The sequence below is a fragment of the Biomphalaria glabrata genome, chromosome 1 (genome assembly GCF_947242115.1).
Source record: "Biomphalaria glabrata chromosome 1, xgBioGlab47.1, whole genome shotgun sequence".
Classification (NCBI taxonomy): Eukaryota; Metazoa; Mollusca; class Gastropoda; family Planorbidae; genus Biomphalaria; species Biomphalaria glabrata.
The window spans coordinates 49,338,787-49,452,801 of record NC_074711.1 but is presented as its reverse complement, the minus strand read 5'-3'; the positions used below and the strand labels follow the sequence as shown (position 1 = coordinate 49,452,801).

Sequence of the window (114,015 nt, the reverse complement as noted above, 5' to 3'; positions counted from 1 at the left end):
TTTTCACAGTTAAATGCCCCTCTTCTATAAAACAAAAAAAAATGCAAACGACAATCCCCAAATTCCAAGAGCCCATTTAATGAAGATTTTGATTTTAAAAACCCCTCCAAAATTTACGATTAACCCCCTCTTCAATATAAAAAAAGCAAGTACACACAACATTCTATGAGCGTAGCCAAAGAGGTTTTGAGTTTAACCCCCCCCCCCCGCCAGCAGGGTTTGACGCTAAAAAAAAAAATACATCTTTAATGTAACAAAAAAGCAAAATACGTACTCAAAATGCTATATGAGCGTTGCCAAAAGATGTTTTGAGTTTAAGCCCCCCTTCAGAGGGGTTTGATGCTAAAAAATACCTCTTCAATATAAAAAAAGCAAATTACACACTAAAATTATTTGAGCGTAGCCAAGCAAATTGGGGGTTTTGAGTTTAAACCTCTCTCCTACAGATGGCTTTTTTTTAAAGTTTAAAACCACTCCAGGTGGTTTTGAGTTTAAAATCCCCCTACAGCTTAGAGTGCTTTGAGGTGTAAAACCGCTATCTTCAATATTATTCTAAAGCAAACTACAGTTACCAAATTCTATGACCATAGCTTATTGGGGTTTTGAATTTTAAAAAAACTCGAGAGATTGTTTAGTTTAAAACCCCCAACCAGGGGCGGACTAGGTGTCAAAATCGGCCCGGGCATTTCTATAAAATTCGGCCCACAAATTCTCAATCATGTGATGAGCATCCATGTCTAGGTGTATCGGTCCTTAAAAATCATTGTAAAGTTTAATAATGTATCGATATGCATGCATACACTGAACTCTATATCTTAACAAGCAATATAGCGTCTTTTTAAATCAGCAGTTATGTAGGCCCTAAAAAGATGAAGCCTACTAGTAGCACTGTCTACATTCTACATTTTATTTTCGGAAAATGTGTTTGATTAAAAGAGTATTACACTGTAATGTCCGTGAAAGACTTTTTGTTTAAACACGGCACTCAGAGGGCCTTTTAAAAAAAAAACAATAATAATAACATAATAAGGATATTATAAAACCTTTAACAAATTGATATGTGCCATAGTGACTTCGATCAGGCATTTCGGTGGCCCTAAAGGCCCATTTGGGTACCGGCCCACCGGGCATTTGGATTTGCCCGAATGCCCATATAGCCAGTCCGCCCCTGCCCCCAACATATGATTTTAACGATAAAACTTCCCTTTTTGATATAAAATCTAAAACAAACTACTGTCACCTAATTCCAAGAGTGTATTCAAGAGAGGTTACACATTTCTACCAGTGGTGGGGCTCCATTAATAAAGTGCAGTGAATAGTCATCTGCCGAAATTGAAATAGACTAATTGTGGCTCAACAAAGATGGCTAAGACAGATTTTAGGAGTCAGTTATAGAGATCGGGTCTACTTTGACATATGAAAATACAAAAGAAGATCCATTGATTTCATTATATCATAAAATTAACCTTCAATTTTGTGTTTCAAAAGCATTTTTTACATAAATTAGTTCCTGATATCTGTTACAAGTGACATTAACACATCTCTCTACTGAGTCTATTCCTAGGTCTAGGAGTCTAGGTCTAAAACTCTTATACTTATTGAACTCTAAGATGATAAAACTTCTTTTCGCAAAGATAGTTTTGTGCTTTAACGCATAAACATACTGATTATTGTCCATTCATTTGATATTTTAATCAATTTAACATTGAAATTTGTTTTTCTAAAGCATTTTTTAATACATTCGTTCGCTGTTCGCTAAAGTTGCGAAAAGAAGTTTTATCATCTTAGAGTTCAATAAGAGTTTTAGACCTAGGCCTAGGAATAGACTCAGTAGATGTGTTAATGTGTAACCATTTGGTAATGTCTAATGAAAGAATGTTCGCCAGGAAATCTGTAGTCACAGATATCAGGAACTAATTTATGTAAAAAATGCTTTTGAATAATCTAGTGGATTGGATTTAGATGTATGTTAAACGTAGCTAATGATCCTTTCACTTTATTTCTCTTTCGCTATGAAAATAAAATTAGTTTTGGGTTTACCCGAAGTCGATACATTCTTATCTATTAAAAACGAAAAGAACGATAGCTTTGTTAAATGAATGGGATTATAAAGTGAACAATTAAACGAAATAATTTTTAGTACGCGATTCATGAATGAATATAGATCTAGGCTTATCTCAACTCGGCTTCGCAGCTTTCGTAAACGAATATAGCTTTAGAAAACCAAATTTGAATGTTTATTTGATCAAAATATGAAATTAATGGACTTTAATTAATATGTTTATGTGTTAAAGTATAAAACTATCAGTGCGAAGAGAAGTTTTATCATCTTAGAGTTGAATTAGAGTTTTAGATCTAGGGATGGGATTATAAAGTAAACAATTAAACGAATTAATATTTAGTACGCGATTCATTACGGTATTGTCTAATGAAAGAATGTTCGTCAGGAAATCTGTAGTCACAGATATAAGGAACTAATTTATGTAAAAAATGCTTTAGAAACACACAATTGAAAGTTTATTTTATTATATAATAAATCAATGGATCTTCTTTGTATTTTCATGTGTCAAAGTAAAAAACTATCTGCGCAAAGTGTATTTCTTAAAATTAGATCTAGGTCTAAATCCTTTCTATCTTTTCTCACGTCAACATTGTAGACATGGCCTAGATCCATAAAATACAATAGCTGTAATAGAGTCGGACAACTTTATTTTTTTTTTAGGGTCTTAAGTTTGTTTTAGGGCTACAATACATACACTACGGTCTAAGTTAGTACCCAAGGAACATACCTGCCTAGTTTTATCAAGATTGGTCAAGCGGTTTTGATGTCTATAAGTAACATACATACATACATAAATACATACATACATACATACACCTCACATTCTACTTTATAATATAGATAACTAGCCTGACATTAACCGCGGCCTGCGGGTCTAAGTTTGTGTTTACTAATTTAGTGGATTGGATTTAGATGTATGTTAAAGTTTTTTCCCATTAGCTACGAAAATAAAATTAGCTTTGCGAAAATGGGTTTACCCGAAGCCGATACATTCTTATCTATTAAAAACGAAAAGAGCGATAGATTTGTTAAATGAATGGGATTATAAAGTGAACAATAAAACGAAATAATTTTTAGTACGCGATTCATGAATGAATAAAGATCTAGGCTTATCTCAACTCGGCTTCGCAGCTTTCGTAACCGAATGTTGTCTCTTAAAAATGCTTTAAAAAACAAATGTAAATGTTTATTTGATCAAAATATGAAATGAATGGACTATAATTAGTATGTTAATGTGTTAAAGTATAAAACTATCTGTGCGAAGAGAAGTTTTATCTTCTTAGAGTTGAATTAGAGTTTTAGATCTAGGGATGGGATACATACATACATACATACATACACCTCACATTCTACTTTATAATATAGATAGTTAAAGACTAAAGATGTTTTTTTCTGGTCAACTAGCTGCTAAAATTAAAAGAAAACATTTCTGTTTGTTTATAAAGGCTAATAATGCATTTTGTATGTAAATATCACACACATTTTTTTTTAATGGACTTTTTATGCAGCGATTTACGTGCAGTAGCGTAACGTCGCTACATGATCAGGTACTAAACCAATTCCTTAAACTTTTTAAAAAAATCAGATTTTATTTATTTTTTGTTTAGTGCCCCCTTCCGAATAATAGAAGATTATTTTTGTGCGTTTTGTCTGTTGGTCGGTCTGTCCGTCACGATTAGATTAAAAAAAACTAGAACTCTAAAAGCTATTGAAAATCTGATTAACATCTCAATAGTTTTAAGTATCTAAAAATTGATTGTTCCGGATTTTTTTGTGCAAAACTAATCAACCCCAACAAATGTTTGTTTGCTCTTCTAATTTATATTACATTCAATTTCCATGCTTAAACGTTGCAAAAACACATTATCAATAATATGTTGTTCCGTTTTTTATGTAAATAGCATATTAATGCTAAATCAAAATCTCTATACTGACTTATATTTCATTAAGTGTAAAAATGTTCCGGATATTGTTTTATAGAACATGAATTATGCCTAATGATTGTTTGAAATCGCATAATTTAGTAATATTACACTTATATTATTTGACAATGCGTCACTATAATTTGGTTATCAATATCAAATTATTCCGTATTTTCATCTTTAAACAAATTTTAAAAATATCGACAATAGGTTGTTCGGAGCTTTAAAAAAAAGTAATTTACTAGAATGGATTACTGAAAATTACTTTTTAGACATTTAATTTTCTTGCTAAAACATAACATAGAAGTTTTGTAATCGATAAAGAAAGTTCCGGATTTTGTTTCTTACAAATCGTCGCCAGAAATTTCCGAATTTATTTAAAAATCTACTAACGCCAAATAATTGTTTGAACTCCCTCTTCTAATTAATAAACAAATAATCTTCTCATTTACGAAATAATGTTTTTACGGATTTTTATGAAAAATATTTTAACTCACTACTCTCTTATAGTACATTTAACTTTCTACCTAAAACATGTAAAAATCTAATTATCGTTAATATTATGTTCCGATTTTTAAGGAAAACAGAATCCAAACTCCAAAGTAAGGTATGAAAATCTCTCCACATGGCTGTAGTACATCTAATTTTTATAAGAGACCATCCAAAAAAATTAATTAACGGTATTACATTTATCTGAAATTCTCTTTTTCTTTTACTATTTATACAAACATCCGGAACAATCTATTATATACACTTTTCAATTGTGTTCATACCTAAAAATTATTGCGATGTTTCGAAACGTAAAATAAAGGTTAATCAATTTTTAATAACTTTTAGTGGTTCTTTTTTTTATATCAAGATGACGGACAGACCGACTGACAGAAAAAATGCAAAAACAATGCGGCTTTGATCCTTTTTAAATAAATTCTATTAGAACTCAGTGCACCAATGTCTATGAACCCTTGTTAAATATCTCGTGTAAATAAAGACATTTTTTTTTATGGTACCGGTACTATAGCCTATTGTGAGGTAATGGAATTTTTTTTCTTTGACGTCATATGAATGGACTCTTTAAATGTAATGTTAAAAGAACGCACTCGGTGCACCAATGTCTATTAACACTCGAAAAAGTGCTCGTATTAATGAAAATATATTTTAGTCTAACTAAGCCGTGTGACGTAGTGTGTTTTTTTCCTTTGACGTCATATGGAATGAATTCTTTAAATGTAATGCTAAAAGAACGCACTCGGTGCACCATTGTCTATGAACACTCGATAAATGGCTCGTAATGATGAAGGCGATTTTTAGTCTAGCTAGGCCGTGTGACGTAGTGTTTTTTTTCCTCTGACGTTATATGGAATGAATTCTTTAAATGAAATGCTTAAAGAACGCACTCGGTGCACCAAATAAGTCTATGAGCACTCGATAAATGGCTCGTAATGATGAAGGCGATTTTTAGTCTAGCTAGGCCGTGTGACGTAGTGTTTTTTTTTCCCTCTGACGTTATATGGAATTAATTCTTCAAATGAAATGAAAAAGAGCTCGGTATAGTAATGTTTATTAAGCCTCGTTATGTGACTCGCGTTTAAAAAAGGAATGATATCTTGATTTAGATCTAATCTAGATTTTTTAAAACTAGATCTAGATTTTTATTACAGTATATCTAGATCTGGATTTATATTCTAATTAAAATTATTTTAGAGTTTATCTAGTTTAGACTAAAATAGACTAGATTAAGATGTAGAATTTCAATTTCTAAACTTAAAGTGTAAAAAAAAAAGTGTAGATTTTCATTTCCAAACGTTTTGATCAATATTGTAATGTTTTAATATACTAAAACTAATCTACTATTTTTTATTTAATTTAAATTTACGGCAAATGAATCTTTGAAACATTATTACTTTTGACCATCAAAATTAAATCACCTCTTGAATATTATTTGCGAATATGCAGATCCGACAGGGATCCGACTTCGACGGGGGCCGCCTCTGAGTTTGTGTAACACAAACTCTCTTTGTAATCTTGTTTATTTTGAAGAGATATTTTTTAGCATCAAACCTTTCTGAAAGGGGATTTAAACTCAAAACCCCTTTTGGCATCGCTCATAGCATTTTGAGTGCGTAATTTGCTTTTTTTTCTACATTGAAGATGTATTTTTTAACTTCAAATCCCGCTGGCGGAGGGGGGGGGGGGTAAACTAAAAACCCATTTGGCTACACTCATAGATTTTAGAGGAATTTGCTTTTTTTTTTTAATTGAAGAATGTAATTTTAGCTTCAAACTCCACCGGAGGGGAGTTTAAACTTAAAACTGAGTCAAAACCCATTTAGCTACGCTCATAACATTTTGAGTGCATAATTTGCTTTTTTTTTTCATATTGAAGAGGAGGTTTATCGTTAATTTCGGAGGGGGTTTTAAAATCAAAATCTTCATTAACTTTGGAATTTAAGGTATGTCGTTTGCATTTTTTTTTATAGGAGAAGGGGATTTAACTTCAAAAACCCCTGGTAGGGGTTTTAAACTCAAAACCCCCTGGTAGGGGTTTTAAATTCAAAACACCCTGGTAGGGGTTTAAAACTCAAAACCCCATTGGCTGCGCTGGGGCAAGTGATGGTTTAGTATTAAAATCTCACCTAAAATAAACAAAATCAAAGCAAAAATCAGTCACTAAAGTTTTCTCCCCCAACCCCCCCCCCCCTGGCTACGCCCATGATATATATATATATATATATATATAGATAGATAGATAGATAGATAGATAGATAGATAGATAGATAGATAGATAGATAGATAGATAGATAGATAATTATATATATATATGCTGTTTGCACATTTATGCATAGGGTTAGGGTTTACTGGGCGTTAAGGTTAGGGTTTGGAAAAAAATCGCCCCTCCACTCCAAAGCTCTGGATCCGCTAGTGTCCACACGACGGTGTTAAATTGTCAGTTACTTTGAGAATGTAGAATCTTCTGGGGAGTCGGGTCGCTGTTCAGCCTCCTTGTAAACACTTTATTTCTCACAGCAGATATAGAGAATGAAAAAAATACAAAACAAAATTATTTAAACATTGATATAATACTAATAGTACTAATAATGTGTACATAACAAATTGATTATCTAGTGAGGTTGTACGATAATAATCCAAAAAGATACCAGATCCAATAGGTTAGATACAGTGATACAGGTACTTGCTATTTCCTCGGCGTACAACGATGCGCACAAGTCCAGTATAATCCAAATTATATAATAGAGCTCATTAAACATGTATATATACAGATCTCTAGGCGTTGTCTACGTTGACGTAAACGATACGGTTCTGGAGCACAAAACTTCATTCAGATTCTATCTTGAGTTTACTATCAAAACAAACTAGTGATTAGTTCAATGACATTTCGTAGAGTTCTTGTAGACTGCATGGTTTTACTTCAACATAACGTGTTGACTGACTGGTTACAATTTAAAATAGTTGATGTAGAATAAATCAGGCTTAAATTAGACTTCGTGTAGTCAGCTTTAATAACTTGCACTTGAAGAAAAGAAAAAACTTGATATACTTCACGCCCACGCTCTTACTGGCGAAAAAAATAGTTCTTCTGTGTTCTCGTATGCTCCAAAATATAAATAATGTCAAGTTCCTCCTTGTTCTCCAAAATATAAATAATGTCAAGTTCCTCCGTGTTCTCCAAAATATAAATAATGTCAAGTTCCTCCTTGTTCTCCAAAATATAAATAATTTCAAGTTCCTCCGTGTTCTCCAAAATATAAATAATGTCAAGTTCCTCCGTGTTCTCCAAAATATAAATAATGTCAAGTTCCTCCGTGTTCTCCAAAATATAAATAATGTCAAGTTCCTCCGTGTTCTCCAAAATATAAATAATGTCAAGTTCCTCCTTGTTCTCCAAAATATAAATAATGTCAAGTTCCTCCGTGTTCTCCAAAATATAAATAATGTCAAGTTCCTCCGTGTTCTCCAAAATATAAATAATGTCAAGTTCCTCCGTGTTCTCCAAAATATAAATAATGTCAAGTTCCTCCGTGTTCTCGTGTGCTCCAAAATATAAATAATGTCAAGTTCCTCTGTGTTCTCGTGTGCTCCAAAATATAAATAATGTCAAGTTCCTCTGTGTTCTCGTGTGCTCCAAAATATAAATAATGTCAAGTTCCTCTGTGTTCTCGTGTGTTCCAAAATATAAATAATGTCAAGTTCCTCCGTGTTCTCGTGTGTTCCAAAATATAAATAATGTCAAGTTCCTCCGTGTTATCGTGTGTTCCAAAATATAAATAATGTCAAGTTCCTCCGTGTTCTCCAAAATATAAATAATGTCAAGTTCCTCCTTGTTCTCGTGTGCTCCAAAATATAAATAATGTCAAGTTCCTGTGTTCTCGTGTGTTCCAAAATATAAATAATGTCAAGTTCCTCTGTGTTCTCGTGTGTTCCAAAATATAAATAATGTCAAGTTCATCCTTGTTCTCGTGTGTTCCAAAATATAAATAATGTCAAGTTCCTCTGTGTTCTCGTGTGTTCCAAAATATAAATAATGTCAAGTTCCTCTGTGTTCTCGTGTGTTCCAAAATGTAAACGATTATTAGGTTACAAACAAATAATACAAATTGCCTTGAATCCAACTTTAGTAGACAAATGACAGGTACAATAGTTACTGTCCCTGACCGGACGAAGCCCCCAAATGTCGGGGTTCTATTCTTGCTTTGCTTGATCTTTGCTTTGGTTGGGAAAACTCAAATGAACTTTTATATGCAAGTTTCGTATCGTCACAGTGTCCACTATCTACACGGATTTGTCTGTGCAGACGCTCGAGGGTACTGTGAGAGCTGAGTATGGGGCGGTGGTTTGACTCTCTGGCAACCCCGAAAGTGTGGAGCTGAGTGGACCCTGCCATGGGAAAAGTAGCCTTGAGGCTGAGCTGGAGGCAATGCTCGTAGCATTGGAGTGGGTAGCGGAAAGAGTCGGAAATGGATCCACGGACCCAGCAAGGACCTACTCATTTTCACCGATTTAATTTCTGCCCTCGATGCCATTGAAGGGCAGCATGCAGATGTCGGGAAGGTGGAAGCGTTCCTCGCGTTGGTGGAGCGCCTTGTGCAGCTCAATGTAAATAGTTTTATTCATTGGGTTCCAGCCCATTTTGGTCTGGTCAGTCAGGCTGCCTTTTTAGCGAAGTCCGCGACAGAAACGAGCACCATATATTATGAACCGTGCACTCTCGCGAGTGTACGATCCCTAGCCGACACCCGTTTGTTGGCACATTGGTTCGACATTTGGGACGCTTCCGGTAAGGGCCGAGAGCTTCATAAGCAGTTGAGTAGACCAGACCGAAAGGACGCATGATGGGAGCTCTGCCGTGCGGAACAGGCCGTCCTAGCCCAGTTCCTAGTCTGACACTGTCCAATAGGCGCGTACTTTGGACGGTGGAAAGAGAACTACGACACACGGTGCCGCCATTGCGTCGAGGACGATGAAACAGTAAACCACATTCTTTATAAGTGTCACGATTCACATGAGGGACGATCGGAACAAGGAAATGAGAGAGAGATAACTGGTCCATGTGCGGCATTAGGGCTGTCCTTGTACGGGGACAAGGCGATCTTAAAAGTCACTGCCTCAGCATGGTTCGTTACTAATGGGGTTTCTGATTCGGTATATCGTAGAAAGAGCGCGTGTCTCCAGCATCAGCGTAACCCTGCATGTTAACGAATTGTTCAAGCCACCAATTACTTTTTAGTTCCCGGACCTTTGTCTACAGATTGTGACAGGGAACTTACTGCAGTGTTATTAGAATAGGAAAGAAAAGAGAAATGCTTTTTGTTTAAAAACTTTTGGATTTACGCATTGTTCTCATCCAACAGTTCATGATTGGGAACTTTGTATTTAATGCAATATCCCGAGACTTTGGCTTTTTTTGTGTCGTTTTTAGCTGGTTCCAGTTAGGCTACTTACTGCCCTTGGTCTTTCTGAATTGAATTGGTTATGTACATCAGCCAGTCTATCAACGTTTACCTTCTTTTCCTTCAAAAACAATCCTGGCGGCGATTTGCAGCTTAGCCCGAACAAGACGGTGATGTAACAGTCAACACTGAGGATGACTCTGGTGTGCAATACATCTTTAGCATTGCACTATCTCACTAGAATGTAATCCAGCAGGTGCTGATGTTTTGAACGTGAATGCTTACGGGTGGTTTTAAAACTGTAGACCTATAAGTAATTATCACTACACAAATTAATGTGTTACAAAAATAACAATTATAGAGTCGATATCTTATTTGTTTTTTAGTTAATTTTTTAAAATGGGGTTCCTGCTTTCCATATCTTCAAGATCCAATTGCTCATGTCAATGATAGTAAACTGTTTATAGAAAAATTTTAAAAGCCTTATAGTTTTATGCCAACATCGTCGGAAAAGTTTTTACATAGAAAGATTGCAAATGATTTATTGCATCATCATAGATATAGCCTAAATATATTTATATGTTTATTCCCACCATTTAAAGAGTTATTTCCCCTACATTAGTATTGACCTTGACTGTACACTTCCTATGTGAAACTTGTGTTTTCTTCCGGTAACTGAAGGCCACCTTATAAAGGTAGCTAACCTTACAGACTTTGTAAACTTTCCCCCTTTTAAAGAAAAAAAAAAAAAGGTTTATGAACTAAACATAACACAAACAAAACATTTAGATCTATATATGAACTTATAGATCTAGATTTAACTATGTCTATTAACTTAGTGTTTGATAAACCATGTGCCCGCAAGACAAAGCCTGTTTTTATGGAACCAGTAGACAAATCTATGGTAAGACTAGTCTAAGACTCTTATTAAATACTACTTATTGTAACTTATAGTAAATTAAGACTTTAAGTAAAAAAAATTGTAAAAATGAGAAGTAGATCTAGAATCTATCAGCTATCTAGATTAATGATTAATCTATATATACTAGATCTAGAGAAATATGGATCTAGTGACTAGTATCATGATTTATCATCTAGACAAATCTAGTCTAGTAAAAAAGTAAGAGTAAGTTCAGTAAGACTAAGACAAAGTTTAAAAATTTTAGTCTAGAATTCTAGATCTAGAATTTTAGATGATCATGATGATGATCTGTCTCAGTGTCTGCTGAGTGGGCTGAGTCTGTCATGATTAACAATAACATGAATTGAATGACATGATTGACATTCAAATTGGTGATAATAATAATATAAATATAAATTAGAATTTAGAGAGTCTAGAAGATACTCTATCCTATGATACTAGATTCGACTAGATCTAGATCTATCATCTAGATTCTAGTAACTAGTATAACTATAAATTATAATAATAGATCTATATGTGATTATCATTTTATAATATATAGTTGCTGAATACAGTGTATAGTCTATAGTAGGGGTGGGCAAATTACGGACCGCTGGCCACATGCGGCCCGCCGGAGTGTTTTATGCAGCCCGTCGACACCTACAGAAATCAGGTGTGCCCACAGTATATACATACAAAAATGCAAATATATTAAAAATAATATCTATATAAATTATTGGAACTGTCTCGTTTTAAAAAGTTTCAAGCAAACGAATATTATGCTTATTAACTATACATCAATGTACTCAATTCAAAACACAATCTCAGGCCAGTATTTATTCAATGCTTTGATGAACTGTGTTGGGTAGGGTTGGAACAAGATGGCAAGTGTAACAAATGATGGAGCTCGACCTTTGACTGAGAAAAAAAGCTGTTTTTAATTAATTTTTTTATTTTAAATATCCCAACCATAAACTCTAAACATGAAAGTTTCCATGGGACTCCGGTGGAAGTACTGACTGGAACTTCTCAAGTCTTGGAGTTATGTCCTCTGGAGCTGAATTAGCTTCTATGCTTAATAGTGAGCTGATGGTAATGAAATATGGCTCCTGACGTCTTAAAATTTTCTTTGATAGATTGCACAATTAAGGAAACTAAATAAGTGTTGTACTTTTAATAATTTCACTAGAAATAGTTTCACCTTTCATCAAAGGAAAATGACAAAATCTGTTTTCGTTTGCTTGTTTGTAGAAATTGGAAAGCTTTGTTTGAAAAGATTTAACATATGTATTTACATTTCATATGCAAACAGCCCATTGCAATAGCAATCATGAAAAATATGAATAGTCAATGTCCTTCAAGTAAGATAACAATTTCTTCCATGAGATTTTATATTCTTCTCATTTGCCCTGCCCATGCTGAGCTAGCTGATATATAATTTATTAATATTTTATTCTTAAATCAAAACTACCCATGGTTATCACACTTCGTTCTAATTAGATTGATAATATTATATGTTCTCAATACCATTAGCTCACTCTTTAGTACATTAGGTACAACTGTATAATTGTGGAGATATTGTGGTATTAAAAGATAACAGCAATTATAAAAAAAATCGTAAAATTGCTTCAAAAATTGCTAACACTTGTAATTCCTTTACGTGGAGTGTGGTAAAAAACAAAAACAAGAAACTCGAATATAATACAGTGTATATATGAATTAAAAGACACTCTACACAGTTAGCTAGAGTGTCTTTGTAAGGTGTGTATATATATATATATGCGGCCCGCAATTTCCCAATTTTTTTGTAATGCGGCCCTCGATACTAAAAGGTTGCCCACCCCTGGTCTATAGTATAAACTAGTATAAAGTCTAGATTCTATATATATAATATATAGTAGACAATAAAGATCTGATCTAGATCTAGTTAATTTAGATTTAATTAGATCTAGACCTAGTCACTACTACACTGACTCTGTCACTAGTGTAGCAGATCTTTTAAATAGTAAACTTTTTAAAATAGATCTAAATCTAGATGTAAGTCTAGATTACTCTACTAGACTCTCTAGATTTAGAATTTTATATATTTAACTTTATCACATAAAATAACGCTAAAGAATAAATAACATATAATATATATATATATATATATATATATATATATATATATATATATATATATAATATTACATAAATTACAATCATTAATTATGATTAATCTTCATCTTGTATTCTATCATCTGTATGCCAGAGGTTCTCAAACTTTTCAGTCCCTTTCCTTTATTAGCGGACTCTTGACACAGCCAAATCGCATATTTCTAAAGCCACTGGCATAATTAAACTCTCTGCAACCATGTGTGCTATGTATGTATGAAGCCTTTTTAAGAGCTGTTATATTCACTGTTTTTGCATTGCCAATAATTTTCTGCTGATTTGCATACATTATGATTTAACGTTTGAAGAAATCAATGGTTTATCTTTTAGTTCATTATGATTTGTTACAAGGTGGCGCTTAGGTTTAGTAGGTTTAAAACTTCCGTAAAAATAGAAAAAATAAAGGGAGGAAGTCCATGGAAAAATAAACAATATATAGCCTGGGACCAAACCAATGGGTGTAGCCTGTGGGTAATGTTAGTATTTAATAATATATAATATAATATTCTAAACTTGTACAAAATTTACAATGCAAGTGCAGCCTTAATTAAATTGAATTTAATGCTTACAAATTTTTCAACTATTTAATATTATTAAAATCAATGACATAATAATTGAATTTTGTCTACTCTGTACATACATTACATTCTACCCTCTGTGCATTATCAAAAATATGATACCACATTCACTGTAAAGCAGAGTTTCTCAAATTGACTGGAGTGAAGGCTTTTTTTTTCAAGATACAAATAAATCATTGTGCTTGCTTTGTAGTTCAATCTAAATAGAGCAAAAATGACATTATCAAAAATTAAAGCAATTAAAAATTAATAAATAAAGACATTCCCAACACAATTTTATCTTTGAAGTGATCTTACAATGATAATAAATGCAATAAATATACCTCTATTGTTGCTTGCATTTCTGTATCACTATTTACATATATTGATTTCTACATATCTGCAGCACTTGGAAAGCTTTCAGCACTCATTCGCCCAGACTCCCTAGGGTCTGAAATTTGATTTTTTTTTGTCCAGAGGGAAAAAAGTTTCATGGGTCTGATGTGCCTAATATATATATATATATATATATATATATATATATATATATATATATATATATATATATATATATATATATATATATATATATATACCTTTTTCAAAATGAAGTGGTTCGCTTTCCAGTCTAACAGATCAATTTCTGTGCTCTGTTTTTTCTTTACTGTTTTTTTCCCTAACTTTCTTGAATGCATTTATCCAAGTTTACGCAATCAATAATTTTTGGATTTACTGGAATGCTTTCTTCATTGGCAAATTCATCACTGCAGAGTTTGTAGTGCTTTTGTAGTTTGGATTTTGACCTTTTCACTTATTGTTCTCTGAACAAGTGCGCTGGTTATGACAGAGCTGTGCACATAGTGAGTGTCTTAAAGACAATGAACTGTTGGGTCATTACAAGGACTTGCTCTAGCTCAGGTGGGGATGTCATGATGAGAGGCAGTATATGCAATAGGCATGGTGTCATGGCAGACATAATATGTGGTGCCTGTTGCTGCCTTCTTGCATGCTAGGTGAGTTACGGTTTAAGAAATTTTGATAAGGAGTGCCTTATCTTTTTACAAAGCTTATATTAACTCACTCTGTCTGGTAAAAAATGTGTACACATTATTTCTCCCACACCCATTCTCGGATCAAGCTGAAACTTTGCACAATTATTCATTGACATAGGCAAGACATGAATCTGAAAAAAAAAAAAAGTAACCAATTAGACAATTAATTACATTTAATTCATTATTTTGTTTATTAGCAACAAAAGGAAACTAATACTTCTGTATTATTAGATATGGCTAAATTTGTTGGGTTTAATCCCCTGAGATAATTGTTAAAGATTTTTCTACCTCACACATTCTCCGATCAAGGTGATACTTTAAACAATTATGAATTGTACCTTAAAAAACATAAATCAATAAACAAAAATACTCAATTAGGCAATTAATTATTGGTAATTAGTTATTACTTTGTTTGATATTGAATAAGGGAAATAACTTGTTCATTATTGGTAGATATAGTTTTCAGGACGGAGTTCTTCCCCTTTAGATATTTTTTTTTACGCTAAAGTCTAATTTTTATCACTATGCTTATGCTTAAATTTGGATCAGGCCCGATCTCTAGCAATCAAATATGTTTTGGAAATGATAGCAACAAAAGTTACAATATATCAATCCTCTGTATGTACTTTGAATGTAAACAAATTAAACACAATATAATACTAACAATATGTGAACGATTTGTCTGTGAGCCAGTTGTCGGTGAAGAAGTTGTCGGCGATATGTCGTGTGAACGAATTGTCTTGTCCCCATCTGTAGGGGGCCAAGTTTGCTACCCGTTATTTCCCCATCTATTTCTACTAAATTGAGATTGGGAACAGAACTGGAAGGACTAGTCCTCCCGTAGTGCTCTGGCAAAAAACTGGGCCATATGGCCTCATAGCCCTCCATACAAGTGGAGTAACTGTCCAGACACGCCCCCCCCCCTTTTAACTACCGGAGCTGGGGACACTGGTACAAGATATGCAACATTGTTTCGACGCTCTCTCCACAGTGACGGCATCGGGAATAATAGTTCGGACGGAACCTGTTAAAGTATGCCGAACAGGACAGTGTTCCGTCCTACACTGACCTCCTCAACCGCCACCATGGATCGTCGCGATCTGGGTGATGCATACGCTGCCAGGCACTTCGGGCTCTGTTGGATTCCTTCCAGGACCACTTTTCATAAATGAGTGCTCAGATTTCTGCCGTAGCCTGTAGAAACGTGCTTTGTGCTTCGAGTTGAGTAGCTGTCATCGCCCCGTCTCTTGCGAGGACGTCTGTCGCCTCATTGCCCAGGGTTCGTACGCGGTCTGGAAAGTCTGGAATTTCCAAATTCAGATTTCAGACTTGAAAAAGTCTGGAAAATTGCTACTTTTCGAGGCAATTTTGATAAATGTCTGGAGAAAGTCTGGAATTTGAAAAATAAAAATTTTTAATCCGATGTCATTCAGGCGCCGTAACCGGTAAAACGCTAGGCAGCTAAATCTAGTTGGGCATAGAGGCTTCCATTAGGCCTACTAGATCTATTGTTTTAGGGGAAAGCACGCGCAATCCACGGCTTGTCGAGGAAATGAAAACCAATTTCTAGACGGTGTACTGTAGACTTAAATCAAATTTAGTAATAGATTTGGGCCTAGACTGCCCTAGACTAGTTTATTATGACTGATGTTAGTCTATATTATCTAAATGGTCGATCAAATTTCAGTTCTCTACGAAAGTCAAAGGTCGGGAAGTTAGTTTTTGGCCTAGATTTATTTATGCATGCGCAAAACTCACCCCCCCCCCCCGCCCTCTTAAATAAAGAAAACAAATATATCAATGACGTCAACATAGAATATAGATCTTGAGTCTAAACTAAAAGACTAGGCCTCTAGAATGACTTACATTACTAGATCTAGAACTAGATTTAGTCTTAATCTATTCGCGACTTAGATTACTAGATTTAACTAGATCTAGGTCTACTACTACTACCCCCCCCCCCCCTCCCCCCAAAAAAGGTCCTCTTCGCACCTGACTCCTCGTTAAGAAAGTGAGAGGATTGTAAGTCAGGTCTGACCGAAGCGGTAATATGACACCACACACAGGGCTGTAGTTACAGTGTAGTGTCACAATGGGATAGGAGCAGAGGCATTGTGGGCTTGGTGTCATAACAAGCTGATATCCAAAATCAAAGGAATAAGAATATATATTCCCCCCCCCCCCCCAAAAAAAAAATGTTTGTGTACAAACACACATTCCAAACTTAGATATGTTTCATTCTTTTGAAAGTTCAATCTAAAATGAACATGCATGTTTCTAACACAATTAGCAAACCAAAACGACGTCGCGTGGACCGACCATGTTGAGAACGACTGGGGCTGTCGGTTACCTGACACCAAAGGAGGACTGAATCGAGAAAGTAAAAAAAAAAAAGCTAGGACTAAAATGTAATGGATGAACTATGCTCTACACCAATGGCTGCCATGTTGTCCCCTTGTTCCCATGAACATAAACTACGTCTGTGTGTGATCCACATCTCCAGCTAAAAGATCTTTGGGGGTCTGCTGGGGTCAGGGTTTTAACCAAGGTGCCAAGCATTATCCTTCATTCTAGCGACAGAAATATTTTCTTCTGGCTTCTGATTAGTCGGTTAAATAACAAAAAAAATCATAGTTAATCTTTAAAGCGAAACACTATGGTATTTTATTTATTTTTATTTCTTTGTAGTTAGTAATCATTCTCGATTTGAATGATATCTAATGACACTAGTGTGTTGGCCTCCTTCAGTCGCAGAGCGGTCATGTGTAGAGCACTTTGTCAGGTTGCTCTAGGTTTGGAGAGACGTTGTTGTTCCATGCTGATTGGGTTGTAGAGGACGTCCAACTTGTAGAACGTTGAATACAACTGGACTTTTCTGGCGGACAGTTTTGTTGCTACTTTTTGTCTTAGGGGATGAGTTAAAAAGTCTAATCCAACATCCAACAATCTGAAGACTTTCAGGAAATGAAAGGAATGCAATTTCTTTCGTTTACTATCATATGGAATGAGCCGCTCAGAACCAAGTTGGGTGTAGGGGTGTTGTTGCGGCCCTATGGAGTGCACAGGATTAAGTGAAGTTACTATCATATGGAATGAGCCGCTCAGAACCAAGTTGGGTGTAGGGGTGTTGTTGCGGCCCTATGGAGTGCACAGGATTAAGTGAAGTTACTATCATATGGAATGAGCCGCTCAGAACCAAGTTCGGTGTAGGGGTGTTGTTGCGGCCCTATGGAGTGCACAGGATTAAGTGAAATTACTATCATAGTAGCCCAGAGATATCAACTACGTTTCAAGTCTCAGTTTCGTTTCGTTTCATGTTTTTGTATTTGTATGAATGTTTCTTGACGTAGGACATCTAAAAGTCGGGAAAAGTGTAAGAAATGAGCTAAATACTATATCACAAAGATCACCTTTAGATCAGTGCTAAAACAAAAATTCAATATCAATTACTTTATATATATATATATATATATGTTGGAGGTATTTGGGCAACTGGTGAATGAAAGTCATTGTGAAGCCAGTAATTAAGACAACCAGTGGCGTCAATATTGTCTCTGTCACCTATGTTCCAATAAACACTATTTGTTAGGTTTTTTTTTTTTTGTTGAACCAATACAGTGAGCTGATTACCCATTTTTATTGATTGCTACTCAAATGTAAAATGAGCGCCAATTCTATTATAAAATCACACTTCTTATGACATTTATTCAAATGTTATTGCAAATTTTACAATGAAATTTAATTAAAATTAGAAACAGACTTAACATCACCTGAACAGGTTTCTTTTGTTATACTTTAAGACAGAAATGGTAGATGTTGTGCTGTGTCATTTAAACTATAACTACCATCTAGATGTCTTTTTGTATTAGTTTATTACTTTCCGATGTGTCTGCAAACTATCATCTAGATGTCTTTTTGTATTAGTTTATTACTTTCCGATGTGTCTGCAAACTACCATCTAGATGTGTCTTTTTGTATTAGTTTATTACTTTCCGATGTGTCTGCAAACTACCATCTAGATGTGTCTTTTTGTATTAGTTTATTACTTTCCGATGTGTCTGCAAACTACCATCTAGATGTGTCTTTTTGTATTAGTTTATTACTTTCCGATGTGTCTGCAAACTACCATCTAGATGTGTCTTTTTGTATTAGTTTATTATTTTCCGATGTGTCTGCAAACTATCATCTAGATGTGTCTTTTTGTATTAGTTTATTATTTTCCGATGTGTGTAAACTACCATCTAGATGTCTTTTTGTATTAGTTTATTATTTTCCGATGTGTCTGTAAAATACCATCTAGATGTGTCTTTTTGTATTAGTTTATTATTTTCCGATGTGTCTGCTTTTGCCAAGATATAATTTTTCCAGCTTGGGTGTCACCCCCAAAATGGTGTCACCCGGTGCGGACCTCACCCTTCGTACCCCCTAGTGACGCCACCGAAGACAACGTCAATGAACAAACCCTATACAAAATTTTCTTTATAACTGATTAATATACTTACAGTTTTTTATACAATCTTTACATCAATACACAGTTTTATCTATAATCTTTACATAAACATTTTATTGTTTTATTTGACTCTTGCAATTCCTAATGCTCTACATAAGGCGTATCTCCTTTCAGCTTACCCCATTTAGTTTCTATATATATATATTCTTTATAAACAAAAAATGAATACATTAGAACTAATTGATCCAATAATTGTGTTCGGAACAATGAATGGTTAAGTTTCAAATTCTACAATGGGAGAACTACAAACTTTGTAGCAGAGTGAGTTGATGGAAACATTGGAAACAACAAATTTACAGCAACAAGGCCTCAACATTCAAGTTGATATTGGGGGGGGGGGGGGGATTTAACTGTGTAGTAGAGAGCTTTGGCCTAAAGAAATGAAAAGGTAGGGGGGTAGAAGCTATTATTAGCCACCGGAACGTCCCGAATTCCGTTGAAAATGACCTAATTTCGCAGATGCCGGTTCCTATTTGTGTTCTCGAACTCTGTCTATCAGCCAACTCAATGAGCCCCTCCTACTTTAGCAATTGACGTCACCATTGTCTGACCTTTTCCCCTTACATCAGCATCTCCTCAAGGTTTGGCTACATTATTGATTGATCTAGACGGCGTTCACATTGGAGAAACCTTGATGTGTTCTGATGAACGCAGAGCACGTAACTAGATCTACGTCTTGTGTGGATTTCTAATCAAGCTTAGCATTTCGTTTCGTCAATATTGACATCGTTGTGAAGATTGCGTCATCCTATGTCTATCAGCTTGGTCATAACAGTGATAACTTAATCCAAAGTGCCGGTAAATCTAGACAACTCTATAATATATGCTTAAGCAAAGTCCACCAAAAATGGCACCTACCACTAAAGCTAGCGTTTGTGTCACACAAACTAGAAAGACACCAAAGAAACGATTACAAAGCGAAGACAAAACAGTAAGTAAAGTTACATAGGAGTTCAGATTATTATTCATTGTTGAATATTAACTACACACAAACACATCTCTTAGAAGATTCAGAATAGAATCATACTAACTAGATCTACACATGCATATTGCAACTACACATTTTCTATACCCAGGTTATGTAAGTAGATGATTATTGGGGGGGGGGGGATGGTAGAAAGATCGATTGATAATTGTCTTCTACTTTAAATTGTTAGATCTAGATCTAGTAATTCAACAAAACAGAAATAGTTGTTTATAAATAGGTCATGGCGTTTCAACTTTATAGATCAGTCTGTGTTGTGTGCAAATGAGGTCATTGCGTTTAAAAATACAAGAACACACTACTTTAGCTGTACACTCGAGTAGCACATCCCAAACTATCCAACTAGAGTAGATGTGAACAAGTCCACTGTTAAGTGTCAGGGAGTGTCGTCTATTACTGCACTCTACATATCAACAACACAATGGCCAATATGACCAGGATATTTGACTGTCAGTATTAGAGTCTAGATCCTTATTGGTTAGAACGTTGTTTTACCAGCAGACTTGAACATTGAAAACCGTGCCTGAAATAATCCCATGGTAAACTACTTGTCCTTGGTGAACTCACGCAGTGTTGTCATTGGTTACAGAAACCTGCATTGAACACTTCCAATTAACCAACACTATTGTAGTTCTCCAAATTAAAAGTAAACACAAACTTTTGTTTTCAATGGAAACTATTTATCTTATGCTAAAACTGTTCTCCACTCCTCTCAGTGAGACTTGACACTTGGGGCTCTTTCTGATTGTTGATCATGTACTGCCTACTGCTTCTCAATAACAGAGGTTTATAGTCTCCCCCTGGAAGGCCGACATCTGTCATTTTATTGAATCTTCTTGAATGATGGTGCAAACACGTACACAGGCAGATGTTCTAGGTGACATAGAACTGAACAAACTCAGAAACTGTTTATTATATCATTTCAAGTTTTAGGCAGAGATAACACCTTTAACAAGGTTTCATAATAACTTGTATTGATTTTGTTTAAGCACAAAATATCTAGATTTACACCTCACCTTTACAATAAACACTTCACTTCTGTCTCAAAATGCACACATTACTCTTAATGCTCACAATTATCTTCTTTCTCACTGTTCAAAATTTACAGTTCACACTTCACGTTTCTTTCACAGTTTACACTTCACGTTTCTCTCAAAGTTCACACTTCACTTCGCTCACAGTTCACACTTCGTGTTTCTCTCACAGTTCACACTTCACATTTCTCTCAAAGTTCACACTTCACTTTTCTCTCACAGTTCACAATTCGTGTTTCTCTCACAGTTCACACTTCGTGTTTCTCTCACAGTTCACACTTCACTTTTCTCTCACAGTTCACACTTCACTTTTCTCTCACAGTTCACACTTCACTCTTCTCTCACAGTTCACACTTCACTTTTCTCTCACAGTTCACTCTTCACTTTTCTCTTACAGTTCACATTTCACTTTTCTTTCAAAGTTCACATTTCACTTTTCTCTCACATTTCACACTTCACTTTTCTCTCACACTTCACTTTTCTCTCACAGTTCACACTTCGTGTTTCTCTCACAGTTCACACTTCACTTTTCTCTCACAGTTCACACTTCACTTTTCTCTCACAGTTCACACTTCACTTTTCTCTCACAGTTCACACTTCACTTTTCTCTCACAGTTCACTCTTAATTTTTCACACACAGTTCACACTTCGTGTTTCTCTCACAGTTTACACTTCACTTTTCTCTCAAAGTTCACACTTCACTTTTCTCTCAAAGTTCACACTTCACTTCTCTCTCACTGTTCACTCTTCATTTTTCTCTCACAGTTCAAAGTTCACTCAAAGTTCACATTTCACTTTTCTCTCAACATTCACACTTCACTTCTGTCTCACAATTCACACTTCACTTTTCTCTCACACTTCATATTTCTCTCACACTTCACATTTCACTTTTCTCTCACACTTCACTTTCCTCTCACACTTCATATTTCTCTCAAAGTTCACACTTCAATTTTTTTTCTCATTTCACACTTCACTTTTCTCTCACAGTTCACACTTCACTTTTCTCTCACAGTTCACACTTTACTTGTATTTCACACAGGCTACATTTCACTTCTCTCTCACAGGCCATACTTCACTTCTCTCTCACTGTTCACACTTCACATTTCTCTCAAAGTTCACACTTCACGTTTCTCTCAAAGTTCACACTTCACGTCTCTCTCAAAGTTCACACTTCACTTTTCTCTCACTCTTCACACTTCACTTTTCTCTCAAAGTTAACACTTCACTTTTCTCTCACTGTTCACACTTCACTTTTCTCTCACAGTTCACACTTCATGTTTCTCTCACAGTTCACACTTCATGTTTCTCTCACAGTTCACACTTTGCTTTTCTCTCAACATTCACACTTCACTTCTGTCTCACAGTTCACACTTCACTTTTCTCAAAATTTACTCTGTACTTTTCTCAAAGTTCACAGTTCACTTTTCTCTCACTGTTCACACTTCACTTTTCTCTCACAGTTCACACTTCATGTTTCTCTCACAGTTCACACTTCATGTTTCTCTCACAGTTCACACTTTGCTTTTCTCTCAACATTCACACTTCACTTCTGTCTCACAGTTCACACTTCACTTTTCTCAAAATTTACTCTGTACTTTTCTCAAAGTTCACAGTTCACTTTTCTCTCACAGTTCACAGTTCACTTTTCTCTCACTGTTCATACTTCATGTTTCTCTCACAGTTCACACTTCATGTTTCTCTCACAGTTCACACTTTGCTTTTCTCTCAACATTCACACTTCACTTCTGTCTCACAGTTCACACTTCACTTTTCTCAAAATTTACTCTGTACTTTTCTCAAAGTTCACAGTTCACTTTTCTCTCACAGTTCACAGTTCACTTTTCTCTCACTGTTCATACTTCATGTTTCTCTCACAGTTCACACTTCATGTTTTTCTCACAGTTCACACATCATGTTTCTCTCAAAGTTCACACTTAACATTTCTCTCAAAATTCACATTTCACTTTTCTCTCACTGTTCACTCTTCATTTTTCTCTCAAAGTTCACACTTTACTTTTCTCTCACTGTTCACACTTTGCTTTTCTCTCAACATTCACACTTCACTTCTCTCTCACAGTTTACACTTCACTTCTCTCTCACTGTTCACACTTCACTTGTCTCTCACAGTTCACACTTCACTTGTCTCTCACAGTTCACACTTCACTCACAGTTCACTTTTCAGTTTGCTCACTGTTCACTTCTTCATCTCAGTTGTTACTTCTTTTTTATCACACACAGTGCACATTTCACTTCTTCATCACAGTGATGTTTCTGCATGGGCTGTTCATGCCTGTTGAGGTTACTTTAATATCATTCGGACTAAGACTGCTTTATTGAGCCTTATTGAAAATATATTATGGTTACATGGACTCTGTTTAATTAATAACAACAATTCCACAAAGTAGAACAGTCACAAGACACAGAGAAGTTCATTGAGTGACCATACACAGATGTCTTGATTTTATACAATCTCACAGATTACGGAACAAACAAGTTTTTGTATCTTTCGGTTCTTGCCTAAAGGATCACTTACTTGATGTAAGGCAGTAAGGGTCATCTGTTTATGTGGCCTATGGTTAATGAGGGCATCATGTTGTCAGCACAAAGACCAACCACCTTTACTTTTCTTTGACTAATGTCAGGTAAATAGAGTGGGTGGACTCACAAATGCCCTAAAGATCCTGAAATTAAAGCTCCCAGTCTTCACCAGGATTCAAACCTTGTACCCTCCGGTTTGGAAGCCAGGTGCTTTAACACTCAGCCATGACACCTCCTTTAGGACACCTTAAGGTAGTTAAGATGGACCTGGTGATGGTTGTCTTTTAAATTTTTACACTTTTTGCTTAGACATCTTTGTTAAACAGTTCAATCAAATATGCTAGAGTTATGCTTTTAATTTTTGTTGTTGTTGTAAGACTGTCTAAGGACAAGGAGATAAATAAGTATGATAAAAGGACTTTCAAACAGTAGGCTGGATCCAGTTTTGGATATATCTATTTCATAATGATATAGAGAGGGGAGATTGCAGATTATGGCACTGTGAACACCAATCTGAATATCTGTACTGATAACATTGTGTTGGATCACCAAGTGAAAGACATGCATAGTACTTTACATAGACTATATGATAAAGGAAAGTTCTTTACAAAGATACTACTTTACATGAATCAAGAGGAAAGGAAAAATTGTTGATGTATGCTATTTGCTTTCAAGGCATCATGTGTACATAATAATCGGAATTAGGAATGCTGTGATTGAATAAAGTATAAAATTACTATAATTGTTTAGAGAATCATGTTAAATGACACATTTAGAATATTTTTTGAATGAATACACACAATGTAGAATGCAAAGTAATTTTAACACATATTGAATATAATATGAATATGCATACATGTACATATATGGATGACCTGCCCATCGCAGCTGGGACTGCATCAGGATTGTGTGGATGCTCCGATGGGCAGGTCACGTCTACAGAATGGAAGACCACTGCATCCCTAAATGACTCTTGTATGGCCAACTAAGCGAAGGAAAGCGCTCGCAAGGTGGGCAAAGAAAGCGCTTCAGGGACACCCTCAAAGCTTCTCTGAAGGCGTTCAGCATAGACCCAGGCACCCGGGAGACAGAGGCACATGACAGAGCATCATGGCATCGCGCTGTGAAAACTGGCGCACAGGTTGCTGAGGAAAAAAGAACAACGCTGGCAGAAGAAAAATGCCAGAAAAGAAAAGCAAGACAAACGACACTAGCTCCAGCTGGAATAACCTGCCCAGTGTGCGGCCGAACATTCCGGGCTCACATAGGTCTCACCAGCCACATGAGGAGGCATAAAACCCCAGTGCAAAGCCCTCAGCCCCCTGGATGACAAAGTGGTCATCATCGAACCACGATGGACGAACTATATGATATATATGAATATATATGGATAATACAAATGCGAACAAAGGTATATAATAATAACCAAAATACATATATAAATGTATAAAAATATACACAGAAGAAAATTATATACATAAAAATATAGCCGTGTAAAGTGCTCACAGTCCCTCAAGTTCAGCTATTCTATAGGCTTGCCTATTCATAGAAGTAATGTATAGCGAAAAGGCTTGGGAAGGTTGTTCTAGCATTAAGAATGAATCACTCCGAATAGGTGGGAAAGAGATTATGTATAAAGATGGTGGAGACAGTGATAATGTAGTTTGTTTTGTTCACTTGAAATAAAAAGAGTGTGCATAGCATATGACCAGCTGGACAGTCAAGGGGGCATGTATCTTTGATTCTGCAGTAATATGCTTCATTTAATAATTTAGTTTATTAAGTTTAAGTAATTTAGTTAATGCAATTAAGTTAATCTTCGCCAGTTTTGTATTGAAAGAAGAGGTGACTTATTAGGTAAAGAGAGAGAACCAGTTAGAGAAGGGGGGCTTAGTGGCTGAATAGGGAAGTAGTATAATTATTTTAGATGCTTGTATATCTCAGATGGAATTTCATATGCAATGTGTGACACCCTATCTCTTTACTGTTTATTGTCTGTAACAATGTTGTTTTTTTCTATGATTCCTTATTAGTTTTAAGCAGTTGTCTGTTAAGATTAAAGCTCTGGTTGAAGTCTAAACCAAAAGGTGCCTGGATATTGTTAAGAATAGATCACATTCTCAAGTATTAGCCCAGTTACCATCTTATCATCAACTAAAATAACTATTATTATATAAAAACTGGTTGAAATTTGTCTTTTTCTGTAGTGCATAAAATAGCTAATCCTTACAATCCCATTGCTATTTTATTTGTAGATTTCATAACAATAATTCTGACCATAACAGATATGATAAGAATTTTGAATGTATACAAATGTATTTTATTTTCTTATCAACAGGTAGAAAATATATTAAAACCATTAGACCTAACAGATGAACATTATAAAAAAGTCATGCAATTAATGCACAATGATATTGTAAAGGGTTTAACACCAGAAACTCATGCTAAAGCTAACATCAAATGTTTTCCTACTTATGTACGGACAGTTCCAGATGGGACAGGTAAATAGGCTTACCATTATCATTTTTATTCTAACAGTTTCACATGTACACAGAGTTAATTGCATTTTTGTATGTGAACTTTTTATGAGACTATGTAAAGAATTGCTTTAATGATAATTGTAAGATTTTTTAATACTTGTATATTTCTGTTCAGTTTTAAATAAATCCTTTACTCTTTACAGAGAAATTCTTGTATTATATATATAGGTGTGTGTGTGAATTTTATTTAAAAAAATAGGCTCTAACAATTTTCTTTAAAACTTCAAGGTATGTTTATATAAATGAGAAAAAAATTCCTATATGAAATAAATTTTGGCTAAAAACCTTTATGAATGGAAATTTTCCAAATGACATCAAAGGGAAAAAGATACTTGACACAGCTCTTATGTAACTTGGTTTTCAGCACTACACTAAAATATTTCTTTCCAAGCATGAACACGTTTAAATGAATCTGTTGGCCTAACTAAACATTTGAACATTGTTAAAGTAAAAATTAAAAAAAACAACAAATATTTATTAATTGCTCTTTAATACTTACATCGTGAAAACCTTTATTATGGCTCATCTTTTATGCTTAAAGCATGCTCAGAGCGTTATGGTCCAATCTCCAATGAAGGCCATTGGAGAGAAGGGGTATCTCGCAGCAGTTTTCTGTGTTGCCATTATAGGCTCAGCAAACACTATTCTGATTGAGTGGTGATTGGAACTCGACTCTGGTCACTCAGCCACACATCCCACACATTATAGCAAGCAGGAGTCATACAATTTTACTTTTTTTTCAAGCTGCTTAATTTTGAAAACATTGGAATTAAAAAACTATAGGTTTAGAGACAGAAGATGGAATATTCTTATGTTTGATTGAATGTGCTAATTGGTGACTTCCTTCACCTTTAGGTACAAATTTCCCAATGCAGTCGATAAATGTGTCAATTGAGTTTGACCTCTTAACAGAATTTAATGTGATCACGCATACATATTGGGGTCAATTATAAATGTAATATGTCAAGTATTCTTTTCTCAGTGAATATTTAGATAGCGTTGTATAATTAACATAGTCCTATTTTGCAGCTTAATATTTTATTTTGCAGCTTAATATTTTCAATATTAATTCAAACTTTAAGATAAATTATATTTAAACTTTTCTGCTCTGACTTTTATGTCAGAAAATGGATTTGATAAAACCTTCTTTCAAGTCAATTAAATTAGGGAAAAAGTGTGGGATTTAACTTTGTTACTAAGTCCATGCTTTCCTTAAAGTTTTGCATCTCTTTTTTGGCACTAAAACCATAATAAATACGAAGTATAACAAAAGTTCTGATTAAATATTCCAAGATTACATGCACTAGCTGCAATATTATATGTCTGAACGTATCCATTTGAGAACTTACACTGCATAGGCTTTCTGCAAAGTCAATAATAGTCCAATTTTTTAATGAAAAGCTGCCATGTAAAACAACTGAACATGAGCAATGTTTTTTCTAAACTGTTTAATGCTGAAACAAATGGTGAATAAACAGGACATGTAACACATAATAGCAGCACTATTGGTTATTGAGAGAAGGTGAAGGAAATATGGTAGAAAAAAGATAAGCTCAGAGGAGAACTTGACTCCAAACCACATCTGCTTTGGTGCTCCAGTTCCCCAAGAAAATCAGTAATGTTATCTGAACCCACATCTCTACAGAGTCACATGATTATGCTCCTCTCTTAGAGTCTGTCCACTGTCCTTCTACAAAGTTGGTATTTCCCTTTCAGTAATTAGGTGTTGTTTTTTTCTGGACTTTTGGGAAAATTTGATGGTGATGTGAAATAATCTTGATTGTTGACTATTTGCAGAATCTGGAGATTTTCTAGCTCTTGATCTGGGTGGAACAAATTTTAGAGTTCTTCTCATCAATTTAAATGGTCAAGAGGTTACAATGGAAAGTAAAATTTTTCTTATTCCACATCACATTATGGTTGGCTCAGGAGCTCAAGTAAGTATTTTATGCAGATAAAAAAATGTACTCAATTTTATTCCTGGATTTACCTAGAAATGATAAAAACTAAACCAAGGCTAGTTCACAAGTGTTACTAGGAAGAGGCTGGTGCAGAACTAAAATGTTTGCCATTCCTGCAAAGAGGGAAATGCTCTTTTAAAAAATCTTATATGTTTAAGAAATATTTTTTAAATTCTAAAACTAAATGTTAATAAAACCACAGACTTTGCTGTCGGAGCAATGTCAACTATCTTTATTCTAGTCATAAGATATTAAAAGGCTTAGATATTCTCAACATAAATTATTTATTGAAATTATGATAGCCCTAAAAAAAATATCTTAAATAGAAAAATATGTTATTTTCTTTTGTCAACCATTCAACATCATTACTTGCATTTATGTAGTTAAAGAGTTTTAAAACAGGAGAAATTATTTTGTGTGATATAATTTTGAATATGCATTCTTATTTCCTTTGGGGGGGGGGGGGGGGGGCTGGGAGGGGGTGTAAAGAAAATCATGCTTTACTAAGTTTGTGTGTAATAAGCCATTAACATAATGTTTATTTTTTTATTTTTTTTTCAGCTGTTTGACCACATTGCTGATTGCATTTTCAAATTTATGACTGACCATAAGCTTCAGGATCGCCATCTACCATTAGGCTTTACTTTTTCCTTTCCATGTCGACAAGAAGGATTGGACAAAGCTATCTTAACAACATGGACGAAAGGGTTTAAGTGTGAAGGGGTCGAAGGACATGATATTGTACAATTATTACATGAGGCCATTGAGCGTAGAGGGGTAATTAAAAAAAAAAAATTAGTAAAATAGATGTCATCATTACTTAGTATATATGACAATTATTATATGATTATTATTATTAATTAGTATAGCTTATAATTTAGTTGATGCCACCCTTACTTATTGCAATTCTATTACATCCATGTTTGAGATCTGCAATTATAGAAGTGCAGTTATAGTACATCCATGGTTGAGAATTTTTGATGGTAGTTTCTTCTTGTTTCGAGTTTAAATCTTTCAAGAAATTTACCATTTATAAACTTTTTTGCTTGAAATAAAGTTGGTCTTTAACTTACTTTAGATGAAGTAGATTTTTGTTTTTGCTTTGATGGACATGATTTGTTCTTGCATTGTCAACAAAAAAGAATCTTAGTTATTCATTTAATATCTCTGTGATAGGAAGTTTCTTAACTATTGAATTATTTTCTATATTATGATAGATTCGTTTATGAAATAGTTTTACACCACACTACTATTTAGTAAAATGATACATCTGTACAGTTGAGACATTCCCTTAAGTTTTTGATATAATGGCATGTTTTCTATGAATAGTTTGTGACCTAAAACAAGTCAGATTTAAAAGTTTGTTTCAATCAATTCCTCTTTCATGAAGCTGATTGTGGTCTATAATGTATGGATTTCTTCACATCACAAGAATTCTGTCCACTGAGCTTGCACAATCCAATTCTTCTAGTACAATCCAACACAACACAAAACCTTCTTGTACTCTAGTTATTGAAACTCCTTACAAAGAAACATTTGAGTCTAGTGCGGGAATAACCGCTGAAAGCATGTTCAAAATAGCCAAATTTAATTTTAATATGATTATATTTTAAAAAAATTATAATGGTCAAACCAGAGTTTTCACTGTGTGGCTAGCTAGTAATTGTTTTCTCAAAGATATACATAAACTGTCAAAATTTCGAGGAAAATCATTTCAGCCATTTTGGAAATCTCTGTCCATCTAGCCATGAAGAGTTTGCATGAGAGGAATTATAAAAAAGAAAATCCATTATTTTAAATAACTGGAAACATTGACCATATTTTATTTGTGTGATTTATTTTTCCCTTTCATTTTGTGTGGTCTTTAATGAAAATCTTTATCTTTATTACAGGATATGCAAAATGTGAAATGCTTGGCAGTTATTAATGATACTGTTGGTGCCCTCATGTCTTGTGCTCATAGTGATCGACAGTGTGCTGTTGGACTTATTTTAGGTAGTACTAGTTCAAGCCAATGCAATGATAATGATAATCCAATCGCCCACCCAGTTGAGTTCTTCCCCCCTACTGCTGTCATGCAACTTTGACTGATTTAAAAACTTCTCTCTTTTGTTTAGTTTTCAATTGCATCATTATTATATTTTTTCTACATTTAATGGGTATCACAGAAGCTCATAATTAGTTTTGCACACATGAAAATGTAAATTTCTCAATTTGATTGGTAATATATGTCCTCAGTTTTTTTTTTTCAATGTTTTTTTCATTAATTTCTGTTTTTAAACTTATAACAAAAAAGTTACAAAGTATTTGCTCATTTTTTATTAGAGACCAACACACAAAGTCTTAAATTAGTCTGAAGCCCTGGTTTAATTTATAATCATAAAAACAGTTTTTCAGAATTAGTTATTTATTCATTTAAACAGGAATTCATATTAACTTCATGAAAATACTTAAACACGGGAGGAGCTAAGTCTAAGTAAGTCTTCCAATTAGATCGAGGGATGTAAACCTTCCTAATTAATTGATTTTATCAATATCACTATCAATATTTTCTGAACTGTTCAATTTCCCCCAGGCACAGGAACTAATGCTTGCTACATTGAAAGTTTGAGTGAAGTGAAGACTTGGGATGGAGATTTCAATGAACCAAAACAGGTTTGTTTAAAAATCAAATTCTTTTTTTTTAATGTTAATGCATTAAAGATCTTTTCAGTTAACAGTATACAGGAGCATATTCCATAATTCTGCCTTTGTTGGCTTGCTTACATGTTGTAATCTTATAAATAAAGTCCATGAGGAAGATTGGGCTGCTTTGAATATAGAAAATTATTAAGATGACTTAATAATAATAACAGAAATTTAGACAAACTTTTATGTGGCTTTTATATGACATATTTATATAGGACACGTCTCTGTGGACTGGCTCGTTTCTTCTCTCTTGGCAAGTTTTAGTAAGTTTTAATGAAGGTCATGTATATTTCCATGATCACTTCTTGGCTGTTTCTGGTACTGTCTTAGTGAGCCCTAATTATTTTGTTATATGGTGATGTTCAGAAAGTCGTCATGGGGCCCATTACCATTTTGATCCTCATAATAACCTGGCAAAAACAGAACCTAAATTTACCCTTGGCAGACAATGTCTTTGTCTGCAGCAGTATGGACAAAATATGTAGATAATAACTGGATCTTAATGGTCAGGTATAATGCTATACTATCTCTCAATTTGTACATTTGGTAACAGTAGCTTATTATAGATTAAGGATGAGTGCACTATCCATTTGTGACCTACATATTTTTCCTCACCTGTTGTAGAACAAGCCTTTGTTTGCCATGGGTCTGTTTAAGTTTTATTTATGTTTTCTGCGCCTGTCTTCTATAAGGGCTTTTCTTCTGGCTTCTAATGTGTGTCCTGCGGCCTTTGTGAGAGCTCTCCAACTGTCTCTTTCAGTGAACTGAAGTATGGGCAAAATGGTAATTGAGGTGATCTTTATAACGAGGGGGCCTCTCTGTTACTCTGTCCACCTTTAAGCTCGCCAGAAAAGATTGCATTGGCATGTGGTTGTCCCCCATGCAGGATGTCTGACCCAGCAATGCTTTTGAATGGTAAGTAGTACTTCTATATCAACACCAACCTCCAGCAGAACAAGGTAGTCCTGCTAGCGTATGCCCATTATGGAGCCAAATCAACTTTGATGAAAGCTCTCAAGGAGTCTAAAAGATCTAAGAGCTATATAAAAGTGTGGTGAGCACCACTGCTTTATAAACATTGATTTTTGTGGTTATTGTTAAGTGAAGAGACCTATTCAGCCATACTTTTATTCGGAGGCAACCAAAAGCACTGTGTGCCTTTGTGAGACAGTTGTCTATTTCTCTAGTAGGGCAGCACTTTATCCAACATTGCCGAATAACATTGTATCGTATCAGTATGTTTAGTACTGACATTTACCCTGTTTTAGTTTTGAAATTGACCTATGACTAGAAGATTTCTCTTCAACTAGGAAAGATATAATCTCAGGAGGGATGCTCAGTGTTAGAGAAACAAATTGAGTTCTTTGATAGTATTTTATCTTCTATTGTATAAATGTTTCAACTGCTGTTTATGTTTGATGACTCGTGTTAGCGTTTGACTTTGAAATACTTGTTCAAAAAAATTATTTTGGCTTTTATTTTCTTTCTTGTTGAACATTAAAGTTACATGTGCAAATCAAAGATTGAGTACAAATATCAAGATTTGATTCAATTTTGTTGATATCATATGAAATGAAGACTTTTTTGTTTTTTGTCTAGGTTCTAATCAATACAGAATGGGGTGCATTTGGTAATGATGGCTGCTTAGACTTTATTCTGACTGACTTTGATAAATCAATTGATAAGCATTCCATTAATCCTGGAAAACAAATGTTAGTATTTTGTTTTTCATTCAATATAATTATCAAATCCTACTAAAAACATTACAATCATGTTTTTTTTTTTAAAATTTAAATTGGAATCTAAACATCTGATCAGAACCAATAAAAACAGTAAGTGTAAAATTTTATTCAAAAGTCCTATTTGTGGAGCTCTCTTATAGTGAAGTATAACTAGGAACTTGCTTATCTTGATTTTTTATTAGCACTGTTGTCTTTTGATCAAATCATTTGACTGACCTTTTTTTCCCTTGTTAAAAAATTACCTAGAAGAACATTTTTATTTAAATTTATTTTGTATTAAAAATATATCAACAATAAAGTTATGGGGAAAAAAAAGTTATAAAATAAAATACATGTGCTATACAACTGGCAACAGCATTTAATCATTAGTATATAATATCCCAAACAGTTTAAAAAGGTGAATACTTAGTGATGGTGTAAGTTCATAGAACATTTGTAAACTAGTTATTTAGGATCTTATAAGTGAAGTTTTGAAAAATACATTATGGATGAAGGATCTAGATCAGGCATGTCAAACACAGTGTAGCGACCACTTTGCATGTGGCCCGCTTGGCCACCTCAAGAATTATCAAAATAATGTTAAATTATTAAGCGTTTAACAGTCAGCACCAATTTTCAGGTAAAATAAACAACTAAAAAGTAACAATCAAATTCGTTGAACTTATTGAATATTCTTTAATGATCAGATTTTTGGAAACAAATAATTTTTCGAAAATGTATTTTAAATTGAATTAGTTGTGGTATTTCATGTTTTAAAAAATTATCTTCGAATTATAGTTCAAGTTATCTTTTAAGTTAAGTGCTGTTTTTTTAACTTTTTAATTTTTATTAATTGTTAAAAACACATCTTAAAATTATCAGTGGTTAAAAGTGTCATTCTTGTTTATGTCAGTAACTACTAGGCCCCCTTTATATTCAGTTTATTCAGTACTTTCTGCGGTCGCAAGACAATGTACACTAGTTTACAGACAATATATAATTTTCCAGAATAATTTCCCAGAATAATGGATTTTATACTGATGAAGAATCAGTAACTACAGCAGCAACTGCTACTAAAAGAAAAATTAAGGATGAAAAAAGATCATTTCAAGAAAGATGGGAGTTAAATTATTTATGCACATTGGTATCAAATAATATTCACTGCTTAATATGCAATTCCTGCATTAGTGTGCCCAAAGAGTACAATGTCAAACAACATTATGCTAATCACAAATATGCATATTATGCTTACACTGGAGAAATGAGAGATGACAAGCTACTTGAATTGAAAAATAGTTTTAAAAGGCAACATATAGTATTTGTTAAACTGAAAAACGAGAGTGAGTCTGTAGCGAAAGCCAGCTACATTTTGTCAAACTTAATTGAAATCTATAGCAAATAATTTAGTGAAGGTGATTTTATTAAGGAGTGTTTTGTTAAAGCTGCGGAAGTAATTTGCCCAGAAAAGGTGAAAGCATTCAAAGAAATAACGTTAACTAGGAACACTGTGGCAGATAGAATAAATGGTATGTCAGTCAGCTTGCCTGAACAATTAAATAACAAAATAGCTGATTTTGAATTCTTTTCATTGGCTCTCGATAAGTCAATTGATGTAATGGGTGTAGCACAGTTGACTATATTCATAAGGACCTTTGACAGGAATTTTGAGATACATGAGGAACTACTTGAGCTCTGTTCTATACATAACACCACAACAAGCGAGGATGTTTTTGAGAAATTACAGGAGGTGATATTGCAGTAAAATTTACCTTTGCTAAAAATAGCTAGTCTAGCAACAGATAGCGCAAGGTGCGCACAAACCATGATTGGAGTTAAAAATGTTGTTGGTGCAAAGCTGCTTGCAAAAATAAGTGAGGCTTACGCTAATTTTAAATTTGATCATTTTCAGTGCATCTTTCACCTAGAAACATTATGCGCAAAGTAATTACAGTTCCAACATGTACTAAGACCAGTTCCAGTCACTATCAATTTTATTCCTGACCGTGACTTTAATTATCGCCAATTTTCAATGTTTCTGGATGACATTGGATACAAATTTGATTGTTTTTCCACTATGAAAGCTACAAAACACCTCACCTTTCAAGATTATCTGATTGAAATTTGTTATCAGTAATTAAAGTGTCAGTGACAAACAAACTTCAACCCGACATTAATAAACTTGTATCCCAGAAAAGATGTCAAGCATCAGGACAATGAAAATATAGTGTTTTTTTTTATTAATACAGAAGCACTTCAAATTTAGTTAACTAAAGGACAGATATTCCACTAATTCTTGCGTATTCTATTGTATTGTTTCTAATTTACACAAAACTAGTAGGCTTTGTTTTAAAACAAAATTCCTACTGATTTTTGGCTGTGGCCCTCAGGTCATGGTAAGTTTTTATGCGGCCCATACACCTTAATGAGTTTGACATGCCTGGTCTAGATCCTTTTTTTTTTACTCTATACCTCTATTTTTGTGCATATATACTTATAAGTAAGAAATGGATTGAATGATTGTTTATATAATTTCATTTTGCAGCTATGAAAAAATGATCTCTGGCATGTACATGGGAGAGATAGCTCGACTTGCTATTGAACGATTGAGAAAACACAATCTTTTATTTGATGGAGAAGGGTCCTACCACTTAGCTACCCGTGGAAGGTTTTATACAAAATATGTTTCTGAAATAGAAGGGTAAGTTTAATCTCAAAAGCTAATATTTAATTTTCTATAACAATTTATCTGTTAATCTTAGATGGTATTAGTATGTAATAACATTTTCATCATATAAAAATTTTGTTTTTAATTCTTTGAAAAAGAACCCATGATATGTTAACAACAAATTTCAGTTTTATGGCAAGAGGGTTTTATCTCACATTGTAGTATATGAATATCTTTTTAAAATATGGGTGCTTGTGTAGACAAACAGATGTAGTAACTGATCTAAATTTTTCTAGATATGTATTGTTGTAATTTTATTATGGTAAATACTGTACAAAGAAATGTAGCATTCAAATTGTTTTCATTGTGACTTTGTGCCAGACAATGTCTACACTGATTGTGATAATTGCATCATTTCAGAGATAATGTTGATGGTTTTAAAGTTACTAAACAAATCTTCGACGAACTTGATCTAACATCACATACCGAACAGGACTGTAGATTAGTCAGACATGTATGTAGTCTGGTCTCAAAAAGAGCTGCTTACCTGGCTTCTGCTGGTAAGTTAATGTTTTAAATTCTTTGTGTAAAAACTTTTGAACTTTTTTAGCTTGCTTTTCCTCACTGTTACTTGCTCATTAAGTCAAACTTTAAAGACAGTTTGTGCATTGAGAAGAAACCATATTCTTTACTTTAAGTAGCATCTTGTGGATGTACTTACATTAAATCTAGTTCAATCAAATCCAAAGTTCTTTTATCTATATAGAATTCCTTTTAACTGGAACTTATGGTGATATAATCATAAAATTATATTCGATGTAGTGATATTAGACTGAAATAAATTTATCTTTTTTTTCAAATTACTGATTTCTTTTATTTCTTAAAAATCTTTTTTTTTTGGCTCATCTAAAATGGTACTGGATCTGTAAGACTCTTTTTATTATCCTCCCATTAAAACATTTTCACAGTGTCAGTTTTATTCTAAGGGTGGTAATTGATGAGAAAATACAAACTATCAAATTTATTAGAACATAACTAATAAAAACAAAGTTTCAATTACCTTATTTAAATGTTAAGTTTAAGATTTAAAATGGTGACATGGCACTTGTACAGTTCAAGCCTCTGTATTATTTCTGCTATTGTATAGAATGTGTATATCTACTGGTATTATTTATATTACTTCTAGTCTTTTTTGTATTTTAGGTATTGCTTGCCTTCTCAATAAAATGAATAGAAAAGAGGTAACTGTTGGTGTGGATGGATCATTATATCGTTTCCATCCTTTTTTTCATGATTTAATGATGGAAAAAACCAGAGCATTAGTTCGGCCTGACATTTCCGTAAGTTATTGCTTGATATGTAATTATTTTACTTTTTTCTTTTGCTTTAAGCTTGGCTGTCCTTACTTTGTTATACATGGTGGATTAAATACAAGCTTTTGGTGGATCTGGCTATTTACTTCTTTTTTTTTTTTTTTGTTCATAAATGTTTTTATTGACAGTTCCAGTATGATTTTTTTTTAAATGTGGACATGGTATTGCAAGATAAGCATTATTTCTGTTTCCATGTACAGTTCAAACTGATGTTGTCACATGATGGCAGTGGGAAAGGAGCTGCACTTGTTGCTGCTGTAGCCAACAGACTCTTAGAAGAAAGTCACAAAGAAGAAGATGAACTGAAAACTGTCAAGTCAGTTAATTCCAAAACGAATTGATTCTAATGTCTGTATGATAAAATTGAGTTGTCTGTGGTATCTCTAGTTAGTCTATTCAAGTGTACATTACATTGTATTGAATTCATAAGCTCCATTGTAAGTGTTCATTCATCCAACTATTTATTTCATATTAATGCTGTCATCTATTGACATTTAAACTATGTATATTGGGATTATACAATATTTTTTTTAAATCAACGCTTGAAAAAAATTTGAATGTCAAAATTTACAAATAATATTTTATTATGTTACATGCCACAATTCATAGTCACAAAAAAAATCTTACGTTAGAAAAGTATTTTAAATACTGTCAAACCTCAGTTTAGAAATGACTGTAAAGTTTGAAAATGACTGAGAAAAGTATTTTAAATCCCATCAAATGACAGAGTTAGCAAGATGAGCAACAATGAGCAAATCATACTAGCAGGGTCCTGACATACAAGTAGTTGTAGCATTGATCAGTAGTGCATTACTGACTTGCTATTTCTCACTGCTTTGAGTTAGTTGCATAAGAGAGGAGGTGCTCTCATGGAATGTCAGCATTGACATTTTTTTTTTTCATTTTTTATGCAAGATGAAAATGTTGAGCCCCCATGTCTTTTTCCTAGTAATCTTAATAAGTCAAGAAAACCAACATTTCAAAGTTGTGCTGTTTGTAAGAACAGGAGGAATGCTGTCTGATAGTCCATTGGAAATGAATGGTGAAGTTCCAAATTTCTTCAGTAATTACTATAGATAATTAATAAAAACTAAGTCTACAATGTTTGAAGATATTTTAACTAGTACATTTGTTTTATTATATTATATAGGATTATTTTATTTGACCTTTGCCAAATTTTGTGTAGACTTTAAAAGAGTAACTTCAGCTTGACTGTAAAATTACAAATGTTTACAAATGCTAAATGTTCAGTGCTCAGGATTTGTTGAGCAAATGCTTTGCTGGGTAAACAAAAGAACAAACAAATGAGTTCAGTAGTTAGGCAGGAACTGTCAAGTTACTTTAGCTGAAATGAATTGAACACACTGAAATTATTTGGCCAAGTAGAATGTAACATAAAGGAAGAGTTCAGAAAAGGTTACTAGGAGTCAAATTGCTTAAACATGATAAAACAGATTAAAAAAAGAAAGCGAAATGAAAATATACATGAGTCTTGATACAATAATGTAGACAAAGATTCCAGTGAAATTGTGTAAGGATATTTTGTGTGAAACATTCTTTTCAACTCTTATTATGGAGAACTATAAACTCAAGAAATACACTTGTAGTGCAAACTATAATTATAGTTCATGCTGACACTGTGAGGTTTGACTGTGTTTCATATTTAAAATTCATTTTTTTTTAAAGAAATTATAAAATAATTAAGGCATGATAGATCATAATTGTCTACATTTTGAATTTGACAAAGTTTTTTGAATACTAAAATTATTAATGAGCTTGTACAGAAAAAAAAATCATCACTTTAAAGATTTGGCCAGAGATGAAATAATGGACAAAATGTATTTTGAACCTGTTCCAGATGCTCTATTACATTGATAATTAGGACCTTTCAATTATACCATATTGTATCAACTCATGGAAAAGACAATTTAAATATTTTTTTTACTCCACACAACTGTTACTTCAGGGAAAAATCTTCAAAGTAGTAACAAAACAAAATTGGAAAGGGAAATGAAAATGTCTGAGTGGCCAAAAGTTGATCCATGTTTTTATAAATGAAATAAAGAGATACCAGAATTAGAATGTTCTTGGGTGTCAATAAAGGGTTTCAATTTTTTTTTTTTTTAATTAAAATTGTCAGAGGGAAAAATGTTTTTGTACAATTTGTTTCCTTATAGTGGCTCTGTATCAATCTGCCTCTCTCAAAGATATTTAGTTCCTCTGTATCAATCTGCCTCTCTCAAAGATATTTAGTTCCTCTGTATCAATCTGCCTTTCTCAAAGATTTTTAGTTCCTCTGTATCAATCTGCCTTTCTCAAAGATTTTTAGTTCCTCTGTATCAATCTGCCTTTCTCAAAGATTTTTAGTTCCTGTGTATCAATCTGCCGCTCTCAAAGATTTTTAGTTCCTCTGTATCAATCTGCCTTTCTCAAAGATTTTTAGTTCCTCTGTATCAATCTGCCTTTCTAAAAGATTTTTAGTTCCTCTGTATCAATCTGCCTCTCTCAATGATCTTTAATTCCTCTATCAATCTGCCTCTCTCACAGATCTTTAGTTCCTGTGTATCAATCTGCCTCTCTCACAGATCTTTAGTTCCTGTGTATCAATCTGCCTCTCTCAAAGATCTTTAGTCATTCTTTTAAGTTCTTATTACTTTCCTGCATCTTTCAGTCCAGTGTTATTTGGGCATTTATCAGTGGCTTTTTGATTCAACTTAAAGGCAAACAAGCATTCTATAAATTTTTTTGGGGGTCATATTTTGTTTCATTAATTCTGCCATCCCTTTCTTATGTTTGAAATATAAAAGCATTAATAGGTTAACATTTTTGTTAGTGCCATTATAATGGAAGTAGCTAAAGAATAAAAAAATTTTTTATAATGCTTCATTGCCTAATTGGTAAATATTAGAATAGGAAGTTGTTTCTGCCCTGACATTGCATTAAATTTCTAATTTGCTTTGCGTATTAGTATCAGGTTAACAATTTATTCCTCAGTCTTCTAAAATAGTGCAATTTAGGTGTGCCTGTACTTTATCCTTTCACTTATTTTTGTTTCTTTTGTCATGACCATGTCTTTTCTACTCTGTTATAGTCATCTTTCTCAAACTTAGTCATGACCATGTCTTTTCTACTCTGTTATAGTCATCTTTCTCAAACTTAGTCATGACAATGTCTTTTCTATTCTGTTATAGTCATCATTCTCAAACTTAGTCACTGTTATATTCTGCATCCTACTCAAATTTTGCAGATCAATACCAAACTTTTTTTTACTGCCAAGGATATCTTCAACTCATGTTTGTATTAACATATTCATGCATGCACTAATATCAAACAATTTTTTACTCTATTTTTAAGATTTTTGTTAATGCAAATCGACTATATTAAATCATTAGTTTTAACTTTTTTTCTGTAGCTACCACCTTATGACAAAAGAAGTTTTTGACTAGAATAAAAGAAATATCTCAACTTATAGTGTTAATCTAATAAGCTTGTGACATAAAGAGGAAACTGACTGTTGAAGTTTTGAGGACAAAAATGTTGACACATTAAAAATAAGTATTAAAATAGGATCAAAGTTTGTCTCTCCTGGCATTTTCATACCTTTCCACTCCACAATGCATTTCATTTTTTTTTTGTTACATTATACTTTTGTAATTATCTTTTTTTTATTTTTTTTTCCAAAATATTTTCTCAATAATGTCAGGAAATTTAAACTATACAAGCTAATTTCCTATAATTAACTGATTTTTTTATTTATCATTTAAAAACAATTTTTGCTTCATTACATTTTTCTTAAACTAGAACATTTTGCTATGAAAACCAAATTTGATAATTTAGAATTTAGCTAGATTTATGTATGCTTTGAAGTATTTTGCTGGCATCAAACAGTTTTGCAATGTATCATTTCTTACAAAATAGGGTCAAGGTGCTTTAAAAGATATTCTCTCCATGTGTTGCAAAGTTTTTTGTAAAACCTACAAATATAATTAGACAAAAAATTGTTTTTAAAAAGTATTTTCTACCCAGCTTTCTGTGTAGTCTGACTGTGCATTATAAGATCAGGTATTAAAGATTATACATCATTTCTTTTGAGATACAGTTTGTTTCTATTTGTGATAAAAAGAGCTACTTGTTCCAAGAGAAGGACCAGACATTTATCTTCATTGTGATTAGGATCAGCTGTGTTGAGTGAGTTCCCATGTAATGACAATGTTGAGCCTAGTAATGAAGTTTGAATCTTCACATTGGTACTGCTAGTTGAGCATGGACAGTTTGTATTCTCACTTGGATGTTCTCATGCTTGGGAAAAGGTCTTTCATAATTTATCATTCTCTTCCTTTGAGTTAGAACAAACTATTTGACCATTGAGATTCAATGAATAAAAGGATATTCTTATTTTGAGTAAATTGCTGTATAAATTATTTTTTTTAACAGAAGTTTTTGCTTTATTCTGTTTGTAATATTTTGTAGTAAGTCTGAGGAAAGTGAACAGAACATTGACATGATTGAAATTAAAACTTAGCTTCCAAATGGATTCATTGAGGAAAGTGAACAGAACATTGACATGATTGAAATTAAAACTTAGCTTCCAAATGGATTCATTGAGGAAAGTGAACAGAACATTGACATGATTGAAATTAAAACTTAGCTTCCAAATGGATTCATTGAGGAAAGTGAACAGAACATTGACATGATGGAAATTAAAACTTAGTTTCCAAATAGATTCATTTGCTGCAAGCATTTTTTTGTGCATGACTGCAGATACATAATTGTCTTCATATTGAGAAAACCTTTTGAAATTGATGTTTGAAGTTTTTATTTTGTTTAAATGAAACAAAAATCAGATTAATAAATAGTATGTTCTTATGTTATGTGAGGTTTAAAGTTTTTTCTTTATGCATATTAGTATGAGGCTCTTATCCATTCAAACAGTTTGGTTTCAATCCTTTCTAAATATATGTCATTACAATGTTTGGGTAGAGAATGCTTAGAATAAGATTGATATGAATGATATTATCTGTATCTTCTGAATTGGTTCTCTTCAATTCGCTGATTTTATAGTGAAGTCAAATCAAATTTAGAAACATTAAATATTTCTGTTAATTCAACCCCCCCCCCCCTCTTTTTTTTTTTTTTAAATAATGCATTGAGCCATAAATTGATTTCAATATAGGAGAGTGTTATCTCTAGATCTTTCATTAAAACTATTTTTTTTTTTTTTTTTTTTTTTTGCAAAATTTTTGTGATAGCTAATACACAGATCTTATACCTTCCAATGATGCTAGCCACCATGTTTTTACAACTATTATTTAATTCTTGTACAAAATGTTTTTTCTTGAAACAAAACATGTTGAGACTCTAAAGCTGAACAAATTATTTAAAGAAATTATGAAACCAATTTTCTGACAAACAAAATTGAATTAGATCTTATTTTGTATTACGTTATGAGCATTAGTGTGCTATGTAGAAGACTTCAGCGCCAATCTCACATCTCATGTCATAGTTTTAAATTTGACATAGCGCCCATATTTTTTGTTTTTTTTTGTTCAGACCAAAACCTGATTTGTTCAAGTATTAGTTCAAATCCATCATAATATTGACCGAACGAAAATAGCCATCAATACATATCATATCTGTATGTATCAAATAAAAGTAGATATATTTTTATTTGTCTGTGCATTTCTTCATTGTGTTTTGCTGAACCCACTGGTTCCCTTAGTAACATTTGTTTCAAGCTTACAACTTAGTTTAAACAAAAATCAATCCGTCTCATGCACTACTTCACAATGTTTAGGCTTGACTCATGTTTACATCTATGAATGTTGAGTGTACACTGTGTGAGTTGGCTGCTACTTTTTGCAATATCAAAATTCAGATGAATTATTCTGTACTAAGGATATAATAATGAATTAATTCACTTTAGAGCAATATTTGCTTCTCTTTGACATTTGATTCTAAATATCATGAATTTCATATTTATTGATTGTTGTTGTTTGTTTTTTTCCACTTTTCAGCTCTATTTAGTTTCAACACATTTCTTTATCTCTTAGATTGAAGGGCAGAACTTTGTTGTGTGTTGGTCAGAATGTTTGTTGCTATTTTAACTAGTGTCTCACTTGAGTAGGAAACAAAATTTTATGAAACCTACACAAAATATGATTTCACTTCAAGAATATATGCTTCAATTTAAAGGATAATTTTTATAGCATTGTTTAAAATTTTACTAATTTAATTTTTTTAAATGTCTAGATATAACCTTTTACTAGTTCATGTTTGCACTCTATACAGGACTGACATTGAGTCTCATTTTCTCATCAATTTACTTACTGTGGAGGTGTACTTTAGTTTTAAAGTTGGTCTCTACAAGTTTACATTGGATTCTATCAAGATTTGTTCTTTTTATATTGTTTTCAATGTCATTCATTTATTGATTTATAATGATGCAAAATGTTTTGTCTGAACTCTTCATGCATGCATGCTACTTTAGATGCCTTCTGTTACATAGCCCTCTCTTTTGGTGTAAATAGGTGATAGGATTTTACCAGTGGTGTATAGAGTTTTTAAAGAAACTTGAACATATAAATACAATGAAAAATTATTCTGACATGTATGAAGACAAAGTATAGAAACCTTCTTTTACATTTTAGATCGGATTAAATGGACTAGAATTATCACAGTCTTAAATTGTTTGTGTGTGTGTGTAATGTTTTTCAGTGTTCTCTTGTAAATGCTTTGATTTCTTTATGATCTGAAATAGAAAGTCATTTGTATAGAGTCTAATTAGGGTGACATGTTGAAAGGAATAGTAAGCGCCTTTGGGTTCATTGTTCAGGAATTGCTACTTTAGTCTTAAACTGTCTACCCACTTTTGAATGGCTATATTAAAACATGCACAGAGAATTTCAAATCTCGTCCCCAGTCAGTTAATGACTTTTTCAATGTACTGGTAAGTGTGGCAAAATAAGTAGGTCGTAGTAACCCCCTGGATGGAACTACTTCACTTTTTTTTATCTTCGGACAAGACGACAAATTTTCACTTTTTTTTAATCTTTGGACCAGAGGACAAATGTTCACTTTTTTTTTAATCTTTGGACCAGAGGACAAATGTTCACTTTTTTTTAAAAAAATCTTCGGACCAGACGACAAATGTTCACTTTTTTAAAAATCTTTGGACCAGACGACAAATGTTCACTTTTTTAAAAATCTTTGGACCAGACGACAAATGTTCACTTTTTTTAAAATCTTTGGACCAGACGACAAATGTTCACTTTTTTTTTTTATCTTCGGACCAGACGACAAATGTTCACTTTTTTAAAAATCTTTGGACCAGACGACAAATGTTCACTTTTTTTTTTTATCTTCGGACCAGACGACAAATGTTCACTTTTTTTTAAATCTTCGGACCAGACGACAAATGTTTTATTTTGGACTTGATAGAAATAACGAAATGACTAAAAAAAAAAAAACAACGTAAAAGGTGTGGAGAAATCTGAGATGATAGGAAACAAAAAACCTTAGGTTTGTATTAATGGCTATTGTAGAGATATAAAAAGGTAGAGATCAAAAGGTGTACCAACTGTAGAGATCAAAAGATGTACCAACTGTAGAGATCAAAAGATGTACCAACTGTAGAGATCAAAAGGTGTACCAACTGTAGAGATCAAAAGATGTACCAACTGTAGAGATCAAAAGGTGTACCAACTGTAGAGATCAAAAGGTGTACCAACTGTAGAGATCAAAAGGTGTACCAACTGTAGAGATCAAAAGATGTACCAACTATGCCAGATAAACAAAAGTCAATTTCAAAGCATTCTTATTCTCTCGCCCCTTTATATTTTCTCTCAACAGTGTGTCTAAACGAGATGAAGCAGAAAGGTGCCGTAACCTCCGAACGCAAGATACTGTTGTAACCCTATTCGCGACGCAATAGGGTTAACTGTGTGTGATCAGCTGACATATGTTACACAGGCCAGTAATACAGTTTAGCGTGCTATATCGAAGGGCAAGGGACAGTACTGGCATGAACTTTGCACGTGAATAGAACCCGGGTTATGATAAGCCTGCGTGGACCAGAGACACTGTGTGTAAGGCAGTGCAGTTAAGGACCGGGACTGTTAGTCTGCCATGAAGTCGGTCCTGGTGGAGTCTTGAAGTGAATGTACGAGTCCAGGAAGAGATAGAGACAGTAGATTTTAGTACGGTGATGTACAGTGTAGCATTTTTAGTTGTTGATGTGTGCCAATTGTCTAGTATTGGCTGTTATCTATTTGACCATTGTTAAAGTACCAGATTATTTGGAGCTCTTGTTGTCAGGTTGATGTGTTGTTGTGTGTTTAGCAGTGTTTACAGAAGTCCTGATTAGGAGAGATCGTAACAATACCTTATACTCCTTTTAATAACCGCAGACCTATAAATATTAGTATCGGTTATTACAATTATTGTTGTTATTATTACTTTATAGATCTATATACAGGGTGATTAAAACTATAACCATTAATCTTTTGACACTCGAAGACTAGCCTTATTATATTTCAAAAATAAATTTAAAATAACATTTGATACCTAGCTGGAGACGAGTGTTGTATATAACTTCAATTTTTTTATTTCATGCTTCATAAGTGTTCAATGCGACCACCACCGGCAACACGGACAACATCAATCCGATATGAATGACCACCACAGGCAACACGGACAACATCAAGCAGATATGAATGACCGGCAACACGGACAACATCGATCCGATATGAATGACCACCGCAGGCAACAGAACATCAAGCCGATATGAATGACAGGCAACACGGACAACATCAATCCGATATGAATGACCACCACAGACATCAATCCGATATGAATGACCACCACTGGCAACACGGACATCAAGCCGATATGAATGACCACCACAGGCAACACGGACATCAAGCCGATATGAATGACCACCACAGGCAACACGGACAACATCAAGTCGATATGAATGACTACCACCGGCAACACGGACAACATCAAGTCGATATGAATGACTACCACCGGCAACACTGACAACATCAAGTCGATATGAATGACTACCACCAGCAACACGGACAACATCAAGTCGATATGAATGACTACCACCAGCAACACGGACAACATCAAGTCGATATGAATGACTACCACAGGCAACACGGACAACATCAAGTCGATATGAATGACTACCACAGGCAACACGGACAACATCAAGTCGATATGAATGACTACCACCAGCAACACGGACAACATCAAGTCGATATGAATGACCACCACAGGCAACATGGACAACATCAAGCCGATATGAATGACCACCACAGGCAACACGGACATCAAGCCGATATGAATGACCACCACATGCAACACGGACAACATCAAGTCGATATGAATGACTACCACCGGCAACACGGACAACATCAAGTCGATATGAATGACTACCACCGGCAACACGGACAACATCAAGTCGATATGAATGACTACCACCAGCAACACGGACAACATCAAGTCGATATGAATGACTACCACCAGCAACACGGACAACATCAAGTCGATATGAATGACTACCACAGACAACACGAACAACATCAAGTCGATATGAATGACTACCACCAGCAACACGGACAACATCAAGTCGATATGAATGACTACCACCACTGTGTTGATGCTTCCATCTTTCATGTCATTGATTATTTCATGGAATTGATATTTCTTGGCAACGGTGAAAAAAAACTTTGTCTTCAACAGACCCTAACTCAGTTTGGGGAGGTAGCAGGCCAAGCGCAGAGAGCACCTCTTCTACCAATCTTTCTGCTGAGGTGTCGCCATTTTCCTACAGACAAATTGAAATTGACATCCAGTTCAACAATTCAGTCCATTACAATTCTTTCAAAATGATTAAATGCCTGGTGATTTTGGCGAATTCTTTTGGAATTACCTGTAGATCTAGATGTATATAAAAGTATTCATATTTGTAAAAAGGATTTTTGTTTAATTTGCTTTGCAAACATCAACCACTTTATTTTTTTGTCCAAAACCTAAACCTAAAGTTCGTTACTATGAACATCTAGTAATGCTTTACTTCAAACATGAACATCTAGTAATGCTTTACTTCAAACATGAACATCTAGTAATGCTTTACTTCAAACATGAACATCTAGTAATGCTTTACTTCAAACATGAACATCTAGTAATGCTTTACTTCAAACATAAACATCTAGTAATGCTTTACTTCAAACATGAACATCTAGTAATGCTTTACTTCAAACATGAACATCTAGTGATGCTTTACTTCAGACATGAACATCTAGTAATGCTTTACTTCAAACATGAACATCTAGTAATGCTTTACTTCTTAAATGCAGCATCTAGTAATACTTCGTATCTTTACTGGAGCATCTAATAATACTTCTTAACTGTGCCATCTTGCAATACTTCTTAACTAGGTCATCTTGCAATACTTCTTAACTGGGTCATCTAGTAATACTTCGTGTCTTAACTGGGTCATCTAGTTATACTTTTTTACTGGGTCATCTAGTAATACTTCTTAACTGGGTCATCTTGTAATACTTCTTTACTGGGTCATCTAGTAATACTTTTTAACTGGGTCATCTTGTAATACTTCTTAACTGGGTCATCTAGTAATACTTCACTTGTCAACTGGACCATCTTCAATGTCAATGTCTTAACTGGGTCATCTAGTAATACTTCACTTGTCAACTGAACCATCTTCAATGACAATGTCTTAACTGGGTCATCTAGTTATACTACTTAACTGGAGTATAGAGTAAAACTTTACTTCTTAACTGGAGTATCTAGTAATACTTTACTTTTCTTAACTAGAGCATATAGTAATAGTTCACCTATTTGTCTGCTAAACCGTTTGGGGCACCACATAATCTGCCAACCGTCTTTCTTCATTCCTCTCTGTCTTTTGCCTTGAATAGAATTTCTTTCAATGACAGGCCCGTCCTTTCCCATGACTTTCACTGTCTGCTTCTTAACTGGAATTATACTTCATTGAACTAGATCATCTATTAATAGTTCACATCTTAACTGAAGCATCTATAGTTATACCATGTGCGTAGCCAGGATTTTTTTCAGGGGGGGGGGGGGCTGAATTTGTTTTTGTTTTTCTTTTTGTGTACGCAATTAATCTTCATTAAATTCAGTCCCTTCATTCTTTCCTACGTTTTTTTTTACCCTCGAATGGGTTATTTATGGTGTTAGCGGAACAACAGTAGACGCCCATACCCTGCCAGGTAGGAGGTCTGTGGGAGCGCTGCAAGTTCACCCAGTGGGGTCCGAGGTGGAGCCCCAGCGCCAAGCATTATTTCCGTTTTTAAAAACTAACCAAAAAATGCATATTCTCAAGTGTCTACAGTGAATTATCCTGTTACTCTTCTATAAAAAAAATTGTAAATCAAATATGAAATCTGCTATTCAATGCACTTTTATTTAATGGCGCCCAGTGACTGGTAGAAATTGGTAACTATATATATATATAGTTTTGCATTAGCTTTTATTGACGGAGAGAGGTTAGCCCTTTAGGCTACGTTCATGGAATTTACGGGCTGTAGCTTTGCTTTTCTTTTTATTGGAAGGGGTGTTTTAACATCAAAACCTCTCCTGGATACGATCGTGGGATTTATTTATTTGAATGAGATTTTTAACATCTAGACTCCCTTGGCTACTATTATGGAATTCGGTGACTAGTTATCCATCAGTTTTTTTTTAATTAAATAAAAAGGGGAGGGGGGGGGAGAGGGTTAAACTCAAAACTCATTTTCTAAGTAATTGAGCGACAACGTTTGGCCAAGTGATGGTTTAACTTTAACATTTCCCTCCAAAAAAAAAAAAAATTAACCAAAAAAAAGTTAATAAATATCCACCTCCCTCTTGCGGAAGGGGGACTATTTCATTTGGGGGTTAGGTGGGGGAATTGATCCCCGACCCCACTCCTGGCTAAGCCAATGAGTTATACTTCTCAACTAGAGCATCTAGTAATACTATAGTTCTTAACTGGAGCAATACTTTGACATGACATGTAGGCCTATAAGCACTGAGGCTTGAAAGAAAAAAATGTATTAGATCCTAAAGACTTTTTCTTCTTATCAATTGCAATCGAAGAGAATGTCATTTCATGCATATTTTTGCGCGAATGGTGGGATTCTGCTAAGCTGCTTTGTCTTATAAAATGTACTTAGTTAAGTCGTTTCAATAGCTTTTGATTAAATAATAAAAATAACAACAACAATAATAATAACAATAACAATACTTCAAGGCCCTTACCAGCCCTAGGAAGATTCCCGTTGCCAGAGGGCGGAACTGCCGCAGACCTGCCACTACATCACCAGAAAATTCCTCAATGGAAACTGATAAAGGGAGTACGATGAATTTTGTTTCCGTTTAACGAAACTCGACCCTGGCTGCGCCAGAGATGAATAGGCCCTACTCGTTCGTTTCTAACATAATAATAATAATAACAATAATAAAAGGCTAATAGTAATAATGATAATCCTTAAATAGAAATATATTTATCATACTTAGAGCAAACAATTTGTACGACAGCACACAAAATATAAATTCATTTATATTGAAATTGTAAGCCTGTTATGAAATTTAAAATCTTTTTCTTGAAATTGTAAGCGTTTTGAAATTTACAATCTTTTTTTCTTCTTCTTTGTAGTGTTTATAATTCTTTTTAACTTCTCAAAGGCGTTTAGGTTCATGGTAACCCTAGCGGCGCTAACCCATCAGTAACACAAACCTATATATATATATATATATATATATATATATATATATATATATATATATATTATATATATATATATTAGGGGTGCACCGGATAGTCGCTCCGGCTCCGGCTTCTGCCGAATATCCGGCATTTTTTACTATCCGGTGCTATTCGGCTCCGGTCGGATATCACTACCGGATAGTAAACCGGATAGTAAAAAATACACCTATTTAATATGCATAAAGTGGACCTCGTTCCATTAATGTCTGTTGTAGAATGTATTAATGTTTATATTAAAACAAAATAAAGACAAGGCGTGTTAATAACTTAATATAAATAGAAATGAAACATTACATCATAAATGCGCTTTACATACAGAGCAGCAATGGCTGACACTTTTTTCAATTTGTCTTGACCTTTGAGTAGGTAAGTTAAAATGTTAAAATGCTACATTCCTTGACTACGTCATGCTGACCAGACGTCTGTCTAGCTGTGCGGGTATATCTCCAGAGGTAGAGATGAACAACTCCCACCCCCTTTTTATTTGTTTAGTCCATCACATTGAGGTTTTTTTTATAGGTAGGTGACCACAAGTTAAATACGATGGACGTAGGTTTAATGTCAGCGTATTGACACTCTCTAGAGGTCACACCTTTCGAGGGAACTGAGTTTGTTTATTTAGTAGTTAATCTTTATTACGGGGGCTGGACTACTATAGCCACACCTCTAAGGTAACCAGGTATATTTCCAGATGAACAACTCCCTCCCCCTTTTATTTGTTTAGTCCATCACATTGAGTTCATTGATTGACAGGTGACCACAAGTCAGATACGATGGACGTAAGCACTCTCTAGAGGTCACACGGGGAACTATGTTTGTTTACTTAGTAGTTAATCTTAATTGGGGGGGGGGGGGTGGACTGGACTTCAAGCCAAACATCTACACGGGTATCCGGACAAAGAGTTTGCTTATTTGGAGAAAAATCTTAATTACGTGTTTGGGCTAGAGGCCACACCTATTCAGGTGTGCCGAGTTACTTGAACATAAATCTCAATTAGTAAGCTGGACTAAAGATCACATGCACCTAAACGAGTGACCTTTAGCTACCGCGAGATTATATAGCCCAGTAAGCCAGTAACTAATTATTTTGTAGAAGACACGACCAGGGCTATCTTTAAATGGAGAGTTAAACACCCCCTACTCTTTATTTTATTTCTTTGGTCCATGACACCCAATTTATTGATAGACATTGACCATTTTTAAGCCAGAATGAAAAAACACAACGTGCTAACAAAGGATATTACACTGTCAATAAATATTACGGTTAAATAATTTTTCTAACGTGTTAACTTGAATATTATTCCTGCAAAAATGTGTCTTGATTTGATAATAATATTCGTAATAATTTGTGACAGTCAATTAACTCCTTGTTATTACTATTTTTTTTTATTACTTAAGATGCGTACTTAGCCACTGTGTAATAGGCTAGGACGACTTTTACACACCTGACATCCATAGGCTTACTTTCGTTCCCTTTTGTAACAGTTACTGAAACCACGAATAAAATAATTAATAAGTAATAATTAAGGAAGATGTTTCTAACATACGATCTTTGCATTTAATATTTCTTATGTACGTTCTTTGCACAATAAAATAAAACAAAGATGTGCATGTTTGCGTGTGTGTATTTTTTTTGCCTTGTATTAAAATCTATAGAAAGAAAGCTAATTTCATTGTTTAATTCTTTTGACTTAATAAATAACGGAAAACCTTACAGTAAATTTTAAAATCGCATAAAATAAATTGAATAATAGTACCACAGTTAGATCTAGCAAACAAAGAAACAATATGCTGGAGCGTAAAAAAAAACCCCAACAACCCTTGACCTCTAACTAGTGGACGGATATAATTTATCTATATGCTTGACTGACCATGCCAATGTGTTATCTTTTTTGACTGACACCCAACTCTATTGCGTGCGTATGCTCAAGGAAAAAACAATGCTTGATGGTTAACACAAACAACTATACACACTACACTAGGACTACATGTGTAGGCTCACTAGGTATATCTGACCAGGTTGTTGGTCTGAAATTCATGAACACATACATCCGACCACTATACAAGGCAAATTGCACTTTACTTATGAGATTTACATTAGTAACTAGTTAAATATATACTAACATTATTTACATTGACCTTCCTACACACATCCTTTACAGTTGGTGGCTTCGTACATACACACAGACATACTCATGCTATACACATTTTTAGAAATACTGTTAAGCTTGAATAAATCAATCAGTAACAGAGTTTAAAACTATAAGGTATATAAAAGGAAAAAAAAAAAAAAACCAACCAATATAGGTATGTTATTTAACAGTTTCGTAAAATGTTCAGCAACACAAGCTATTAACAAGACACTTAGGTATCCGGCTCCAGTCAAGGCCGAATATCAAATTTTACTATCCGGTCATAGGGGCCGGATATCAAAAAGTACTATCCGATGCACCCCTAATATATATATATATATATATATATTATATATATATATATATATATATATATATATATATATATATATATATATATATATATATATATATATATATATATATATATATATATATATATATATATATATATATTACATCTAGATCTATATAGGTCTTTGATCTGAAAAGAAACCTCTCACTCCAAAAAAAGTATATAAAAGGTCAATATAGCCAAGGGAGATAAATATGTTTCATTTGTAACTAAACATAGATCTAGTCATTATTATAGAATCTAGATTTAGATTATAGATCTAGTCTAGATCTATACTTATACATAGCTCTAGCTAGCTCAAGATTTACATCTATCCACCAGTTCCCTATTCATCATCAAAAGCGGAAATTACCCAAATCAAGTATCATGCTATGACTAGAATGTCACTAGAATCATAATAATTTAATGATAATATCATTCGAATGTCTAGAATAGTCTACATTTTAGAATAATTTTAATCTACGAATCTACGTTAACCGTATGTAACTAGACTAAAGTTACAAGTAGATCTACTCGACTCTAGATATTTATTAGATCTAGACATCTAATCTATATATAATACTAATAATGGTAATATAGTTTATATAGATAGACCTAGAAGGCTAGATCTACCGTTGACTTGGACTTGTGTAGTCTAGTCAGACTAAGACTAAGTTCTTATTCTAGACTAGATTCTAGATTTATAGATAATTAGATTCTAAATAATAATTAATAATTCTAGATTATCTAGATCTATGTGAGTATGTCTTTATATATAGACGGCTCAACTTTATCTGCACTGTGCTTCAAGCATTTGTACTCTAATGGAAGTCAGGTTAGCTAAACTAATTTTAATATGCATTTAATTTTTTTTATTATTAAATGTAGATCTAGTTTGTTGTAATTTAACTTTCATTAATAATAATGATATTATTAATTAGTTTACGTAACTAGATACCAGGTTTCTATATTATTATATTATAGTGACAATTGTCAGTAACCTAGACTTAGACATCGAGCTGACAAAAAGGATAGGAAAAGCTACCACAGCATTGGCAAAACTCTCCAAGCGCGTCTGGGAAAATGGTAAATTGACCACAGCGACCAAAATCCTAGTCTACAACGCCTGTGTTGTGAGCACTCTCCTTTATGGCAGTGAAAGCTGGTCAACATACATGTACCAAGAGCACAGATTGAATAGTTTCCACTTGCGCTGCCTGAGACACATAATGGGCATCTCTTGGAGGGACCATGTCTCCAATCAGGAAGTTTTGAGATTGGCCAATATGAACAGCATGTATGCTCTCCTGACACAAAGAAGATTATGCTGGCTCGGACATGTCACCCACATGCCAGATGGTAGAATCCCAAAAGATATCTTATATGCTGAGCTTGTGGAAAGATTCAGACCCAAGGGCCGCCCAAGACTAACATATAGAGATGTCTGCAAGCGAGACATGAGAGCCTCAGGCATCAGTGAAAGTATGTGGGAAAACATAGCCAAAGACCGGAGTGCATGGAGACAGACTGTGCGTGCTGGGACAACCCTTGCTGAGAACAAAAGAATTGAAGCGGCTTTAATCAAGAGGGAAAAAAAGAAAGCTGCCCTGTCTGCTAGCCCTAAATCAGAGGCATACACATGTACGAATTGTGGCAAAGTCTGCCGTTCTAGAATTGGCTTGATTAGCCACACCAGATTCTGCCCCGTCTCAAGATTAAGCCAAAACCAGTGACTCACTTGGGTGCATCCATTGCCTTTCGAGACAAAAGGAGCCATATATATTATCTTATAGTATAATTGTTTGAACTTGTAAATCTATATTCTAGTCATTTAGAATTACAAGACGTAGATCTAGAATCTAGTTTCCTAAAATCTAGATTTATTGGTTCTAATTAGATTCTATTGATTATTAGATCTAGATCTAGACTATGTACACAATCATAACATTCATGATGATCATGATGTTGTTTAGATCTAGATCTAGAATAGTATGATATGAATAGATCAGTGCCGCAGTGGTGTAGCTCAGGGAGGCTTGACTTCTTTGGAGGCCCCTGGATTTTGACATTTGACATGAAATAATGGCGTATTTCAATATATTTTAATATTTAATGTAAAAATATTCTGACACTCGTTTGGGAGCCTCTCTCAAGTGTGGGCCCGGGGGGTGGGGGATTCAAATTTGGACTCCCCCCCTAGCTATGCCACTGGAATAGATTTGACCTGAAGACATTGCAGTGAAGTAGTGTAGTAGCCTGGGCCTATGCCCTAGAACAGGGGTGGACTGGGTGTCAAGTTGGTCCTGGCATTACCATATGACCCGACCCACAAATGATGTACCAAATATTATGATTTTGTTTTAACCCTGCCATGCACACCGCCATCCAAGATAGTGCAGAAGGTTCGCACTATTAGTGACAAGACTAAGTCGGATGTTGACATGAGAGAGAGAACGATTTCCACCCAAGTGAGAGCTGATGTAAAGATACTGTGCTCAAGACATGTTGTTCTACATGTATTTGTGATGTCCTGTAAATAAACATCTATGTCTCGTTGAGTTTGCCTCAATTCAGTTATAACATTGGTGTCAGAAGTGGGATCATAGGCGACTCAACGAGAAGAAGTAGGATTCGATCACAATGGCATCGTTGAAACAACTAGACCAGCTTTTAGTTAAAGAGTTAAGGCAGGAACTTCGTTACAGAAGCCTGAAGCTTGGTGGTAGCAAGGAGGCGCTTACAGCTTGTCTCCGGCAAGCCCTAATTGATTAAGACGAAGCTTATTGGCAAGATACATGAAGGCATTGATGCAATGTGTGAACAAATTAACAGTATGGGGAACAAGGTAGATAAAATGGTGTCTCAAATGAAAGAAGGAGTAGACTCGTTGTTAAAGCAGCAGTTGCCTGTAGACTCGTTGGTAAAGCAGTTGCGTGGTCAAGACTGTGGCTGCACAAACAGTGGTGACGGAGACGCTGGGGATTGGATCACCGTCTGTGTTGTGGGCAAGTCTTGTGGTTGTGACTTTCAAGATGAGAAACGTGACAACGATTGCTGTGACGATCTCAACGGGATGTACAGAATCAAACGGAAAGAGACTAATGAAGAAACTGAAGTTTGTTATGTGCCTGAAGCGTTTGTTCCTGTTGTACCTGATACCTGTATCTCAATGAACTGGACAGATGAAGACAACGCTGGTTCTAAGCCTGTTGCTGTAAACCTTAAGGACCTCTGCATATCTGCCGGTGCTCACGAGGTAAATTCGAAGCTCGAGAATCGCATCCAGAAGTTAAGCATGAACTGTACGTGTGGCGCATCACACAGAGAATTTAGATGCCAAGAAAACCACCAACAAAGTATGTGTACTGCCATCATCATCGACATTGGCATAGACGAATGTCAATCAACCCAGGCTAAATCTGAGCTGGCAAGAGGAAGACATCTTCAACTTGAACTTGAAGAGACCTATCTCATGGACGTGAGACTATTAGCTGCGGGTAACTGCAGCACATTGAACTTGTTTGCAACTTGGCTGCATGTGAAACTGAAACTTTCTTGAGAGGCGTCTGTCGAGAGGGTCTGCTGAAGCACCATGTTCGAGCCACGGCTGTGTTGAAGAAAACAGTGCTTGACACTATCTCCTTGTGTGTTGAAAAGCCAGGTCATCGTCTCAACAACAACCTGGTCAACTGGAGAAAGAGAAAGCGGCGGCCGAAGAAAAGTGTGCGGATGGCTTCGTGGCCCTAACCATGCCGCCTGTGACTCCCACCAATCGACCTCCACCTGAACTGTCAAACCTCTACTGCACTGTTTCTTTTTGGGACCAAAAGTGCTAAGAAGGGGGCAATGTTATAACCCTGCCATGCACACCGCCATCCAAGATAGTGCAGAAGGTTCGCATTATTAGTCACAAGACTAAGTCGGATGTTGACATGAGAGAGAGAACAATTTCCGCCCAAGTGAGAGCTGATGTAAGATGCTGTGCTCAAAACATTTATGTCTCCTTGAGTTTGCCTCCCTTCAGTTATAACAATATATTGTGCAGCCATTGGTACTTTTGAAAATATGTAGATTTAAAGCTGTTAATATTGGCGTGGATTTATGTACATTATTTTATTCTACATCTATTTTAGCAAAGGTAAAGAAATATTTAAAATTGCTGTTAAGATGATTTCACATCTCATGCTTTTGGACGCTTCCAAGCGAGAGTGTGGCGAAATAAATCGCTCCGCCTGTCTACAAAAATCAGTGTCTACCAAGCAGTGGTTCTCTCAACCCTTCCTTGTGGATCTGAGACATGAGTACTTTATAGAAAGTACCTAAGACTTCTTGAACGCCTTCACCAAAGATATTTTCACACTATCATAGACATATGGTGGCAAGACCGCACTACAAACAGCGATATTCTTACTAAATGGTATGAACTTCTTATAGTCCGACATTCACGCTGGGCAGTCACTTATCCCGTATGGGGGATGAACATATGCCAAAGGCAATTTTTTTTAGTGAGCTGAAAGGTGGTCGGCGTAACAGAGATGCCCCACAATAACACTTCTTTAGAATACTAACGCGATGTTTTTAAGTCTCTTAGGAAAAAAATGCGCTCTTACTTTGTTACAAGGTGCACGTTTTACCCTATGACGTAGAGATTTTACATCACTTGATGCTTCGTACTAAGATAAGATAAGATAAGCCATAATGAATATACTAATTGCAATATTAAATGTCAGAAAGTAACCATTTTAGAAGTTACACTGCAAAGTCTTTCTTCCAAGCCAATAATAGCCCAATAGTTTTACGCAAAAGATGCAATGTAAAACGGCACGACTTGAGCTGTGTTTTTCTACACTGTTGGGGGGGGGGGGGACTTAAGAGACTTTCTAATCAATCGCCATGTACAATTACATTGAGAACTAACAGAACGAAAAAGCAACTCTTCAATTTGATAGTCTTTACCCCGATCCTCTATTTTAGTAATTACAAAAATATTCCCAAAGTGACTTTGTGTATATATCTATATCCTTCCTTAACAAATTATTCATCCGAGCGAGGCTCGGTCACCGGGTACTATAAATAAAAAAATCTCTGAAACTGCCAAAGCAGGAGATTTTGTACCCAGGCTCCTTTACCTTTAACTAACAAAATAGTTTTGATAGATTTGCAGTCTCAACATGACAGTTTTGTGAAAAATTATAAGCTTTCTAAAAAAAAAACTTTATTTATTCAGTATGTATAAAGCTTAAATACTTCAATTGTACAAAATAGACTGCTGCTTTCCTTTACCTCAAATTAAATAACTAAAGAGAACAGCACACAATTTTTCCTTGGCACAGTCTGTAAAAGAGCTTACAACTCAGCAGTGGCTAAAAGAAGAAGAAATATTTGTGAATGCCAATTAAAAATGTGTGTGTGTGATATGAGGATGATTTTTTTTAACATGGTTCATGGGGGTGGGGCTGAAAAGCAACATAGAGCCTGTGAATATTTCAATTTTACCAAACAATTATTTATGTCATTGTTGTTTGTTTGAATAATTAATTTTCTTAGTTATGCCTATTTGCTTAAGGGCTATATATATTTATGTCACAGCAAAGTGAGAAATGCAGGCATTCTACAAATGCCTGGCATTTTTTGGGCAAAGTACGAAATGATTCTCCATTTCCAAATTTGCCCAGGCATTTTATAGAATAACTAGACATTCTATAGAATGACTTATTCTGTGTTAGGCAAAGTAAAAAAATATTAATAAATAAAATATAAATGAGTAAAAAAACAACCTACAAATGAACAACAGGATTTCCTAAGACTAAAAATACCTTTGTTGTTTTGTTTGTTTGTTTTACATGTTTCGGGTGTTCCTTCAGAGTTGAAGATAATTACTCCCTAGTCCAAACCTCCCGCAGTTATGTACTTAGTAAAGAAGGAATAAAATACAAAGACGAATTTATTTTCTAATACAAACTCTTACATTTCACTTATTATCCAAATCCCTACCCAAAACTTGGCCTCGCGAAATCCGTTTCGCATAGGGACCACGTTTAAGACCGGCCCTGCTTTTTAGTGACAGTTGAATACATAGTAGATAACTTGTTCTCCCCCACCCCCTCTTTATTTTTCCTGGCGTAACTCTAGTTCGTCCGACTTACAGAAATAAAAGAGTGATCTTTCCTTTACTTCTTGCTTGCGTGTCTAAACTCTTGAGCCATGAAGAGAATTATATATATAGATACCGGTACTCTTAGATTGACTTAAAAAAAAGGTCATGCTAGTAGGTGTCAGGTGGGTTTTGTCCTCGCGCTCATCTAGGGTATGATGTACTCCGCCGGGCTCCCCACCTGAGCAGTGTTTATTAGCTTTATGCCGGGGTTATAATTTAGCCTTGGCTCGTCTGCCTGGGCACCCCTAACAGTCTAGTAATCAATTTATGCAATACATATCTAGGAACGAATAAACCAACTATATACTAGTGAATAACAATATTGCATATAACAACAAAGGTTTAATGAGTTAATGATATATATGATATTATGAGGCATACATTATGAATAAATATCAATGGCAATTACAGATTACATTCAAAGGGCTATAGCACACCTTAATCTCAGTGCCATAGTCAATCAGGCTTCACAACGCCAACCCAACGCCACAGGCAATAGTCAACTACAAAGCCTACAACTCAGAGTTGACTCCAGCAGAGTCCCAAGCCTGCGTCCCTAGATAAGAAAAATACACACTCCTTTGATACCGCCATTCTCACGATTATTAAAGAAACGATTGTAAAGCTACGACATGTAGAAGATAGTAAAATAAACTAACTTACCCAATACTGGGGAATAACACCACACAGATAACTCAATCTCAAGGCACCCCAAGAGAACACAAAGAGACTCATCTCAAGGCACAACAAAAAAACAATGACACCAATATAGCGCATCCTTAGAAACAGAACTAATAAGACCTTATGGTGCTCAAACGAAAATACCCTACCAGATGCGCACGACATCCCCCCTCTCCCTCTAACTGGATCTTGCGAAAACAAGTCCAGTCTTCAAAAAAGAAATTGAAAACTGAAGTAAATAGACAGCAAAAGGAATTAGGAAACATTGCCCAACATTGAAGCCGAAGAATACAACCTTCATAAAGTTGAAATTACAGAATTATTCACATAGATGATGTCGCAAAGAACAACATCCATCATAAAACTATTATAACATTACAATGCATAATAAAAACAAGCAGTACATATTACATACATATTCATACATATCAAGCAATAGCTATAATAAAATAGTCTTTTTGTGCGAATCACACCGGTCTTGAGCACAAGTCTGCAAGTATATTGTCCTCTCCTTTTATGTGACACACGTCGAAATTGTAGTCCTGGAGCATCAGCGCCCACCTCGTAACACGGTGGTTCGTAAAGTTCGTGCTCCGGAGGTAAGCCAAGGCCTTGTGGTCTGTCTGAAGGTGAAACGTCGTTCCCCTAAGGTATCTGTCCAGTTTTCTAATGGCAACTACAATAGCCAAGCCTTCTCTCTCGATGATGGAATACCTCTGCTCCCGAGGCAACAATTTGCGACTCACATACTTGACGGGATGCAGAACACCTTTCACGCACTGACTCAGTATACCGGAGATTCCTTTGTCCGAAGCATCGGTCTGAAGAAAAAATGGCAATGAAGGATCAGGCAAACGAAGAATGGGGTACCTACACAGATACGCCTGCACCCTGCTCAAAGCCTCCACGCACTCATGATTCCAGTGCACCTTAACAGACCAACTCCGACATAGTAAATTGGTAAAAGGAAACAACTCCGCGTACCCAGGCGTACCTACTGTACAAACCCGCCAACGCGATTAATAGGTAGTATGATTAATAATTACACTCTCAATCTTACACCTTGCTGCTACGGCCTCGAAGTGCGTCAGGTACGCCAGAAGATCGTCCTCTTCCTTCATGCCTTGGAAGTTCTTGTCTAGCCTGTCCAAGACACTCTTTTGTCGCACCTCAACTGCCTGACCTACCACTGCACCTGCCTCTGGCGCCGACTTCTCTTTAAGCCGTGCCAACTCCAGTTCATCTTTTCTCTTGAGCTCCTCTCTAGCATCTCTCTCCTTCCACCTCTCGTGTTCCTCACGCCTGGCCCTCTCCTCTCGTTCATGTCTGGCGGCCTCATCTGCCTTCGCCTCTTTCTTCAATCTCTCCTCTCGCTCAAGCCTAGCCGTCTCTCGTTCAAACTCCTCCTTCTTGGCTCTCTCGTATTCAACCTTCTGCTCTGCCACATACCTCTCCAACCTCTCACCATCATACCCGAGAGCACGGCCGTCACTGATGAACTGGGCGGTTAGAGTCAACCTCGTCTCCATCACACAGACTATTAAATAATACTTACAGTCTAACTATCGCTAACAAAAACCAAAGTTAGATCATAGAGATAAAAAGGAAAAAAATATATATATTATTTCTTAATTACAACGGGCTAACTGAAATCACGGGCGCATCGACAAAAACAGGGCCAAGGACTTATCTGCTCAGTATCCCGCGTCGGAAGAAAATCGCCTCACTCCAGGCTCCGCAGGAGAGAAAAGCCACAGACAACCAAGGCCACTGGAGCAGACCAACGGTTCTAACTTCAGGACGGTTCCGGTACACCAGCCAGCAAGACACACAGTTTCAGGTCGATCCCGTCGACAGGCACTCGATCCACTCACACGTTGCCGCTCAGAGTCAGAGGATTCAGGCGTTGGTGACAATAAATAAAAGAACAGGTTACAATAGTTTCAAAGAGTAACTACACACTCTAAGTTTCTCGATACATATTGTGAACCAATCCCATTACGCAAAATACAACGAATGCTCGTCTAATCTATTTAGTGCTGCACAACAGCAGACCGCTTTAACATCATACTGATCACTTTAAAATATACAAAACATATCCATTATGTATCTGCATTTTATACTGGCCCTAGCGGTCAAATCAAGGACACAGAGGTCACAAAGTTGACATTTACTATTGTTTCCCAGAGCCCCCATTTCTGTCAGGTGGGTTTTGTCCTCGCGCTCATCTAGGGTATGATGTACTCCGCCGGGCTCCCCACCTGAGCAGTGTTTATTAGCTTTATGCCGGGGTTATAATTTAGCCTTGGCTCGTCTGCCTGGGCACCCCTAACAGTCTAGTAATCAATTTATGCAATACATATCTAGGAACGAATAAACCAACTATATACTAGTGAATAACAATATTGCATATAACAACAAAGGTTTAATGAGTTAATGATATATATGATATTATGAGGCATACATTATGAATAAATATCAATGGCAATTACAGATTACATTCAAAGGGCTATAGCACACCTTAATCTCAGTGCCATAGTCAATCAGGCTTCACAACGCCAACCCAACGCCACGGGCAATAGTCAACTACAAAGCCTACAACTCAGACTTGACTCCAGCAGAGTCCCAAGCCTGCGTCCCCAATACTGGGGAATAACACCACACAGATAACTCAATCTCAAGGCACCCCAAGAGAACACAAAGAGACTCATCTCAAGGCACAACAAAAAAACAATGACACCAATATAGCGCATCCTTAGAAACAGAACTAATAAGACCTTATGGTGCTCAAACGAAAATACCCTACCAGATGCGCACGACAGTAGGGGCATGCCGTGTATTCCAGCCCCTAATTGATATTTATCTCTTAGTAAACTCTGTTTCCTCATAAGATATGGCCTCTAGACAGTATTAGCATGTTGTCTTAATGTGGTCACGTGTCTATCCATAAACTCAATGTGATTGACTAAAGAAATAAGGTGGGAAGATAGACCCACACCACTAGACAGGTAGCTACTACAGTGTACTTTTTTACTATCCAGCCAACTATTCTTCAGTAATATCTGGCTGGAGTCATAGCTACCATCCGGTGCAACCCTATATACAACACAATATGAAACATCTTTTGTATCAACTTTTTAACTAGTACAATGCAGTTTTACAAAGTATGCAGACTTAGACAGTCATAATTAAGCAAACTTCACACTAAATTATTTAGATTACTGGGTAATAGAAATATTATTCCTAGAAATTGATATTATTAATAAAGTACTTTAAAGCAACATTTCACACATAATCTCATTGCATGAAACAGTCCTAGTCGTTCTATACAATTCTATAGCCTCCATGCTGTCCGGTCTTGGGCTATATCCTCCACATACATTGGTCGATGCCCGTGGTTCTCATGTCTCACTTGCAGACATCTCTGTAGGTTAATCTTGGGCTATCTCCTCCACATACTTTGGTTGATGCCCGTGGTTCTCATGTCTCACTTCCAGACATCTCTGTAGGTTAGTCTTGGACGGCCCTTGGGTCAGACTCCCTCTGCAATCCTAGCATATAGGATGTCTTTAGGGATTCTTCCATCTGGCGTGCGAGTGACATGACCGAGCCAGCGTATTCGCTGTGTAAGAAGAGCATAGATGCTGTGCATATTGACCTGTTTCAGAACGTCCTGGTTAGAGACAGGTCCCTCCAGGAAATGCAGTTTATGCGTCCAGGCAGCGTAGGTGGAAGCTATTTAATCTGTGTTCTTGACGCATGTTAGTTGCCCAGCTCTCACTGCCATAAAGAAGTGTGCTCAGAACGCAGGCATTGTATACTAGGATTTTGGTTGCCGTAGTCAATGTGGTATTTTCCCACACGCGCTTGGAAAGTTTTGACATTGCTGCAGAAGCCTTTCCTATTCTTTTTGTCAGCTCAGTGTCTAAATCTAGGTTGCTGGCTATTTTTGTTCCCAAGTAGGGGATTTCAGTCTTGGAGAGGCTTATTGTAAGGCTAAACTCTTGACTAGCAGCTGCCAGAGTATTCACAAGCCCCTGCAAACCTTCTTGTGAATGAGATATGAGTGCCGCATCATCGGTGAACAGCAGTTCCCTAATCAAGATAGCCGTCTCTTCATTTTGTCTTTCAGGCGTGCCAGGTTACATAGCTTTTCATCGGATCTACTTTGGATATATACTCCATTTTCTAGGGATTTAAAAGTGCTGGTGAGTACAACTGAAAAGAATATGCTGAATAGTGTTGGAGCCAGAACACATCCTTGTTTTACTCCACTCTTGATGGAGAATGGCCTAGAGGCGGAACTGTCAAACTGTATGGTGCCCTGCATATTTTCATGAAAAGCTGACATTAGTTTCCGTAGCTTGTTTGGACAGCCAATTCTATCTAATACGGCAAACAGGCTGGCTCTGCTGACAAAGACAAACGCCTTGGTCAAGTCAATAAAAGCTATAAAGAGGGACTGCTTTTGTTCTCTGCTTTTCTTTTGTAGCTGCGGCAGGGAGAAAATTTCTAATTAGTACCTATGCCCCTACACTATGTTCACTTTAGGAGGATAAAGACAAGTTCTATGAAGACCTCAAAGAAGCCATTGAGATCATTCCTCAAAAAAGAGCAAATAATCCTTCTATGTGACTTCAATGCAAGAGTAGGATCAGACTACACTACCTGGCCAGACTGCCGTGGGCTTTTAGAATCGGCTTGAATTCTTCGCATACCACAATCTCTGCATTACCAACATATACTTCAGGACAAAACCACAGCATTGTGTCTCATGGAGGCATCCTAGGTCTGGGCACTGGCACCAGCTGGACATGATACTGACACGGAAAAGGTACATTGGAAACATACTGCTGACACGTAGCTTTCAAAGTGCGGACTGTGATACTGATCACACTATAGTGTCCTGCCAGACAAGATTGCTGCCTACTAAGATCCATTTATCACTGGCAAAAAAGCACAAACAATCCTGATGTTTCCATCAAATTGACAAACAAATGAGAGGAAGCTTTTAAAAACTTCTCAGTGACTGAGTTAGAAAAAAGCTGGACGTTCATACGTGATGCTATTTACCAAACATCCTCACTGGTCTTTGGGAACAAAATAAAAAGAAAAATGATGACTGGTTTGAAGCAAGTCTGCCAGAAATGGAAACTGCCACTAGAAACAAGAGAGTAGTCATGCTAAATTACAAGAAGGAGCCCACCCCACGCAACTTACAAGCGCTCAGATCTACACGAAACAATGGCCAAAGAATAGCGAGACAGTGCACTAACAAATTCTGGCAGGACCTATGTGAAAACATCCATTCTTGTGCAGACTGTGGTAACATCATAGGACTATACAAGGGCATGAAAAAAAGCCTTGGGACCTTACAACAGCGAGTGTGCCCCACTCAAGTCAAAAGATGGTTCAATCATAAGTGATCTTGCACTGCAAATGGAGCAAGGGGTGGAGCACTAAGCAGAACTTGACCAGATTGAAAATCCCATCTCACCAACTGCTTTGTCTAACTTCCCATGCACTTTCAGATTTGAGCCAATTAGACAAAACACCCTCTGTAAAGGAACTGATACAGACCATGTTTGCACACAGGAAAGCACCTGGAGAAGATAGTATTCCTGCTGAAGCCATTTAGGCTGGATAGCATGCCCTAATCAAGCCACTCCATGAACTGCTAAGTTTGTGCTGGGAGAAAGGAATTATCCCCCAGGAATTTATGATTCCAACATAGTAATAATAATTTACAAAAAAAAAGTTACTGCTCCGATTGTAACAGTTATAGAGGCATTTCCCTTCTTAGCATTGTTGGAAAAGCTTATGCTACAGTAATACTGAAGCAGCTGCAGATGTTGGCAGAATGAGTTTACCCAGAATCGCAGTGTGGCTTTAGGGCTTTAGATCCACAACAATTACTCTATATTCTCATGCAATTACTCTATGTTCTTGAAATACACCAGTGACAAACATTTTTTTCAAACCCTGACCTTGAATATACATTACTTGACACACACCACATTTGATTGTTAGCATTAATTAAGTGTTAAATCAACAGTTTAACTTAAGTATTAATTTTTTTGTTTCATTGGTATACACATGGTACATATTCTGTTATCTTATCTACAAAATATTATTTTTGTATAGACTCTAATTGAAGATTGATGTTCAAACAAATCAAATCATGAACTCACTTTCACAAGCGTTTGCTATGAATAATACAGAAAATTATATTTTAACAATACTAAAAAATGAAACAAAAAGATCTTGAAATGCTTTTTTTTTAAAAAATAAAACTCATACATTATTATGATTATTTTTTGTTTAAAGTTTGGATTTCTCTTTGGTATGAGAGTGAATCAAACAGAGAACAGAATTAGTGACTCACAAGGTCATTTGTCTAATACAAACACATTAACATGTAAGTTAAATTAAGTTTTCAATATATTGTTTGTTAATTAGATCTGATTGAACTTTTCTTTCTAAAAGTATGCTGTGCTTTTTCTACATTGTAGAAATAATTTTTTTTTAAACAAAAAAAAAAGACTAATTGTCTATATTTTAAATATACAGTTCCTGTCATTATGAATTGACTTGAGTCTGTGTCAGATGTTCATTTTGAAATTAAGGCTATTACATCCTAGTCCAAACCTTATGCAGGAGCGCATTCCATGCAACCATCTATTTTTAGCGTCCCCCGAAAAGGGAAAAGACACTATTAGTTTTGTGTGGAATGTCTGTCTGTCTGTCCCATTTAGATCTCATAAACTAGAAAAGATGAAAATCCGACATCATAATATTTTAGACTATTCAAAGTTCTGATGCAACAGCCACTTTTTTTCTTTTCTGAAAGCGAAAAATCTAATTTTTTAAAATTACTTATGCAAGCAGTTTTAAATAAAAATACACCACTTTTACAACTATTCACTATTAATAGTAACAAACACTGGAGGTTCATTAGTAGGGAAGAGATATACATACCATATTTGTAACACATTTATGCAAACGGTTTTAGATTTTTCTGTCAAAAAATTATTTTTTTTACATTTGTATTACTAAGTTAAGTAAGTTCTGTTATACTAACTACTACATGTACATAAAAAATGTTAAATTTTTTTTTAAGAGAAAAAATCTACTTAGTATGCATGCAGATAAGTTGGACATAATTTTAAAATATAATTAATAAGTAGTTTTTCATATCATCGTGAGAACTGCAGCACAGCCCTATAGCATTAGAACACTGAACTAAAGGAATTTTTTTTTTTTACGGAAATGCTTTTTTCTTGAGGAATAAGAGATTGTCCCTTTACAAAACAATTAGAGCGATTATACATTCATTATAAGACATTAGTTAGGCCAGGTTCACATCTAACTTCACTTTCACCTATCCTTTGGTCTGTGGACTGCTGGGACACCACACAAGATCCATCAACCTTCTTTCTCCATTCTTCTATGTCATTTTTCATTGATAGAATTTTATTCTGATGTTCTTTCTGAAAATATTGAAACCTGCCTTTTTACCTGCCTAGGTGGACCACTTCGAGGGCCGATTTTGAGTTTGTGTCTCCACACAAACTGTCTTCGTAACCTTGTGTTTTTTTTTGAGATTGTAAACATCCTTGGGATTAACTGCATTTATTTAATTTTAAAAGTTGAAACAAAATTTAAGAAAAGAAACTCTTCCAGTCTTAAAGTTCATACCTTATTATAATGATTTATCTTACAGTATTAATTAGTCAATAGCTTTGATTATAGAATATGATATTCCTTACTCCCAGAAATTAATGTTACTATCAAAATATACCATATCTACCATTTAAGTAGAATTTTTTTAACATGGCCTGGTCTTGTTGTGAATAATAATCAAATTATAATATATTACTTTTTTTTTCTGGATTAGTTAATAAATGAATACTATATTGCAAAATGTATTGACGAAGAAAAAGTTATATGTTTGAAAATATTCATTGTATTTTAATTTTAAAGTGTTTCTATAGAATAGACTATATGTTATTGATTGTCACCTGCTTATTTTGATTCAATGCAATGCTACATTAACAATAGACAAAACATGATTCTAGTTATGTAGGGATTTTATTTGGTGTGTCTCTTTAATATAGTTCATGAGTTGACACAAACAAAAAAAAACTTGTCTCCACGTTTGATATCAGCATTACGTCTGCACAGTTATAGAAGTGCACTTATGGCTACAGGTCACTCTTAATTATAGAAATTTCTCTCAGATACTTCACTTGTTTTCATAGCCTTAGACTATTTACAACTAAAACTCATATCAAAAAACAGCTTTTTCACATCTTTCACAGGTACAGACATTTTACAATCATTTATATCAATATACTAACTTTTACCAAATAATTTGTATCATTCGACACTATCAATATACTAACTTTTACCAAATAATTTGTATCATTCGACACAATCACAATTGTTTCTTTCTTCATTAATTATAACCTGGGAAAAAAAAATTCTTTTATAAATCTAGATTTAATCAAAACATAGTTTTAAGTATAATTAATTTTGATCAATAGTTTTTGACATTCTGCACACACTAATTGAAAATTGATCATCTGTAAATCATCATTTTTTGTTATTTCATTTTAAGATGTTTCCTCTTATATACCTTGGTCTGGAGCTGATTCATTGTATCATCGTAATGGATTGGTTTCTATGAAAACAATGAATACTTTGCTACAGCAGACTAATCAAGTAAGGAACAATGCTTTAAAAAAATTTAACTTCTTTTATTATATGCTAAGACAATAAAAGGTGTGATATAAATTGTAAACTTTTTTTTTGGGAAGGGGGGGGGGGTATGGAATCTGTTTAATGTGAACACCTAAATATTTATTCTGTTTTTTTATCATTAAAGATTCTTCTAGGCTGGTACAGCTATAGACACAACAGCAAATTCAAGCCATCTTTAAAAGAATATAATCTACATACAAATCTACTGAAAGCAGTTTCCTGTGTTGTGTGTCCAAATGACTTCCTGTTTCTTCTATGTACCACATCATGTTCTGAAAACAACTCAACACACATACTTAACCATGGTTTCATGCAGCTTCTTGACAGGTAATCTTTAGAAAGGGTATTCTGTGTTTTACAGTTTTTGATATAGCAAGATTTTCAAATAACATATTCTGATTCTCCAGTGGAAAAGTCTTCCTACAAATTGACTAGTTAAAAAATATTAGAAACAAGTAAAATGTAAAAAATACTTTTTTATAAACCTCCCTCCAATGGACTGAAGGTCCATTTTTGATTAGCAAAGATAGATATTTTTGAATTTTAATAGCTGTTTGATTGACTGACTGACCTATTACTAATACTCCCACTTAGGGGTGCTCATAAAATTAGAAGTTTTACCTAATTTTTTTTTACAAAGCTTATATTAATTCACTCTGGTTAGGGTAACGTAAGCACTTCTAGGTTATAGTTGACAAACAAGCTTTGTTTATTAGTTAGTTTAAAATTAATATGAAATGAAGAAGCTTCCATACATGTTAAGAATAGCTTAGATGGTTCCAGAAGGGGGAAAGAAGTAGATTGTAGAGACTAGATAAAGAGATGCATTAACTGTTTCTGCGCTTCAGTGACTGTTGTAAATGTATTGAAATTAAATTGTATTCTATATTTATGAAGTGTGTTCATCATTTTAGTGATTCCAAGTTCAAGAATAAATGTTTTGTATTTATTTGAAAAGTATTTCTGTTTGAGTTTATACTTTAAATTAATATCTCAGGCATTACAATGTTGTTTTAGTGATCAGACATTAGTTTGAAGAGGGAATTATGCAAAATTAAAACATCACAATCTGAACTACAATAATTCCAATTGCATTGTATGATCTACACCAGTGATCTTCAACAGGGGCACTAGTCTCCCCCCACTCCTGGCAATTTCTTGCAATAGGGGGGTGCTGGGAGCCAAAGGGGCGGTAGGTGGGCACTGGGCATAAAAGGGGGACATAGAGATAAAAAAAGAGTTGCACTGAAATAAAACTAATTCTTGAAAATTAAATCTGGCAAGCTAAATACAGATGATTTAAAGTTAGCTTGCTTCTAATTTAAGAACAGAAACAATGTTAGAAATTGAGTTCGGGAATCCCCTTTTTCTATGTTTAAATTCTTACTCTGTTGCTGTAATTGGAGGGTATTTATTGTCTTTAGTTTTTGTGATTTGATAAACAAACTAGGTAATATGCTTTTTAGATTATAGTTTATTTTATCTACATATGTTAATATATTAATATGTAAATGTTAATTTTAAAAAACCCGCTAAAGCTAACATTCAAATAGAATAATTTAACCTTTTTATTTAACAATGAAAACATTGACTAAGTGGGTCATGAGAAAAGCTTGCTAGTATGCAGAAGCTAATCTCTGCAAAAGTTTTATTGAATTGCCACCAGATAAAAAGTATTCCAATGTTCTACTTTGAGTTCAGGAGCATTACTTGATTTACTTCAGTTTCTCCTTTTTATTCCTTTAAAATGACTTAGTGTGTGGATTTTTTTAGGCAGATGACTGAGGTACCAATGACTGTTGTCAACTTAGGAGACACCACCAGAAAAGAGTATCACCAAATCGGGAATGCAACAGTCACTGCCAGTCTTAGAATCAAACATATTCTTGACAATCACAGGTTGTTATGTTATTTTTTAAAAATCACTTTCATTAAATTGTCTTCAAATAGTTTAATTTTTTTTAATTTATATATTAAATTTCATCTCTTTATTTCAACAAATGAAATGTGTTGAAGATTGTAGAACATAATTACATACATATATATTTTGGATAGAGAAAATCATTTGTCATCACCATCTGGTCAAATGAAGGAAGTTCAAAAAGTGCTTTTGCTAGCAGCAACACTAAATAATGGAATGAAAGTAAGTGTAATATTTGATTATATTGTATATTTTTTTAACTAGTTGAGTAATAGAATGAAGTTGTGTATTATGTCAAATATTTTTTTTTTTTAAATTATATTTAGTACAATGAACAAGTGCTATTAAAGCATGAAATGGGTTGCCTGAGCTAGCCAGGAAAACCAGTGACTTGGCAGAATTTAAGTCATTGGTTAATATGCATGACTAAATGCATGACGCGTAGGACGTAATCATCTTCTTTTTTGAAGTAACGTCTGTATTATATAAGATAAGATAAGATTTAACTAAAGCTTTATACATAAAAGTAATCTCACCAACAGAAGAGATTGATTACAGAACTTTATTCTAGATTTTCACTTGATTACTATATTGATCCTTTTACTTTAACTCAAACAGGTTATCTAAGGTAAACAAAGTAATATAAAATGCAGGTATAGTTAACACAGGGGCACCCCAGGGTTCTGTAACATCATCATTTTGTACACTAATGATTTTCAATCCAATAGTCCTTTTCACAAAATTCACTGATGATTTGGCTCTCCTTGCCCTATTCTCAGAGAACTCAGACATAAATGAGTACTTCAAAGAAACAGTACACATTGAAAAATATTGTAAAGATAATTTTAATATTAAATGTAAAAAAAAACAAGAAATTATAATCCATTTTCGTAGGGAAAAGAAGGAAAAGGATGTTTCTGTAGCTGGAGAGAACATTGAAATGAAATAGTGCAAACTTTTAAATACCTTATTACTATCTTAAACAGTAAAATTAAATTTTACTGCAAATACTGATTATATCAGCAAAAAAGGGCAGCAAAGATTACAATTACTTATAAAAATGTCCTCATTTAATGTTAGCAAATAGACCTCGGATATCACTCTCACATCTGCTGTATTTTAAGTTTAAATATCACTGCCCAGTATGGCAATCTGATAATTAAAAATAAAAAACAAACTTCATAAAATTCAATATGCTGCTGGTAAGGTCATTGGCCAAAAACAAAACCCATTTGGGCAGGTGTTTGAGAAAAACATTCACAAAAAAAGCTAATAAGATTTTAGCAATAAAAAATCACCCTGTGGGTTAAGATCTTTAGAAGTAGATCTATGTCTAGACTAGATCTTAAGAGTTCTACGTGTAATAAATGTATCAATAGATAAGAGATATCTTATACAATGCCCACTGGCCTAATTAGTAAAATCGTTTCATCAAGAAGCTGACAGTGTCAACATCACGAGCAGGGGCAGACTGCCTATTTGGGCTAATGCCCGGTGGGCGGGTAGGACCACCTAAAGGGCCTCATGAATGCCACTATAGAACATATTACATTAAAAGGTGTTTAGAATATGCCCTTGTTAAAGAGCCCTCTGAGCTTTGTGTTTAAAAACAAAAATCTTGTACAGACTCTATAGTGTGATTAATACTAATTTAATCTCAAACATTTTCCAAAATAATGTAATAGCCTATATTCGTTGGCAGTGATACTAGTAGGCTTCATCCTTTAAGGGCATACACACTTAGCAATTAAAAAGCGACATAAGGCCTATATTTCTTACTTATAAAGATCCATTGTATGCATGCGTTCAGTTATTGATACATTATTAAACTTAACAGATTGATTCTAGGTAGATGTTGAATAGGATGCCCATCATATCATGGGCGTAGCCAGGAAGTTTTTTTTTGGGTTCAAACACCCCACCCCCCACCCCCCGGGGTGTCTGAGTTTAGTGACTGATCTTTTGCTTTAATTTTGTTTATTTTAGGTGAAATTTTAATACTAAACCATCACTTGCCCTAGCACAGCCAAGGGGGTCTTAAGTTTAAAACCCCCTACCAGCGTGTTTTGAGTTTGAAACCCCCTACCAAGGGGTTTTGCATTTAAATCCCCCTCTTCTATGAAACAAAAAAAAATGCAAATGACAATCTCCAAATTCCAAGACCACATCTAAGGAAGATTTTGATTTTAAGCCACTCTCCAAAATTTATGGTAAATCCCTCTTCAATATAAAAAAACAAATTACACACTCAAAATTGTATGAGCGTAGCCAAAGGGGTTTTGAGTTTAAACCCCTCTTCAGCTGGGTTTGAAGCTAAAAATACCTCTTCAATATAAAAAAAAAGCAAATTACGCACTCAAAATACTATGAGCATAGTCAAATGGGTTTTTGGTTTAAACTCCCCGCCAGCGGGGTTTGAAGCTAAAAAATAATTCTTCAAAATAAAAATTTTGCAATCAAAATGCTATGAGCGTAGCCAAGCCTATTGGGTGTTTTGAGTTTAAATTTCCCTTCACAGGGGTTTGATGTAAAAAATACCTCTTCAATATAAAAAAAAAGCAAATTACGCACTAAAATTCTTTGAGCGTAGCCAAGCCAATGGGGGGTTTTGAATTTCAACCCCTCTTCTCCAGATGGCTTTTTTTAAAGTTTAAAACCCCTCAAGATAGTTTTGAGTTTAAAATCCCCCTACTGAGCGTTTTAAGGTTGAAAACCTCTCTCTTCAATATTATTTCTAAAGCAAACTACAGTCATCAAATTCTATGACCGTAGCTAAATGGGGTTTTGAATTTTAAAAAAACAAACAACTCCAGATATTTTTTAGTTTAAAACCCCCAACAGATGATTTTGACGATAAAACTTCCCTTTTCGATATAACATCTAAAGCAAAATAGTCACCTAATTCTAAGATCGTAGTCAAGAGAAGTTACACATGTCTACCAGTGGCTGGGCTCCATTAATAAAGTGCAATGAATAGTCATCTGCTGAAATTGAAAAGCACTAAATGTGGCTCTACAAAGATGGCTAAGATGGATTTTAGGAGTCAGTTATAGAGATCGGGTCTAAATAAAGGAAATCCTATGCAGAAGTGGGAGTCGACCCCTTAGTAAGGGTGTGACAGAGCGTCACATGAGGTTTGCGGGACATGTTCTGCGATGACATCCTAGTACAACTTAGCGCCACATTTTCATGGAGGTCCTCACAGCAGGTGGGAAGAGGCTTCAGACATTGCTAGTGACAGATTTTTGTGGAAACAGCTTGCCAGCAAATGCGCCGAACAGCGCGGGAGGGTCTAAGTCAGTAAGAATAGCACATTAGGTTTTTGAAATAAAACTTTTTAATAGCAAAATAATGCACTGTAGGTACATCAGAATATGCATTTAGTTGGCTTTCAATACCAGAAATAGTGCTTGGCGGCGGGGTCTGTCCCGCACTGGGGGGGCTCTCAGTGCTCCCCCAGACCCCTTGCTGGCAAGGGCAAGAGGTCTACAATTTTTTCACTAACTCCAGGAAGAACATATTCAAAGGTACAATAAACGTCTTCGAAAAGAATGAAGGGTCAGAATGTAATTCAATAAATTATGTACACACACACATCCATCCATACAAACATATATATACATAATACAAAATATATATATATATATTTGGGGGGGGGGGGCAGGGAGTGGGTAAATACCCCCCCCCCCCAAACCCTCCCCGAAAAAAATTCCTGGCTACGCCCATGCATGATCATATGATATACAATTTGTGGGCCGGATTGTATAGAAATGCCCGGGCTGATCTTAACACCAAGTCCCCCTCTGATCACGAGTTTGATACCCAATTTGAGCTAAAAAAAAAAAAATTAGATATTTTATTTTATTATAAGTTGTTTGATGGAGGTAAAAAAAGATTTATTTTTTATATATTTTACTTGTTTCAATGTAGGTGATGCTCTATAAGCTTATAAATTTAAAAAAAAAATACAAATGATTTTTGAATAATACCTTTTTAAAAAGACAATACTTAATAATTAGGTTTAATACAATTTTATTGAATTTTAAACTAATGATACATGTCATTGACTATTTTACCATCATGTAGATATAATGTATTTGGTTTCTTAATTAGGATTAAGTTTTTTTTAGTTGTTTTTTTCTATTCATTTATCACTTTATATTTTCTGCATGCACACACACCACACCACACTTTCCTTCTCTTGCATACAAATGACAAGTGGTAGAAAGATTGAAGAAGAAATAGGCAACTCTCATTTTCTTTTCTACATTCTTTAATGTTTTTGCAGAGAATGGCTTCGGAAGTTGTTGAAAGTGAAACCTTGCTGAAGCAACTTACTGATGATGTCTGTGTCCTGAAACAACTAATCACTCAGAGTGAATTACAAGAGTTGTTTGCACTGTCTAGTGCTTCACAAAATGAGACTCAGGATATTTTACTAGAAAGAAAAGAAAAAGACCTGGAGGAAAATCAACAGTTAGAATTATTTATAAACACTTTTTCTGCTAGCAAACACAATGGGTCCATCCTATCAGCATCTGATCTTCTAGTTGCTATTGATGAAAAAAAAAAAGAAACACAGACATTATGGCAGATGAACAAAAATTAACTATTGGAGAGAGAGTCATTTCATGGATTTCCTAGTTCTTGCTAATTAGGATTTTGATTTCTACCTTAGCTAAGTCAAAGCAATGTTTACTTCATCATGAATTACACTATTTTGAATCTAATGTAGAGCTTGTAAATAAGTGTTGGAAATAATTAGTGTTTGTTTAGGTTGGAAACGTTGCCATTGAATGAAGCTTAACTCACTGGTGGCTTGTTCATTTGTTATGTTGTTATTATTATCATACTATGAAATCTCTGTCATAAAATAAAATAAATATTATCTTGTCTAAAACTAAGTTTATATTTGATAAACTGACCAATGCCCCAAAACGTTTCTTTTATTCAGGGTATGTGACTGTTTTGTTTTTTTTTACTGGATTTTGCAGATGATTAAGACCCTAATCAGCACACACACATACATTTTTAAAAATTCTAATAGTCAACTTAGGCTGCCACAACAAAGCATGCCATGCTGCGTAGAGCTTGACAGCACAGCCCAATAAAATAAATAACCAAGCATTATATTCTAGACAATCTGGAAGAAGAACTTTCCCTTCCACGTTAAACAAAACATGCTGATGTCTTGAATCTTCTATGACAGTGAAAGCTAGAAATGAATGCAAGCCATTGAGAGTATTGACAATTGCTTAGAAAAAGATGTTTTTTTATACTGTTTATAATTGTCCACCAGTGTTATAAAGTTGTCTTATAAATTAAATTTTGCAAGTTCTTCAGTTCATATAATACAAGTTCAAAACTTGATTTAAATTCAATTGTTGAGCTAGTTTGTATTTTAATAAATATGATCCATATGTTTAAGTTTTATTTGAGTAAACAACTGTCCACCTCATAGGTTGATAGCCAGAAGCTGCCAGCTATTTTTTTATGATTAAAGCCGATGCCTAGTCTTTAAAGTGTTTATGGAAAGTAAGTATATTAGGTATATTAAACTTGCACGGTATATTAAACTTGCGTAACTATATTTTATACCCCAAAATGTTTGTTTAAATTGATCTGATGTTTAAAATGTTCTCAATATAGTACCAACATCTGAGACACTCAAGAGACATCATATCAGGGTACCTCTAAGTTGAAGACACTGCTCTCTGTGTGGACTCTATACAGTACCGGTACCTCTAAGTTGAAGACACTGCTCTCTGTGTGAACTCTTATCATGTAATTATACAGTACTAAAGATTCTAGCTAATAGCGTACCTCTAAGTTGAAGACACTGCTCTCTGTGTGAACTCTTATCATGTAATTATACAGTACTAAAGAATCAAGCTAATAGCATACCTCTAAGTTGAAGACACTGCTCTCTGTGTGGACTCTATACAGTACCGGTACCTCTAAGTTGAAGACACTGCTCTCTGGGTGGACTCTATACAGTACCTCTAAGTTGAAGACACTGCTCTCTCTGTATGGACTCTATACAGTACTGGTACCTCTAAGTTGAAGACACTGCTCTCTCTGTATGGACTCTATACAGTACCGGTACCTCTAAGTTGAAGACACTGCTCTCTCTGTATGGACTCTATACAGTACCGGTACCTCTAAGTTGAAGACACTGCTCTCTCTCCTTTGGACTCTATACAGTACCGGTACCTCTAAGTTGAAGACACTGCTCTCTCTGTATGGACTCTATACAGTACCAGTACCTCTAAGTTGAAGACACTGCTCTCTCTGTATGGACTCTATACAGTACCGGTACCTCTAAGTTGAAGACACTGCTCTCTCTGTATGGACTCTATACAGTACCGGTACCTCTAAGTTAAAAGACACTGCTCTATGGGTGTGGACTCTATACAGTACCGGTACCTCTAAGTTGAAGACACTGCTCTCTCTGTATGGACTCTATACAGTACTGGTACCTCTAAGTTGAAGACACTGCTCTCTGTGTGAACTCTTATCATGTAATTATACAGTACTAAAGAATCAAGCTAATAGCGTACCTCTAAGTTGAAGACACTGCTCTCTGTGTGGACTCTATACAGTACCGGTACCTCTAAGTTGAAGACACTGCTCTCTGGGTGGACTCTATACAGTACCAGTACCTCTAAGTTGAAGACACTGCTCTCTCTGTATGGACTCTATACAGTACCGGTACCTCTAAGTTGAAGACACTGCTCTCTCTGTATGGACTCTTATACAGTACCGGTACCTCTAAGTTGAAGACACTGCTCTCTGGGTGGACTCTATACAGTACCGGTACCTCTAAGTTGAAGACACTGCTCTCTCTGTATGGACTCTATACAGTACCGGTACCACTAAGTTGAAGACACTGCTCTCTGGGTGGACTCTATACAGTACCGGTACCTCTAAGTTAAAGACACTGCTCTCTCTGTATAGACTCTATACAGTACCGGTACCTCTAAGTTGAAGACACTGCTCTCTCTGTATGGACTCTATACAGTACCAGTACCTCTAAGTTGAAGACACTGCTCTCTCTGTATGGACTCTATACAGTACCGGTACCTCTAAGTTGAAGACACTGCTCTCTCTGTATGGACTCTATACAGTACCGGTACCTCTAAGTTGAAGACACTGCTCTCTGGGTGGACTCTATACAGTACTGGTACCTCTAAGTTGAAGACACTGCTCTCTCTGTATGGACTCTATACAGTACCGGTACCTCTAAGTTGAAGACACTGCTCTCTCTGTATGGACTCTATACAGTACCGGTACCTCTAAGTTGAAGACACTGCTCTCTGGGTGGACTCTATACAGTACCGGTACCTCTAAGTTGAAGACACTGCTCTCTCTGTATGGACTCTATACAGTACCGGTACCTCTAAGTTGAAGACACTGCTCTCTCTGTATGGACTCTATACAGTACCGGTACCTCTAAGTTGAAGACGCTGCTCTCTCTGTATGGACTCTATACAGTACCGGTACCTCTAAGTTGAAGACACTGCTCTCTGGGATGACTCTACAGTACCGGTACCTCTAAGTTGAAGACACTGCTCTCTCTGTATGGACTATATACAGTACCGGTACCTCTAAGTTGAAGACACTGCTCTCTCTGTATGGACTCTATACAGTACCGGTACCTCTAAGTTGAAGACACTGCTCTCTCTGTATGGACTCTATACAGTACCGGTACCTCTAAGTTGAAGACACTGCTCTCTCTGTATGGACTCTATACAGTACCGGTACCTCTAAGTTGAAGACACTGCTCTCTGGGATGACTCTATACAGTACCGGTACCTCTAAGTTGAAGACACTGCTCTCTGGGTGGACTCTATACATTAACGGTACCTCTAAGTTGAAGACACTGCTCTCTCTGTATGGACTCTATACAGTACCGGTACCTCTAAGTTGAAGACACTGCTCTCTCTGTATGGACTCTATACAGTACCGGTACCTCTAAGTTAAAAGACACTGCTCTATGGGTGTGGACTCTATACAGTACCGGTACCTCTAAGTTGAAGACACTGCTCTCTCTGTATGGACTCTATACAGTACCGGTACCTCTAAGTTGAAGACACTGCTCTCTGTGTGGACTCTATACAGTACTGGTACCTCTAAGTTGAAGACACTGCTCTCTGTATGGACTCTATACAGTACTGGTACCTCTAAGTTGAAGACACTGCTCTCTGTATGGACTCTATACAGTACTGGTACCTCTAAGTTGAAGACACTGCTCTCTGTATGGACTCTATACAGTACTGGTACCTCTAAGTTGAAGACACTGCTCTCTCTGTATGGACTCTATACAGTACCGGTACCTCTAAGTTGAAGACACTGCTCTCTGTATGGACTCTATACAGTACTGGTACCTCTAAGTTAAAGACACTGCTCTCTCTGTATAGACTCTATACAGTACCGGTACCTCTAAGTTGAAGACACTGCTCTCTCTGTATGGACTCTATACAGTACCAGTACCTCTAAGTTGAAGACACTGCTCTCTCTGTATGGACTCTATACAGTACCGGTACCTCTAAGTTGAAGACACTGCTCTCTCTGTATGGACTCTATACAGTACCGGTACCTCTAAGTTGAAGACACTGCTCTCTGGGTGGACTCTATACAGTACTGGTACCTCTAAGTTGAAGACACTGCTCTCTCTGTATGGACTCTATACAGTACCGGTACCTCTAAGTTGAAGACACTGCTCTCTCTGTATGGACTCTATACAGTACCGGTACCTCTAAGTTGAAGACACTGCTCTCTGGGTGGACTCTATACAGTACCGGTACCTCTAAGTTGAAGACACTGCTCTCTCTGTATGGACTCTATACAGTACCGGTACCTCTAAGTTGAAGACACTGCTCTCTCTGTATGGACTCTATACAGTACCGGTACCTCTAAGTTGAAGACGCTGCTCTCTCTGTATGGACTCTATACAGTACCGGTACCTCTAAGTTGAAGACACTGCTCTCTGGGATGACTCTACAGTACCGGTACCTCTAAGTTGAAGACACTGCTCTCTCTGTATGGACTATATACAGTACCGGTACCTCTAAGTTGAAGACACTGCTCTCTCTGTATGGACTCTATACAGTACCGGTACCTCTAAGTTGAAGACACTGCTCTCTCTGTATGGACTCTATACAGTACCGGTACCTCTAAGTTGAAGACACTGCTCTCTCTGTATGGACTCTATACAGTACCGGTACCTCTAAGTTGAAGACACTGCTCTCTCTGTATGGACTCTATACAGTACCGGTACCTCTAAGTTGAAGACACTGCTCTCTGGGTGGACTCTATACATTAACGGTACCTCTAAGTTGAAGACACTGCTCTCTCTGTATGGACTCTATACAGTACCGGTACCTCTAAGTTGAAGACACTGCTCTCTCTGTATGGACTCTATACAGTACCGGTACCTCTAAGTTAAAAGACACTGCTCTATGGGTGTGGACTCTATACAGTACCGGTACCTCTAAGTTGAAGACACTGCTCTCTCTGTATGGACTCTATACAGTACCGGTACCTCTAAGTTGAAGACACTGCTCTCTGTGTGGACTCTATACAGTACTGGTACCTCTAAGTTGAAGACACTGCTCTCTGTATGGACTCTATACAGTACTGGTACCTCTAAGTTGAAGACACTGCTCTCTGTATGGACTCTATACAGTACTGGTACCTCTAAGTTGAAGACACTGCTCTCTGTATGGACTCTATACAGTACTGGTACCTCTAAGTTGAAGACACTGCTCTCTCTGTATGGACTCTATACAGTACCGGTACCTCTAAGTTGAAGACACTGCTCTCTGTATGGACTCTATACAGTACTGGTACCTCTAAGTTGAAGACACTGCTCTCTGTGTGAACTCTTATCATGTAATTATACAGTACTAAAGAATCAAGCTAATAGCGTACCTCTAAGTTGAAGACACTGCTCTCTGTGTGGACTCTATACAGTACCGGTACCTCTAAGTTGAAGACACTGCTCTCTGGGTGGACTCTATACAGTACCAGTACCTTTAAGTTGAAGACACTGCTCTCTGGGTGGACTCTATACAGTACCAGTACCTCTAAGTTGAAGACACTGCTCTCTCTGTATGGACTCTATACAGTACCGGTACCTCTAAGTTGAAGACACTGCTCTCTCTGTATGGACTCTATACAGTACCGGTACCTCTAAGTTGAAGACACTGCTCTCTCTGTATGGACTCTATACAGTACCGGTACCTCTAAGTTGAAGACACTGCTCTCTGGGATGACTCTATACAGTACCGGTACCTCTAAGTTGAAGACACTGCTCTCTGGGTGGACTCTATACAGTAACGGTACCTCTAAGTTGAAGACACTGCTCTCTCTGTATGGACTATATACAGTACCGGTACCTCTAAGTTGAAGACACTGCTCTCTCTGTATGGACTCTATACAGTACCGGTACCTCTAAGTTGAAGACACTGCTCTCTGGGATGACTCTATACAGTACCGGTACCTCTAAGTTGAAGACACTGCTCTCTCTGGGTGGACTCTATACAGTATCGGTATTACAAAAAATGTCTAAACGTTGAAGCAAGTACATAATTGTATTCCCTATAGAAACATGAGCACACAGGTCACTTGTGTCTGACTTGACCTTTTTGTCCCTCTTGCAGCTCCTTGAGAATGGCTAGAAACCTTTGAGGGCATCCAGCCATATATATATATAGCTTACCTTAGAGACCTGTGTCGACATTTGTGCTGGACTGTTACGGCTGATCACTGGTGTGTGCTGTGTATACTACTACTACGATACATAGAAACCATTCTTTGACTGTTTGATATAGAGCAATGATTCCTAAACTGTGTTCTGCGGAACCTATTGTCAAGACTCATTTTCTCTCTAATATATGTATGTGTCATGCTAAATGTACCCAAGTCCTGGACAATACCATAATGACACATACAACGACAAAATAAGATTCAGAATGCCACTTTACCGACATATAACATGTTTAATTACATTATTTGCACTATAATACAGAAAAATAGTTAGAGTCTACACTTAGACTATATATATCCAAAAAGTCCAACTGTCCTGGACTAGGAACAAAAACACACTCCTTATCATGAGTTACATTATGTTCAACAAAACATCTCACCAAATAAAAACAACCCAAAACAATAACAATTTTGAAATCAACAACCTGAATTGCCTCCCTTCTCCTCTACAGTAAACAGGAGACCCAGGCTGACCAGAACTCAGTCCTGACACCTATCTAGGTGTCCCACGAACTACTGGAATAATTAACTAGTAGGCATACACGAACATTAATCTCTAAGACTTACTTACTTAGACTTAGGTCCTCCCGCGCCGTTCGGCGCTTTGGGCGGCAAGCTGTCTCCACTAAGATCTGTCACGGGAAATGTCTAAAGCCTCCTTCCACTTGATGTCCACTGTTCTGAAGTCCTTCGTGAAGGTGTATTATACGAGGACGTCCTTGTTTGCGCTTTCCTCGTAGCCTATTTGGCCTCCATGTCATCGCAACTCTTGGTATGTGTAAATGAAAGGTTTAATGGTGTAAGGTTGCAGAATGCGAATGTCGTGTAATGCTGGGTTCTTGCTTCCTGAAGTACTCTTGACACGTGACAAGACAAATATTATAAACTGACTGAAGTCCGATTCAGCAGACAAACATGAAGTTTATTTTACAACACAATAATAATAATACTGCACTCCTTGTTAGTGCTACAAGTCAAGAAATAATAAACAATCCTATCCGCATAACAGCGGTATCAAATGTATCCAATATATGTTAGTTACAAATCACGTCCGCATCTCAGCGGGTAACACTGTGCAGAAATATAGATCAACTAATACATGTCTTAAAAGACCACTGGCAACAACTGCCCACAAGATACTTTCTAACTGAAATTACTACCGACTTTTCTAAGTCGCTACTGTCCATCCCGGACCAAAATATACTTGACCACTCGGTCGAAAGAATACCACTTGACTTAACTAACTTGACTTCACTTGTCTGCTTGACTTGACTGACTGAACTCAAAGTCTAACTTTATTCATTCTACTTCCTGTTTTCTACATCAGCAATTCCACGTGTCTTTTAAACTCTTAACATGACGTGAACTTTAGATCATGCAATGTCAACTAAGACTGTGACAGTATGCATACCGGTAGTTCAATTTGTCGGAGAACATGTCCCGCAAACCTCATGCGACGCTCTGTCACAACCTCACTAAGTGTTCGACTCCCAGTTCGGCATAGGATTTCCTAGTTTGAGACCTGATCTTTGTAACTGACTCCCAAAATCCGTCTCAGCCATTTTTGTTGAGCCACATTAAGTCTATTCTCAATTTTGACAGACGACTTTCATGTCTCACATGCATATGTTGCTGTTGGAATGACGATTGTGTTGAGAAGGTGTATTTTTGTCTCCAGTCCAATGGCATGGCTAGTCCAAATAGGCTGCAGCCTTTGGAAAATGCTCTCCGACTTCGGCACGCTACATCATGGTAGGCACTCCCATCATTTGTTAGGATGCTGCCAAGGTACGTGAACTTGTCCAACTCTTCAAGCTTTGACTCGCCAAATCTGACGGGGGCACCTTTTGACTTTTATTCCACTCGCAAAATTTTAGTCTTATCCAAGTTTATGCGGATGGCAATTTTGGTTGCCTCTCTATCTAGGCTCTCTTTCTTGTATGTATTTATTTGTAGCCCCGAGTAGTGCAACGTCATTAGCAAAGTCCAAGTCCGTTATTCGGTTTTATTCACGCCATGGATTTGATTTTGATTTTAGGCACATCGGCACAATTTAGGCCATGTCGTGCCTGCATTCCCTTAAGGACTACTCTCTCTCTAAACAACAAGGGCCAGATTCTATACAGTCATATTAAAATCAAGGTCTATTCACAGTTAAAATAGTAAAGGTAGTAAAAATTCAATTATTTGGTAAAAATCTAATGTAAATAGTGCATGTTCACAAATTCATAAATCAGATCTTCGTAGATAGCCCCACTTCCCGGAGTAAGCCCAGTACCTTCCCAGGGTCGACATTATCAAATAGTGTATTTAAATTAGTGGCTCTAAAATATTTCGCCCTGACATTCTGGTATCTGGGGCAATCAACGAGGATATGTTCCACGGTGAGGCGAGAGTCACAGTACTCACAAAGTGGGGGCTCCTCTCTCTTCAGCACAAAAGAGTGCGTGATGTAGGTGTGGCCAATCCTAAGTCTGGATATGGTCGTGCTACCACGCCTTGTCAGACCCTTAGATGTGGGCCGCCACCTGCCTGAGTTTACTGCGAGTCTCAGCCTCCCATAGGTTCTGCCACTCTCGATAGGTGGCAGAGGCAATACTTTGTCTCAGGTCCGAGCAGGGAATTTGGGTTCCTGACACCGCATGATTTAGGGCTCTCTTTGCTTCTCTGTCTGCGGCTTCGTTTCCCTCAATGCCAACATGGGAGGGGACCCAGATGAAGGTGACATCCCTACGGTCGGCTGTTATTTAGTCCAACAGCTTCAGGCTCTTATGTACCAATGGGATGTTAGTCTTCATCCGCCCCAAAGCTTGCAATGCAGATTTGGAGTCGGAGCAGATTATAAATTTCCTCCTTTCTGATGCTTTAACGGCCATAAGTGCAAGCAATATTGCGTGCAATTCGGCCGTAAAGATGGAGCAGTCATCGGGGAGTCTACGGGAGATTGTTTTGTTCCGAAAGGAGCAGGCACACGCGACCTTTCCATCCGTCTGTGTAGATGGTGCCACAATATCCGTAGCTCTCCTGCAGTTCCCTAAAGTGGACTTGTAGTATGCTTGGGTCTGTATTTTCTTTTTTTGAAATTAAGGAGGGATAAATTTAATTTGGGTTTATTCATTAGCCAAGGAGGATTCTGAGGGGTTTCTATTTTAGAGATTTGGTCAATGGGTGGGGTTAAATTTTGGATGGGTTCTCTCATTCGAAGGCCCAACGGCTCTATGACGTTAGGCCTTCGATTGTATAATTCTACCTCTGTGGGGTTAAATATGGAGTCGAAAGCAGGGTTCGTGGGGTTGGGTTTTAGCTTGACTATATACTGCATTGCAAGATTTTTCATTCTTATATCCATGGGGAGTTCTCCAGCCTCCACATGGAGACTTGGGATAGGTGATGTACGAAACGCGCCGAGACAGAGACGCAGGGCAGCATTTTGTATTGGTTCCAGTATTTTTAGGTACGACTTCCTTGCTGCTCCATATATTATGGATCCGTAGTCTAGCTTGGATCGAATTAGACTCCGATAAAGCAGCAGCAAGGTATCTCTGTCAGCTCCCCAGTCCGTATGGCTGAGTACTGAGTATGTTTAATGACTTTTAGCATTTCTTCTTAAGTTCCTTAATGTGGGGAAGAAAATTAAATTTGGAATCTAAGTTGAGGCCTAAAAATTTTGTAGTTTTCACGACAGGGATCTTCTTTTTGTGTATAAATAGTTCAGGGTTTGGGTGGAGTCCCCTTAAATTAAAAAAATGCATACTAACTGTTTTGGAGTCTGAAAATTTAAAACCATTGTCGTTTGCCCAACCCTGAATTTCGTTTAAACATAACTGTAATTTTCTTTCTAAGGTGTTCATGTTTTTCCCATAAGTAAAAATGACAAAGTCATCAACATACAAAGAGCACTCTATGCCAGGGGACAGCGTATTTATGATGCTATTTATTTTAATGTTGAACAGGGTGACTGACAGAATGCTGCCCTGGGGTAAACCCATTTCCTGGTCATGAGTGTCAGAAGCGGAGTTGCCCACTCGAACCTGAAATTTTCGATCTTTTAGAAATTCCCCCACAAAACGGGGGAGGTGTCCCTTAAGCTCCATAAGCTCCAGGTCAAGTAGAATGCCATGTTTCCAGGTTGTGTCATATGCCTTTTCTATATCGAAGAATACAGCTACTTGATGTTCTCTTCTGAGTAATGCATTTCTAATATAAGCTTCCAGCCTTACCAGGTGGTCAGTTGTTGTCCGCCCCTGCCGGAATCCGCACTGGAGTTGGAGATCACTTTATTTCTCTCCAGGTACCAGACCAGCCTACTGTTAATCATTCTTTCTATGGTTTTGCAGATGCAGCTTGTTAGTGCTATTATTCGATAGTTAGCTGGGTCAGAGCCGTCTCTTCCCGGTTTAGGTATCGGTATAACTGTGGCTTTCCTCCAGCTGTTTGGGAAAGCGCCTGTTTGCCACACATAGTTAAATACCCTTAGCAGGACTGCCAATGAGGGTTCGGGAAGGTGCTTGAGGAACTGGTAATGGATTTCATCTTCTCCTGGCGCTGTGTCATGTGACCTGTCCAGCGATTCCCTCAGTTCCTCAAGCGAGAACGGTTTGTTGTAGTCTTCATTGTTCTCTGACCTGAAATCAATGGGGTGTCTTTCCTCCCTGGTTTTGACTTTTTGGAACTCTGGCGTGTAGTGTGCAGTGGGTGATTTTTCTGCTATTGAGGATGCAAGGCAGTCAGCTATTTCTCTGGGGGACGTGACAGTTCGTCCTTGGTTTTTCAAATGCCCTATTGCATTTGATTCTTTCCCTTTGATTCGCCTTACTGCCTTCCAAACCGCTCTAGCAGAAGTTTTGGCATCCAGACTGCCGACAAAACTTCTCCAGGAATTCCTTTTGGCTGACCGTATGGTTTGTCTAGCCTTTGCTCTAGCTATCCTGAATAGCTTTAGGTTTTCCTGGGAAGGATTCTTTATAAATGCAGCCAGTTGTTTTTTCCTATCATCAATAGCACTTTTGCAAGCTGTATCAAACCATGGTTTGCTAGGCCGTTTTGGATTTGCAGAGGTACAACTTTCCTGGCTATACTTAGTAGCTTGCTAGCAAAGGTAGCTCGGCATGACCAGCCGGTTGACCCAGCGCGGGCCATCTGGGCCTCAGGTCTAGGGGAACTTGGAGCCAAAGTATTGTGTTGTGGTGGTTTATCCTCAGATAGCCACCACTCAAACACCAGGATCTCTTTATCCTCCCTTACCCGTCGCAGTCCTCGGCAAACGGACTGGTCTAGGACATAGTGAGATTTTAAAGATAAGGAGACAGTGTGATGATCAATGAAGGCAGACTTAGGAAAAGAGGAGGCAGACACAATGATAGAAAAGAAGTAGGGCACTATTGAGCTCCAAAAGTGCTAAGGAAAGAGGAGCGCAGTTTAACGTCATGTCTCGGGACGTTCACGCCATGGAATACCAAAGGCAGTCTGGTTCATTGCTCTCCTCATGTAGTCGATTGCTAAGAGGAAGGGAGATAGGATGCACCCCTGTCGAACATTCCGGGCTCACATAGGTCTCACCAGTCTCTAATGTTGAACCAAGCAAGATACAATAAAAGATTAACCGTCAAAGGATGTCTGGTCGATCACATTTCAAAACACGCTGCTTGTTGTTTTTTGTTTTGTTTTTTTAACTTCAGTTTCTTACAACTTATTTGTGCGAAGCAAGATGTTCTTATGTTGCAACAAAGTCAAGAAGTAGGCGTGGCGCCACACTAGTTCTTTGAATTCAGCTTACCTTTAGCGTAGCTGATATCAATAAGTAAGGATACAATACCATTAAAGTCATATAGATGTGTATGACTAGCCATAGACTTTATATTGATAATTATGGCCGAAACCCCCCCCCCCTTTTTTTTTTTTAATTTAATAAACAGGCCACATTTTAACGATCAACCTAACCTAACTTTTTTAGCCCTTGAATTAGTGTCTCTGTTGCAATGACATTCTACGTCTCTTTTCTCTCTCTCTATTTTCACTCTCTGGAACCCCTTCCCCTTTTTTTTTTCTTTTATCCTGCGCATCGTAGTTTCTCCGACATAGACTTTTGACTTGATTTGGAAACACCCGCTCCATTATGCGCCCCCGACACATACACTCGTATGATTCTCTTCGGTCTCTCAATTCAATTGTATATTTCGACCGTGACTCCCCCCCCCCCTCTTTTTAAAAAATTAGTTTTCCTTTTTTTTTAATGCCACCTTTAATCTGAATGCAAGCACTGTACGGTATTAGACACTGAATAGGAATAGGATTTCTTCCTACCATCAGTTTCAAACCTAGAAACAAAAAAATTGCATTTTCCGAAGGTCTCAATGGAGTGTCACGTTCCCCGTGTCTACATTTCTGTGAAGAGTTTGTTCTCTACATCTTGTGTATCCCCCCCCCTTTTTTTTTATCAGTTTTGTAACGCTTCCCCCCCCCTCACCCAATATATTTGAATCTTTGAGAAGAATGAAATTGTGAGATGACTAATCACTGGGTCGTTCATTTTAATCTCAGAGACTATTCCACGTCCAATAGTCTGTTCCAATGTTTTGACTTAATACCTACAAATACCGAAAAACCAACTTTACATAAGTATGAATTTGGAAAAGGCAAGATGTATTTCAGAACTTTTTCTGTTAAAACAGGATACACATGTTGCCTTTGTAACCATAATAATGTCAAAGTAAGCCTACAGGCCTTACGTTTATTTTTATAAATGTGTCCGAAAACAATTGCAACCATAGCTCTTCCTCCTCATGTGACAAACCTTCAGGCATGGATGTGTTAATTTTTAAATGTTATCCATTCAATATTATCATTCAAATCAGAGAAATAGTTTTTCAATCTCATTCGCAAACTGTCCAAATGATGTATTCTACATTTCGGTTTAGACACATTTTGAGATAGCCAACGAACAACATTATGAACAAGTAGCTGGCTATTAGGGCCGCTACTACTTCCCATTTCTACATGCATTCAAAGGAAGTTTTTTTTAAGTTCACGCTTCAACCAGAACTTTCTATAGATCAGTGAGCATGTTACAAGCTGCTCAACCCTCTCAGAGTACACATATGACATTTAGGACAACAATTTGCATTCATGCAGCGAGTCTTCTATTAATTCCGACCATAATTGTTGCTCTATCTGTATTTTTTCCAACATATCTATTCTAATCAGTGTTTGAATTGCATAATTTTTAACGTAACATTAAAGATATGTTTTCTCCTGCTGTGTGACCTAATGAAGGTTGACAAAATAAAAATTCATCATGAATTTTTTTTTGTTATCTAACAAATACCATAGATTTGCATAATTCGCAATATCAACATGACTTGAACCCATGGGTGTAGCCCAAACCCCCCCCCCCGCAGGGGGGGATCGGAATTTAGTGACTGATTTTTTGCTTTGATTTTGTTTATTTTAGGTGAGATTTTAATACTAAACCATCACTTACCCCAGCACAACCAAGGGGGGTTTGAGTTTAAACCCCCCTGCCAGAGGTGGTCTAGTTTAAAAACCCCTACCGGGGGGGGGGGTCGAGTTTAAAACCCCCATACCAGGGGGGTTCGAGTTTAAAACCCCCTACTAGGGTTTTTTGCAGTTAAATCCCCCTCTTCTATAAACCAAAAAAAAAATGCATACGAAAATCCCCAAATTCCAAGAGCACTTTTAAGGAAGATTTTGATTTTAAACAACCCCTCCAAAATTTACGATAAACCACTCTTCAATAAAAAAAAAAAGCAAATTACAGACTCAAAATTCTATGAGCTTAGCCAAAGGGGTTTTGAGTTTAAACCCCCCGCCAGCGGGGTTTGAAGCTAAAAAACACATCTTCAGTGTAAGAAAAAAAGCAAACTACGCACTCAAAATGCTATGAGCGTTGCCAAAAGGGGTTTTGAGTTTCAACCCCCCTTCAGAGGGGTTTGATGCTAAAAAATACCGCTTCAATATAAAAAAGCAAATTGCACACTAAAATTATTTGAGCGTAGCCAATCCTATTGGGGTTTTTAGGTTTAAACCCCTTTCCTACAGATGGCTTTTTTTAAAAGTTTAAAACCCCCTCCAGAAGGTTTTGAGTTTCAAATTCCACTACAGAGTGTTTTGAGGTGGAAAACGTCTTTCTTCAATATTATTCTAATGCAAACTACAGTTACTAAATTCTATTACCGTAGCTAAATGGGGTTTTGAATTAAAAAAAAAAACAACTCCAGATATTTTTTAGTTTAAGACCCCCAACAGATGAAACTTCCCTTTTCGATATAACATCTAAAGCAAACTTAAGTCACCAAGAGCGTATTCAAGATAGGTTACACATTTCTACCAGTTGCGGGACTCCATTAATAAAGTGCAGTGAATAGTCATCTGCCGAAATTGAAAAACACTCCATGTTCTCCGACAAAATGAATAACGCATAAGAAGAGTTGCGATGACATCCTATTAAGTACAACTTGGCGCCACACATTCATGGAGGTCCTCAGAGCAGGTGGGAAGAGGCTTCAGACATTACCAGTGACAGATTTTTATGGAAACAGCTTGACGGTAAATGGGCTGAACGGCGCGGGAGGGTCTAAGTCAGTAAGAAAAGCACATTAGGTTTTTGAAATAAAACTTTTTTAATAGCAGGAAAATGCACTGTAGATACCTTAGAATATGCATTTCGTTGCCTTTCAATACCAGAAATAGTGTTTGGCGGCGGGGCTACGCCCCGCGATGGGGGAGCTGCAGACCCCCTTGCTGACAATGGCAGTGAGTCTACAATTTTTCCACTAACTCTAGAAAGACTCTATTCTAGGGCACAATAAACGTCTTCCGAAAGAATGGTCAGAATGTAATAAAGATGATGTACACACACACACATATTTTTTTTTAAAATTCGCGGGGGGGGGGGGGGAGAAAAAAAATTCCCCCCCCCCAAACCCCCCCCCGAAAAAAAATCCTGGCTACGCCCATGCAAGTTGAACCCAATGTAATTTAGCCCCCTTTAAATGTTCTACAACAGTGATGCCCAAACTACAGCCCGCGGGCCAAATTCGGCCCGCCAAAACATTGGAACAAAATGTAAAAAAAAATTCTAATATTTATAGTTAATACATTTTTTGTATTCTAAGAACACAAGTGTTTTTTTTTTTTCAATAACGATAAGACTTGAAAGCTATTTTTAATTTTTGGAAAATTCCGCTTCTGCCTTGATCTAGCCGTGTCATTGAAACCTTGTGTGTGAAACAGAGAGCATCATTGAGGCACCATTTTGGGTCGTGTTCTTTTGATATCAAAGCGATTGGTACCGCATTGTTTAATGTTTGTGATTTAATGAAATGGGAGAGCCTAAGAAACGAAAAGTGGACTCAGAATGTAGAAACTTTCAAGAAAAGTGGACAGATCTTTGCTTTTTTGTGGAATATGATAGTATGCCAACATGTTTGATTTTTAAAGAAAGTGTGGCTGTTTTTAAAGAACAAAAGATTAAAAGGCATTGTGAAACCAAACACATAAACACATATGGTGGCATTCTTGGTTTGAGACGCGAAGACTAGATTTCTAAGTTACGACTCGAGATTGGGGGGGGGGGTTGACGAGAATATATAACAAAAAGAAACAAGAAAATGAGTAGGCGATAACAGCCAGCTACAGAGTTTCTCACATCTTAAGTAGACCAATGAAGCCTTCTTCCAATGGTGAATGTTTAAAAAAGTGCTTGTTAGCAGGGTTGGAAGAAATGTGTCCTGAAAAGAAGAATGCAGTAGAAGCTGTCAACATTTCTCGTATGACAATTACAAGGCGGGTTTTAAAATATGGATAAAAATCTCCATTCACAATTAATAGACAGAGCAGCAAAATTCGAAATGTTTTCTATTGCCGCTGACGAGTCCACTGACATAACTGATACCGCGCATTTCTTGGTATTTATTTGCAATACAAACAGCAATTATTATATAACAGAGGAGTTAGCAGCTATGAGGAGCATGAATGGGACTACAACTGGAGAAGACCCGTTCAAAGAAGTGTCAACCATCATAGAGGACCTTGCTCTTCCTTGGAATAAATTAGTTGGAGTGACACTGATGGTGCTAGAAATATGGTTGGATGTCACAGCGGACTGACAGTAAGAGTTATTTAAAAAGTGGTTGAATCAAATGGAACTGAACCCCTGCGGCTTTACTGAATCATTCACTAACAAAATTTCTGTGGAAAGGTTTTGAATCTGGACCATGTGATGATGATTGTGTTCAACACTGTACATTTCATCAAATCACAGAACGTTGAATCACATGTGAGCTTGGGCTCCCAGAGCTATTTTTTGTGTGTGTATTTTCGCAGGCTATAGCTGTTCTGTATATTTTATTTTTATAGGTTAGTGTCAGATTTTATAATTGTACTTCCGCATATTTTTATATAGGTTAGTGCGGATAGTATAAAAAGTCATGTACATGCTGTCTTAAAACAGTTGAGGGTACATTTGACCAGTGGTCAGTACAGTATCTCTGTCTGTGTGACAGCTGAAGATCTTTGTGGTCTGTCGTGTAATTATTTTATTATTCTGTACCTGGGACGACCTGCTATTATTACTGCTGAATATAACTGCTGTGTTATTGCTGCTTTAAGCTGCTATTACTCTACTGTAACCTCTGCTGCATTTATTACTGCTATTGTTATTGCTTCTGTAGATCTAGGGAATCTAGTGTATTGTTATTTTGTTTTTGTAGTGTTGCCTTAGTCGGCTTAGATCTAGTACCAGTGGCTGTTCTTAGTGAATAGTAAGGTACTAAGGTGTTCTTGTTTTAGTGTTAGTGTAGATCTAGGTCTAGTGTAGTAGTTGTAGTGATTTAGTTAGATAGTTGGTTTGATCAGTTTGTGTTAGATAGTTGGTTTGATTAGTTTGTTGGTGTTTGTAGTGGCGTCGATTTAGAGGGTTTTAGTTAGTTGCTGGGTTCAGTTGTAGTGGTTAGTTTCGTTGGTGATTTCATTTAGTTTAGGTTAGTATGTCTAGTTGCTTAAGCGACTCTAGCCCCTTGGTCGCAGACAGAGGTGCACAGATTGAGCCCACCCAGTAGCGCTAGCATCTGTCAGCATAGCAGAGAACATGATACTGAACAGTATAGGTGCTAGGACAGAGTTTTGTTATACCCCGTTTGATACTTCGAAGGGCTCTGATGGGACTCCATTTTCTTGGACACGAGCCTTCATGTCATCATGAAATAGTCTCACCATGGTTATGAACAGTCATACTTTGACATAATCTTCCAGAGTCCTTCTCTGCTAACAGTGTCGAATGCCTTTGTTAGGTCGACATATATTGAGAACAGGTCAGCATTTTGTCCTGGAGCTGCCTTGCCGCAAAGATTTTGTCAATGATTCCACACTCTTTTCTGAAGCCGCACTGGCTTTCTAGTAGTAGACCATGTTCTATGTGTTGGATGAGCCGATTTAGTAGGATGCGTGCAAGGATTTTCTCAGCAACAGAGAGAAGAGATATTCTTCTGTGGTTGTCGCAGATTTGGCGGTTTCCATTTCGCTTGTATAAATGGACAATTGTGGCATCTTTAAAGTCTTTTGGTATTGACTCTTGCTCCCAAATGATTAAAGACAGCTCATGAAGTCTTTCAATCAGGGCTAATCCACCTTTTTTGAAGTTCTTTGCGGGAATGGAGTCAGCTACTGGGGCTTTTCCGCTTGCGAGCTGTTGAATGGCAAGATCAGTTTCCTTTAGCGTAGGGGAGTCATCCATTTTTTCATTTATTGGTACTTGCTGTAGCCTGTCTATTTGCGTTTCTTTTAAAATGGAAGGTGTATTGAGAACCTTTTCGAAGTGCTCGGCCCAGCGTTTTAGGATTTCTTCCTTATCTGTCAATAGGATTATCCCATCAGCATTTAGTAGAGGGGATGAGCATGACTTTGTGGGTCCATAGATTTCGTTTATGGCATGGAAGAAGTTCTTCATGTCGTGCTTGTCATCAAATTCCTGTATTATTTCCAGCTTTTTGCTTAGCCAGGTATCTTGCATTTGGCGTAACTATTTTTGCAAATTTTTGCAGATGTTTGTGAAAGCATGTTTAGTGGACTGGGATTTTGGGTTGTTCAGATAAAATTTATGGAACTTGTGCTTGTGCATCTAATAGTTTTCTGATCTCAGTAGTGTTTTCATCAAACCAGTCCTGGTGTTTTCTATCCATAGGTCCGAGTATGCTTAATGCTGTGCTATGGATAACTTCTTTAAAGCATTCCCAGCTTTTATCTACATTTGATTCAGCTAGAGGGGTGGACTATAGGCAGTTCTCTATCGCATCTGCAAGCGACTTTTCAATTTTGTCATCTGCTAGTCTGGCCGTGTTTAGCCTTTTTTGGGGGTTAGATTTTTGCGGACGTCTCTTTGGTTGAATACAAATGTTTAGTTTTGTGATGACGAGGCGGTGGTCTGTTCCACATTCTGCACCACAGCAAGATTTAGTGACAAGTATGTCCTGACGGTCAGATTGTCTGGTGATGAAGTAGTCTATGAGGTGCCAGTGTCTTGAGCGGGGATACATCCAAGTTCGTTTTCTCTTTGGAAGACTGAATATTGTGTTTGATATGAGCAACTTGTGTTCAGCACAGGTCTGGAGTAGTAATAATCCGTTGATGCTGCACTGACCTATCCCGAATTAGCCTAAGACTCCTTTCCAGATGTGATGGTCAGAGCCGACTCTTGTGTTGAAGTCACCGAGAATGAGTAGCTTTTCTGTTTTTGGAATATCAAGAATGGTGGAGTTTAGTTCTTTGTAGAACTTTGCTATGACATCATCTGGGTTGGTCATGGTGGGTGCGTAACAGCTAACAATGGAAATGTGTTTCTTTCCGTTTTGTAAAGGCAGCTTCAGGGTCATGAGCCTGTCACTAATTCCTTTAGGTGGCCCGACTAGTTTAGATACTAATGATGTTTTTATGGCAAAGCCGACTCCAGATTCACGTCGTACTTGTGCTTCTACCGTTCCAGAAGAAAGTATGTCCAGATCCTCTTTCGCAGAGTTCACCTTCATCTGCAAGCAGAGTCTCGTTTAGTGCTGCTATGTCTATGTTGTAAAGGCGGAGCTCGCTGGCTACTAGTGCAGTTCGTCATTGTGGTCTATCAGATGTGTCGTTGTCAAGTAGTGTGCTCACATTCCATGCACCTATGGTAAGAGGAACTATCCTCGTCTTTTTCTTTGAATTTCGACCACTTGTATAGGGTTCCGGCCAACTGCGGTAGGCTGGCTAGGGTAGCTTAGAGCAGGCAATTTTTGGGGCACCTTTTCTAGCCCTGTCCTCATGCTATGGAGGTGAGCAGTGCACTCCTAAATAGGGCTGCTCAGCCACTCAGGGGGCTGCCGGACTCCACTGCCGCTCTGTGTCAGTGATGAACGACCATATGGCCTGAGCCGCCTGTGTGCAGGGTTGCAACTACCGCTTCACTGCTTGCCTGTCGCCACAAGGCTTTGGTTTGTATTTTGGGGGGGGGGATGACAAGTGACTAGCGCTGGAATTTTGATTTAAGTGAGGAGAATTCGCGCAACATGTCGACTTCACTCTCTCGCCCTAAAGTCCATCCTTTTCCGGAAGCAAGATTTGGTCAAGACGTCCGGGGACAAGTTGGGTGCAGTGGATGACCAGAGACATTCTGTGTGTCTTGTCCTGCTTTTGAGTGCTACACGGCACTATGCTGGTATTTGACTTTCTGTCCGATTTGTCTAGTTTTGTGATGTTACTCACAAGCCGCCAAGTCCAGACTTCACATGCTAGGATTGACAGAACCTCTGTGTACTGAGTGCCATTGACACGTCAGATACCCTCTACCTGGTTTAGCCGGCCAGTCAAAGCCGTTTCCGGGGTGTGGCCGCTGCGCATGCTACAGCTTTTGGGAGCCACAGGTGAGAGTTGGGTCCCGAGTGGGGACCAAGAGTGAGCCAAGCTACCCTCAAAAAGAGGGTACGACTGCCTGTCCACTAGAGGAGCTATCCTAAATACCCCATGTACACATACACACATATAAATATATTTTTTTATTTGGCGGGGGTGTGTGTGTGTAAAAGAAGTTGAATGGTGTAACGTTGCAGAATGCGAATGTCGTGTAATACTGGGTTCTTGCTTCCTGAAGTACTCTTGACACGCGACAAGACAAATACTATAAACTGACTTAAGTCCGTTTCAGCAGACAAATATAAAGTTTATTTTACTGCAATAATAATAATACTGCACTCCTTGTTAGTGCTACAAGTCAAGAAATAATAAACAATCCTATCCACATAACAGCGGTATCAAAAATATCCAATACGTTAATTACAAATCACGTCCGTATCTCAGCGGGTAGTTAGGTTCAATAAGACACGAGGCTAGGTTTAATAAGACACGAGGTTAGGTTCAATAAACACTGTGCAGAAATATAGATTAACTAATACATGTCTCAAAAAGACCACTGGCAACAACTGCCTACAAGTTACTTTCTAACTGCAATTACTACAGACTTTTCTAAGTCGCTACTGTCCGTTGCGGACTAAAATATTACTTGACCACCCGGTCTAAAGAAAACCACCTGACTGCCTTGACTGAACTCAAAGTCAACTTTATTCATTCTACTTCCTGTTTTCTACATCAGGAATTCCACGTGTCTTTTAACTCTTGACATGACCTGAACTTTAGATCATGCAATGTCAACTAAGACTGTGACAGGGTGGAGAAAAATTCTCCCTCCCAACTCCCCCCTCGAAATAAAAATACTGACTACGCCCATGAGTTATAGTGTTTCTATTTTAGATGAGATGTCAATATTATCCTGCGCATATTTTATGATGTAATGATCAAAGGCCAAGGTGTGGTGGAAGTAGTGGAAATCTTTTGAGAAATGAGAATGATTAGAATACTTGTAATCATGACGCTGATAACGTATCTCGTGATGGCCATCTTTCACTCCATTTTTATTTGTCAATCGTTCTTTATTGCTGACTAAAACCCACTTGACTGTTGATTCTGGTGAAGTCAATGGAGAACTAAAGATAGGTTAGGTTAGAGCCGCCTGAGTTGTAGACGGGATCATTGCCATGTAGAAGTCTTGAGAGGAAACTGTGGAAAGGGTCGTTCTTGTTAGTGGAAGACATTCCTGTCAGTTTATGTAGACTAGTGTAGACTAGCGTTCTTGTTAGTGGAAGACATTCCTGTCAGTTTATGTAGACTAGTGTAGACTAGCGTTCTTGTTAGTGGAAGACATTCCTGTCAGTTTATGTAGACTAGTGTAGACTAGCGTTCTTGTTAGTGGAAGACATTCCTGTCAGTTTATGTAGACTAGTGTAGACTAGCGTTCTTGTTAGTGGAAGACATTCCTGTCAGTTTATGTAGACTAGTGTAGACTAGCGTTCTTGTTAGTGGAAGACATTCCTGTCAGTTTGTGTAGACTAGTGTAGACTAGCGTTCTTGTTAGTGGAAGACATTCCTGTCAGTTTATGTAGACTAGTGTAGACTAGCGTTCTTGAGACAACGAGAAACTAGAGAGAGGCACGTACTGTAAACCTGCTAGTGGCAAGATAGTGAACCTTGTAGGAACAAAGACATAGACGGCAACAATGAACTTTGCAGGTCAGATCTAAATGAGCTCATAGCCAGCATAGACATTTATGTTCATTGTGATCATTTTTGATCACATGTAATAAACATTACTGATTTCTTCACCTTGGTCCTTCATTGAGTGTTTGCCCTAGATTCGTTACAATATGCTTGACAACCATGCCAATGTCTTATTTCTTTTTGTCTGACCACTCAACGTACACTATTGCATAACGCTCAAGGAAAAAAAATTGCCTTGCCATAATCGACTACACACCAAAGTACACTAGGCCTAGATGTGTACGTCTATCTGACCAGGCTGTTAAAATCAGTCGGACACACAGTCTATTTTCTTTTTGGGCAGGGAGGGTGTGGATTAATTTTTTTTCTAGAGTTGGTTTATCATAATGCTCTTATCTACAAAGACCTAACTTTAGATTTAGACCTTGATCTCTATAATAGATGTAATAAAGCTTCGGCTTCATCTAAGGTTTAGCAATACAGTTAATAAATTACCACTTACCGCAAATGAATTGATTAAAAGCACTAAATATTGACCTAACACGCTTATCAGATTAAAAAAAATCTAAACACCATTCATAATATTGCATAGAAGCTTTTGGCAAAAGTATGGGCGTAGCCAGGATTTTTTTTCGGGAGGGGGAGATTTTTTTCTATATATGTGTGTACATAATTAATCTTTATTACAATCTGACCCTTCATTCTTTCGGAAGACTAAACTAAAAACATCTGTGGAGTATTTAACAAATTCAAAACCCACTAAGCTCATAGAATTTGCTGATTCTAGTTTGCTTTAGAATAATATTGAAGAGAGAAGTTTTCAATCTCAAAACTATCTGTAGGAGGATTTTAAACTCAAAACCATCTGGAGGGGTTTTAAACTTAAAGCCTTCTGGAGGAGGGGGTTTACACCCAAAACCCCCTTTGGCTGCGTAATTTGCTTTTTTATATTGAGTTATTTTTAGCTTCAAACCCCGCTGGAGGGGGATTTAAACTCAAAACCCCTCTTGGCTACGATCATAGAATCTGGTGACTGATGTATGCATTAGTCTTATATTGAGGAGGGGGTTTTATCGTAAAAAATTTTCGGAAGGGGTTTTCAAATCAAAATCTTCCTTAGCTATGCTCTTGGAATTTAGGGATAGTCGTTTGCATTTTTTTTTATAGAAGAGGGTGATTTAACGCCCATTTGCAACATGGTTTAACAACATTTATAATGCTGCTACGTTGAGGTGCAGGTATTGGCTTCTTCCACCATCTTACTTGACCAATCTTTCTTCAAATGTAGACTGTGACTAAATAATTTCTCGATTGCATCTTTTTTTTTTTTTGGGGGGGGGGGATAATGAACGCTGTTGAGAAGTTGTTACACAGCAAGTCAAGCCACAAACTGTTTCTCGATTATTTTCGACTTTCTACCTAAAAAGTTGGATCTACCTTAGAAACTTGACGGTAATGGACAATGACGGGAACATGTTTGTAAGTCTTTCGTAGACTTCATCGACACTAAGGATCAGCTTCTGGAATCACTGCAATTATTTGAGAGAAACTACGTTCGTATGGCTCAGAAATAATGGACTGCGGAGGTCAATGATTTGATATTGCTGCTGTCATGAAATGTAGGGTGTCCTACAGCGTATTCTATAAGAAAATCATAAAGCAGAATTATTGCCTGCTCAAACAATTGTCTAAATCTGGCAGAGTTAGTTGATGTAATTATATTTTCCGATACACTTTATCGTTTCTGGAGGGTATCGCTGAAACCAGTATTACCTTTGCTGAAAGCATGTGCTCTAACCTGGGGATTAGTGCATAGGCTCTACGTATTTGACACAAGAAAAAGTTGCCTGACGAAATAAATGAAGATTCTGTATTTTGTGACACGGTTACTGTGTGGTCAACCGTGACACACGGTCAAGTGTTGGGTATCGAGAGTTAGGGGACTTGGGGGGAGTGACGAGGGTGTAAACAAGAAGAGAGGAAGTCAGCGAGTGAAGTTGGGGATCTGTATTAACTGTATATATGTTATGTTGAAATGTTACACAACAATTAAAAGGCACTTTAAACGTAAAAGGACTTGTTTCTTCACAACTGGCGACCACGACAAGATACGACTAGGCACAAGTAAGTGGAAATGTCGATATACAAAATATATAGAGAAGCGGGCAAGGAAAATGGCCTGCAAGGCGAAGAACTGGAAACGTTCATAACATTAAAAATAACACAGGAAGAAGAAAGGGAAGAAAGGAGATTTAATAGGGAAGAAGTCAAAAAGAAAGAAGAAGATAGTAGAAAGAATGAAGAAGATATTAGAAAGAAAGAAAGAAGATAGGAGAAGGAAGGAAATCTTACAACTAGAACTAAAACTTAAAGAAAAGAAAGACAAAGAACAGCAAAATGAAAAGGAGGAACATTTTGACAAATACAAACAATTAGACAGAATGTCTCCATTTGACGAGAGCCAGAATGAGTGCATTGACTCATATCTACTGAGATTTGAGGATATAGCAACATCATGCAACCTCCCACAGACAGAATGGGCAAGAAGCCTCATGGGGCGCTTAAAAGGTAGAGCCATCAACATCTATCTTCAAATGAGAGATGAAGAAAAAAAAGAGTACGTGGCCATGAAGGAGGCGTTGCTGAGACAGTTTGGCTCCACAAGTTACGAATACAGAAAGAGATAGAAAGAGTCGACACCTCTGGCGAACGACGATCCACAAATATTCGTCACCAACATGTCGATTTACTTCGATCGATGGGTAGACCTGTCAAAAGTGGATCACAAATATGAAACCCTCAGAGAACACATCATAATGGACGCTGTGATTGAAGCTTACAATAATAATGTGAAAACATACGTCACGGAGCGAGAGCCAAAGACCATCAGCAGCCTGATAGCAGTATAAGGCCGCACACCCAAGGGAAGTGTTAGCAAGAGAGAACCCAACTGCGGGATCAGCTTTTATGGTGAACAACGCTGCAAGAATGCGGACTCCAAGCCCCCTATATAGAAGAGAGAAAGATATAGAAATTAGCCCAAAATATAGATCTCGAAGAGAGAAAGATAAAGAAATGAGTCCAACATATGGATCTCGAAGAAAGAAAGATGAAGAAATGAGTCCAACATATACATATAGTAGAGGGAAAGATGAAAAAAAGAGCCCAACATATACCTACAAGGAACGAGAATACCGACGTAACCAGCAAAAGGTTCGTTTCCAATGTCAAATTTGTGGTAGAACAAAACACATTACAGACACTTGCTTCCACAACCGACGCAATAAGAGTTTGGAACAACAGACCCAGAGATAGAGCATTTGCTGCCAAACACGCTAAAAAGCTGCAGGTATACCCAGGCTTTGTGGGAGAACAAATGACCAACGTACTGTACGATACAGGTGCAACCGCAATTTTAGTCGCAAAAGAATACGTCAACCCACAAGAGTACACCGGAAGAAGACCGTGTTGGTTACACGGGTCAAGTAACTACACCTCTGGTAGCACGTATCAACATACACACACCGTTCATCAGTGGTTGGCATGAGGCTTTAGTACTAGACAATAAGCCTGACAACATTGGCCTTATCATTGGCTGTATCAAAGGCTCTAAGCCTTGCACAGTAGAAGAATTGAACAAGTGGAAAGAAAAATACACACAGAAATGTTCCATGGTTACTACAAGAGCTCAGAAGAAAGCAGAAGAAGTGCTAAATACAAACGATAACATACAAGTTCCTTATAACAATGAAAATGAAAATACAGAAACTGAAAATAGTGATATGAGAAGCCATAATCAAGTGAACAACCCGAACGAAATCTCCACAGAAAGTCAAGACCCACTACAGATTAAAAACAGAAAAATTTGTCAGTGAACAGAAAAATGATCCAGATCTAATAAAACTCATGATCTCCACCAAGACGAGGGTTAATCAAGATAGGTGAAGATGGTGTCTATGTGAGAGAAATTCATCTGAAAGCAGGCAAGACACAACAATTGCTTGTTCCAAAGAAGTATAAAGCAACACTTTTAAAGCTTGCACATGACACCCCGTTAGCCGGACATATGGGAGTAAAGAGAACATTGAATAGAATCTTGAATGAATTTTTTTGGCCTAGAATTACGCAAGAAGTCAAGGCCTATATTAAATCTTGCCATATTTGTCAAATACATGGAGCAAAGGGAACATATACGCAAGCTCCAGTACAAACAACAGACTTAAGTGAAATGCCATTTGAGAAGATAGCTGTAGATATTATTGGACCAATGCCAGTAATATCATGAAGAGGCCATCGCTACATATTGACTGTTGTAGACATGTGCACACGGTTTCCAGAAGCAATACCATTGAAAAGAATTTCTTCCGAAGATATGGAAGACGCACTAACAACAATATTTTCAAGAACAGGTTACCCTCGTATAATACTGAGCGATCAAGGCACTCAGTTCAAATCAAATGAATTCGGGCAGTTTTGCAAGACTCTGAATATTAAACAACAATTTGCTACTCGAGCCCACCCTCAAACAGATATAATGTGCGAACGCCTGAATTCAACGCTGAAAACAATGCTGAACAAAGTAGCACAGGACAACCCAACAGACTGGGACAAGCTGATCAGCCCCATACTGTTCGCATACAGAGAAGTACCACACACAACAACGGGCTTCTCACCATTCGAGAAGCTCTATGGCTCACCTGTTTGGGGACCCATGTCACTATATAGAGACTTTCTAGTTAATAGGAATATAGAACATGATGTACTCACAGGATACGATCTTGTCATCAAAACAAGACAAAATATAATCAAAACATACGGAACTATCCAAAAGCAAGCAAACAAAGAGAAACCAGAACTATTGAGAAAGCTAAATCAGGGACGAAAGTTGAGAACACTACAAGTTGGTGATAATGTCATGGTTCTGCTGCCTGACAAAAATAACAAGCTATTTATAAAATGGCAGGGCCCATTCCAAGTCACAAAGGTGATTTCGAAGGTCGACTACAGTATAAACATCAGAGGTCGAGACAAAGTATTTCACATCAATATGCTGAAGCTGTACATGCCCAGACCATTGACCCTTTCAACGAACGCTAAGCAAGACACGCAAGACAGTCAGAGAGTCACGATGATAGAAACAATAGAGGAACCAGATGAATTACCGTGTCCAGTTATTGAAAGCTGTGAAACTGTGAAAGATATAGACACAGCACACCTCCAGTATCCAGCAAGATATTGATAAACTGCTAGCTCAATGGGCGCCAATATTCACAGACAAACCGGGTAGAACAACTGCCATAAAACACACTATCCAACTGACTGATACGAAGCCCACAAAAGCCAAACCATATCCAGTTTCCTTACACCATGAAGAGATACTGAAAAGGGAAATTGATTTCTTCCTTATCTGTCAATAGGATTGTCCCATCAGCATTTAATAGAGGGGATGAGCCTGACTTTGTGGATCCATAGATTTCGTTTATGGCATGGTAGAAGTTCTTCATATCGTGCTTGTCAGCGAATTCCTGTATTGTTTCCACTTTCTTGCTAAGCCAGGAATCTTGCATTTGGCGTAGCTGTTTTTGCACATTTTTGCGGATATTAGTGAATGCATCTTTAGTGGACTGGGAGTTTGGGTTTTTCGTCTAATAGTTTTCTGATCTCAGTACTGTTTTCATCAAATTGTTCATTTATACAAGCGAAAAGGAAACCGCCAGATCTGAGACAACCACAGAGGAATATCTCTTCTCTCTATTGCTGGGAAAATCCTTGCACGCATCCTACTAAATCGGCTCATGCAACACATAGAATATGGTCTACTACCAGAAAGCCTGTGCGGCTTCAGAAAAGAGCGTGGAACCATTGACATGATCTTTGCAGCAAGGCAGCTCCAGGAAAAATGTCAAGAACAAAATGCTGACCTGTTCTCAATATATGTCGACTTCACAAAGGCATTCGACACTGTTGGCAGAGAAGGACTCTGGAAAATCATGTCAAAGTATGACTGTCCACAAAAAATTCATAACCATGTTGAGACTAATTCATAATGGCATGAAGGCTCGTGTCCAAGAAAGTGGAGAACCATCAGAGCCCTTCGAAGTATCAAACGGGGTAAAACAAGGCTGTGTCCTAGCACCTACACTGTTCAGTATCATGTTCTCCGCTATGCTGACAGATGCATTCACAAATAGAGAAAACAACGGGATAAATATATCATACAGATTTGATGGTGGCCTATTCAAAAAACAAAAACAAACGCAGCAGTAATCAGAGACTTGCTATTTGCTGACAACTGTGCCCTAAATGCTTGCTCTGAAAACGATCTGCAGAGTATCGTCAGTGACTTCTCAAGAGCATGCTCAGACTTTAGCCTTACCATCAATACGAACAAGACTGAAGTCTTATATCTACCTGCTCCTGGGAAAGCCTACTCGGATCCAAGCATTTCTATAAATGGACAGTGGACAAATTCACATATCTTGGCAGCACACTCTCCAGAAATGGAAAAATCGATAGTGAAATCGACCTGCGTATCGCCAAGGCCAGTGCATCCTACGGCAGACTGTCTACAAATGTCTGGAACAGACGTGGTATCACCACAAACACCAAGCTAGGGGTCTATAGAGGCGTCATCCTCCCTACATTGCTCTATGCCTCAGAAACATGGACAGTGTACAGTAAACATGCAAAGAAACTAAACCACTTCCACATGACATGTCTGAGAAAAATACTAAATGTCAAATGGCAAGACAAAATACCAGATACAGAAGTCCTTCGAAGAGCGTGTCTGCAAAGCATCCACACAATCCTGATGCAGTCCCAGCTGCGATGTGCAGGTCACGTCTACAGAATGGAAGACCACCGCATCCCTAAACGACTCTTGTATGGCCAACTAAGCGAAGGAAAGCGCTCGCAAGGTGGTCAAAGAAAGCGCTTCAGGGACACCCTCAAAGCTTCTCTGAAGGCGTTCAGCATAGACCCAGGCACCTGGGAGACAGAGGCACATGACAGAGCATCATGGCGTCGCGCTGTGAAAACTGGCGCACAGGTTGCTGAGAAAAAAAGAACAACGCTGGCAGAAGAAAAACGCCAGAAAAGAAAAGCAAGGCCCACGACACTAGCTCCAGCTGGAATAACCTGCCCAGTGTGCGGCCGAACATTACGGGCTCACATAGGTCTCACCAGCCACATGAGGAGGCATAAAACCCCAATGCAAAGCCCTCAGCCTCCTGGATGACAAAGTGGTCATCATCGAACCACGATGGACGAACTATATATATATATACCGGAAACTAAACGCCATTACAGTGAAAGATACATACCCAATGTCTAACATAGAGAACATTATACCTAAACTTAGAGGTGCAAAATACTTCACTACTCTTGACTTAGCCAGAGGTTACTGGCAAATTCCACTAGACGAAGATGCTAAGCCACTCACAGCATTCACTACTCCATTTGGTTGTTACCAATGGAATTACATGAGCTTCGGGCTTAGTAACGCACCTGCGACCATCAACAGGATGATGGCAAAACTATTAGGGAAAAGACCAGATGTCATTTTCTATCTTGATGACTTATGTGTCTTCCACAACACAATAGAACACGTTGCTGGTCTGCAACAAGTATTCCAGATACTACAAGACAACGGGCTTACAATAAAACCGCCAGAACAGACATTGAATTTCTAGGGCACAGAATACGGCAAAATTCGATCAGACTACAAGACAATATAAGCAAGATGCTCAACTTAACAATACTTACAACAAAGGGACAAGTCCAAAGCATCTTAGGTTTATGTAATTACTATAGACGATTCCTGGCAAATTTCACAAGTATTACACAACCTCTAATTGAACTGACAAAAAAAGGCATGCCAAACGAGATCACATGGAGCTCCAGACTACAGGAATGCCTGCAAAGCATTAAAAATGTCTTCTCAGACGACATAGTACTCCAGCTTCCAGACATCAGAAACCCTTTCTACTTGGCAACAGATGCATCCTCCACAGCAGTGGGAGGCACTTAAATGCAGAAGTTTGATGCAACGCTAAGACCAGTTTACTACATTAGCAGAAAGCTGAACGCAGCAGAACAGAAATATTCCACGATAGAGCGTGAAGCTCTAGCTATTGTGTTCTGCATAACGAAACTTTGCCGTTACTTGCTTGGGAAATCATTCATCTTACTAACAGATCACGCCCCACTAGCTAATATCAATACAAATAAGCTAGCCAACCAGAGGATTACTAAATGGGCGTTAAAACTTCAAGACTTCAGCTTTACAGTTCAAGCTATTCCGGGACAAATGAACGTGATTGCTGACGTGTTGACAAGATGTGTCTAGGGACCGCTGGACTTAGGTTCATTCATTGATCAGCTAATGAGAAAATTAACAAATACTTTGGAAGATAACTTTAAATTCTGTCTTGTCAAGATTGAATTAACAGTACGCTCCAGAATTTTTTTTTTAATTTCATTCTGTGATGTTAAATTTGTATTACAATTGAGTTTTTTTTTATGTTTGTTGCATTGATTGTATTCATAGATGATAGATGGCCATTTAGGAACTGGTATGAAAGAAACAAAAAGTAAACAATTCCTTAATTTGTAAGATGTTTTGATGTAACATAAAGTATTAACTAATTGTGTATTTTTCCCCTTACAATGTTGGCATTCAAAAGACTAAATGCGGGAAAGCTTTCTACGATAGTTCAATTGGAAATGTCCCTTGCAATAACAAATTATTGAAGATTTATTTGTCGTCATAGGCATTATCAGTTCTCTCATAATTGAAGATGCCATTGTATTACATGTCATTGTTTTTTCTTGTCGATGTAAAACATTATTGATGTACACCCAAACTATTTTTTTGTGTTCATAAAATTTTGATATGATCAAAATTTTTCTCTGCCCTGGGAGGACTGTTGTGACACGATTACTATGTGGTCAACCGTGACACAAGGTCAAGTGTTGGGTATCGAGAGTTAGGGGACTTGGGGGGAGTGACGAGGGTGTAAACAAAAAGAAAGTCAGCGAGTGAAGTTGGGGATCTGTATTAACTGTATATATGTTATGTTGAAATGTTACACAACAATTTAAAGGCACTTAAAACGTAAAAGGACGCGTGTTTCTTCACACTGTACTAACACACAAGAAAGAGCTACAGTGGGAAATTTATTTTTTGTTGTACGGGATTTTGAACAAATTATCACCAAATTTGAACACCTTAAGATGTGGCTGATAAATTTGAATTTATGTCACATCCCAATCTTTGGATCATCGGATGGAAATAAATCTTGACGTTGCTCCTAGCGAAATTAACAAAATCAAATTTCGTCTGGAGCGAAAGAGGCTTCAATGATTTATCAAAGTTTCTTCAGAAGTTACATTTAAAAAAAAAAAAACCCAGGTGAACACGAGTTTAACTAAAATATCGCCTTGATAGCGCTGTCCCTCATATCGTTCTCTCGATTCGCATAGATCTGATGTTTGTGTATACATACGAGAGAAGAAGTTTTTTTAAAACTAAAGTTGATCAAGAATTATTTGCAACCAAAAAAAGAAAAAAAATTACGACTAACTTGAAAATTTCATTTATTAAGCAAGAATTGGTGGGAAGAAAATGATTTCGCCAGCAAATAAAAAAATGTAGAATTCATTGGAAGCTTTTTTTTGTGTGTGTTAAATTGATGTTTTTTTTTTTTTTTTGTTTTTTTTTGCGAATTAGCAGTAGGCTACTTGAGCAATAATTGCACATTATCTGAGGGGAGACGTCGTTTGGCTGATAGGTTTCGTTTTTTTTTTTTTTTTTGGAGGGCATCACGAGGAGCTCCCGCACAGGGCATCACGAGGAGCTCCCGCACAGGGCATCACGAGGAGCTCCCGCACAGGGCATCACGAGGAGCTCCCGCACAGGGCATCACGAGGAGCTCCCGCACAGGGCATCAACTATCCTAGCTACGCCAGTGCCACCAACTCACTCCTGGAGGCATCTACTGGCCCTGGCCAGACGGTTATCAACTTCCATTTGAAAGCGAGGTGTCATTCGATAACTAAGCTTCCTAGATATGTGAAGTGGTCTACCACGTTAAGTGGACGTCCATTACGATGATCTGGAACATGACTTCTGTTTTCCCCGAGGTTTATAGATAAACAGAAAGAGGCGGCAGCGTATGCGAATTCGTGACCGCGATCTGGAGAACATGTTCATTGTGAGCTAGCAGGGCGCAATTATGGGCTTAGAGAATCTCTATTATGGCCATTTCTTTTGATTTTGTATGACATCGAAAATTGAACATATTGCCGTCAGAACGAAACCGGATGTAGATGCCTTCATGCAATCGCTGCCTCATTTGGCCCAGAATTATGCCAAAGAAGATAGCACTGTTTGAGAATGGATAGGAGCGTAGTTGGGTATCTGAGTCTGGCAAAAATCTTCCATTGACCGTGTTGAAAGCCTTGGTGAGGTCCACGAAGGCTGCGTATATTTAGGTTTATATAGTATACTAGACTGAAATCTAGTCTAAAATCAAGACTAAGTCTAAGACTCTAGATCTAGAATACCTAGTGTTAGGTACAGTCTATGGTAAATTCTGATTATTTTAGATTGTATTTCTACTATATTTATAACCTAGATAAATATTCTAGAAATAGATCTATACAGATTCTATAGTTACAATTCGAATTCAACTTGAATATTTATGATTACCGGTATATAGATTACAGATTATAACTAGATTATATAGGTCCATGGCATGTGTGATATCAATTTTTCAAAGCAACTATAATCATTCATATATTCCCATGCGATTTGTTTTTTAAATTTATAAGCTTAGCATTATTTTGACCATGTCTCACAACGGCTGATAAGAGAAATCATGTATAAACATCAGGAGAAAACATAACCTCTTAACTCAAAAAAAAAACATTAAGAAATTAAAAACAGGCACAAAATAGACAGTGAGATTCATAACAAGCGAATTTTCACAATTTATTACAGTAACACCTTTTTAAAAACACCTTTTAAAAAATCATTAAAAGTTTTAAAATCACAAAAATTTTATTTCTACAATTATTTTTGAGTGTGAAATGGTGTATCGGAAAATGCCGGGTACTTCAAGTAAGCTAGTCCTAAAAAAAATCTTGTGTAAAAGACTCGTCAAATAAAGTACTGTAAATAGGTCTATCGGGTTTTATCCCAACTATCCGTATTTTTTTCTCTATCAGGCACACTTAAAATTATAGCCTAATAATGTCAGCTTAATTTTAAAAGAGAACTGAAAAATGCAAAAGATACCGGTATATAAGGAAAAAAGGTACTTCCGACCCAATTTAAAATTCTAGTTTTAAACCAAAGAAACGAAACGCATAAACGCAACAAAGCCCATACATAAAACACTGACCCATAGTCTTCAAATGCAAAAACAAAACCTAATAAAACACTCAGAAAGAAACAAAGATAAAGGCCCGTTCCTTGTCCCATATACTAGGACAGATTTGAAAAAATACTCCTTCTTACCAGGGTTTAAGTCATCGATTAACATGCATAACTAGATTGACCTAGGGATACGAGTAGGACGTACCGGGCAATCATGTTTTTTTTTTTTTTTTTTTGTGAAGTAGCGTCTGTGTTTGATAAGTTAACACGAGGAAGGAAATAGGGCAAAGGAAGAAATGCCAGAAAGAATTCGCTGACAAGTGTCATAACGGATGCCATGATGGAAAATACTTTTATGTTTAGGTCTTAACTTATATACCTAGTTTAACTTTACAAATGATCCGGTTAATATAATTTTTAAAATTATTACAATTTTTATTTCCATAATTATTTTTTATGTGTGAAATTGTGTATCGCAAAATGCCAGGTACCGGTACTTAAAATAAGAGTCTTTAAAAAAATACACAGATCTTGGGTAAAAAGACTCGTCAATTAAAGTACGGTTACTGTAAATGTGTAGTTTCACACGCTTGTTTCATGTCTTTTCTTTTTATAGCTCTACAAGGTTTGAGCCATAGACGTATATCTAGGTTGGAAACCGGAAATAAATTCTTATCCGTTATTGATCGATTCACAGACCTATATATATATCGGTATATAGATTTTTATGTACGTAAACTCTTTTTTTCAGGCTCTAAGGGAAGTCGCCCCAATCAATCTTTTCTGTCTTAGAAAAAGTAATGATCTTTAGTTTTCAAAGTTTAGAAATAATGCAAAATCATTTCTCGGATATTCACCTATATGAAACAAAGCCATTTCCTGTTGTTTCCATTGTTTCAAAAATCCTTGATGGAAATAATTCATGTTGATTTAAATCATCTTATGTACATTTAAATAGATTGATTACGTAGATTTTTCTAGATTATGTATCTAAAAATTGCAAAATAATAATTATGAGACGAGAGTACTCTTATTTTTGATGTTCAATATCTAAAAATTAAATTATATGTTACATAGGTTAGGGTTGAAAAAAAAACAACTTTACTTCTTTTAACTACTTTACAAAACAACGCCTTGATCCAACTTTCTAAACACTTTTTGTAATGTTAAAAAATCTCCATGTCCAGTCTAGATATACCTAGTATATATAAGTCTATGGTTTGAGCCAACTCCCCGTATTTTTGTGAAGAATTTTTTTCTCTATCAGTTTCACTTAAATTCACAGCCTAATAATGTCAGCTTAATTTTTTTTTAATTAACTGAAAAAGGCAAAAGATTTTAAGGAAAATGGTACTTCCGGCCCTTTCTAGTAGTCCGCATGCCAGACAATCACCTTTGCAAACGACTTCTGTACGGGCAGCTGTGTGATATTCACATTCACGGCTGGGAAGCACTAGCTCTCGATCGCTTGTCATGGTGTGGAGCTGTGAGTGTCGCAATCACGAGATATAAAGCAAAGAGAGTGGTCAGCGTGAAAGAGCGCCGAAGCAACAACAAGCTTAGAGAAGAAGCAGGCCTATCTGTGACTGACCAAACCTACCCATGCCACATATGCGGCCGGCTTTTTAAAACGGGGTTTGGACTTTACAGCCATCTTGGAGTTCATAGGATATGAGAAATGTGATCATCTTCGATCACGAAGGAGGAGCTATATAGTTTTGATCCAAGAAACGAAACGCTTCTTTAAAAAGATCTAGATCTAAATATGCTTCAATGCTTGAGTGTTTGTTTTTACTTTTCTACACATTATTCATGGCAGGGCGGCCTTGGAAAATTAGTGGCCCCAAATGAAATAAAAAGAAACAGCGAGAAAAATAAAATTACGCAAATGAAATTCATGAATCACAATATCACAGACTAGTAAACATAGAGTCATAGTTTTAGTACTCTACTCTACCACCAGAAGTCCTAAAATAAGGAGGAAGTGAAATAGTTGACAAACTGCACTAACTATTCAACAAATGTGGTTAACAGAAACACCTCCCGGTGAGTGGAAAAAGGGCTTGCTAATAAAACTACCAAAGAGTGGAGATCTATCACAATGTGAGAAATGGCGAGGCATCACTTTGTTGTCAGTACCAAGCAAGATTTTTAGCAGAATCTTGCTAAACAGAATGTGATGAACACCTGATGGAAGAACAGGCCTGATTCAGAAAAGGGAAATATTGTGCTGACCAAATAGCAACACTCAGAATAATTGTAGAACAATGTGTCGAATGGCTATCTCCTCTTTATGCAACATTTGTCGACTTTGAAAATACCTTTGATAGTATCGACAGAGAATCTATCTGGACAGTAATGAGACATTACGGGATCCCAAATAAAAGAATAACAATGAATTTAAACCTTTATGATGGTTTCACCTGCCAAGTAGCCACTGGCGGATCCAGGGGGGGGGGCGGTAGGGGCGATGGCCCCCCCACTGGGCCGACCCCCCCCCCGAAGGGGGCGGACGAATTTTAGTATAGATTTCACACAATATGTATACGAATTTATTACTTATGTTAATAATATATACTAATTATTTATATTTCAACCTATTTTTATATTATTTCGCCCCCCCCTCTAGTATTTTGACCGATTTGGTAGGTTCGGGAGGGGGCGATGGCATCAATCCGCCCCCCCCACCATAAACTTTCGAGTGGGGGGGGGGGGGGCGGTCCTATTTATTTGTAGAAATCAGCTTACTAACAGAATAAGTTAAATATCTATATGATTAAAACTTGTTATTGGTATTTTAACCGGTCTTTATTATATTATGTCGTTCACATGTTGGCCGATTGGAAGGGGAGGAGCGAATACCTCTACTGCCCTTCCCTTCCAAAACTCTTTGTGTGTGTGGGGGGGGGGGCGGTCCTACTTTTATGGAGAAATCATAGTATGTGAACAAAATTAGTCGAATATCTATATAATATAAAGAGGTGGAAGTGCGATACATGCAATCACCTTCCCCCCATCGGACAAACCAATACTTTTTCTTTTTGTATAGTAAGAAATTACAAAATTAAAAAAATCTGTCACTAATATAATTTATATATGCTATAAAGTAAATTCTTATATCGAGTCGCCCAACCCCTATTCTTTAATGCAAAATGCAATCATTAGCAGAAATTATAAAAAAGGAGCGAGGATTAATCGTTTTTATTTTACCGCCCTTCCCCTTTCCAGACATAGTTTGTGTAATTTCACATGAATTTATCATAACTATTTTAAGAAAGACTTTGCTTTGGAAAAGTTATAATTCAAACGAAATTTTTCAATATAACAGTCACGGTTGAGATGAGTTCAAAAGCCAGATAATCTTTTCCTAGTCGACTTTTCCAACCTTTACTCTATCTCATATTTTTCTAGTTAAATAAATTTAGGACTATAACTCACAATTTATGCTTGAATTCTATTGAATATTATTAATCGAATTTTTTTTTTGGCGGCGATCCTCAAAGCCTTAATCTAAATATGTGGGGTATCTTATCTTTTCAAAGAACAAATCAGTTGTATTTGCAATGTATTAAGGGACTATAACTTCATATTAGAATATTTTTCCACATTATTGAAAAGGTCCTTTATAATGGAATGAATAATGAGCTGTAGGTCAGGAGAATGCGTTACTGCAGTGAAGAATGCCAGAAAACGCTTTTAGCGTCGAGGCTTCGCCCCGAACCCCACTGACAAATAATGAGCTGTAGATGTCAGGAGAATGCGTTTCTGCAGTGAAAAGTGCAAGAAAACGCTTTTGGGTGTTGGGGCTTCGCCCCAAACCCCACTGAGGAAGCTTACAGTGCTCTACCAGACCCCCAAGCTTGCAAGAGAAAGGCCTCAACATGACTGTTTTTTTTTCGCCGAAGATTGAGAAACAGTCTTATTTTATTCTCATATATCTATATATGTTAGGGTTTGGAAAAAAATCGCCCCGCCCCCACTCCAAAGTTCTGGATCCGCCAGTGCAAGTAGCCCACTGTGGCAAGCTGACAGAGGAATTTCCTGTCACAACAGAAGTCAAACAAGGATGTCTTCTTTCACCACTCCTGTTCCTTCTAGTATTGGATTGGGTCACAAAAGAAGCCTACTCAAATTCAGGTAAAAGGAATCCAATGGACTCTCACACAAAAGCTGGAAGATCTGGAATTCGCCGATGAAATAGCCCTATTATCACATAGACTACAGGATATGCAAGAAAAGGTCACAGCTTTAAGTGAAGTAGGAAAAAGAGTAGGCCTCAAAATAAACCACCAAAAAGCAAAAGTACTTAAAGTAAACAACAAATAAATTGGAGATATAGAAGTGGACTCTCAGACCATAGATCAAGTAGATAATTTTACATACCTTGATAAAATAATGTTACAAGTCTTAAGCATTGTTTCTTTGATTTAACTTAATACGGCAATAAAATGGAACAAATACTTTCAGAAAAATAAAAATTTTAATTAAAAATTATTGATATATATATATTTGGGCGCTGCACAAAACATTTGACAAATATTTCAAATTTGATAACAACAACAAAAAGAATAAAACATTACTTCAACATGGCATTCAGTCTTAATACGACCTGCAACACGTGTATAACATACGTCCAAAGAATTCAATAAACCCATTCAATCTTACACCATACCAGGGTTTTCAAATTGTTTGGCCTACAAAAGCAGGTCAGTACACATTCCGGTTTTGACTTGAACATGTTGAAGCAATTAGCTATTGCTGTCACCTTTTTAATAGTTGCTTGTGGCAAAAGCAAGTTTTGGTAATTTCGTTTTGGTATTTTTGTCTTTTTTACTTAGAACTAAATAAGAGTTATGGTGCATTTTTTAAAAATCTATCAGTGTGTTAATGAATTTGAAAACAAAACTAAAACATATCATTTATTTTTCTAAAGAAGCAAATTAAAAAGCATCGGTATAGTTAAAATGTCGATTCTTAAAAAATTAAAAAAACAAACAGATTGTTTGTCCAAATCTAACAGCAATGTGTGCATGTCATGGACATTTCATTTATGAATAAGTCTTCTTCAACTCTTCCACCTTTGCTATGTAATCTTTCATGGCATCTTCTTTGGATTTTCCTGTATGAAATACAATAGAATATTTCTATTTTTTTTTTTAAATTTACCTCTGTGAATTAATAGAAGTACCAGTATTCAGTCACATTTCAACTATTGATAATAAGTATTAATATTTAAAGCATGATCTCCCTACTTTATGATCTTTCTTTTCATTGTAATAAAGCATGGGTCTCAGCTAATATAAATGCTAATAAGAAGATCTGAACTGAACATTCAAAACCTGACAAATCCGTTCAGAAATCACTAATATCTCCTTTGTACATTTTTAAAGCTGAAGTTTCAAACTTGAGCTCCAGATATTTTATCTTTTTCTTTTGAAATAAATTGTTTTTAAATGTATAATAATTCCAGTCAGTTGGAAATGACTGTAATGAAACTGTTTGTCTAGTTGACTACTAATTTAGTTTTCAAAAAGAAAAATAAATGTTCACCTTTTAATGCATTCCAAGCATCCCACTTTGCTTTACCTTTTAGGTCAAATAATCCTGGTCTATCTAAACACACAAATATACAAGTTATATCACATTCCTTAGGTAAAATAGTCCTAATAATCATAAGTTGTGATTAACATTGTGCTGATGAAATAGATAGCATTGCAATAATGACAAAGATCAGCTGCTAAGAAATGCTCATAATGAAGGTACATCTTTATAATACTCAGGGTTAGTAGCACTTTTCCATGACCAAATTTTAGGAGTTTTTTAAAGGATGAAATGTATGATGTGTATGTGTTTGTGTGTGACTCATTGTAAAACATACACAAAACTATGCATCTATCAAATCAATTATTGTTACTTGATTTTGGAAGCAATAAATATCTTGCCAACATCCCAGACAGAACAGAAATAATATCATGAACTGTAGTATGTCCACAGAAAATGTAATGAAAGTAACAACTTGACTGTCATCTCAAACAACTTTTTTTTCCAAGATTTATTAAAGAACATTACAATTGGTTGCTATTCCATTTCTTTAAAATAAAAAAACATTCTTAGAGATGCCTTCATAATGTGTAGTCTCTGTGGTGGAAATAAACATTTTTAGTTCCTATGTGTAGGCCTTATAAATACTAGAGTCATGATGTGCATTTGAGGTAATGTTTTTTTCTTTTATTAACTGAACTTATATCCTCCCCATAAACAGAGCCTGTAATATATAGGCCTATTTGTATGTTTAGTTGACATTTGCTTAGTAAATATAATGGCTTTTGGATTGGTGGTGGGGGGGGGGGGGGGAAAGAGGTATTAGACCTATTACTATTAATTTTTTTTTTCAAGCACAATTTCTTTTTTAACTATGTAGTTTCCCTGGCTTTTACAACCAAATAACTTTTACGGACTTTTCACAGCTGTGTGCGATTTTTTTTCGTTAAATCCACAGTAGATCAAGACTCTTGATCTAAGTCACTAAAATTCGCGGACTTTTCACGGCTGTGTGAGAATTATCTTCACTGAATTTACCGTAGATCTAGACTCTAGATCTAAGTCACCAAAATTTGGGCACTTTAACTCTTATAGTCACTAAAATTCGCGGAATTTTCACGGCTGTGAGAGAATTATCTTCACAAGGTTCTAGTGATATAGCGTAAATTCACGGACTTTTCACTGCTGTGTGCGAATTATCTACACCGAATCTATTTCTAGATCTAGTTCTAAGTCATTAAAATTCGCGGACTTTTCACGGCTGTGTGCGAATTATCTTCACTGAATCTACCGTAAATCTAGACTCCAAAATCTAAGTCACTAAAATTCGCGGACTTTTCACCTATGTGAGAATAATCTTCACTAGATTCCAGTGAG

General features: G+C 36.5%; 3 protein-coding genes across 11 annotated transcripts in view; 2 read left to right on the top strand and 1 right to left on the bottom strand.

The window, feature by feature from the left end:
- The first annotated feature begins 10,549 nt into the window (after positions 1-10,549).
- On the top strand, positions 10,550-43,240 carry LOC106070880 (hexokinase-2-like). 2 transcript variants are annotated; one of them, XM_013230860.2, is made up of 11 exons: positions 10,550-10,794; positions 25,960-26,122; positions 27,959-28,098; positions 28,684-28,899; positions 30,015-30,117; positions 30,698-30,777; positions 32,410-32,522; positions 35,074-35,229; positions 35,617-35,756; positions 36,400-36,536; positions 36,770-43,240. In XM_013230860.2, exons 1-11 carry the CDS (start codon positions 10,714-10,716, stop codon positions 36,908-36,910), a joined length of 1,470 nt encoding a protein of 489 aa, XP_013086314.2. In that variant the 5' UTR covers positions 10,550-10,713; the 3' UTR covers positions 36,911-43,240. The 2 variants fall into 2 exon arrangements, with proteins under 2 accessions (XP_013086314.2, XP_013086313.1); XM_013230859.2 differs by lacking the exon at positions 10,550-10,794 and adding an exon at positions 19,457-19,995.
- Positions 43,241-43,873: 633 nt separating this feature from the next.
- Positions 43,874-74,729, top strand: LOC106059346 (sex-determining region Y protein-like). 7 transcript variants are annotated; one of them, XM_056041067.1, is made up of 8 exons: positions 52,064-52,422; positions 52,583-52,666; positions 64,997-65,087; positions 67,290-67,393; positions 67,557-67,759; positions 69,206-69,331; positions 69,488-69,575; positions 73,642-74,729. In XM_056041067.1, exons 1-8 carry the CDS (start codon positions 52,420-52,422, stop codon positions 73,960-73,962), a joined length of 1,020 nt encoding a protein of 339 aa, XP_055897042.1. In that variant the 5' UTR covers positions 52,064-52,419; the 3' UTR covers positions 73,963-74,729. The 7 variants fall into 7 exon arrangements, with proteins under 7 accessions (XP_055897083.1, XP_055897076.1, XP_055897042.1 ...); XM_056041089.1 differs by adding an exon at positions 55,965-56,248 and having other exon boundaries at positions 52,238-52,666; XM_056041073.1 differs by having other exon boundaries at positions 52,248-52,330; positions 52,574-52,666.
- A 36,829-nt stretch (positions 74,730-111,558) lies between these two features.
- Positions 111,559-114,015, bottom strand: part of LOC106074878 (acyl-CoA-binding protein-like) — a 16,461-nt gene continuing 14,004 nt past the window's right edge. For both annotated transcript variants that reach the window (XM_056041057.1, XM_056041050.1), the window contains 2 exons: positions 112,648-112,710; positions 111,559-112,216 (listed from right to left, as the gene is read on the bottom strand). In XM_056041057.1, coding sequence (XP_055897032.1) covers positions 112,146-112,216; positions 112,648-112,710 — 134 coding nt within the window. In that variant the 3' untranslated portion in view covers positions 111,559-112,145. The remainder of the gene's footprint in view (positions 112,217-112,647; positions 112,711-114,015) is intronic.

Excerpts from the sequence above, each read along its gene's own strand:
- LOC106070880 (XM_013230859.2), top strand. The coding sequence starts at position 19,888 with ATGCTTAAGCAAAGTCCACCAAAAATGGCACCTACCACTAAAGCTAGC. Across the intron at positions 32,523-35,073 it reads ATTAATCCTGGAAAACAAAT|CTATGAAAAAATGATCTCTG; the intron begins GTTAGTATTTTG and ends TTCATTTTGCAG. Across the intron at positions 36,537-36,769 it reads TAGTTCGGCCTGACATTTCC|TTCAAACTGATGTTGTCACA; the intron begins GTAAGTTATTGC and ends TTCCATGTACAG.
- LOC106059346 (XM_056041067.1), top strand. Across the intron at positions 52,667-64,996 it reads TGTACTCTAATGGAAGTCAG|TTTGGATTTCTCTTTGGTAT; the intron begins GTTAGCTAAACT and ends TTTTGTTTAAAG. Across the intron at positions 65,088-67,289 it reads TAATACAAACACATTAACAT|ATGTTTCCTCTTATATACCT; the intron begins GTAAGTTAAATT and ends TTTCATTTTAAG.